This window comes from Pelecanus crispus, chromosome Z (assembly GCF_030463565.1).
Source record: "Pelecanus crispus isolate bPelCri1 chromosome Z, bPelCri1.pri, whole genome shotgun sequence".
Lineage (NCBI taxonomy): Eukaryota > Metazoa > Chordata > Aves > Pelecaniformes > Pelecanidae > Pelecanus > Pelecanus crispus.
Window position 1 is genome coordinate 72266314 of NC_134676.1, and position 144179 is coordinate 72410492.

Consider the following 144179-nt stretch of genomic DNA (forward strand, 5'->3'; position numbering starts at 1 on the left):
TATTAATCAGTTAATCTGCCTTCTAAATAAAATTATGAAAAAATGTAGTGTGGAACTCTTTTTTTTTTTTTTTCAGACATTAGGGTTAAATCTGTGAATGGAATAAAAATATAAAAACCCACTGTGCTTCTTCTGAAAGAGGTTAACATACAGTGCTCATAAAATTGTGAACACAAACCATAGCTCTTGTCACTCACAGTTACTTATTTGACAGCAAGGAGATGTAACAGATGAAAACAGTATTATTTCAGTAGGTTTCTGACTGCAAATCTATACAGATGATTCTATTTCCAATTAAGGTCCTAATCTCAAACCAGTGACAATCAGTGAGAATATTTCTGTCTGATACCTGGAGTTTAGGACCTGATGCAACTCAGAAAACTGAATCCTTGCACATAAAATACCTAAACTTTCTTTGATGAGCAAGGGACTGAGGAATAGCAGAACAAAAGAGTGCAGAAGGATTCCCCTAAGAGCAAGTCCCTGTCAGCAGTCAGTTTTTCAGAGACTAAGTGCCTTCCAGTGGTCCTCCTGGCAATTGCTTAGCAGGCAACGGGAAAACACCTGAACTGGCTTTGCTGTAAGTAATATAGGTGAGAAGGCTTAACCTGCATTTATCAATGCAGTTAATAAATTTAACCTGTTCTCATTCAGCATTGAGACAGCTGAAATGCTGCTGGCTTTGATTGAGATCACAGAACCATAGAAACATTTAGGTTGGAAAAGACCCTGAAGATCATCGAGTCCAACCTATCATTGCCAGGTCTACCAATAAACCATGTCATAGAATCATAGAATGCTTTGGGTTGGAAGGGACCTTGAGAGATCATCAAGCCCAACCCCCCTCTGAAGTGAGCAGGGACTGAACCTGTGACCTTGGCGTTATTAGCACCACACACTAACCAACTGAGCTAACCCAGCTGGTCCCTAAGCTCCACATCTACATGTCTCTTAAATACCTCCAGGCATGGTAACACAACCACTTCCCCGGGCAGCCTCTTCCAATGCTTGACTACCCTTTCTGTGAAGAAATTTTTCTTAATATCCAATCTAAACCTCCCCTGGTGCAGCCTGAGACCATTTCCTCTCATCCTATCATTAACTACTTGGGAAAAGAGACCAACACCCACCTCACTACAACCTGCTTTCAGGTAGTTGTAGAGAGCAATAAGGTCTCCCCTCAGCCTCCTTTTCTCCAGGCTAAACAACCTCAGTTCCCTCAGCTGCTCCTGAGAATACTTGTGCTCTAGACCCTTCACGAGCTTCGTTGTCCTTCTTTGGACATGCTCCAGCAACTCAATTCCTTTCTTGTAGGGACAGGCCCAAAACTGGACACAGTATTCATGGTGTAGCTTCACCAGTACTGAGTACAGGGGGAAAATCACTTCCCTGCTCCTGCTGGCCACATTGTTTCTGATACAAGGAAGGATGTTATTGGTCTTCTTGGCCACCTGGGCACACTGCCACCTCACATTCAGCCAGCTGTCAACCAGCATCCCCAGGTCCTTTTCAGCCACGCAGCATTCCAGCAACTCTTCCCCAAGCCTGTAGCGTTGCATGGGGTTGTTGTGACCCAAGTGCAGGACTCGGCACTTGGCCTTGTTGAACCTCACACAGGTGGTCTTGGCCCATCGATCCAGCCTGTCCAGATCCCTCTGTAGACCCTTCCTACCTTCAAGCAGAACAACACTCCCACTCATCTTGGTGTCATCTGCAAACCTACTGCTCTCGATGCCCTCATACACATCATTGATAAAGTCATTAAACAGAACTGGCCCCAATACTGAGCTCTGGGGGACACCACTTAATTTAAATCCCCAATTGGATTTAAGTGAAGAATACATTCACCCAAGCCATAAGCAGCCAGTTTCTCCAGAAGAGCGTTGTGGGAAACTCTCAAAGGCTTTACTAAAGTCCAGGTAGACAACATCTACAGCCTTTTCTTCATCCACAAAGTGGGTCACCTTGTCATAAAAGGGGATCAGGTTAGTCAAGCAGGACCTGCCTTTCATAAAGCTATGCTGACTGGGCCTGATCACCTGGTTGTCCTGCAGGTACCGTGTGATGGTACCCAAGATGATCTGCTCCATACCCTTCCCCAGCACCAAGGTCAGTCTGATAGGCCTGTCATTTCCCGGATCCTCCTTCTGACCCTTCTTGTAGATGGGCATCACATTTGCTAACCTCCAGCCAACTGGAACATCCCCGATTAGCCAGGACTGCTGATAAATTATAGACAGTGGCTTGGTGAGCACTCCTGCCAGCTCCCTTAGTACCCTTGGGTGGATTCCATCCAGCCCTATAGACCTGTGCATGTCTAAGTGGTGTAGCAGGTCACTAACAATTTCACCCTGGATTATCATAGAATCGTAGAATGGTTTGGGTTGGAAGGGACCTTAAAGATCATTTAGTTCTAACCCCCCTTCCACAGGCAGGGATAACTTCCACTAGACCAGGTTGCTCAAAGCCTCATCCAATCTGTCCTTGAACACTTCCAGGGAGGGGGGCGTCCACAAACTCTCTGGGCAACCTGTTCCAGTGACTCACCACTCTCACAGTAGAGAATTTCTTCCTTATATCTAATCTAAATCTACCCTTTTTTAGTTTAAAACCATTTCCCCTCATCCTATCACTACACTCCCTGGCAGAGTCCCTCCCCATCTTTTCTGTAGACCCACTTTAAGTACTGGAAGGCTCCTACAAGTTCTCCCTGGAACCCTCTCTTCTCTAGGCTAAACAACCCCAGCTGTCTCAGTCTGTCCTCATACAAGAGGTGCTCCAGCCTCTGATCATCTTTGTGGGCCTCCTCTGGACCCGCTCAAGCAGATCCATGCCTTTCTTACGCTGGGGGCCCCGGAGCTGAACATAGTACTCCAGGTGGGGTCTTACGAGAGCCGAGTAGAGGGGGAGAATCACCTCCCTCAACATGCTGGCCACACTTCTTTTGATGCAGCCCAGGATGCAATTGGCTTTCTGGGTTGTGAGTGCACATCGATGGCTCATACTCAGTTTTTCATCCACCAATACCCTCAAGTCCTTCTCTGGAAGGCTCCTCTCAATCCACTTATCACCCAGCCTGTATCCATGTTTGGGATGGATATGTACATGTCCCTGTACAGGACCTTACACTTGGCCTTGTTGAACTTCATGAGTTTTGCATGGGTCCACCTCTCAAGCTTGTTAAGGTCCCTCTGGATGGCATCCCTTCCCTCTAGAGTGTCAACCACACTACTCAGCTTGGTGTCATCCACAAACTTGCTGAGGGTGCACTCAATTCCACTGTCCACATCCATGACAAAGTTGTTAAATAATACTGGTCCCAACACAGACCCCTGAGGGACACCACTCATCGCTGGTCTCCACTTGGATATTGAGCCATTTACCACAAGTCATTGAGTGCAACCATCCAGCCAATTCCTTATGCGCTGAATGGCCCACCCTTCAGATCCATGTCTCTCCATTTTAGGGACAAAGATGTTGTGGGGGACAACAGCAAATGCATTGCACAAGTCCAGGTAGATGACATCAGTTGCTCTTCCTTTATCCACCAATGCTGTAACCCTGTCATAGAAGTCCATCAAATTTGTCAGGCATGATTTGCCTTTAGTGAAGCCACACTGGCTGTCACAAATCACCTCTCTGTTTTCCATGTGCCTTAGCACAGTTTCCAGGAGGATCTGCTCCATGATCTTGCTGGACACAGAGGTGATTCTGACTGGTCTGTAGTTCCCTGGGTCTTCCTTTTTTCACTTTTAAAAATGGGGGTTATGTCTCCCTTTTTCCAATCACAGGAAAGTTCACCAGTCTGCCAAGACTTTTCAAATATGATGGATAGTGGCTTAGCAACTTCATCTGCCAGTTCCCTCAGGACCCTCAGATGCATCTCATTGGGTCCCATGGACTTGTGCATATTCAGGTTCCCTAGATGGTTTGAACCTGATCTTCTCCTATGGTGGGCAGTACTTCATTCTCCCAATCCCTGCCTTTGGATTCTGTGAATGGGGTTGTGTGGCTAGAGCCCTTGCCAGTGAAGACCGAGGCAAAAATGTTGTTGAGTACCTCAGCCTTCTACATGTTGGTTGTAGCCAGGTCTTCTGTTTCACTGATCAAGGTGGGTAAAGTTTCTTTCATCTTCCTTTCTTGTCCTATGTACCTGAAGAAACCCTTCTTGTTATTTTCCATGTCCCTAGCCAAGTTCAGTTCTAGCTGTGCCTTGGCTTTCCTGATACCCTCCCTGCACTCTCACGCCATATCCCTACAATCTCCCCAGGGTCTATACCCCTGCCTCCACTGCCTATGCTTTTTGGTTTTGTGTTTTAGCCAAGCTGGCCTCCTGCCTCCCCTGCCTGACTTCCTGCACAAAGGGATTGAGAGCTCCTGTGCTCTTAGAAAAATGTCTTTAAATATCTCCCAGCTCTCATTTGCTCCTTTGCCTCTGAGGCAGTTTCCCAAGGAATCCCACACACTAGCACCCTAAACAGCTGAAAGGTTGCCCTTCTGAGTTTTGGGGTCCTGACTTTACTTTTTACCCATCCTGTATCCCTCAAGATTAAGAATTCCATGCATGATCACTGCAGCCCAGACTACCTCCCATCTTGACCCCTTCGATAAGTTCTTCTGCATTAGTAATCAACAGGTCCAGCAGTGCTTCTACTCTGGTCAGGCTCTCCATTACCTGTACTGGGTGTAGGAAGTTGTAGGAAGTTGTCCTCAATGCACTCCAGTAGTTTCCTGGACTGCTTGCAGTTTGCTGTTCTACTTTTCCAGCAGATGTCTGGGTGGCTGAAGTCCCCTCTCAGGATCAGGGCCTGTGAGCATGATGCTTCCTGCAGTTGAAAAAAGAACTCTTCGTCAACCTTCTCTTCATGATTGGGTGGCCTGTAGTAGACACCAACCACAAAGTTTCCTTTGTTGTCTTCATCTCTAATTTTCACCCATAAGCTCTCCACCTGTGCACTGCTGTTCTTCAAAGATAGTTCTGTGCAATCGGTCCCATTTTTGATATAGAGAGCAGCCCCCTCTCCTCTCCTTATTTGCCTGTCCCTTCTGAATAGTTTAAAGCTGTCAATCACAGCATAGGGGCTTCATTCTGCTCCTTGTCTCTGTCTTCCAGCTCAGTGGGGTGGGTACCCCAAGAACAACTGGTCTTACTCTTAAAGACTGAGGCAAAGAAGGCATTAAGTACCTCCGCCTTTTCCTCATCCCTTGTCACTCTGTTTCCCCCTGCATCCAATAAAGGATGGAGATTCTCCTCAGCCTTCCTTTTGTTGTTAATATATTTGTAGAAACATTTTTCATTGTCTTTTACCACAGTAGCCAGATTAAGTTCTAGCTGGGCTTTGGCCCTTCTAATTTTCTCCTTGCATTACCTCACAACATCCTTCTAGTCCTCCTGAGCTGTCTGCCCCTTCTTCCAAAGTTCATAAACTCTCCTTTTTTTCCTGAGTTCCAGCCACAGCTCTCTGTTCTGCCAGGCTGGTCTTCTTCCCTGCTGGCTCATCATTCAGCACATGGGAACGGCCTGCTCCTGCACTTTTAAGATTTCCTTCTTGAAGAAGGCCTAGCCTTCCTGGACTCCTTTGCTCTTCAGGACTGCCTCCCAAGGGACTCTGTCAACCAGGTCCTAAACAAGGAAAGTCTGCCCTCCAGAAGTCCATAGATCTTTAATGAAACCATCATAGGAGCAGAAAAGATTTTGTCAGCTGTCCTGTGAAGGACCATTCCTAATGGCAACAATGATTTAAATCTATAATTCTGTCTGTCTGACAGTCTTAACTTACTGCATATTTTTATAGTTTCTTTTTCATTGCCTATTTCATGTGCACTTCCCTCAGATTTTAATACAAACTTTTACAGGTAAAAGGGCTGACGAAGTGCTATTGCTGAGGGTTTTCTCTTCCCTTGGACAAGTCTCATGATTATGAACTACAGAATATATATTTTTTTTTTTTTTTGTCTGAAGCAGAACTATTTTTATCCACAGTAATAAGAATAATAATTAAAAAGGAATGGGACTCTTAAGGTTTGCAGCAGACTCAAGAGAGTGGCTCACTGACCTTTTGGAGAAATACCTAAGTTAAATTTGCAGGAAAAAAATAAAAATAAAAATCAGAACATCATTCAGCTGCTTCAAGTAAGAGCTTTCTTACAGTAAACCAGGTAAACAGCTGTGGCATAAAAGTAAAAATATTTAATTTCAAATATTATTCCTTTCTTAACTAGCTCAAGGTAGATATTTGATCCTTATGAAAGGAAATTATTTTTTGAAACAGGGAGTGAAGCAGAATTACATAATCTGTCAGTTCTTTGAATTTGTCTTTTTAAACAAAAGCTTTTGCTCTTCATAATGTAGGAAGCAGCTTTATAAAATTAAAAAGAACATATATAGGTTTAAATGTTTGAGATATATGAATTTTAATAATAACAAGTCTTGAATCTGAGTAGCTATCATGAATTTAAAATGGAAGGATGAATCTAGAACTGTTTAACACTGCTGTGCTAATCCATAATTGGGTGTACAGTATTGCTTCTCTACAAACATGCGTTTATGAACTGCAAACTGCAAACATTCCTGCAAGATGAAACCTACAAAATACCAAAAAGTGTGCATAGCTACGTACACATCGGGTAATGTAAAAGCTAAAAAAATTATCTTGGAAAAATGTCCTAAAAATGTTCTAAATCACCATTTAAATAAGCCTACACTAGCTTTTGAGTCTGTGTGTGTACAATGGCCTTGTAACAGATGTTTCATCTATTAAAGAGTTGTGTCAGGTGCAGTGCCATTGATAAGTGATTATATTTGAATTACAGTATTGCTCAGTGACGACTTCCTTTGCTACTTTTGTAGAAACTGAAAATATTTTCCACACAGTGTTTGCTCAGGGCTGACAACTATGTCCACTTTTAAGACCCCCCAGCATTGCGGCTGGCAGGTTTAGGTGTTGGCCTATATGTTTCTCTTACCTGGTAATCAGTGACAAATCTCTACTGGTCCTAGTAACTAGGGTGAGTCTCTGCAGGAGGAACAGGGCACAACTAATTCCTCTGCCTTAAGTCCCATATCAAGTCATACTCCTTGAGCCATTCTACTACAACAGCAACCTTCTTCATCGTTACATGGCATTCAGATTTATCACTTATAATGCCATCCTACATTAACTGGAGACTTGAAAGCATCTGCTTAAAACCTTGCTGTAGCTGCAAAATACTTGGTGGTGGTAAGAGTAGCATGTCCTCAGTGTTGTGCTTGTTTAGGGCTTTTGCCTTGAGAAAACTGCAAAAGTTCAATATCTTTGAAAGTTCTAATTTAATTACACTTTGCATAAAGAAATTCTGTCTGAAATGCTTATATGCTAATCTCTTCCTCAATGTCCATAGCACTATTTTTTTTTAATTAGCTACTGTATGTAAAATTGCTTATTTGCAAGTCTATTTCTTTGTTTTCAGTTTCCTCTGTATCTGATAAGCAGGTCATGTTTTCTTGCTTGTGGTTTTTATTTTGGTTTTTTTTTTTATAAAAAGTAAAATGTGCTCTTTCAAGCTTTAATTTTTCCTCCTATGATGTGAAATTAACTAAGCACAGAAAGTATATGTATTTGTGTATTGTATTTGCTGAAACTTTAAATTCTTGCTTGAATCTAAACTATTACTGAAACCTTAAAGGATACAAATCCAGTGTGAACATACAGTCTTATTAAAAATATGCCTCATTGCTTTATATTACCAGCTCAAACACAGACAATGCACTTCATCAGATAGCTGAACCCCTAGATGAGAAAACTGGCAAAACCAAATCTTGTATGGGTATCCCTGCCAACAGCTGTGTAGCTATCATCTGTTATCTAAGAATAGCAGTCTGATACAGCTGATAAGATCATGTGTGAATGTAATTATCATTTCACTGAGTGTTTCGGTTGAAGGAAAAATGTTAATGGAAAAGCAAAGTGACTAAACAGTTTTGGGATAACGTACGTAGTTGTCCTGGTTTCAGCTGGGATAGAGTTAATTTTCTTCCTAGTAGCTGGCATAGTGCTGTGTTTTGGATTTAGTAGGAGAATAACATTGATAACACACTGATGTTTTAGTTGTTGCTAAGTACTGCTTATGCTAGTCAAGGACTTTTCAGCTTCCCATGCTCTGCCAGGTGCACAAGAAACTGCGAGGGGGCACAGCCAGAAGAGTTGATCCAAACTGACCAAAGGGCTATTCCATACCATATGACATCATGCTCAGTATAGAAACTGGGGCGGGGGTTGGTCAGGGAGCAGCGATCGCTGCTCGGGAACTGTCTGGGTATCGTTTGGTGGGTGGTGAGCAATTGCATTGTGCATGGCTTGTTTTGTATATTATTATTATTGTTATTATTGTATTGTTATTATTACTACTGCTATTTTACTTTATTTTTTTTCAATTATTAAACTGTTCTTATCTCAACCAGGAGTTTTCTCACTCTTGCTTTTCCGATTCTCTCCCCCATCCCACCGGCTTAGGAGGAGTGAGCGAGCAGCTGCATGGTGCTTAGTTGCTGGCTGGGGTTAAACCATGATAGTAGTGGAAGGAAAGCTGTATCTACTGGAGTTGTCATACAGGAAAAGATTACATATTGGATAAGTTTAGATATTTACATAGCCTATTTCAGGTTTTTGACACCTCTTTTCTCTCAGGTTCCTTTGTTCTAGATAAATGATATTGTGCTTTAAGAGGATATTGCTTTTGTCTATTGCACCATTTGTTCCTGGAAAAAAAGAAGTGGAGGTAATGAAGGTAAGTCAGGGCACATGAGCTAACTGGTATCTCAGAGTATACCCTCAGGCAATCAGAATGGATCAAAAGTACAATTAGCCCAGAGACTCTGATATATGCACTACCATAATTTGCAGCTTGAGGAGAAAAGCAGAAATGAACATCTCCACTTTCTCATCTGCAAAAGAAAGATAGCACTTTTATATGCCTGCTTCTCTAGGGATATTGCTGATGGATTATGATCGAATAATTAATTTGTAGCAGGTACGTTATGTGGTATAATTTTTTTTCAGGGGTTCTATAAAATTTCAGTCTGCCTCTTACAAAAGTCTGTAGCTAATAAGACCACGTTATGTGACTCCTCACATGAACAGTCAGCTGAAGCTGGAGGCTTGCACAAAAACTTCCTTTGCAAGACTCAGGACTAGTTGTCATAGCCTTGAGAGTTGTGAGTCTCTTCTATGCTTTAAAGTGAAAGAGAGGGGAAAATACTTTTAACATAATAAGGTATATTCAATACCACATGGTCATCATAGAAAGTGGTGCACAAATATTCTTCCATTAGAGGATGCTTATTTAGAGACTCTCTTGTGTTACACTTTATCATTAATGATTAATTAATTAATCATTAATGATAAAGCAAAAGTGCTATTTACTGTATTTAAAAGCCTATTTGAGTAAACCTATTCCAGAGATGTTCTATGCCTATACTTCTTAAATCATGTTTTATTATATTAAAAGCTGTACTGAGGCATTAAAAATGGAATCATAAAATGAACCGCAGTTTGTTTTAAGAACTGTGATGGTATTAAGAAATTCTTGTCAGGAGGCAGAAGTAAGAATCAATTATCTGTGTTTGGCAGAGATCCAAAATGCCAAAATTGCCATAGCAAGGGAAGGGATTTTAGCATTCTTACATACAGACATTAGTCTTTGCAAAGCCATGCTTCAAAAAAGAAGACTAACGTCTTCATGCATTAAAGGGGATGCATACTGAACCAGTAAGAATGATGTAGATCCATGGCCTTGATGTCATCAGGGTTGTGGAGTTAATCATTACTGAATTTTTCTCCTAACACTTTTCTATAATTTTATGTAGGGTTTCTATCTTGCTTTGGCTAAGTCTATTTTTTCTGGGAATTTGAAAATTTTTATGGTGATCAGATCCTTTAAGACAATTTTAATGGGATATAAGCATGTGAGTGGCAAAACGTCTGGCTCAGACTACTGTCCTGAGGCTGTTATGAAACACTCAGAGTCTGAATTAATTTCTATCAGACTGTTATTGAGCTGGGCCATTTCTATTCCTACACCTGGCAGTAAAAGCTCAACATCTACAGAATGTTGATATATCTGCATCTATAGATGCTTCCAAATTAACAATACTTTGTAGCAATTCAGTCTTTAATTATTTTAGACAGGGAAGAAAACAAGGAATCTTAGGTAAAGACTGTTCACCTAAACATGATGAAAACTGAGTGAAGTAACATGAAATGCTAATTTTGAAAAATTCCTTTCATAAACAGTGAGCTGCCTATATTTTCAGGTAAAACCTTAGAAGTTAGTTGCCCTTTGTATAGGTTTTAAGTGAAGTCCGAAGTGCTAAACTGCATACATCTACTTTTTGCTTTCTCATCTTCAGTTCTGCTTCTTCTTGTACATAGGCTCTGGGCTCAAATATCTGCTGAAGTCAAGACTGTGGCCTTGTGCACATGCATACTTGTTACCTATGCTTCAGAAAATCTCTTGCATTGATTTAATATGTCTGGTTTTATTTGGATATTGATGTCTTGTGAAAACTTAATATTGTTATCAGTTTGTGGCTATTTGTCTGCAGAATATGCAAATGGAGCACTCAGCTGGAAAACTGGACAGTATCAGGGTTCCCAGCTCTGAATGTGAGAAAATTTATGTAACAGCACTGAAACTCAGTGCACCAGTATGCAGATCAGAGAAAAGTGATTTCCAAATTTGAAACTATTACATGGGACTTATGATATATTGCTGTGTGTTCTACAAATCAGTCTTTCATTCACAAGTATGTTTATATAGCCAGAGCACAGAAGAAGTCATGAACTTGCAAATTCAAGTCCCACTCTATGGTGCAGAAGAGTGGAGAATTTTTTTTTTTAAACTAATCCAGACTTCATGTGTTGCCTTGACTATCATGATTAATTCCTTGGTGTCAGAGTACCCATGTATAAAATAATCCTCCCCCTCTTCAGAGGGATGCTAGACTGAATTCATTACATGAGGCATTTAGCTAGAACACCTATGAGTGTGCCCTTTAATGAAATGAAAACTGGATAGTATCTACTTAAAGTTCTGCAGGGGATCAGGAAATGCCCTCTGTAATTTAGGCTCCTTGTATCAAGCTGAAAGTCGTGTGATGAAAAAATTCTTGTGATTCTATTCAAAACTCCATCCACAAGAACTGCAATTTAATTTTTTAGCCTCAACTATTAATTAGCTTTTTTTTCCCCTCAGTGTTATAGGTACTGGTTATATATATGAATATATATATATATGTACATGAAAGCTTAACATTTAGAATACTGTGCAAAAGTGAGCTTTTCACAGTCAGAGGTTTAAGATTTGAGGTACTGCCCTTTTGAAAACACTGCTATAGTACGTCACACTGGTATAAATAGAAATAAAAGACATAAAGAAATAAAATACTCCTTATGTATTACATAACAAGTAACTGCATTTTTGAAAATGATAAGCAAGAGCAAGGATGACTTTGGTTTTGGCGGACTGAAAGGCTGTAATGTCACATAACACTCAGCTATTGTAGCTGAAATCCAGGCTGAGCCAGCTAGACTTCCTCCTCTTTACATGTATATAAACATGTCTTTTTCACCTTACTCTGGAAGGGATGAATGATGTTCTCCATCTCCACAGTGGTCAGTTCTGCACATAGGGATGGAGCCATGACCTCGTTGTATCACTTGATGTCCTCAGACTCAGACTAGACCTCAGCACTGTACCAGAATAAAGGTGCTAATGTTCATTCACATGTTCAAACTCTCAGGTAGAACCACAAGAAACAGTGAAACTGTGATTTCTACATTTTGGCCAGCTTCTTATTGTATTTGGGTTTGTTCAATAGATAGGTAAGTGATCTTTTCAGATTGTTGAAATGTAGCCTCTAAAGTATGATTTACTGAAGATTGACACGTCGGTTCACATTCATTGTGTTTTGAAACTCAACTGGCAGGCACAGAAAGTTTTCAGACCAGCAGTAAAATTATGATTTCTTTAGCTACCAACAATGCAGAGTCAGGAGGATTAATTCTGGTTCAAACACCACTATCCCCAGCAATGATTTTTGTGGCTGTAACTAAGGTAACAACATTGATGATGTGTAGCCACAATGGAGTCCAATATGTCTCCCAAGCTTCTGCTCTTAAAATCTTGCACAGAAGTAGTTTGAATTTGCTTGCATCAGGGAAATAAGCACAAGTAAATGCAAAGTGTTGCTGTGCTGCCTTGCTTCTTAACCATCTAGAGCCTCCTGTGTGTAATGCTGCATGCAGCAGATTAAAAATGAAGGCCACACAGAAAACTTTAACAGCTTCAAGATTTGTCCCTTCTGTAGATAACTTGTTTTATAATATGCTTCTTTATCCTGCAATTCTGGCATAAAACTCAATATGGATTCTATTGCTTTGATTATTATTAATTCTTATTTCTCGTAGCTTTTACTCCCTCATATGAGGAAAATCCATCCTGAAAGGGTATATAAAAAACATCTAAATTATTTAAAAATGCAAGTAACTGTTGTCCTTTCTATCCTTAAACTGTCTTTTTAACTTAGCCCTTCTTCTAAAATTATTTTTTATAATGATACATCTTTTTTATACATTTCATTAACCTGGGGCCTCAGTGAAAAAAAGTAGCAAAGCAAAACTGCAAAATGTACAGAGTTCTTTCCTATCCTATGCTGTTGTAAGATAAAAGCTCCACAACTCTAGGGCTCTTAGAATCAATATAAATGATTGTTCTAGAGGAATTCCTATGAACATTTTCTCAAAGTCACAGAACAGAAGTAAAAGAAGAGTTTGAGTGATTTCTATGCTTTTGCTGTGATAGATCCCTTTTCAGATAGTGGTAAGGTAGTCCTGATTGATATTAGTTTCTCCAGTGTTCCTCAAAAGAACTTTTTGATAAGCTGGAGCTTGTGATTTTTGGGGTTTTGAGTGGTGGCTTGGGTTTGTTTGGGGTTTTTTTTTGAATGAATGACATCGCAGCTACTGTCTCATTTTTCAAAACATTTTCAGATGGAGGATTTGGCCCCACAACCTTTCCTTCTCATCTTGCGCAGTTTTCTTTCAGCCAGTGCAGACTGATATTACTTTATTCAGTCTGCCTCTCAGGCATAAAGAATGGAGATTTCTGTCAAAAGCTTGCTAGAGGTTGATTAGTCAAGTAGTATTCCTTGCTTCCTTGATTATGATTTCAGTGGTATTTACCACATAGTTTACCTCACGGAATTTCCTTTTTCTCATCTTTTAAAAGAAAGTCTGTACTCAGCTGAGCTCCTGTGAGGCAGGCAGGGGACCCATGAATTGCAGACTTCTTGGTCAAGTGTTCATCCACATACGCAGGATCTGGTTGTGCCCAGTGTTCCTGTTCATGCTATAACTGTGTGTGTGTGTTTGTGTGTGCCTGTGTGTAAGTGTTAAAAGTATGTTGCTGCCTGACTGCTTTGAAGAGAAAGCAAACAATAAGGTAGCATGCTAATTCAAACTCATGGTTATAAATTACTGGTCTCTTGGCAAATGAGCAAGAAGACAAAGCAACTCTGTGAAGACAAGTATGCATAAAAATGAGTGTACAGGAATTTAAATTGTTTGGTTATGCCTTGACCAAGCAGAATCATTTCAGTTAAAACAGAAAAAACACAACTGGAAGATGTTTTGTTTGATCAAATGTGGAAAAAGCAAATAAAATGGTTGAAATTAGATCTAGTGCCATTCAAAGCCAGTATCAGTGAACATAAATATCCTTTTTTAAACGTAACAAAAAAAAAAATTCTCATACTTGGGGGAAAAAAAAATTTTAATACTGAAATTTCAAAGTGTGGGTGTCACTTGATTAAAAAATAACACATTAATAAAAAAGATTTCAGAATTGGAATCCTTTGAGAACAGAGAATTTATTTCCAGAGGAAAAAAACAGCTATTAATATCTCCTAGAAGTGCTGTGTCCTTCCAAACAAGACATAATGAAATCTTTTAATACCCAGTTTTTGCAAGTTTAAACTTAGTGACTTGGGAATATTGTGCTGGCAACTTAGTTTGGTTTTACCTTTTCATGATCACTGCAGCAAGCCCCACATTTCCTTACATTTACTTTAAATCCCTAAGTCAACAGTATTGCTGTAATGTAGGTAAGGTACTTTTCTCTCAAAAACTCAATGTCTACTTTTGCACAAATGTCATAAATTTACGCATGTGTTCTCCAAATGTTAATGAAGAAGCAGTTTCTGCAATATCGAAACTCTCTCCTGGCCAGAGAGTAGATCATCTAGTCCCTAGATTTTTAGCTCTATTATTTCTTTATTTCTGTTATGAAAATGCTGAAAAGCAGTGTTTCATGTTGTATTTAAGAAACATGCAAGCTTACAGTCAAACCACTGTTCCCACAGCAAAATGCTCTGGTATCACTGTCAGTATATCTCTGTGCAGGTAGAGGATTGCAAGCATCAGGGGGTACATTCATCAGTGCAGACCTGTTCAGCTTTACTGTTTCCAGAACTTCCTGTAAATGTGGTGTTGAAGAACAGATGATATCCTGAACTAATACTTATTCTTCATTAAACTACATGCAGCTAGGAAGGAACAAACCTCTTCTCTCAGCTACTCAACAAAGCAGAAGTACTGGTGAAGTAATGAAGTATGGCACTTGACATGATCCCACCTTATTTTTCCAAGGCCTGGGTACCCATTATGCAATCTTATTAACATTGGATGAAAAAGAATGGGATTTTTAACATAAATATCATACCAAAAGACTTACAGAGAGCAGAATGGCCTTGTTCCAGAGCCTTGTTCTATTTGCACTTACTGAGAGAGGCTAGTACAAGTCCTGATGTGCAGACCTTCAATCCAAAAAGATGGGACATACACAATTGTTACTGAGTTCAATGACGGAAAAAACCAGGAGTTAAATAACAAGTGTCATTCAAGCAGAGGATTTTTCTCTAGTGGTCAAATGGATTTACAGGACAGCAATATACTTGTATGCCTGCAAACTCTGACAATGTCAGATAAAATATTAATTAAAAAATGCCCTTCTAAAGTACTTGAAATTGTTGTCACATCTCAGAAATGTTAAAAATAAACTTCTGTTCTCTTATCTTCCAAGTATTATTTTGAATTTTGTTTATAAGCTTTCAAACCCTACTTAAAGAAGTTTCAGAATACCTGGTGTGATAGCCAATTATTTCTCCAAAATCTAAGGGCTTGCCAACATGAAGAAGTTGGTGTGTGGTAGTTTGCACTCTGAATTTACATTCTTGCACCACACTAAAGCAATAGACAACCTTAATTTGCAGGAATAATGTGGCTAAGAAGAAAACATGGGGCAGTGTGAAGCTGGAGTCAACACCCTTTTGGACTGCAATAAGAAGGAGCTCTTGGAGCTCCATATAGAACACTAAATTCATGCATAACTAATCCCACTGGCAAGTAACACCATGTAGCAGACAGAGCTGCTGTGTCCCATGGTGGTTGCTGAAGCTGGGACTCTAAACAGTTAACATTCTGCTTTCTTCTCTTTCCAAATGTTGGTGTCTTGTTAAAATTATCCATTTTTTATCTCTACCCGAAGTTCAGCATTCTAAACACAGCAGTATAAACGCTCCTCTGCCTTTTTTTGAGAATATGTTTAGCTCAGCACCTATTCTCTATTTTGTCTTGGCCCCCTTTTCAACCAGCTCTAAAATTCAAGTCTGTATATGCTGTTTTGCAAACATACTCTAGGTGTTTATACACGGACAAAGAGCACAGCAGCACTGAGGTCATATTCCCTGCAAGTTAATCAGCTCTGTTAAAAAGCTGACAGCTTTAACTCTGCCTGGGCTAACATGACTGTACTGCTTCTGAGACCTATGGTACTGTTCTCTGCCACAGACATTTATTGGCTCATTAGGAACTTGCTCTGAAGCCTCAGCATGTGCTGTGTAACATAGCATAGGCATCTTTTGAGTGTCTGCTGCAGAACAGAATCTCTAAAATGCAGTAAGGAAATACAGGGAAATTCCATGTTTTTTTCCCATTAGCTTTCCCTTTGGCATGACAGTGGTGAAGTGATGTAAAGAAGTTTAACTGCAGCCTTTCTTTGTTTTCAAGTTCTTTAGAAAGTGCAGTCTTGCTACAAGGAACTGTCACCCTGGTTTTGCTATTCAATTCAGTACAGATACAATAAAATCTGCTTTTGTACCAGACTCTCTCTACTGCCTCCCATTTCAAGAGCTCTCCTGTTTCTCAGTGAATGGAAGGCAATGTTGAGCTCCTAATGTCTTCTAACATGGGCCTGCTTGCAAACCTGTCAAATACTTGAAAGTAGCCCATTGCTACATATTGTGGTAAAAGGTAATATGCAGTCATACTACTTGTCCAGGAAATTCTTCCAAAATTTGTGCTGAATGGCTCCACTACATCTTTGGTCCCTCATTGCATTGAGCAACTCTTCTACCATGCGTAATTAAGAAACATCATTCAGGTATTGTCTACAGAGAAGTCACGCAAGTCATGGCAAATAAGAATTAACACTGTTATCTGATAGAAAATACCTGATCACATTTTTCTTTTAGAATGTCCTTACTAGAAGAAAATAATTATATTCCCACCCCAGAAAATTAAAGTTAAGAAAGCAGAAAAATAAATGGAAAATTAGCAGACTATGCAGCAGGCACTGTTTTCATGGCTCTTCAGAGCCTAAGATAGCAACTGATTTTCTGAAGGCCTCATACCTTTTAACGTTAAACTTAAAAAAAAGGACTACTACAATTTTAAAGGCTAAAGTCTGCTAAGACACAGAAGCTTACACTGAGACCCAGAAACAGAGTCCCTAACTTCTGCCTGGCTTATAGCATTAGATAAAGTGTTCAGTGGTTAATAACGTGTACAGTTGCAAATATCCATATTAAGCTTCTTCCTAGATTTTAGATTTTGGTTCTAGCTTCTAAATCATTTGTATCTTTCTTTCCTTTCTCTATCTGTATTCTCAAACTCTTTTAGAAATGAGATCTTGGACCACAAAACTAGGAGGAAAGATTCTACCATTCACACTTTTCCACCTGTAACTCCTATCAGAAAAAAAACAAAACAAAACTGAATTCTTCCCAGCAATTCAGGTATTGCTTTTGACAAGAAGACTAAAGTCTAGAAGATGCTAACAAGAGTCTTGGTTTTAAATGCTTATTATTAGCCCTTTACTTGTATTAGTAAAATATAACTAGAAATTGAAATTAGTTGATCTTAAAATGCTGGGATTTTATCAGTTTTCTGTATGATGCTGCCCTGAAACGCCAATACCATATACAACAGCTTTTTCTGGTGCTATGATACTGATGCAGGAGTTACTGACATATGAACAATCTTTCTTCAGGAGAATATATATTGGCACATGTATCAATTTGAAAATACAGAAAAATAATGCTTGTAAATCATATTGAGATCAATAACCTAAATGATAAAACATGATGGACACTGTATTTTTAAAAGGATTATAGCACTAGTAAACCAAAGACCTTATTCAAAATCCTGTAAGGCTTCAATCATTCAACCACTGTAGTACAGATCAGACATTTAATCTGCCTGACTAAGGGAAAAACAGGTTTAACTTTTGCCGAGAATTTCAGACTTTTTGTAGAAGCTTGCCTATCTTTCTCAGAAATTGTGAGTCCAACTTCTGCTAGGATAGCATACAATTCACAGTGAAGAATTTTCATCATATTTTGCAAAACAAATGGTGATAAGTAATCTATTTTTTATATTAATTGGTCATAAAGGGACATACCAGGTTTATACTTTTTAAGATCTAACCCTTTAGCTGTTTTGGGCCACACACATGTGAAAACTTAGTTCAAGGACAAGTTACAAGTTCTGTAACTTTGAAGTTACAGAATGTTCTTGCTTATAACCACTTCAGTTTTCTGATCAATTTATGTACTAAAGTGTATCACTTGCCTTGCCATATGGAAGAAAATGGAAGTCAAGGAGGTGATTTGAAACAGCCAGCACGGCTTCACCACGGGCAACTCCTGCCTGACCAACCTAGTGGCTTTCTATGAAGGAGTAACTGCATCAGTGCACAAGGGAAAAGCAATGGATGTCATCTACTTGGATTTCTGTAAAGCGTTTGACACAGTCCCCCACAACACCCTTCTCTCTAAATTGGAGAGATGCAGATTTGATGGGTGGACTGTTCGGTGGATAAGGAATTGGGTGGATGGTCGCATCCAGAGGGTGGTGGTCAATGGCTCAATGTCCACATGGAGACTGGTGACAAGTGGAGTCCCTCAGGGGTCCGTACTGGGACCGGTGCTGTTTAACATCTTCATCAATGACATAGACAGTGGAACCGAGTGCACCCTCAGCAAGTTTGCAGATGACACCAAGCTGAGTGGTGCAGTTGACACACCAGGAGGACGAGATGTCATCCAGAGGGACCTGGACAAGCTGGAGAGGTGGGCCTGTGTGAACCTTATGAGGTTCAACAAGACCAAGTGCAAGGTCCTGCACCTGGGACAGGGCAACCCCCAATATCAATACAGGCTGCGGGATGAAGAGATTGAGAGCAGCGCTGTGGAGAAGGACTTGGGGGTACTGGTAGGTGAAAAGCTGGACATGAGCCGGCAATGTGCGCTCGCAGCCCAGAAGGCCAACTGTATCCTGGGCTGCATCCAAAGAAGCGTGGCCAGCAGGTTGAGGGAGGTGATTCTGCCTCTCTGCTCTGCTCTGGTGAGACCTCACCTGGAGCACTGCGTCCAGCTCTGGGGCCCTCAGCAGAAGAAGGACATGGACCTGTTGGAGTGGGTCCAGAGGAGGGCCACAAAAATGACACGAGGGCTGGAGCACCTCTCCTATGAGGCCAGGCTGAGAGAGTTGGGGTTGTTCAGCCTGGAGAAGAGAAGGCTCCAGGGAGACCTTCTTGTGGCCTTTTGGTACTTAAAGGGGGCCTACAGGAAGGATGGGGGCAATCTTTTTAGCAAGGCCTGTTATGACAGGACAAGGAAAAATGGATTTAAACTAAAGAATAATAGATTTAGATTAGACATAAGAAAGAATTTTTTTACAATGAGTGTGGTCAAGCACTGGAACAGGTTTCCCAGAGAGGCAGTGGAGGCCCCATCCCTGGCAACATTCAAGGTCAGGTTGGACAGGGCTCTGAGCAACCTGATCTAGTTAAAGCTGTCCCTGCTCAGCGCAGGGGGGTTGGGCTAGATGACCTCTAAAGGTCCCTTCCAACCCAAAGCATTCTATGGTTCTATGGTGCTATGATTCATATACCTCACCAGAACAAAACACAGGAGTGGAAACTTTGCATCCAGCAGATACAGACACACATTATGAAAAAAAAGATTTAGTATCACTAGGCCTGGAACTGAGATATGACTAAAACAATCCCTGCCCCAAACCAGTATATTTTCTCCTTATGTAGTTTACTTTGCTTTTTACTCTGGTCATATTCTAACAGGAAAGTACCAGAAATTGCCCTGACACCATAGTAACAAATACTACTAAAGTAAGGAAGGGAGATCTCCAGTGCATACCCTTCTGACAGCTAGACAATGAGTGCTTGATCTACCAGGTTATTTGTTTGGCTTAAATCCTTTTAGGAGGAAGAAACCAAGTATACCCTCTGGCCAGAGTGTGCTCTTTGCCATGGGTCCACCCAAGCAGAGAAGTTTGGTGGAGCACGACATACAGAGCCTGATGCAGCGTGGAAAAGAGCTTTTGTTTGAGAAAGACTGAGAAACCCTGGGGAGAAGCCAGCCAGGCTTTTGAAAAGGACTAGAAAATCTGCCTGATGAGCAGACATGACTGGACCAAGTTTGCTGCCACTTAGGAAAGTGGGTCATCTCGAATCAAGCCTGCAAGAATAGACCTGCGTGGGAGGGTTAAGGGCACAGGAGAAGAATTGTGAATAACACTTTTCCATCCGACCCAGTCAACATGTATGTTGTCTTTGCAAAGTTTATGTCAAACATGGCTTTTGGACTTTCAAAGCTTTTCAGTCTGCTTTGGAAAATTTTACTATAGAAAAAGCAAATGAGTTCACCTCTAGGTTTTGGATGATTTGAAATCATGTGAAAATATTTTTTTTCATAATCTATTCAAGACAACACTTCCAAATCTACATCAACTGCATGTCCACTGTGTACTCCTCTAGTGCTCAGTAGCAGGAAGGTCTTTGAGCCAAGGGACAGTGTTTTCTTTTTTCCTAACTTGTCCTTCACTGACAGAAAGTCTCTGAGAAAGCATGTGGCACTGCATAAGTAATAAGATTTTCATACCTTTCCATAAATTTGCCTGACCTCTTGTTCAAACATGTTCTTAGTGACTCTGTTGAATGAAAATGTAGGTCTGTAAGGAAGAACACAGCAACAGCCTCATATGTGTGGAATGTCTGTGTTTTCATTTGTTTGCAAGGCATCATGAATAACCGGCTATTATAAATTAATGTACTACAATTGACTCTAGTACAGCTACAGCAGTGTTTCTCAGTGGAAAGTCTTGTCCTTAATCTTAAGAGCAAGAAGACACAATACTTCAAGTATTCTTAGACGATTTTTTTGAACAGTTTTTCCCTTCATTTGCAATATCCAGCAAAATTCAATCTCTGAATAATAGAAGGACGTAAATTCACATTGCTGCTTCTCTGTTTATCCTTGTAACAAGAGATAACAGTCATTCTCCAGAACGTAACAACTATTTGGAATATTTCCATCCTTAGTGGCTAGTCAACATAAAAAGAAGTTGTATCTCATTTTCTTGTAATTTTCTAATCTGCAAGCTAATTCTGACATACACTTCTTTTTCTTACGTAGTACAAATACCTTTAACCTTTTCTTTCTTAGTGCAATAACACTTGTGAAATTTTAGTCAAGAAATTGTTACTCAGTTGACTTTGCCAAAAGAAGGGAATATAACAAACATAATCATATATCTATATTGTACTATTAGTTATGTAAAAATCTAATACAAATTATGAAGAATTATTATCATTATCATCATAATTTTCATTATTTTACCAATGCAATTGCTGTTTTAATCTAAAGCTCTACCTACTTATGTTCTTACCATTCTGAAGTACGAATGGCTATAAATCAAGATGAAAAGGTATAGTGTCCTGGTTTCAGCTGGGATAGAGTTAATTTTCTTCCTAGCAGCTGGCATAGTGCTCTGGTTTGGACTTAGTAGGAGAAGAATGTTGGTAACACACTGGTGTTTTAGTTGTTGCTAAGTACTGCTTATGCTAGTCAAGGACTTTTCAGCTTCCCATGCTCTGCCAGGTGCACAAGAAACTGGGAGGGGGCACAGCCAGAAGAGTTGATCCAAACTGGCCAAAGTGCTATTCCATACCATATGATGTCATGTTCAGTATATAAACTGGGGCGGGGTTGGCCGGGGAGCAGCGATCGCTGCTCGGGAACTGTCTGGGTATCGTTTGGTGGGTGGTGAGCAATTGCATTGTGCATCACTTGCTTTGTATATTATTATTATCATTATTATATTGTTATTATTATCATTACCATTTTACTTTATTTCAATTATTAAACTGTTCTTATCTCAAGTCAGGAGTGTTTCTCACTCTTACTGCTCCGATTCTCTCCCCCATCCCATCGGGGTAGGGGGAGTGAGCGAGCAGCTGCATGGTGCTTAGTTGCTGGCTGGGGCTAAACCACGACATATAGCCACCATGTGTGCCATTTTCAACATCAAAATATTTAGTGTCAGTGTTAGAATAATACAAATGTAACACAAGTCTTACTATTTATTTAGTTTACACACTCTTTCCCAGTGAGATGAAGGTGCCTGTGTTCATGCTCAACATGGTCTCATTAATGAGCAGTGAGCAGGGGGTGAAGGAGTGGAAATTCTTGCAGTTGTTGGTAGCAAACCACTGGATCAGTTTAAGGCATATTGTGTAAGCCATCATATGCCATTCACCTTTAGGTTGATATTATGAGTGAACTGAAATACTGCATGCTTTCAGTTCCTTGTTAAGGTTATTTGCATACACAAGCAATCACACAGGTATCCAGGTGAGTGCTTATACATACATGCATAATATATTCAGAACAGTATATTCAGGAGTTCGATAATTTGACATGTTGGTGCTCTATCAAAATAGCCTGATGCTATTCTACTTGGTTTCTGTGTCATAATTTCACATTTCTTCTAAAGAAAACAGTGAGTGAAATTCCACGTTAATTCTGAAGTGAGCAACAAAAATGGCATGAACTGGATAGGTTATTGTCCAGAAGCAGTGGGAGCTGTCTGCTCCCTCAGGGACGGAGAGCTGGGACCCAGGGTAATCCCAGTGCCAGCCATGTCTGCCCCAACATGCAGTCCCAAGGGGTGCTGAAAGGGGGTCCTAGGCCATGGGCAAGGCTGGTGGGAAGTCCCATGGGAAGCTGGTGAGATCTATTAAGGCTTGTGAGTCCTCTCAGGTCTCTGACAGTTGTGCATCTCAAGGATGAATTTGTTCTGATACCCCTGAACCATTCTAGCAATTAGGTAATGTTGCTGTTTCTCCTCCAAGGAAATTTTTGTGTTAACAATAGCAAGATTCTGCCATGCTCATTCTTCTTGTCATGTCGATGGTGAAATAGTTTGGACATGTGTACTCACAGCAAAGGGAAAACTGTAGAAAATAGTGGCACCTGGAAGTAAGGGTTTTTTTTTATTTTATCCCCCCAGCTGAATTTCTGTTCAGACGGAGAAGGCCTGGATTTAGGATGGTGGATTTAGGTTTTGGAGCTATTCCATGACATTGTTACCAAAAGAAAACTAAAGAATACCAAAACCAAACTAAGAACAGCATACACGTTTTCAGCTAGATGTTGAGCACTAGTGTGTATGACAAAAGAGGACAGAGGACTTTCAAGTCCCTGGGTCCACAAGTATGGTGACCATTAATCTGGCATATCACTGAAGACTTTAGAAAATGGGGCCAGAATACATGGTTCTGCTAATAATACTAATAATACTAATATTGCTCCTCTGCTTATGAAGCTCTATGGCTGAATTTGAACTAGCTCTAACTTTTGAATTTCCTGTGAAGCTGGCATTGCAAATAATATTACCCACTTTGCAGCAATAAAAGCAAAGATACGCCAGAGCTCCTATGGCACAGGAATAGAGCTGTTTAAGTATTTACGCAGTGTATCTGGTGATTAGCTACTGTACACTCTCTTGAAAAACATACAGTGCCTGGTTTCAAAAAAGAATAAAATCACAGCTACCTGTGACAGTACTTTTTTCCTCTTCTGGCATTATTGCCTCCACAACTAGGATACAACCCAGCTATTTTTATCTAGAACATTATTTGCCTCAAACTCTAGGTTCAGTTGTTTACATTTTTTTTAGCTTTTTTGACATTTCTGAGAGAGACCCATCTCCAAAGGGTGAATTCAGCAGACCAGAGAATCAAGCACTAATAATGGATATGCCAGAGAAATTATTTAAGATGAAAGGTGTGTTTGAATTTTAGGAAACTAGAATAACCTAAGAATGAGCATTTTGTTCATGCTCTACTGTTAGAAAAGCTCGTGGTTCCCACTGAAGACAAGATCTTCCAGAGATTGAAGACCTTTTTTTTACGTGCTCAGTTATTTTATTTCTACTTCTTCATTTTTTCCCTTAAAAAAAAAAGTTTAACTTCAATTTAGCATTTAGCTAAAACATTTTCAAAAGCTGCATTTAGCTGCATTTTCAAAAGACCTAGACTCTAGCATGTTGTACAATTTTATGAATGAGGGTGTCATTATTTTTATGTCTAAAACAGGAAACGAACTTCTTTGGAAGTCTGTCTGCCATTGTGGCTGCTGAGCTCTTCAGCAATTCTGACCCTCTGGGAATAACCTGAGTACTCCCAGCTCAAAAACCATAAAATATACCTATATAAAACATTCACAGAATGGCTCTTACACATTTTTTTTTCTTTTTTTTTTTGGTGTTTGTTCCAGTAGATCTGGGAGCTCTTCAAATTCTAGTGAGCTAAATGTTTCCAAGCAGTTTTGTGTATTAGCATAATTCTGGGGAAGAAAAGGATCTCTTAATATTTTCTATGACAAATACACAAATTAATCCAAGGCCAACAGAGGAAAAGCTGAGGTGCAAGGCATCCATTAAAGCCTGGACTGCTTCAGGCATGACAGTACACTCTTGTTGGATCAATTAACTGGACTAGCCATGTGAAAATAGTTGGTAGGATGTACACAGATGAGTAAGTTCTTTAATTTTCCATACAGCTACAAGGAGGAAAATAGTCGTAGGAGACAGAGTATACAGCCAAGCTTGGCCACATAGCAGACTTTAAGGAGAAGAACAAAGGTTTCTGCCAACCCAAGCAGAGACACTACAGGAATTAGCAGATCTGGCGAAACTACTCCAGGTTTTGTTCCACTTCACAAATGAACAATTCATTACCAAAATGGCTCATTCTTCAGTTTTTCTTCTTCCTTTGCATTAACTCCCGTACACCAGAAACACATGGACTCACCTATCTTGGGCAGGACAATGCTGATTTCCTTCCAAAGTGACTGGGGCCCTTTTCCTCAAAGTCAGCTTTGGCAGGTAAACTCACAGGAGGCATGCTTATTTCATCAGAAGTTTATTTAAACAGATAAGGCAGGGCAGTAGTTTTGTTAAATCTGTGCTTGTAGAGAATGCCTGGCATTGTTTGGGTTTGTTTGTTTCTGTTTGCTTGTTTTCCTTGCTGATATAAGAGACAATACACTGTTGTTACCATCTCACACATAAGACCTTTCAAAAGTGGCTACAGATCTCTGGTGCTTCAGATGATGGTTAAATGACCCACAAAGACCAAGAGCCTGTTTTTAAAGATTTGTTCCTGAATTTGTGTTTTGGGGGTTTTTTGGGTTTGTTTTTTTTTTTTTAACTTTACCTCAGCTTGTGAGTGCTCAGCATCTCCATTAAGTCAGGCCATGGCTAATTCAATGTAAAATCTGAAGTGTCAAGAGTTAATTGAAATTCTTAAATTTTATGTGTAAGAGTTATGCACATGACTGTATGGTAAATTAGGGTCAACAGATGGTTGAGAAATCAGAAGAGCCTCGGTTTTATTCTTGGTGTCTGACCAAGTACCACACAGCTTGAGACCTTTCTGTGGATGAGTTAAGTGAACTTACTGCTCCTCAGCTTAAGGAGGCACATATACACGGAAGGCATGTTTAATGTCACACTATAAATAACTGAGGCCAAAAGCAACAATAGCTTTTTCCCTGCCATTACAGAGTAGATATAAAAAAACTACATTACTGGCTTTCAGTGATTTGCAACACTCATTGTATTTGAAAGACCCTGTAACCCATACTTCCCACTCTCATGCACCTTCGGAACATGAGATGTTCATCAACACTAATCAGCCCAAAGTTCTGAGCAATGACTGGCTACGCAGTTAATATATATAAGAACATCATGACAGAGCTATTTTGAGGGGAATTTTTCAACAGTGCATTGGGGGACTACGCAATTGCATTATCAGCACATAATATTTAATTCCATGTTTCTGTATTGCACACTGAGAAATTCAGAATTTCAAGTGTGACATGGCACTGGCATTTGTTCAGTCTTATCTAGTACCACAGTTCTCAAAAAATATGGACAGGAAATAAGGTGTTGTATAAATAGAGAAATAGAGCCTCCTCTCCTTTCTGTGCCTTGAAAGCAGCAGAAAGCAATAAAAAAGACAGTTTCATGGGAGTCTGGGGAATTTTGCATTGTGTGGTTGGACTTCGAAAACTAGTGGCATAGCTGATGAATAGGCATAAGGTGACCATATATTCTACTGCAACAGTAGAAGTGTTAGATTGTGTCTAGGCATCCGAGCCATTCCTTGACAGACTCATATGTGGAACAGTTCTAAGCCTGTGTTACTTGGTTTTAAAGGTAACGCTGTCATTAGCCTGTCGCAGGCTGAGGAAAGACATTTGCACTTTAGCCACAACCCAGTATCTGGATCCACCTGTCTGAATTTTTATTAAAGCCAATATAAAGCTAATACAAGTTCATTGGCTGTCTGAAGAGGTGAACACAGTAGCCTTAAGATTTTTAGTTTTGAAACTGAATGTTCAATTTTAAACAATTTAATGTAAATCAGATTTGCTCCACTGCAGTTTGGTTGCATCAGCAGGGAAGCATGAGATTTATATAGCATTTGTGCTGCACATTTGAATACCCAAACTTTTATGTGTATGTTACATTGCTGTGGTTTAGCCTGTGGGCAACTAAGCACCACCCAGCCACTTGCTCACCCTCCCCCCCCAGTGGGATGGGGAAAGAATCAGAAGGGCAAAAGTAAGAAAACTCGTGGATTGAGATAAGAACAGTTTAATAATGGAAATTAGATGATGATGATGATAATAATAATAGTAGTAGTAGTAGTAATGAAAAGGACAACAACGAGAGAGAGAGAAAGAGAACCCAGGGGAAAAAAAAAAAAAAAGTGATGCAACTGCTCACCACCCGCTGACTGATACCCAGACAGTTCCTGAGCAGCGATCACTGCTCCCCGGCCAACTGCCCCCAGCTTCTATACTGAGCATGACGTCATATGGTATGGAATAGCCCTTTGGCCAGTTTGGATCAACTATTCTGGCTGTGCAGAACAGTTTCTTGTGCACCTGGCAGAGCATGGGAAGCTGAAAAGTCCTTGACTAGCATAAGCAGTACTTAGCAACAGCTAAAACATCAGTGTGCTATCAACATTATTTTGATACTAAATCCAAAACAGAGCACTATGCCAGCTACTAAGAAGAAAATTAACTCTATCCCAGACAAAACCAGGACATATATATGATTGGACTGGATGATCTTAAAGGTCTTTTCCAACCTAAACGATTCTATGATTCTATGATTCTATATATATAGACATAAATATTTAAAGAGTAAAAACATTTCAGCTATTAAAGAAAAAAACAATACATAAGCTGAATTTAGGTCAAAGAAAAATGAGGTTGAAGTTCAACGCAAGTGTATGAACTATCTGAAGGCTTACTGTTGCACAAAAAGAAATACATGTGTTTTGTCTATTAAATGTTTGGTGGCATATTTGCAGCTGTAATTTCTTGAGGGAATGTATCATGCACTCTGCTATTAATATCAGCCTGGAAGGTTGCACTTTCTAGTTTAATACAGCTTTCTGTTATGCCTACAAGAATTTCTGCAAATTACAGTCCTCAATAAGAGACATCCTGCTACAAACTAAAAAAGGCCATCTATTTCTATGTATGACCAACATGGACCAGGCCCCACTCACGGTGCAGTGAAATGAGATGGTTGTTCACCCTCCTCTGTTACCTACTCCAAACCATGAATCAAAAGGGCATTTGAGTGGGCAAAAGAGCATTATACAAGAAGGATGCAAAGCAGTGAGTCTGTAAGTCTTCCTAGGGAGGACAGCATTGGCTTTCCAACTGTATTGACTCCTGAAAATTAGGCATTTGCCTGGAGTCATGTGGCTTAGAGGAAAGCCTGACAAATGAGTCAAAAGCACCTTAAAATCTTAATTTTGACCTGAAGGAAGAGAAAGAAGGGAATGTCACCACAGGCACAGGATCAGAGATGGGACCTGCAGGGCGAAGTTGGTCATGCTGCTGGAAATTTCTTGCAGTGGTGCCACTTCCTGAAGCTATGAGGTCTCACAAGCAGTTGCAAACCTAGACAATAAGAAAGGAAAGGGACTAGGATTCTTTGAAAGGAGGACATGTTCCAGCATCAGCAGAAACACAGGGCTTGAGACAGCGCTCACCACTTGGACCAGTACGATGCTATCACCTGTCCTCAGTGACCACCAGAGTGCCTTCTGGTGTCATGATCTAGAAAGGCAAATAGCTTAAGCCTGCAGAAAGATGAGGATGCAAACCCCGCTATGTGACATCCTAAGAACGAGGGCAACATGGTCCTATTTGCTGTCCTGAGAAAAAGGATTATCTGTGGCCAATAACAGAGAGAGCAGGGCAGGAAGCTCTACTCTTACTCCACTGGCCCTGCAGAAGGAATAGGGAAATTGAGAAGTGCTAAACTCATGCCTGAAGTGGTGGAGATACCACCTTCACACAATGAGTGTTCAGTTGCCATTGCAAGTGCTTTCCAGCCGTGTCGTGCACGAACTACACTGTCCTGAACATTGTAATAAATCAGTAATATTGTACACAAGTTCTGTGGTGTTTTCTGTTAGAAATCCTGAAAGGTCTATCCATAAAAAGATACAAATATTGTGCTGAGGACTTTTCATGCAGCTGATAATACTATGGCATCAGTATTTGCAGACTTATGATCCTTTTGTGAAGACTGTATTATGACAGGTAACTGAAGGACAGTACTTTGGATTATTAGCCTTTTGAACAGCATGTGCCCAAACTGTATTCCTGGAAAACAACTGAACTCCTGAGACAAATATTAACTAAGATGTTATATTAATTTTTGACAATCTCCATCTGTTAACTTTATATTACTGTGTTATTCCACAAGTGGTATTTACACAAGATACTTGAGGATTTTAAGCCAAGTCAAGTCTAGATAAGCCTTATTGAATATGATACCCAAAATGAAACAGACTTCTCACATAGAGACAGTAAGTAGTTTAGATACATTTGGCCAGATGGGGTTTGTCTGAGTGCGGCATCTGCTGGTTTGGGTAATGGCGGGGCTCATTCATCCTCAGCTACTAATTGTTGATCACATGCATGTTCTCTAAGTAGTGATCGTATTCTGAATAGTGATCATATTGTGTTTCAGATCTTGAAACACAAGATTCTGTACACTAATTAACCAGTTTTATGTTTGATTTTTGTTCTTTTAAAGAAAATTTTCACAGTTTTATGAAGAATACAGAAAAATCTCTTTCAGTTCTATAGAAAGATGTTCTTTATGTTCTTGAATGGCTTGTGGTTTTTTTTATTTAAATGTTATTTTTGCAGCCTGTATTTAGTGAAAACTCTGAGTCTTATGGATGGTTAGTCATACAGGTCTACTATATATTTACTCACAATACTCTTTTATGTGCATTTAGGATGCAATTTACCCCTGCAGAGAGAGTCAGTAAGAGTTTTATACAGTCCTTCAATGATGAATGAACTTTATGCATTTCTCTGCAAAGTTTCCATTTCAAAGATGCAGAATAGAAAGCAAGATATGTTGAAACTTGGAATTATTTTCTGGAACACAATAAAACCATCTAGCATTGAAAAGTAAAGTAATTGTTTTGCAAATTGTGTTGCTTGTGTAAGTCTATAATTACTCTGTTAACATGACGTGTTTGTAAGTCAGTTGCAGCATAAGCACATCATTCCTTATGTGTGGAAATCTGCCAACTGAAATACAGACTACTGTTGGCAGTGAAACTACTGCATGCTAAAGATATAAATTTGTCAGCTTAAATAGGTGCTGTAACCTGTGACCTTGACATTTAATTTATAGTCTTTGTCAGGTGTATTAGATTTCATAGGCAAAGTATGTATGTAGATCAGCTGGCCTCATATAGCATTTTAAGTGAGCTCCATCTCTTAAAAAGCAAGCATTTTGCACTTAAATGCTAACAAATGAAATTGTACCTGTAGCCTGTAATGTCTTTTTGTGTGTATTGGGGAGTAAGGAATCCCCTTTTCTATTTTTGAGGAGACTGAAGGAAGGACATTTCTAAAAAGCATTGACTGTACAGGCACTTTCTAGCATCACATAGGGATACACTACTGTGCCGGAAGAAGCATGTAACAGAAACCTTCACATTCCTCTGCGCCTCACACTGAAATCACGTGTCATTATTGCTATTACTTTTGTCTTTCCTGGACTCCTGAGAAAAGACTAAATTAATGCAGCTGTGTCCTGGTTTTTTTGACTACAGGCTGCTGCTAGTCATACAGACAGAAAAGCTGCCAAACTGCCTGATTATTTTCAGGATGCTGGATTCCTAATTGACTTTGTCGAGCTTTGGAAATCTAGTCAGTCTTTCTCAGCTGACAGTGCTATCAGTAAACTTTAAATTAGAAGTAAAGCAGATTTGGATGCTGCCATGACTGGGAATGAGAGGTTGGACAGAACAGTCCTCCCATGCCGGCTACCTGAAAGTGCATTCTTTCTCCTCTGAAGAGTTCAGTAGCTAAACAAGTGAGATATTGAGACGACAAAAGCAGTAACCAATCCAGGCAATTTTAACCTAAACAGTTAGAATATAGAAAAGGTTCAAGCAAACGAAATAAGATCCTCAAGCTTCATCTGAGAATTTAAAACCTAGACCCAAAAGTGGGAATCTTGCAAAGACATGGAGAAGCAACGGAAAAGGGAAAATTTCCTCCTGGAGAAGATGACTGAGTACCTTGCCTGTGAAAACACACGGTCACTTCTCTCCTCACAGCTTCTTAATCCTCTAAGGAATCATCAAAAAATAAGTAACAAAATTTTTATTCCAAACCTATATAACAAGCTTATACCAAATACGTATAAGACAGTTTTCTGGAGGTTTCCTGTGTTCATACTACACACTGAATGCATGATTCCCAGGACTGCTGCCAAAGACCATACACCACGAGTTACACATGAGCAGCCTCCTTTTCCAGTGAAAATAATGTATGGAAAGTGCAGTAACAGGAAAACTGCAGTTTGTGATAAAAGAAGAAATTCAGCAGTGAGATGCCAATGGTTTGTCATTTGATCTAACCTTCACACTACAGTTACTTTGTTTTTCATGTCTCAGTTGCTGTTTAAGTCATAATGGCTGGCTAAAAGCTATTTAAAGGGGAGAGAAAAGCCAACCATTAAAATAGCATTTTGAGGAATAGAGGGGGAGAGTGGCTGATGACCTGTGTCAGAATCTGCTGTGTGGCAGGAATCTTTCATGACAAAAGAAGTGTGGATATTTACTGAATATTAATTTGCTTTGTGCCTAACCAGCTAAGCAAAGCTAACTGGGACTTTTTATTGTTCTTTTGATTGAAAAAAGTGTAGATTAATTATGCCTTTTCCTGAAATGTCCCTCATTCTATTCTCCATGTGGCCTATTCACCATACAAAATTGGGGTTGAATATTTCAACATTTGAATATTACATGAAGGATAAAGACTAGGGGTTTGAGATTGTTTATGCTGAGAGTTGGATTTACAGAGTAGTTTTTCAGTCCTTCCCTCATTTAGGATCTGTCACTCAGGCAAGGAATGGACAAAATGGTTTCTGTTCATGTCTTACAGTCCTGTTTGCCAAATTGCATGGTATCTGTGGGTTGGCAGGTACCTGTTGTCTAGGCACATGCTTATGCCATGCCTGCACCCATTTTCTGTAGAATTAATGATCCGCTTTTTTTAAAGACATAAGTAGCTGTTTCCAAGTGCTTTACACTACTGCAGAGATGTCCAGGAAAAATCCCTCCATATCTGCCTTGAGTTGATACAAAGCACACGGTTTGCACCAGTATAAGTGCGAACCTCAATTTTCTTCTCTCACCATAGCTGAGAAAACCTTTCATGAACTGGTACCTCAGGGACCTTCTGCTGTGCAGCAGCCTGGCAGAATGAGTCTTCAGTACAAAATTTCATGAAAGTCAGCCTTCAAGAACAGAAATATTTACTCTCAAATTTACCGCAAATTTTGCAGTGGCTTTAAATCCTTTAAATCATTTGCAGGCCTCACTAGTCAAGAAATACATGTCAGCATGACCTAACCGAGTCAGCACAAATTAATTAACAAAGCAGTGAATTAGTTGTAAAAAAGAGGTACTGCCTAGACCTTTCTTATCTGACTGTCCAGAGCCTCCCTTTATGAACTAACCCACATGCTACTGCTTTTTGTTGTAAGGTACTACAGTCCTGCTTATCTGACAGGGTTTGGTGAAGAACGGGTTGTACACCCTACAGGTATACAAACCCTGTAACCCTCCTATAGCTATAGGAATAAACTGCTCCTGCTCTACCTCAGCTAAATTGAATTCCCGTTATTTCTGTGACCATAGGATGACAGAAAATCTCTCTCTCAACTTAAAATCTGTCGGCATTTTACAAAAGCCAAGTTTTACAGCTTTCCTCAGGCAAAACTCCTGACAAAGTGTAATGAACATTTAGCCCAAAGACTATGGAACATAGGCCTCTGATCAGTTTCTTCTAATGATTCTAGTTTTGTAAGAATAAATTAATGGCTGAATGGAAGCTGTAAAATATCAATTTATCTGTCTTCAGTTCCCAAAGAGTTATGCCATAATTCAAAACAATTCCAGCTAAAGAAAATCCGAGTTTCTGCCACGAAATACAGATACAGTTTTACATGTCTCTGAAAGGAATTGTGTGGTGAAAAAATGTTTTACTTTTTGTGCATGGTTGTCTGCAAGTGGACACTTATTTAAAAGAAAAGGAAGACATTTTACACTGTCACAGCCTCATTAATTTTCCATTAACTGACAGTTTAGCTTTGGACAGTTAAGGAAAAGGCTTGCAGTTCTGCTGCTTTGCCTTTCCTCTACTTTTCTTTTTTAGTAAGAGAGAAGGAGGCTAAATCTAACCTAGTGTTCGTGAAACACGCATACAGCCCAATGGGAATTACATACCTCCAGAAAAGCATCTATGGCACAATAATAACTGGGATTGTCTTCTAAGATGCAGCACACTTCCTTCCCGAGTGATCCTTAAGCCAGAGTTGTCAGTCAGAATACTTCAGCTCCTGTGGGAAAACTTGACTTCCCACCACTAATGCAGTGCTATCCAGCAACCCTGAAAATTTCCATTCACTAAACAGCAGCAAAGCTCCATTATTTTTCTCTTTGTTCTTGTTATAAAAATGTAGCTCACATATGGCGTGGGAGGGAGTGCATTTAGAGGACATATATTGTTGAATTAGAATTGCCACTAAAAGTACATTTTAAAAGTCACTGAAAACAGAGTAAACCTCTGTCAACTACAGCATTAGATACTGATCTGGTCTGATTCAGACCAAAGCATTGTAATAGTCACAAGTGCAGATAAAATATTCTTTGTTTATCTTAATTTTTTGTCTTTGCAACCACAATTACCAAGGTGTTTTTTTCTGATATTCTGTATTAGCACCAGCATCTGGCACCTACCCTTGACTACCAAGATTTTACATGTGCTATAAGCAAGCTGTAGGTTTTTAAGGTTTGTTTTGTCAGTTCCGCCTTCCTATGTGGGCTGCCATTTGGCGCACAAAACCGAGCAGATATCAATTTTACTTTCAATGAGACATTGTTCTAGTTCCTGTCCTTGCTACCCAGTCATGAAGTTGCAACTGGACTGCTACTGTTGAAAAGACCAGCATCTGAACTCTTCTTTTCTTTTTCTTTTTTTTTTTTTAAAAAAAAGATGCAAACTGTTAGGAAAGATTTTCAAAAAATCATTTGTGTGTAAAGTGAACTGGTAATGTTTTGTAGGACACTCCATAGGGTTGCTACTTCTGTGGATGAGAAATTCATAGATTATCCCTCTGAACAGCAAAGTAGAAAAATAAAAATGCACTGCTAAAAATGCAAAGTTCTTTAAATACCCAAACATACCAGCTGTATGTCTAGACACTCTGTTCTGAAGATTTTAAATACAAAACAAAACTTTCCCTGGCTAAGGGGTTGTCCTTGAATATGAAACAGACATGGTTTTTCTTTTGACATTGACCTGCTGTACCTGAAAAATATGTTGTATTCAACACAAAGAATTGTTTCACTATGGTCAGAAAAGACAGATGGAAAATTTCTCCTTGCACATTTTTATTTCATGTACTGCTTTCTGATTTTTTTTTTTAAGGCGCTCTTACTAATGCTTGGAGTGATGGAAGTCTTCACTTTATATGAGCAAATGCCTAAACTATCTGCTTTTCTCTCTTCCCCTCACACAGTTTCTGAGGAATGACAGGCATCTTTCAAGTCTCTGTGTGAAGGCCAAACAATTCTCAGTCCCCTAAAGCTCATTCCTCCCCCGCATGTTGTATTGCTCCCGGTTATTCTGAAGATTGAATCCAGACAATAGGAAAGGTCACCCTGCCCTATTGAGTGCTGCTTGAAGTGATGGCTTAGCTGTAGCCATCCACCCTCAAAATCAACTGGAGAGTCAGAAACTATCTCCAGTGATGGGCCCTTTGCTTTTCTGAAAGGCAAGCTTCATACATTCAGAAAGGCACTACAGGAAAAATATGATGTGTTCCTTTTTCTGGGTATGCTCCCACACTTGACCAAATTGTAAGGCTGAGTCCCTCTCCAAAGCGCCTGTTGCAACTACTGAGTTCAGGGAATGGAAAGAAAAACCTGTGACCACACAGTGGTCCTGTAAAAGGCAGAGTCTAACACTGGTGAGATAAACTAAGTAAAACAAGCCACAGCAGGTGAAAACCAGCATATGGGCTGGGTCTGAGAACATTCTGGTGTTGCTGCCAAAGGTGTCTGTTATGCACTCATTAATTTTAAAAGACCCTTGAAAGCCTTAGAGCTGTTACATAGGCAGTCTTGAAATATTTTAACTCCCTTTGGAAAATGGAGAAAAAGCAGTGCCCAATCACCTGACAGGTGATCAGAGCAAAAACATCCTGAAGAAGAAAGAGTAGCTTATTTGTGCTTTCCAGACTACTTTGCTCCAATCAGTACAAAGGATTGGGAAATTGGAGGATGTCAGGCTTCAACAGAATAACTGTGGTTAAGATCAGGTTGTTAAACGCACTACAAGAAACGTTAGTTTAGAGGAGAAGGCTGCTGCCTCACAGCAGTTGTTGACACTGTCTCAGGTGCCTTTACCCATGTTCTCGCCTTGGTTGAGAAATATCCTCTGGAGAAAATGGAGAAATCAAGGCATCCAGGTGGATGACTGAGCTTTGAGAAAGGGCATGCTTCAGATATTAAATATGTGTTCCTCTCTTAATCTCAGCCTTCTTGCTGTAAAGATAGGAACTCAAGGGACAATGGTCTGCAAAACCTGGTATTCCCATACAATTCCCATAGGAATTCCTGGATTATGGTCACTCACAAAACATAAAATCCTTGTTGGAGCATCAGGTGGAAAATATTCCTGGATCCCAAAATGACACTTTGCTGTGTAAAAAATCTACCAGCAACGACTCTTTTGCTGGGTGAAGGATCTGATCTGGTTTATTTTGGTTTTGTTTTTTTTTTTTTTCTATTCTTCCACCATAGCCAGGGCTGGAGTCACCACTTCTAGAGAGGATACTGATCAGGGATGGGTACACACTAGAGGTGGTCGCAGCCTGCACGGGGTGTCTGGGTGAGAGCTGAAGGAGTTGTGCAGTGTGCCTGTTGGGCTTGGTCTTGGCAAACTAGGATTACCTGGGGGCAGGCTTTTTTAAAAAATCTGGAGTAGAGGAAGCCTGGAAAGGTAAGCTGCTGCTCAAAATCTGGCCTGCAAAGAAAGACCTTTTAAATGGATGGTAAGAACAGAATGCACATGCTATGCCATGGGTATAATGGATGGAGGAAATAGGTGTGAGGCTGCCCATGTTGGTTCTGCTCCATCTTTAAACAACTAGCTCAGGGTTTGTTCCGGTGCATGAGAATAACATGTCTCAGCAAATTTTCAGCTACCTGCACTGTGTTTGCTGGCTTTACATCATTTTATTACACTATTTCAGATGACTGAAATCTTTTCTTCATGGACAAATAACAAAATTTACTGCAAAAGCCCCTGTTCTGCTTAAGCAGTTGTGCAATAAATTAAAGACTTCATAAATCTTTTTTAGGTTCACATCTAAAGTGTACAGAAGGACAGATGCCTTAGCTTTTAATAGTTAAGATGTAATTATAAAAAATGTGTATGGCAAGGTAGAGAAGAAAATTTTATGATACATTTGGTTTTGCATGTTTCTCCAATTATTCATCTATGTATGCAGCCCTACCTCTTGCCTACCCGGCCATTTCCCCAAAAATTACTCTTTCCAGACCCCTCAGCAGTATCCAACAGCTACTCTTTTGAATACCACACTCTTAGAATAGATGTGGTTTTTAATACCCTAGGTCCAAGAGGAGCCAGATTAACCCCTGTGATAAGGTTGGTCCTCTAGCAAATATCTATTGATTTAAAGTCTGACACCAGGGAGGTCAGAAACTGATATTTCATGTCTTTGAGGAAAAGGAAAGCTTAACTTCTTGCTGGGAACTATGTCATTTACTGCAAGCTGTGGAAGAGCCCACACTATCCTTCCTCACATTATGACATATTAATGTCTAGAAAATAAATTTTAGATCATCTTTTTTAAATACTTTACACATATTAGTTTCAATTTTTCTTTTTCTCTGAGCCCTGGTCAGTGGGGTTTATGCCAAGAGCACTGTTTTAAGGCAGAATGCAAGATATATCTTAAACTTGGTGAGGGGCTTCAGAAGACTTGGGTTTTTTTCTACTGTATGTGGCCTGTGAAGAATATTTGTTGGTTGTAATGAGGATTAACTTTCTGTCAGCATTTGAGAGAGGCAACTTTAGTAAAAGTAGTTAACATTTGACTATCTTACAGTCATGAAACCGTGAGTTTTTTAAAAAAATATAGTTATTTGGGCAAGGAAAAATGTGAAGTTTCAGGGGCTGGGAGCAGATGGGTGTGTTTCTGCACTCACTAACTACCAGATAAACTCAGATCACAGAACAGAGCTGGGGCTTGCTTCTCGCAAGCTGCATTCCCCCCAAACCTCATGGGCCGCTGGCCCTTATAACCCAGTGTATGGGTTCACCTGCCTCACTTCTCCCTCTGGTCCCCTCAAAATGCACTGACCACTTGTGGTGCTTTGCTGTTCTGCTTTGTACATGCTTTGCTGACAAGAGGAAAGGTACCGTATAGACATGGAATGAAGGTGCTAGATTACATGATAAAAGCTTGTCTGCTCATCCCCAAAAGAGTGCATAGAGAAATTAGCAGGAGGGGGAGCCTAAATAGTACCCTGTCCTGGCTGCTCCTAAGCTCCTCACAGGAGTCACCAGCCCATCACAGGCCCATCTGTATAAGCACAGGCTCAGGGGGCCCATGTGCCAGCGATGCAAGTGATTGGAGCAGTGTGGGTGTGCAAGTGAGTGCGTGATCACTAGCAAGGATCAAGGCGGACAGGCCAGTGAGTAGGCCTGGGAGTGAGGGGGTGAGTGGGTCCCCACTGGCCAGCCATGAGGCTGAGAGCATCCGTGTGTCCCTAGGGGCAAGAGCGCAGTGGTGTTGGCTGTGGGACCAGGGGAGTCCTGGTTGGCTCTGGGTGTGCATGTGTGCATATGCACAACAGTCTGCAACAGCCCCTGGGAGTGAGGCTGTGGTCTTGGGGGTCCACGTGTCCAGGTGTGAGCAACTGGAGAAACTGGGACCCGGGGGCAGCTACTGGGCAGACTGAAAGGCTGAGCTCAGCTGCTTGGGGGGGATCCACTTTGTATGCATAATGTGTGCATATATGTGTGTTGCAGTAGGCACTACCTAGCTCAAACAGAATCTAATATATAGCACTAGTAGCAAGGCCTGTTAAAGCCTTGGGCTGCAAACTGTGAACTTTCACCTAGATATGTTGACCATATGCTGAACTCCTACTTAGCTACATGAAAGAAGGCCCTGAAAACAGTGCAAAGAAGAAAAATAAGGTAGTGACAATCATCAGCAGAAGCTGCATCCATTAAGATAACAGAAGGATTGTCTCGCCTGGAGACACAGAAAGGATCCAATGAGGAACAAGAAGACCCAAGACCCAAATATCGCTATTGGACCGAACCGCCATGTGAGCAGAGGGGACTTAAATTGTAAGGGTATAATTGCCCAGGGATTTCTTTGTTCAGGGTCCCTCTCTGGAGTTATCCAGCTCGAGCTGTCATCTACCACTGTACCACTCAATAAATCCCCCTGGCATATGTTGTGTCAGAGACTCTGCTTTGGGGAAACCTAGGGTCGAACCTGAGGGGAGAGAACACGCCTGAGAATGAGTGAGTGTGTAGGGAGTTTTAAAGGGGGACCCGATGGCTCATTGGAGCTGCCCACTGTGAATGGAGTCTGGTCCTAGCAGTTAAAGTCTCGGGTGGTGTGTGTGCAACTCCCTGAATGGTGTATGAATGTTCAGGCAGTGGTTGCTCCTTTAACATATGTATAAATATATACATACTCACATACATACTCTCCCTAGTGAACCTTCTCCCTACTCAGCCAGACAGACGAGCAGGAGAGGGAACGTCTGTCTGTGATCTGTGTGGCTGGTCATGTATATGTGTATATATGTGCCATATATGTGCGCTCTGTGTGCGTGTGCCTACTGTGAATACATCTTCGGCCATGCTCCTGGTTGGACCTGGGGACATGGAGCTGGAGCAGCCTTGTCTCCTTCGGGCTGTCAAATCTGGCATGATAAATTTTCATCTAACAGATGGCACTGTTGTGGGATCCATAGCCATATGTACCTCTACCTTGCTGTCAGTGTTATCAGTCATGACCAGTATGATGTTTTAACAAAGAAACCTGCATGCATTCTAGGCTATGGTATGCAATAGGATACACAGTGTGTGTGCAGCCATGCACAAGTGTCATCTAACCCTTCAGTAACAGCTAACAATGTTGAACATTTCAAGCTTTAATTATTCCACTTGATTTGATCTTTAAATAGTAAGTATATCTTGAAGGACTAGTCCTTAGTACTTAGTGAAAACACTGAAGGACAGCAAATCAGTAACTCTTCCTGAAAATACAAGACTTTTACAAACACTACATACAGTAAGACAGAGAGAAAGAATGAAAGAACATGTACAACCAAATTATGTGATTGACTCATATGCTTTCATTAATTTCACATGGCTACAACACCTCCGTGAACAAAGAAGTTACCTGAATATAGCTCCAATGTCTTTTTCTGATTACTCTGCTATTTTCCCAATAAATCCAGAGTGATGAATGAGCTTGTCAACATATGTGAAAGATAGTTATTTGCTAAAGAATTTTTAAAGTAATATTGGTTTAGAGAATGTTGTACATAGCTGCAAATTGCTTTGACAATTATTGTAAGAAACTCTTGTATGAAATGATATGTTGCTATGTCTCACCGTATCCATTATGCCCTTAAAATATGGCAATTTGAAGTGTTCTTTCAAGCTTCTTTGTGCATTTGCATGGCTGTAGAGATATTAAAGAACAGTTGAGTACACCAAATACAGTTTATCCTCACATGTTCATAAGTGACTTCTCTGATACAAAGTAGCTCTTATGTATAACTTAAGAAATTCTATGCAAGACAGAACCACTACTTAGGTGTGGGATTTCAATGGTAATCACCACTAAATGGGTCATCACCATTCCAGCTCCTCCCAGGCAGCAAAACTCAAAATCTAGAATACTTTTTCTCCCCTGCCTTTGAAGATTTTCAGGAAGAACATGATCTAGCTTGTATTTAGCCTTTTCAGGAAAAAAGGAGGTTCTGTCTTACTCAATTTTTTAGTAGAGACAGATATTTGAGAACACCTTCATGAACTTGTCACCACGTGTATTTCAACTGCGTAAGCTGCATCTGGGAGACATCAAGCTGATGAAGCTCAGTCTTTGTAGGTGCATATCTGCTGACAGTTTAGGCAACCTTGACTTTTGAGTCTGGGCTATTCACTTCAAAAATTACTAGGAGGTGAGCTGGGGAGGAGAGAAGAGGGATTCACACAGAGCAGATCTCTCTCTTTTCTGCAATTCCCAGCTGAACTAGAAGACTTCTGGTATCCCTTGGGAAGGGGTTGGAGGGGAACACTAAGCCCTTCCACTGAATTCATTTTTGGTCTGTGTGTGTGACTCCTCTTCAGTTGTCTGGGCCAACCACCACCTGCGTCTCCAAGTCAAGGATGTTTTGATACATTCCTAAATTTTGAGCAAGACATTCCTCTTCAGCTAAGGGCAATTCTACTCACCTCATTCATGAATTACACAATATTCTCTTTCAAATCTGGGCCATGAACACAAATATCCAAATATTTAAATATTGTACAAACTCTAGTTCAATTGAAAGTGGATGTAAATATACAGCAACAGCCTTCCTCTTCTTTATCAGCATCGAGCAGTTTATTTTTGAAATGTTCTAATTTTTCTTTTTGTTATAAAATCTTTGCAAGGTGGGCACTCCCACATAAACGAAATTACTGAAGGAGCTCATTCAAGGTTTGAATTTGCTTTGTGTCTTTGCTTAGAGCACTGCAAAACACACTTGAGTTCCCAGCTGATGTAATACAAGCAGCTTCTCTGCTGGTGGTGCCAAGGTTGAAACCACACACCAAGTCTCTACCTCGTACATCCACCTGCAAAGAAGATACAATGTGATCCAGCAGCTAGCTCTTGCCTCACACACAGTATGCACCTAGAACATTCAATTGTCACAGGCCCTGGAATGTACAGGATTGCAACAAGTCAGACACTGGTTCTTCCCTTTTTACAGCACCAAATAAAATGAAAAATGAAAATCACAGGGTGCAGTTTTTAGGGCATCTGTAGTAATTTTTTAATAGCCAGACTTGTAGATAAATATATGCAATGTTGATAACCTTTTTGTGAATAAGAACGACACTAATCAGTTCATGAAAGTAGTTAGTTAATTATTTATATGTCCTTGAGTTACAAATTTATTTATGGAAATGAACATCATCCTAAATATTAAGCAAACTATTTTCTGCTAAGACAACAACATGTTTTTCTTTCTTCTGTTTCACTGATTCCCTGCCAACTTTAACTTTTGTTTAATGTCTACAACCATTGCATTACTTTGGTGATGCAACCATTGATGACTGATGAAAACTTTCTCATGCAAAAGAAACCAAATCAGTAAACTCAGCTAAATTTTGTAATAAAGAATTGACAAATTTAAAAAAGCAGAATAGCCATTTTTTCAGACCTATGTATTGATATTTATAGATAAGAGTTCAGATTTCATTACATTAAATGTGAAACCGTATTTCTCCTAGGTGACTAGTCTCCTATTAGATTAGTTCCATTTTACTCAGCTAATGTTGAAGATTTGTCTCTCCGTATAAAATACAAGATTATCAGTTGCAGAGATTAAAACATTTTCACTTTCTGACAGAAATGGATTTACAATTGCACCTGAAGTATTATTCTAATGTACTTCGAAACTTACAAAAGTTTGCAAGTGCTTGCACCTGTTGCAGTTTCAGAAATTTGCATCAAAAAAAGCTGCATGACATGGTGTGAGTAATATCTGAACAGATGGATTTTCAGCTCCACAGCAATAGCTGGAAATCTGAGGCAGAGTAGGGCAGGGATATATTATTGTTTTCCCTTTATCAGCCTTAGTAACACCATCTGGCTTTCAATTACGGAACTGCAACAAAGCCTATTTTCTCTTTATCACCATCTGGTCCCTCACAGTCAAGTGACAGTGTCACACGACAAATTTAACTGAAGGTTTTAAGAATTTCATCCATGCAACTTGTAAGGTAAACAGAAGCTGAAGGGGTGTGCATATGAAGTACTAAAATAAGCAGCCTAACGATACAGGCACTGGAACTTGATCAGCTGCACCTTCAGGGAGGAGAGGCTGGGAACTGGCCTGGTTTTGGCTTGGCTCAACCAACAACCTCCCTGATGATTTCTGGGACCACACAGCCTTTGGATGTGGCCACCCTTGTTTGGAGGCTGTGGGAATTTGATAGTAGGAGTGTGGCCAGACCATTTTAGTTGCCATCTAAGCCACAGAATGGCCCCCAGGACTATTTAATTCACTAGCATAGGAGTCCTGCTGCTTGGGAAGAGTGATGCTATTGTTCCTACTCATCCAAAATGTGAGAAGTCAGATTGTGACTTTGTTTACCAAGTGGCACAAGCCTTTGGCTTTCTGCTGTCTGCATTTGTTGTACACAGGATTATTATGTAATGCACCAATGTTTTTGGAGTAATTCCATCTCTGTGAAGAATCTTGATGATGGCAGAAATGGTTCTGGCTTAGAGAAACTGTTCTGAATGCATAACACTTTTGTTAAAATAGCTCCAATACTAAGTGAAATACTGCCAAAAATGGATGCTCAGTTGAATATAAGTTAGTTTCAGGTATCACTGAAAATAAATAGTATTTATTCATTACAGAATTTGTAAATTCTTGCTATAAGCCCTTATTTCTACCATATGATAAACCTAGACTCAGGTATTTACTGGCTGTCATCATACTTGAGACTTTGACATAGTCACAAGGCACGTTCTGTTAGTTTATGTTCACAACATACTTTCTTCAAATTGCATACATGTACTCTAATTAAAAGTACTGATAGGTTAACTAACAACTATATCAAGGTTTAAAAAGAAGCCAACAGAAAACGTTGAATAAAGATTGGAAGTAATGGTACATAGTAATGGCCTTAAGCTGCCCACCTAAATTGCCCTCTCTCCAACAAATGACAAATTATGTCAATGATTTTTTCATTCCTTGTCTGTCAACAAAATTATTGCTCTTTCTGCTTTATGTGTATACCAAGTACTAGAACTCTGGTAAAATTAGCCCTAAATAATGTTTTATTATTTATAGCAGCTTTTGAACAGCAGCGACAGCTATATCCTGTTCCTTGGAAGAGTATGAATGTTCTGTAGCTGGTCTTTGAAATCACTGAGAGAAAATGCTGACTTTGAAAATGCGGGTTGGGTTTACCTTTGAGATATTCCTATTTCACACTGGTAAATTACACTCTCAATACTATGATATCATACTTTTCATAGAAATTGAAGTAAAGCAACAGTGAACAAGATCCAGAAAACATTACTTTAAGAAAATGAGAAGCTAGTTTTCTTTCAGCTATATTTCGTATGACTGTGATTTAAGAATACTTCAGTGCTTTTCTCAAAGTCTTTCTACTTCCAACATTCATGTAATCCTCAAATAAAATGGAAGTACATAATGCCCCTCTATGTCCATCATCTATAATTTAAGCAGGTGAACAGGGACACATTGTAACTTCACTTTTTTAATTTGACAGTTTACATTTGCTATGGCCCTGCTTCTGGACAAATAAAGAGAAGGTGAGTAATTAAGCACAGAAGACAATGTATCATTTCTGTGCAGACAAGAGATGCATTTAATCCCGCTGGCCTTTCTGACTTTGAAAAAAGAAAAAAAAACCAAAAAGCCTATGTTCCAGCTTTTGGGAACTGGATGTTTAGTAAATGAGCAGTATTTTTATTTCACTAGCCTTCCTACTGTTACTTAAGAGGAACCGCTTTTCCTCGAGAATTATTTGGTGTCCTCTAAAAAATTAAAACAAAATTTCTGATTTGTAGTTTCTAAAGACATGATTCATGCTTGCTGAATATTGTTTAATAAAACAGGAACACCTCAAAGATGATTAAAATTATAATATGGTGAAACATTCATGTCTGTGATGAAAAAAAAGTAGTACAGAGTATTTATTGGGTCTGAACTTACCAACAATAAGTAGTGATATACACACATGTATTTCATGAAACCTCCTTCCCCACTGAGTGTTGATTGGGGTGAGGGGGTTGCCTACCACACTGAAAACTTGGCATAGGTAGGAAGAACTCAGGGATTCCCATTGGGGAATTACTGCAGCATGCACAAAAGCTATGCAGAACTACAGAACAGTGTTATTTTGGTAAACATCATGATTTGAACTCACAGATACGTGCCTGTGTTGATTGTCACACAGCATGTCTCATGCCACTAAACTCTAAATTGTATCTATCTTGTCACAAAAATGCAGGTCCTGTTCATGCAGCAATTGTACCTCCTGCACAGATCCTTTTCTCATTCAGCAAACTAAGAATGTCACCTCTGGCATGGATGGCAACAGTCCCACCTCCACCAGCGCTGCTAGGCAATGCACCCTGTTCATGACTAGCAGAGCTACACAACACAAATGTGCCCGCCCTTGGATTTAGGGGGTTTAACCACTGTTCACAGGTTTCATTCCACATGCAGAGAAACTGCAAGTATGGGCGTTAAATTAATGAAGCAAGATCTCATTTAAACCCACTGGCCAACTTTTAACTCAATGGAACATTTGTTAAGTCCATTCAAACCGTTTCTCAAACAGGCAAATGGAGGGGGTACACATGTAAAAGCAGCTGCACTAAGAAGGTATTAGATGCTGATTAAAAGTGGTGACGATGTAAAAAGTATGACATGGAAAAACAATATTTGATTTGCGATTTATTTTTTGAGTTCTCTTTCATGGTTAGGAATAGTTCTAGATGACAAAAGTAATTTTAAATTTTCAAAACATTATTATTTTTCACAAGAAATTGTAAATTATTATATAAACAGTGTTTTTTAAAAATATATTTTCAAAATGTTTAAAATTTGAAGTTTTGAGACCTTTTAGCTTTAAAAGTACTTTTTGGAAACTTTAAACCCTATGCTGATATGTGTATGTGGATGCTAAACCATTTTTTTCTTATTTTCCTTTTTGTTTGTAGATAGAAGCACACTTAATGATAAGGTCCAAATTATGATTCAGCCTGTGATTTCATTCTACCTAGATGCCAAATAATATGCTAAAAACTGGGGCAAAGAAAACATGAGAACACCATGGTGAGCCCAATTCTTCAGAGATTCATACAGCTAAGCATTTTTATAAATCTGAAAATACTTATTGTAGATACTTTAAAAAGTTTGAATTCTTGCCACAGAAACCCCAGAGTGCTAGAATGGTGATTGGAGGAAATGCTTACAAGAAAATTAAATATAGCAGAAGTATTTTTGATACATTTAATAGTTCCTACTAAAAGATCAGTGATTCAAAGATTATTTAATTTCTTTTGTTTTGAAGAGGCACTGTAATCTTTACTTACGATACAGTTGAAGGTAAATGCATAATCATTCTTGTTTCTATAGGAACTACATTTTCAGAGTTAATTGCAAAGAAAGTATAGTTGTGATCTTCTTTTTCCTTCCTTTTCCAGAACTTACGGCAAAAAGGAAGTACAACATCGTTTCAAAGGCCCTTTCCAATTAAAGAGCTAATGGGCTCTCTTAAAAATGCTTTTAGCTTGTGTTATGCACATAATTCCCCAGAGCAAAAAAGGTCTCATCAGCTTCGATTTTTATATGGAGGCCTGACTGAATGGCCAGCAGTATGGAAACATTTGGCTTCTTGAGCATTGTTATTCCAGCTCTCTGAAAGCCAAATACCTGCCACTGAAAGGAAATGGCAAGCTTTTCAAGCTGCGGTAAGGTTTGGTGTGCTACTGCAGAAGCTTCCTTTGTGATTGACAAAATATGTACAATGTATTGAACTGGTCATCACAACTGAGATTTGACTGATGAGATGCAGGACAGTTCTTAAGGTTTTTTATTGCTTGATCATTTGATGAAGTTCCCTTTGGTGATCCGCTTTCCTTGAGTTTCAGTCTCTAAATTACTGCAAAGTTTAAGAGACATTTATTTATCAGATTTCACTTGTAGCATCTCCTTACTTCAAAACCAACCCTGACGGGTACAGTGATAGCCTTAGTACTTTCCTGTTTCTATTTTTAGTCTGTAGAGTCTTTATATAGCCATGCTGCTTTATCTTCCACTTAGAGAACACTCACGAGGTGGCAGTATCCAGGAGAGAGTCCCATTTATCTTCTTGTCAGTACACTTCTTGGAGTAGATGGAGTACTTTATCTTGCTGTTTATAAACCTTCAGAAAAATTACACTTAACTGGCAAATTTTAGATACTTCTATACGCAGTATAAAATTTCCACCAGGTATGAAAACATCAGTGTAATTTCCTCAGAACAGCGATCTCTTTGTACTACTAGCACTCGACAGAAACCACAGCAATGTTTTCTGATTTTTTTTTTTTTAACTAACTACAGCTCAACAGCTGGGTCCCAGTCGTAACTAACAGCTTTGGATACCCACTTTGAGACCACTTGCAGAAACCCTGCACCTTGTGGGCAGCACTTTCTAAAAATGGGTTAACTTGAAAAAGTCTATGAGTCCAATTGCCTTTGAATCCACACAATGGTTCACAATAGGGAATTTATTTTATGAAAATAGTTTTACCAGGTATCATTTATTGCTGGTTCTTCTCCAGACTTTGCAGGAACTCTCAGTCATTTTATGATGGGTTAATCCTTCCTAATGTTTCTCTTCAATTCTAAGATATTCCATATAACGTAGTATAAGCCATAGTTCTCCTGTGTGGATAAGCTGTATGGCATGTGATTCTGGATTAGGAGTGCTTCCTTTTATTGATGAGTACATTACATGTATTACAGCACCGCCAGACACAGAGCCAAGGTCAAGATACTGCTGTTTAGCTTCATATTTATTAGTGGCTAAAGGTAGCTAGCTGCTCTTCTTTGGTATTAGCATCCTTTTTTGGGTGGCTTATGCCAGAGGTGAAGACAAAAGAAAACAGGAAGTGTTGATAGTGCTGAAATGAATACAGAAGCTGACTACACAAGTCAAGGGAAAAGCTTCTGCTGTAAAGAGAAGTTTTCTTACCTCTGAAGTATGGCTATCAGGGCTACTGCTTGGGGTGCTTCTTGAAAAACAAACAAACAAAAACCTTGGGGTAAAACATTGGTAGTAAAAGAACAAAGACCTATGTTTCATTTGTGTTAGCTTCCTTTATTCTAAGTCTTCCGCTGTCAAAAAAATTTCTGCCTGGGTTTTAAATAATGTGGTTATGTGTATTTTCATTTACCTCCTACGCTGCTATGTTAGCAAAAAGCTATGCAAACTGTGTATATGCACGTTTGTACATGTGCGAAAGTGAAGGGAGAGCAAAAAAATCAAGCAACTCACAGTTATCATTCAATTGTTTGTAACTTTCATGTCAGTGCTTCTAGTGGTAAGAGAAATTCCTTAAATGTGCCAATTTTTCATCAGTTTTATAATACACAGGTTTCTGAGGCCTGCAGCCTCCCGCCAGGTTTCCACGGGCAGGGATGAGATTTGCTGATGGTAAAAAAATTGAGATAAAAGATCATTCTTAAAATCATCTTAAGGAACTGTCAGTGATGCTCCTAAATTACTCAACAATGACCTGACACTCCACGTCCCCCATTAAAAACTGTGTCAAATGCAACTATTTCGAAGCGCGCAAAGGAGAGAAAGTGGGGTACCAAGATCCAGAAACCACACGGAACTGCCTTCTGCAATGGAGGCGGTGAGCAGAGCAACAAGAACTCTTCCAGCAGCAAGCACAAGCCACACAGGCCGTGAAGAGGCCAGAGACGCCCTCGCACCGCGGAAGCGGCCGACATCCTCTCCGCAGCGCGGTCTCCGAGGCCTCGGTCGCGGCCACCTGCGGAACACAAGGCCGAGGGCGATGCTCACAGCTTCGCAGCCGCCCCACGCATCCTGCGGGCCCCTGCCGGCCGCCGGGCCGCGGCCCTCGTCCGCCGGGGTCCGTCCGGAGGAGGCAGCGCCCCGTCGCCCCGTCGGGCGGGGAGCGGGACGGTCCCAGTGCGGGCCCCGGGGTCCCGCCGGCCGCGAACCCGCGTCCTCTCCGCCGCGCCGCGCAGGAAATGGCGGCCCAGCCGCTCGGGTCCCCCCCTTCTCCGCGCGCCCCGCCGCTCCCGGGGGAGACGCACCCCCAAACCGCGGCTCCGCAGGGAGCTGGGGGCGCCGACCTCCGCGGCGTGGCCCGGCGCCGCGGAGCCGCCCTGGCCTCCCGGGGAAGCGGCGGGGCAGGAGCACGGGTGGAAGGGGGTGGGGGGGGTGGGGTCGACCGCGCCGCCGCCCGCGCGGAGGAGGCGGGGGCGCCGCCACTCGCGGGGGCCTCGGCGGCAGGCAGGCGCGCGCGCGCCCCGCCGCACAGCGGGGGGGGGGGGTGGAACTGGGGGCCGGCCGCGGGCCCACGGCGCGGCGGCGGGCGGGGAGCGGCCGGCGGGGCTGGGGGCGCCTCGCCGCGGCCCGACAGCGACCGGGGTGGGGGCTCGGGCGCCCGCCCCTCTGCGCACCCGCTCTGCGTCCCCGAGGTGCCGGTGCCGCCGCCGCCCCGCGGAAGGAGCCGCTCCGCCTCTGACAGAGACGCCCCCCCCCCCCCCCGCCGCCCGCCCTCACCTCGAGCTGGCGCTGCCTCCCCGCGCTGCCGGCGCTGCCGCCCCGCCGGCCGCCCGCCCGCCCGCCGCCGCCGTCCCCCCGCTGCCGGGCCCCGCCGAGGGGCAAGCGGCCGGCCCTCGCCCCCTCCGCCCGGCTGCGGCTGCCGCGCCCCTCGTCCCCCCCCCCGCCTCCCCCGCCGCAGGGAAGGGGCAGCGGCGACTGCCAGGCGGGAGCAGAGGAGAGTGGCGGAGCCGCCGGCGGCTCGGGCAGCGCGCTGCGGCTGGGTCTCCGGGGATGGACTGGGCTTCGCCCTCCGCCTCAGCCTGCCCGCGGAGAGGAGGGCGGTGACCGGCCGCCCGGCACGCCGGGGAGGAGAGGCATCCCCGCCTGCGCCGCGGGGCCGACACGACCCTGCTCACGCCCGGTTAAATGTCACGGCCCCGCCGCTGCCCCCCGCCGCTGCCCCGCGCGTCGCTCACCTCGGGAGGGGGCTGTGAAGGCGGCGGCAGAGGCAGCCCCGGCTGCGGCGCGCCCCGCCGCCGCTCGCCGTGAGGGAGCGCCCAGGCAGCCGCCAAGGTAAGCGACGGGGGAACCCCTCCGGTGCCGTCGGGGGTGGCGGCCGCAGGGAGCCCGGCCGTCAGGGCAGAGCAACTTTTGGGGGACGCGGGGAGGGGGCAGAGGAGACCGCAGCGTGGGGGCTGAGCCCCCTCATCCCGCCTTGTGCCCCCCCGGCGAGGGGGCTGCGGGGGGGGAGAGGCGGCGGGATGGGGCTCAGCCCCCCCCCGCCCCCCCCGCCGCCCTTCTGGGCCGGCCTTGTCCCCAGCCCCCCCCGAGGGCTTTCGGGTGGGCGGTGGAGGGCGCTGGCCCGCCCGGCGGCGGGGTGGGGGGGGTCGAGGTGCCCCAGGCGGGGGAGGGGGGGACGCCGTGCCCAGCATCACCCCCCCCCCCCCCCCCCGGGGAAGAGCTTTCACCGCCGGGCCGGGCGCCGTGCGATGGGGGGGCAGGAGCCCTCCGGGGGCTCCAAGCGAGGTGGCACAGACACAGCAGTCCTTTGTCGCCAGCGCAGAGATGCTTCCACACCTGTGTCCGCTGCCATGGTGGATGTGCTCGCTGGACTACGTGCATCTGTAAAGTGGGGCTTTTTTTTTCGGGGGGGTAGGGGGGGCGGTGAAGACGCTGTTTTACCTTCTGCAAAGCAAATTTTGAATACCCCTGGTTTAAAGGAGCGGCTCAAGGTACATGCAGGTGCTCCTGAACATACCTGGAAGAAAAACAAAAGCAAGAAAATCGGCTGCCGTTATGCTGTTTCTCCAGTATCTTTAGTCTGAATTACAGGGTTTTGCAAGTCCTGTCCCATAGTTGCTGGAGTAAACATCAAATGGTCTTAAGCATTTTTCCCCTATACCTTTCCTTGCCAAGCAGAGAACTGCAGTGCTTTCGCATTATATGCTGCTATTTCAAGATGCTGTTCTTTCAGAAGTAAGACTTTCTCATTTAAAAAGGAAAACGTCTGAACATTTAAAAAAATAAATCATATTTGAACTTGGATTGCTTGCCAAGTGCTGGATGGGGGGGGGGGGAGGAGGAAGGAGCACACACCTTTTTTATGGCTTTGTCATGAAAATGAGCCATACAGTCTTTATTTCAGTCAAAACTACAGCGCTAAGGGAATGGAAGTGAAAATTAGTTTGTGTAATATTCAGGGAGGTAAGCCACGACCTGTAAAGCATGCACTCAGTAGTTCTGAAGCCTTACGCCCCTTCCTACAGTGACGCATCTAGGATTGAGGGGTCTATAATGTAAAGTGTGTCTAAGAAGATTTCACCTAAAACTGCTGTATATACCCGAAAAGAATTATACATCATTTTATTCATCATTCAGGAACAAGAGCAGCTGTGTCCACACACACACACACACAAAAAAATCCACTAGGAGGTGGAAGAAAAGGATATACTTTCCTGAGCTTCTACCTTCCAGTGAAAATCACACAATTAAAAGAGATCATCAGTTTCCCTGCTGTATGCAATCAAAGCACCAGTAGTTCCATTAGGGGCTACACCCTTTCCGGGAAGTGCTTCCCTGTAAAGGTGAAGCTGTGGTGTGGTCTACTTTGCTACATGATGGACCACACAGGAGGGTGCACTAATGTCGTTGTGTTCCTACTCCTGCTGTGTATGTGTAAATATCCCAGTCAAAATGTAATTTGTGATTTTTCCTTTAGATCAGCACTTCAAATGATTGACTCCTCAGCTACTGTGCCACCTTCTTAGTTTTCTTACTTGAAATGTGGAAATTTTGACAGTAACTAATCTGTGTGCAGCAGAACAGTAATATTATTCCTTTTAGGTAAACAGAAGATCCCTGAAAACTGTTTTTACTGTTCTGAATTCCCTCTTGAGAAAGTAGGAATAACACGTATGTAGACAGAACAAAATAAGGTGTGATCGGCTACATATGAACAGTGTGGTTTGGTAGTATAACCAATATCAGGGATTTTTTTGTTATTGTTCTAGAATCCAGGCATTCTGTGAAAGGGCTCTAGGTGGAAATGTTACCCTGTGTAGTAGCAGCAAGAGGTGAAGGAATACAAAGTATTAGGGAAGCCTGTTAGTTTAGACAGCTGTCCACAAGTACCGTGATTAGTAGCATGTTGGCATGCCACTGTGAACTAATACCGTGGATTTGGGTATCCTGCCGTTAAGAAAAAAGACCAAAGTAACTTGCCGTTCATAGTTCTGAAGCTGTACTATTTTCCTCCAACACAGAAAGGTAAGGAGGTCTGGAGATTGGAATATTAGTGACTGTGCTGAGTTTTAAAATGTAAGCCTTTGTTAGTGGCTTTTTCTTATCTTGTCTTAAGACCATTCAAATCACATAAACACAGAGTGGGTGTGGCTGTCGGTGAGGGTATCAATGAAGATTCTAGGAGGATTCCTGTGGTGGTTTTTGTAATCCATGCCAGTATGATTGTTGCCTGGTTTTAGGGTTTTTTTTTGTTGTTTGTGTACCTTTTGACTGTCTAAACCTCAGGGAATAAAGCATGGAAAAAAGGTTAAGGAGTTCTGAAGGCTTGGTGTATGATCATCTGTAGGTTCATTGGCTTGTCCTTTGTGAGACAGTAGATTTCCTTCTAGCTGTTGCTGATAATTAAAAATCCAGATGAGGGGCAAGTGAATGGATAAGTGGATCAGTTTCAGTACATTTATACAATAGTAGGCATGTGTATTGGTGCATTCTCCTTTTCCAAGGAGTTTGTTTGGCTACTGGTTCTATAACATATTATGCTAAATACATTCTAATTTTCTGTATTTTCTCTTCACTTTTTGTACAGATGTTCAGGATATTTAAGAAAATCCTATTTCTAATCAGTCACTGATTGACATCCCTATGTCGTTATAAGGCTGATTTGGCTAAGCTCTGTCTAGTTACGAATCTTTACAAATTATTGCTCATTTCTCATTAGTACAGTGACTAGTTTAACTGTTTATTTCCAAAATCTTTTCAGCTCATGTATTTTCAGCCAGGAACTTTTTTTTTCTCTAATTTGAAAGCATAAACCCAAGCTTTTTCTTCTTTTCTGGAAAGAGTGGCTTCTCTGTTATCTTAGAAAAATATTAAAATAAATGAGATAACTCCCCAAAGAATGAAATTGAAGTATTTGAAATTTACAGGCATTGCTCCTCAAGACTTATGTTCATGCAGCATACCAATCGATGCTTTCTGTGCTGAGATATCAATATTATTCCCATGAGATATGCTGAGTAGAGCTCATGTTCGAGTTGCTTGCCATCTCATAAGCCTTTTGATTCCTGGGGACAATTCCATTTCTTAATGATGAAAATCTGTAGAGGGAGGAAGCATAGAAGATAAACTGTCATCAGTGTTGTATAATGACATTTTGGTGACCCATTTTCTGTTGATAAAATGCAAATCTTGTGATTTTTTTTTCCCCTTTTCCTTTCAGCAGCTATCCTGTGAAGCAGTAGTTCATGAGATTATTTATAATCATACTGATCAGAGCTGTTATTTGATTAAAGTCTAATCTCTCATTCCCTTTGAAACTTGAAGTAGATATCTGTATCAGCAGATTGTAGGCAAGTCTTGTTATATATTGATATACTGTTTGTGTTTTCAGCTTGATGATTATTATGAAAGTCATAGTAGGTCAGTGTGGATACTTAGTGAACAGTTTAAGCCACCTTCCAGAAATACTCCTAATTACATACAAATAGAAATAAGGGTACATTGAAATGAATATTTTATTTAAAGTGGAAATATTTTGAACTGCTTCTTCCTGTTGAGTAGCACTTTAGCTAATCTTTTTCTTAGTCCCTTCATGATAGACAAGAAAGTCCCTTTGGTTTTGGGTTACAAGAAAAAGCCAGATCATGCCATACTTGGTGGATTTTAAATGACATTGTCAAAGTAGGGTGATTTTTAAAAAGTTTTTATTTCAGAAGATTAATTGTGTCTGAAGAAAATGGGCATGTGAGTTTTCATCTGATGGGCCAATTACATTTCCCAAAAAGAAAGAAAATAGAGAAAACTGGGTTTTAGTTATATAGATAAAGCAACATAGCTTATTAGCTGTCAATCTCAAAGTTGCAATGCAAGAAAAATAAAGTAAAATAGTAGCATAATTTTGTCATCATTGGTAATAAAAGTATAATGTATTTTAATGGAGTGAACAGAATTAAATTCAGTGGAAAGATTTGTCTGTATAAAGTCTGACTTTATTGTGGAGTTTGTTTGATTAACTGCAAAATGTCTGTCCTTTAGTCAAAATGAAGAAGAATAATTGTTCTACAGTCCTATTGGGTTTTGTTTAGCTAGGATTTATACAACAGTAGCTTGTGATTAATATTTTATTACTTTTAATAAAGGTATGTTCAATTTTTACTTTTTAAAATAAAAATTTTATGTCATCTTCAGGCCATTCTTCAGGTGAAGACAGTTGCTTTTAGATGGTAAAAAAATCCCATCTATCCTGTAAAACTGTGGGTAACATATCTTAATTCCTACATGCAATGTTAATATACTTATTAACATTTGAAATTACACTTTTAAAAATTGCATTTGTTCTGATATCCACGTTTAATGCTTAAGAGCAACCAGTGGTCACCAGCTCAGATTACAGGAACCTAATAGTAACCCCCCAAAAAAATAATTTTAATTATACCTACCTTCAGTGTTGAAAACTTGCAAGAGCCATAGGGGTGACATCTACTGAGGCAGGGCAAAGGCCATCCTCGAGCTTTATGAACGCAGAGCCCCATCTCTAGGAAAGAGTGTGATTTCACTGGAGTTCTTTCTCTGATAGTTTTGTTGTAACTGAGAGCATGGTATGGGGAGTCACACCACTAAAGAAACCAGATAGGCTGGCCTTAGAACTGGACAGCTACTTAAGACTGTCATCCTCTATCCTCCTTCCAACTTCTGATTAGTCTTGCCTCCTATTATTTCCTTCACTTTATCTTGTTTCTGAGAAAACAGCATACATTTTTCAGCAAATGGTATTTATCTTTTGACTGCTGTGCCTCATAAACTGCAGGCTGTGATTTGGTGAAGTCCTCATGGAACAGCAGTAGATATCGGCCATGAAGAGCTTTGCAAGAGAGGATCTTTTAAGGAGAAGCTCAGTTTGGCTTTTTCAGGATTTTGTTTCTTGCAAAGCAGAAAGGTCTACGTTCCTCTGTGAGAAGCCGTCAAGTAGACTCCCATTCACCGCGCACATGGGCCTCAGCACTGAGATTTTCCCATGGTTGGCCTACACTCAGCAGTTTTTTAGCACCATACTGTTACTGCAACACAGTGTATTACTCTCAGCAGTAGTAGGCTGCTAAGGATGTTTCACACTGATTAAACAGTCCAGAATCTCAGAGTATTTTCCTACAGTTTGAGTTCTCCTGGGATGTCCAGCTAAAAGTACCTGGTTATAACACACAAATTCACTTGTGGTTAGGAAATAAATTACAATGGTTCATCTTACTGTGAATAGTGTTTGCATGGTAGTGTTCTTTGTTGAACTCCGTGAGCTCACCCTGTTTTGGGTCCTGTTGCAACCTCTGCTTTCAGCTTGAATTTAGACATGAGTCATGGGTTGTGTTAGTGGCTCTCCCTGAATACAGAAAAAAGTAGAAGTTCTTCAGCTGCATCAATTAGTGAAGCTCTGTTAAAGTACATGGGACTCCATTAATTTGTTACAGTAGTGGATAATAAAGCCCATTAGGTTTTGAGTGGTGGTAGTGGGCTATGCGTTTAAAATGCTTTCTTCAGGAGTGATGCTTAGTCTTTGTGGAGGTTTGCTGTTATGGCTGTCTGATGGGAAGTACCAGCGATCAGTTAATTCCAGTGACTCCAGTTTCGGTTTATTAGGACAGTAGTTCTCTCTGTTGGTAGACCTGGGGAAATACAAATGTCTGTGAACACATGACTATGTCAGGAACTAATTTATAGCCTGAGTTTTTTGCACTGATGTCATATGGTACAGCTATGAAGAGAAATTATATGCATACAGTTCAGATCTTTGAAAGAGATAAGAACATTCAGACTTCTAAAATTATTTTGGGAGAAAGGCTCTCAGGATTATCAAAGTCTTTAGTTAATTCCCAGCCAAAGGTAGGTTGAATGAATGAATACCTGTATCTTACAAATGTGTAAGTATTTAAATGTATTACTGAGTCCTGTAACCACTTTTCTGTCATTCCTTATGGTGTAGTAAAACCTTGGTGCCACTGGGCAGGAGGTTGTCAGAAGGATTTGTAGTCAGGCTGGGAGGTAGCAGTTGGGAATTCTGGTTGTCTGGGTGGACTGACTGGGTTATAAAGACTGCAGCAAACATCAGGAAAGAGACAAGGAGAGAAACAAGCTCCTTAGAAAGAAGAAATTCTGCTTCTCCTTAGGCCCTGGAGAAAAAAAGGAGGGAGAGATTTCAAAGTTGTGAGACTGCCACTTGGTCATCTGCAGACCTTAGCTGGGACATCCTACAGCTGACAGGCCCAGTAAAAAGGAGGTAGGCTTTGTGGCTGCTTGTTACAAAATTCCATGTTTCTGATGGGGAAAGGAATAGGAAAGGATGCAGCAGGAATGATAGTGGTGTGTGCCTGTCAGTGTGTCTGGGAGTGAGAGAGCCAGCCAATCTGTGGCCTCCTGGCATCAGCATGGGGGCCGTTCTCAAAAGTAACCAACTGCACTTAAACTTAAAAATTGTGATGCAGTTTTCTAGGTAGAGCCATAATTCTCCTGAAAAGAGAGAGTATGTTGCTATTCCTGTCAAGGGTGTTAGAAAGTGTCAGGAGATTCAGAAAACTGAACACTCATCTTTAAGGGCCATGTTCGAGTAAAAGACTTGCTTTAGAGGTTCCTCTGAATTCTTCCAGTGCTACATGTAGCTATCAAGACTAGGGAAATTATATAGAAGAAAAGATGACATTTATAATTTTATTGAATAGAAATTATTACATTCAACAGTAGTATCAGGAATAGCTTTTTGATTTGAAATCCATGCAAAATTTAGTGTTAATAATGTATGTGGGGAAGAACCAATGAGAAATGTGTTGTGTTTAGGTCAGTATACAAGGTAGTCTGGATGAATAAGCAGAATTCTACACTAGTGTATGGCTTTATAGTCCTTTTGATTATCATAACTTTTTTTTTTTTTTTTTTTGTGTGTGTGGAATACTGAGCATGGCCAGCAAAATGTGATGAGAAAATACCTGTCTCATGCCAGTTTTGACTGTTTCCCCACCTGAACTAGCACACCCTTCAATGCAAAAGAAGCACTTGGCTATAGACATACATGTGAATACAGAAGACATTTATTTGATGCAGTTTGGGTAGTGGAAGCCTTCAAAGAGTGAGTTGACCAGTTTAATTTGACATAAAAGTTTCTCTGTGTTCCCAGTGTAAACAGACCGTGGTACAAACAAGAATTCATTCCAACTGGGAACTGACTGAGTTTGCAAGACTAGGTTATAAAGTAGATAAGTAGATTCAGGAAAGCTTAAAAACCAAGAAATCCTTGTTTCTGTTGCCTCCATAGAGGATAAGGAGGAAGTAGTTACCTTAGCGTTACTACAAAGGTCTTGAATAGAGTTATCAAGATAAAAAACAGTGGAGCAGTGGAACAATTGCAGAAATTAAACTGCAATAAACTGTAAGGATGCAATGGCCTGCTTCCAAGATTTCTGAAGGAAATAGGTAGCTGAGCATCTGAGTGACTTCTGAATCTGTAATTCTGTAATTTATTTTTAAATACTGTGTCTGACCTGGAGGATAGCCAACTATTAGGAAGAAAAATGATGTTGGGAATTAATAATAAGTCGAACCCCAAACAAATAACGGGGAAAAATAAATTAAGTCAACATCCTAAAACATCTAGATGAACGAATTAGGAGGATATAAGACTGCTTTAAGGAGACAAGTATACAGAACTCCTGGTGGAAACAGTCCTGTCCTACCTCTTTCTCACTGTCAGCATGACTTAAAGTGAGTGTACAGTTGCAGTATTACTATCAAACACTTCTCTTACTGATAATGTATTCCTTCAAACTGTTCATATGTTTTTATGAACAGCTTGATTAAAGGGGCAAAGTTACATGCGTGTTCTTTTAAACAAAAAAGATTGTAAATAATTTGACATTGTAGTTAACAGCAAACAGTTGTGTGAGGTTTTTTATTTTGCTTATACTGTATTCTGCAAATGGAAGTTGTGTTGAGTCATTAGGTCTTTCCTCTTCTTTTTAGGAATAGAGTCTTCAAGACAGGAGTCATTTGGGATTTTGGAAAAAATAGTTCTTGTGAAGACAGATATAATTTCTATTTCGACATTGAAGTAATTAAGTACTGGGCAGTGTTATGCATTGGGGACTGCAAAATAAGTCATAAAATATCCCCTGTCAAACAATTACAATGAAAAGACAAGTTAAAATATTTTGTATGTTAAAAGGAAAAAAAAGTGATTAAGGAGGATACCAAAATTTTACACAGATCTATTTCAGTAATTATTTTGGACCTTCCCTATGTGAGCAGTTCTTACAGTTTTGAAAACAGACAAAGGTAAAAGAGAAAAAAATCCTTGTGATGAGTAGGTAATTAAAATTCTACATATGATATACATTGAGACTAATGTGCTAAAGCTTTGAAATGGAAAAGGTAAAGATACGATGAGGGTGTTTAATATTACATATCCTAGTCTCTATGATTTTAGTTTTTCCCATTAGACAAACAAAAAGTCGTATGGTGGGAAAAGAAATTTGAATTACAAAATATTTTAAAATTAATAATACATTAACCAAACAGTGTTGAAGTAAGAATTTCAGGAGAGTTTCTCTCTTCCAAAACTATAGAAGTATTATATCCAGTCAAACCTTTTTTAACTGCGATAGAAGAGCAAAACAAGAAAAAAAAGAAGATCACATGGTCTGAATACCATAAAAAAAATCTTTTGCATTACATCATGTTATACAATTGCTTGCCTGTGTTTTCAGGGATTTAGCCGTTTGTCTGGGGCTTGCTGAAGCAATTTACATTGCTCTAAAGGAAGAGTAGCAGACAGTAAGGACCATCAATTCTAATTGTTGCTCTTTTGGTTACTGCACCACTGACCAGCTTGACTTACATGGCTGTTTGACCAGCACATGCTACTCTTTGTCATCTTGCTTAAAAACAGTTGAGATGTTACTTTGCAGTGTGGGTAGACAGTAGCCTCCGAATACTTACATTAGCACCTAGTTATAATCATGCAGTATGCTATACCAATACAGAATCTTTATTAGACTAAAAAATAACCCAGTTTAAAATTTTTACTTCTGCTTAGTATTGCTTGATTTTATTTTAAAGCAGCTTGTTATAAGTATATGAGATTTTCTGTTTCATTTGAATATAGGTCAGGTGAGAGCTGCAGTTGAAGAAAACAGATTGTGGTTAGATTTGACAGCTACCAGCCACCAACAGTTCATTGCTCATTCAGTTTAGGGTAACAGTGCTGAATATTTGGTGCATCTAAAGATGATTACTTTTTTTCATTGTTACGTCTTATAAAGTAATGAAGCTATTGCTGTAGTTTGCAGTTGATAGATGCTGTTTTTTAGCTGGAGAATGGAGTTTTACTGGAAGTAAGGAGACGTTCCATAATTAATCTTCTTCTCCATTGTAGGTGTTCTCTAACAGTATGAGAAATCTGTATCAAGTCCATGGTTACTGGATTTTACACTTAAATGTGTAATAGAGATTACAGTTTTATTTTATTCACATGCTAGGTAGGTATTAATAATATGTGGAAAGACACTAAATAAGTGCCTGTAATATATCAAGAGCTTACATTCCTGCTTTAAATTTATCCACCTTAACTGTATGGTGTTCCTGTTGGCACTAGTCATATTTCATAGGTTTTCTGGACACATGGAAAAACGCTGTACCAGAACGGTAGAGAGGAGGATATGCAGATAACCTGTGTATTTTTAAAATTTTCTACTTTTGATCAAAGCAGTTTTCATTACTGTTGTCTTCAAGTACGGTCAGCCCAGGTATGTACTTGGATCAGGGTGGAGGTAGAAAAGGAGAACAGTGAGATTCTGAAGTAGGATATACCTAGAAATTCCTAAAGCCTCTTCAAAGATGGTGCCAGACTTTCAAAGTCAGTTTGGAGCAACTGTACCATGGATATGTCTTCAGCAGCTGTCAAAGTACAACATGTTCTGCTGTAATATTTTATTGAATGCAGTATGATCATACCTCTGATTTGAAATTGATTGTGAATGCCTGTGAAAATTAGGTAATGCCTTTGGGCCTGTGACAAGTTACCAGTACATTCTGTTACACATGGGCTATGCAACTGACAAAACTATAATTTACTGTTTGTTCAGTCTTCCTGAAGCAAATAGAAAACTGCAGAAAGTAATCCTACAATATATACATAATAGTGTGGTCCTTTCTGTTGATTTAAATTAGAATAATTAGTTATATTTTGAACACACCAGAAGGAATTAGAATACTAAGGCTAACTGAAATTTATAGTAAAGAGGTAGATGTACAACTTCAAGCTCTTTTGAAACTTCTGCTCTATGATTCTGTGTGATCTGCAGAAATGACCTGTTACTCATCTCATAAGTCAAGCTGATGTCCATTTTAAAGGAGTTGTGCATAATTTTGAGTGCATTTTTGCGCAGTTTTGAAATCCGAGATCCAAAATACTGTTTCAGTGATTTGTAGTTGTGACATAGATACCCTAGAAGAAAGTATAAAAAAAATATGTTTGCAACAGGTGCTGATCATGAAACAGTTGATATATTGAAAAATAAGCAACATTTCTGCTTTCTGCATTCTTTCCTGTGCTTGGATAAGAATTTTTATCCAAGCAATCCAGTATTTAAGAATATTTACAGTTGGGGTTCCTAACTAGACACTTGTGGTATTTCGCTTAGAGTACCAGCAGGGCCATTTTCTGCAGCTGTCAGGAAAATAATTTAGACCTGTGTATGAACTACATATCTTTCTCTTTCTCCTGTAGTTTAATTCCAGTTAATAATTATCAGTACATCCTTTGAAGGTGACAACAGAGATATTAACCACTGATACTTCTTCTGTGTAACTCTTAGAGTACTGAAAATATTAACTCCTTTCCCAAGACTTTGTAGGTAGGGATGATGGTAGGTTCTTCCTGTGAATCTGCTACCTGTGGCATTTTTACTTTGAAATACCAATTCGGAGCTCTCTTGAAGTGGTAAGTGTGTGAACTCTGATATAACTCATTATTCTTCTTCCAGCTTGTTACACAAACACTTTGCCTCAGAAAGTAAGACAGGAGTGAAGCCCAGTTATTGATATTATTCACTGTACTTGCAGCACGTATTAATGCAAGCAATTATATTTATGGAGGCAATCACTAGATGGCACTGCTCTATGGTCTTTGTAAGTTGTTATATTTTCCTTAAAATATTCATTCTCTTCTCTGATACATGACATAGTGAATTATTACTGGTTTTGTGGTGTGATTTCTCTGGAATTTGTGGCAAATGGCAAGAAAATTTGACTAAAATAATTTTTGAGGAAGGTTAAATCCCTAAACATGTTGGTGTTTTGGTTAAGTCTTTGGCAAGAGGAGAAACATGCTGTTTGACAGTGTCTGTTCCAGGACTGGTAAATAAAAAATGTCAGACAAAAAAGCTGCAATGAGAATATTCTTCAATTTCTGTGTTGCTGGTATCTTCTCCAGTTGTAAATTGGCATGTAAGTATATCTTTTACTTCTTGGCAGGAAGGTGATCATGTAATCCTAAATTTTCTAGCTTGCAGTTTTAGCTTTTCTAATCTTAAATTGCTCAGTTGTCAATACAGCCTTTAGTCAAGTGCATAATGAACAGGAAGATATAGGAAGAATTAATCCCTTCTGTCACTGGAGGACTAGCAAGGTGTATGGCTGATGCTGTTTATTCAACAGTCTTCTGTGAATAGACTGCTCTAATAACTCCACCCCCAATTCAAAAGTGTGTTTAGGACATCATCGCTGCAACAACACTGTTACTGAACAGAAACCACAAAGTTAAAGAGCCTAGCAGACCTATAAACCATTAGCAGCCAAACAAGGAAGCAGGAGCTGTTGTTTGCATGTGGCATCTTTTCAAAGTTTGAGGTACCATCACTGAGTCTATCACTAAGGTTAAATATGCAGTGGTAATGTAGTTAGGTAGGACTTGACCAGCTGGATTAGCTCAGTTGGTTAGAGCATGGTGCTAATAATGCCAAGTTCACAGGTTCAATCCCTGCTTACTGCAGGGGGGGTTGGGCTCAATGATCTCTCAAGGTCCCTTCCAACCCAAAGCATTCTATGATTCTATGACTTCTGTAAAGTGTGGTGCCCTAAAAGTCGTTGTGCATTGGTCTGTTTAATTGCTGAATTTTCTTGTTTTGTTATTATGGCACCCTGGCACAGTGGGGCTCCAAGCCTATCTGGTTCCTCGTTTATTTGAAGAACACTATTAAAGAGTACACTTGTCTAATGGCTGCATATAAATTGAACTCTTTTGATTGCCAGTAAAGCTGTCTCAGGAGTGTCTTCAGTTCTTCTGGCTGGAAGTACTGTAGGGCATTTTTTAAGCAGAAGTTGACTGAGATTCTCTTAACAGCAAACTCACTGAAATTCTCTCAAGAGTAGGTGGCAATACTGTCAGTAATGGCAGCCAGTAGGCATTAGCTGTTGTCAAATTTTGAATCATTAAAGAGTTAGACACTAATTTCTGGGCTTGTCATTTGCAAAGGATTCTACCCGCTGGAATTATAATGGTGGTTGTAGCTGTGCATGTGATTTTTGGGGTTTGTTCCAGAAAAAGGATTTACCAAACTAGCTTTTGGTGAAAATTAAATTTATGCTCCCATGTGTTCATACTGTGTGGTATAAAGATTGGGAAGTTTTAAATTAAAGCCTTTTTTCCAGCGTGGCAATTTTAAGTGCTTATTATAATACAGAATGTAGTGGCTATTCTTTCAGTTCTTTAAAACTTTTTGCTATCAGTTTATTTTTCTTTCTTGTTCATAAAATGTAATCACAAAAAGGCAACAGTATTTAGCCTGAGACTTTCAGAAAATATTTTTGGAAGACAATACTATAAATTCATTGAAAGAAATATTGAAAGAAATATTGAAGTTATTGCATGAATTACTTTTCAACATGGGCTTTTATTTTAATAATGAAAATTAAGTGAAATGGTTGTTCTTAAATCACTTTCAAAAATGAAGATCTATATTTCATTATACATTTACTTAATCTGGTTACTCTTGTGAAATTATCATTTTAAATGATCTGCAAATTTGGTTTTGGTGATGATAATTTGCCTTAGAGAGCTAGATGAAAATGAATTTTGCAGAAGTTATCCATGAATAATTTTGAAACTTCATGAAGGGTTGCCAAAGAAATCCATAAAGTCCAGTTTATTTCAAAACCCATCATTTCTGATGTGAAGATTCTGGAGGCCCGAGTGTGGTGTTGGCATGGTAATACCCTGTTCAAGAGGATGTCAGTTTACATATGCTTTTAATTAGCAGTTTCAGATTAAAGTAGAATGCAGGATAAGGCAGCAGTGATGCTAGCTTTAAATTGGAAGAATCTAGGTTGCAGAATTATTTGCCCTGGATGTTGAGACTGTTGCTCATGTCTTCAGGCAGCAGCCAAGTGTTTGGTAGAGGCCCATCAGTACAGAAATGCTTACTGACTTTTATCATCTGCTGGTTTTGATAACAATATGCTTGTGTGTGATTTCTAAGTATTGTTTGAGTTGTTTTGTTTAAAGAATTACATTTGTAGACTCCGCACATGTTATAGTGCAGAAACCATTTGTTCACTAGCTCCTAAGTTAGCAGCCCTGTTATGTGTATGTCTCACCAGTGGTTGAGATCTGAACCTCATTCTGTATTCATTTCTGGACATAGTTCACTGAATTGGTGAATATCTTAAGAGAGACTGAATGAACTGGGAATGAATTATACAAGAAACTGTCATATAGACTGCACTGTAACAACAAAAAAGTCTTAAAATGAGTCATTTTCTTTTAGCACTAGGAAAATGATTTTAGTAACACAGGAAAACATTGCCATGCCTAAGGCTGTTCTGTCTCTACTTGACTCAAGAGTCAAACTAAGACTCCTTCCCTGACTTCCCTTACTGCCTTGCTTTCAGTTATAGCTGTAAAAGAACAGGCACACGTTTTTATACTCTGCTGTGGCAGGAGAATGAAGTTGCTGCATTTTTGCCTGCAGTTCCTTGTAGAAAACTTCTTTAGGATCTTTTTTTTAGTAAAAAACTTTAAAAAACAAACAAACAAACAAACAAACAAAAAACCCCACCAAAACCCAAAACTGAAAGCATAGAATAATTTTTTGGCAAATGACAGCTTGGTTTGTTGTTTGATGAAGTAGTAATCTGATTACTTTGAAAACATTCAATAGTGGTTTATTTACAAGGTCTTAGAAGATTGTGGAAGTTTCAGGTATTTCCTAATTTCTATTTCAAAATGACTGAAAACTGGCCACTTTGTTTCATAATTTATTTGAACTTAAAAATTAAAAATAAAAAATGGCTAAGTATACTTCTGAATGAACATATACATAGTTATGAAACACTTACTTTGCAGTAGCGTTAAGGTCACAACAGTAACTTGGGGCTCTTCTTTGTATGAGGGTAGAATATATTTATGTATAAAATACTGATTTCCTTTATAAATATATTATATATAGAGAACAGCCCCTCTATATATACTTAAACTAAAAATATTTTACGGTTTTGTATGTGCAGTGGTTATGGCTAGATATCTTTACAAATACACTTTGCAAATCTTTAAGGTTACCATGGGCTGTTACTGCCTTATAGAACAGAACATATTCCCAAGCCGTAGAAAACTCTGCAGCTTTGTTACATAAGCTAAACAGAAATACTTTTAATGGTGAACCATATAAAATGGAAATGTCTTAGAGACATCTGATGAGCTCTTCAGTACTCTGTACTTAGTGCATTGCACAGTAACCTAGAATTTCAAACGTGATGAATTTATGCTTATTATATGACATAAATTAGTCTATCTAATGAAGCTGTATTTTATATAAGTCTCAAGGGTTTAACTTGTCTCAAATGAGTGGGCTAAATTGTATGGAATAAGCATATTGTTTCTGTATAGTACTACATGTTTCTTTTGTTGTAGTAATTTAGTGAACTCATCTCTACAGATGCTCTGTCAAGGATGAATCTTTGACGCTCAGTAAAAGTCTTGGCCGTGAACTTGAGAGGAGGAGTTATTTACAGTACCCATTTCTGACAAGGCCTGTGCTAGAGTATGCACGTCTGGCTTTTGTTGCTTTTTCTGAGTATTTTTTAAACAGTAAGAGGAAACTATAATTCCTTGCCAGGCACTACCATGCTGGTGTCAAGGACCTGTTAAACCAGGTGGAATTCAGACCCAAGAAGTCTCTTTACAGCTGTTTTGGGAAAAGGAGGCTCTTTTCCAACAGAACAGCCAGATTTCCGCAGATCACCAGTGTGTGGGTTTTTTTTCTCTGAATTAACGTGTGCAAACCAACTATGGAATAGTAGGTGTGTAAACTCAACACTTACAGATTGTATTACAAAGAAAACAATTAAAGAGGACTCTAGGTTTTTTTTTTTTCTTTTTGGAATTAAAATAAGACCACTTTATCTTAACTAAGAGTGAGTAATATATCCCTTCTTCAAGCACTACTGTTTTGAATATGGTACAGCAGAAGTCAGAGTTTTTAACAAGCATGTCTATGCATATTCATACAGAACATTCTCTTATTTTTGTTAAGAAATTCAGTATTTCTTGGAGATGTTTGATTTTTATTTTAGGAACATGAAGAAGAAATTTTTGGACTTACTGCTGTCATAACAAGTTCTTTACAGCTTCTGTCTCCAAGAAAGAAAAATGGATGTTCCTTATAATGGAAATAAAAAGTTTTATTGAAGAATATCTGTAACAATGGATTTCTTTTAGTTATTTGCTTTTTAGCAATTAACCTTACAAGGACATCAGTCTGGGAAACATTTTTGCAGATTTTCTAACTAGGCACAATCAAAACAATTCCACAAACCAGTCCTAGCTGAAAGGTGCATGTTGTCTGAAGATTGCTGAAGGAGGTCCCTGGAAGGAGGTAGACCAGTATGTCAGATTGGTAGATACATACTTAAATAGAGGTGTAAATAAACAGTACAGTTTCCAAGCAATCTTTGAATTAATCCCTCTTTTTTTTTTCTTTTTTTAAATTATTTAAAGAAAAAAAGATCTAAGAAGGACTTTGTAAGCAATGCCACCATGTTTTTATTTGGCTTCAGTTAAACAGGCTTAATTACTGTGTTGAAATACCACTGTAATTCAGTTGGACTGGAGCAGACACTCATGGGGTACAAACTTGCATTAAAAGGATCGTGTAAACCAGCTCAGGATTTACTCAATTATTTTAATAGCATTCTTGCTTTGATTTAACATGAGAGTTGATTCATATTGTTATTGGAAAAGACATGAAGCATTTAACTTCAGAAAATGTGTAATCATTCAATGCACATGCGTTTCAGCTCTTCCCCAAATTTTAAGTCTCTGATGAGCTTTTGGTTTTGTCTTTTGTTTCCGTTTAAGCCCCACTCTGCAGTATCTTTTTTGCTTCAGGGTACTTTTTTTGTTCTAATGTTACCCAAACCATGTAATGTTTACAAGCTTTTCTTGAGCGTGTTTTGATGTCACTGTTATTGTTTTCAAGAGGAATGTAGGTCTTCATACAAGAAGCAATGCTAACACAAAATAAAACTTAAAAAAAAAAATGGATCTTATTACCAGTAAGCATAGTAAAAGTAACTTTGTTCAGCATCTTGTTTTAAAGGATTTTTTTCCAAGGTGTTGTTTGAACCACTTCTCATTTTTATTTTCCAATACAGTTACTGAATGGGAGGATTAAATCTTGATGTTACCACAAAATGCTGATTTCAAAAGAGGTCCCCATTCTGTAGGTCTCTGCAAGAGGGACTGGTTTGAAAGCTGTCAACATGCCAGCAGAATTACATTCTTCAGTACAGTTCCTGATTCAGTATGAAGCATACCGTCTGGTGAAAGTGACTGATTCACTGCTATTTCTGTCCAGGGGAGCAAAATGTGTTACAGGTTTTGTTTTTTTTTTTTTTAAAAAAAAAAAAGGAAAAAAAAAGAGTAGGACTGGATCCTCATTTGATGGGAAATGGTTTATCTTTGTTTAGCTCCTTTGCTGTCAGTGATGCTGTTGTGATTTCTATGAGGCAAAAAATTGGTTTACAAGTGTAAAACTTTGTGTGGTATTGTGACCATTTAATCAATTTTCATTTGCTCTGCCAGGGTGGTGTAAGAACTAATAGACAAAACCAGATAGGATATGTGAAATCTGTATTTTATGGCTAACAGTAGATTTGAAATCACTTTTCAGTGTTGCATTCAAGGAGTCTTTGGAAGAATCATATAGAAATGTGTTTCCTTGACACATTATGTGCCACTGCCTTTTATTTTCTGTTTGAACAAAATTTCTCAGAAAAATAAGTTATTTGCCCCAAATGCAGTTTGAGCTGAGTTCAGCTGATAGTTTTGACTTTATGTCCAAAATAACCACAGCATGTTGCTTGAATACTTTTCAAATAAAAAATTGTCTTTTCGCTGCAAAAAAATAGTTTGAAATTATATTTGTCTCATTTGCCTTTTAAAGTAGGTTGTAAAAAAACCCACAGGAAACAAATGTAAATTTGCTCAGAGATTTTTAAAAAGGGAAGTCATCAACAGTTAGGGTTAGTCATGAAGTCATTCAAGGGTTAGGCTGTGCCAGAATTGGGATGGTCCATATGATCAGGAGTTTCTATTGGAAATGAAAGGAAAGGGAAAAAAAAAGGGCAGTTTCAGCATGACATTCAGCTGAAGGGATAAATGTTTATCTCTTATCTTTGCTATTAAGGCAGCATCTCTGTGATGCTGGTGGATTACTTAAGTGTCTTAAGTGATGCTGAGTAATGGTGTTATCATTAGATTCTGGGTACCGAGGATGAGGAGTGGCTGCCAGATAAGTGCAGTTGAAATCAGTACTAGATGTGGTCAAGTATGTGAAAAGCCAAGTAAACATGGACATATTTAGACAAATTAGGGTCTTCAGGTTGCAAATCAAAGATTATCAGTGACACTGTGTGTTGATCATTTGTTCCTAAGATCTTACTCTGCATGACTCTATGTATTAATTGCATGATCCAACAAGCTCATGTCACATTGACATATATTTGAAGGTAAATTTCTGGGGTTTTTTTCACGTGGTGTAGTCTGAACTGTGTTCCAAACAGAAAAGCTTACTCCCAGCAGTCTTTCTCTCCCAGTTATCTTCTTTACCTGTATTCATCTATAGCCTGTTCTCCCATTAGCCTTGCTGGTCCCTTTGCTTCCAATTTCTGCTGCATGGTTAGGTAAAGTACCAGCCACAAAGACTGTCAGTACTTGAGTGCAGAGTTTCCGAATCACAAGTCAGGAGTCTGAGTTACATGAGAGACAGATAAATACCTGGTTTATAGGTATTTAGATCTTAAAGACTGCCGTATATCCGAAGAATAAACTAAGTAATCCCATCCTCAGAGCAGAGATTGGTACCAGGACTTTCAGTGTTGGATGCTGAAGCTAAGAATAGCATGGTAGTTTGATGTAGTGTTACTGTAAAAAATAGCCTAGAGAGATGTTTGACCACTAATTCGCCTTTTGTTGAAAAACAGGGCCAAAAATATTTTTCTCCTTTTTAGATGAAGCTTTTAAAGTGCTGTTCTTTATCTAACTTTGATTCTTGAAACATCTGACCTGTCACTCAACACAGTACTTGCCTCCCTCTCCTTGTTCCTTCATTTGTGTAATGTGTAGTTGCAGAATTAGGATTACTTGTTCCAGACCTGAAGAGAAACTGATACTAACATTTTAATGCATCTGTTAGGAGAAGTTTTTCTTGAGAGATTTAGTACCAGTCCCACAACATTTCAAGGACTTTACCTAGATGTTAAATATGACACAGATTTTAAACGTTCAGATATGCTGTAAGCATCCATAGGGATACCATGCTACTTCCTGCAACTCAAAGAGAAGTTTATTCTTCAAAATAGGAAAAAATAGAGGAGAAAGTTGAAAACTGACAGATAAATGCACTCTGATCACATTCACCCTGGGTGAATTATCCCAGTGTGAAGTAAACATTCCATTCACTTCCCCTGTAAATAGTCCTGAGGGCATAGTTTTCTGATCAACCCAAGCTGACTGGGTTGATCCAAATGAAAAAGTTAAATGTTTTATGGTTTTTTTGGTCTTTTTGTTTTGTTTTGTTTTGTTTTTTAATTGATTTAGTTTGCAGGCAGGCCAGGTGCTTGATATTGTTGACTGTGTGGCTGAACGAGCATTATTGTAGGTGCAAAGGAGGTACCGTCTCATTTGGGTAGCATTACAAAGTTGGATTGACCTAAACCAAACTGGGACAAATGGTCTTGGAGCCATGGAAGCAGTACGTGAGGAATTAGGATCCAGAACTGAGATTTGCTAATGGTGTCCTGTATGCCTAGAGCTTTTCTTTTTTTTTTTTTTTTTTTTTTTTTTTGCGTTGTCTGTTTTTACTGTCCAGAATTCAAGCCCTTTGAGGTAGTAAGTGACATTGACCATTTTTTGTTCTGCAGCACCCAATATATAGAGCAAATCTTGAGTGGAGCTGGTAGATACGAAGGTAGTACTAGATTTTCAGCATGAAAACACATCTGAGCTGGCTCTGTCTTATGTTAACTGTTTGCCCTGTGGTAGTGACACTTTCCCACCTTGATATGATGGTACCAGCTCATTCTGCTACAGCAGCGTATGCCAGGTGTAGTACATATCTGTGCATTAAGTGTATTTAGTACTGTGATGTTGTAAGGTCACTTTCTGAGGAGCATTGTGTTAGTAAGTTGGTGTTCTTGGAATATAATGAAGAGTAGGTAAAATCAATTACTCTATTATGGATATATTTAGTAGGTTTTTAAAAGTGAGCATAGAACAGATTTTTTGCTTCCTGATTACTTTGCCAAGTGTTTTTGCTTCAACTGAGTTAAAATATATATATATATATATATACACACAGTAACTTTAAAATATTTAAGTATTCGTCACCATTTAGGGCTTCAGTAACTGCAGGTCAAAATTGCTAAATCTAGATAATTGGCAGTAGTTTAGAATATTCTTAATTCTTTTTTAGGGTATGTGGTGGAGCAGTCAGCCTTGGAAAGCCTAGTAGATTTAATGGACAATGTCAAGGCTGGAAAGGTGGAAAAGACCTCCTGAGGGGAGACCTTATCGCTCTCTGCAACTACCTGAAAGGAGGTTGTAGTGAGGTGGGTGTTGGTCTCTTCTCCCAAGTAGTTAGCAATAGGGTGAGAGGAAATGGGCTGAAGCTGCATCAGGGGAGGTTTAGATTGGATATTAGGAAAAATTTCTTCATGGAAAGGGTAGTCAAGCATTGGAAGAGGCTGCCCAGAGAGGTGGTGGCATCACCATCCCTGGAAATGTTCAGAAAATGGGTAGATGTGGCACTTTGGGACATGGTTTAGTGGGCATGGTGGTGTTGGGTTGCTGATTGGACTGATGATCTTAGAGGTCCTTTCCAACATTAATGATTCCTATTTTTTACTTTCATTAAAAAGTAATCCAGCCACCAAGCCAGGAAACATGGAATTAATTATTACTCTCCCCTTAATTAGTTTAGTGGTAGAGTCAGTAGTGTTAGGTTAATGTTTGGATTGGATGACCTTAAAGGTCTTTTCCAACCTAAATGATTCTATGATTCTATAATTTTTAAGTATTTAAAAACCAGATGTGTGAGACTTTGTCTTGAGATTTAAGAATAAATCACCATCTTTGCCAGTGCTACACTGTTGTCAATAAACATGTAAACTAAGGAAATAATAAATAGAGGAGATACACTGTGCTCTGTTGTGCCCTGAAATAAACTGATACATCTTTGTTTCAGAGTAACCATGAGCAGTACCACTGGAAAATACAGTCATTCATTTTTGCAATTAAAGTCACTTAGGTAATCTTGTAATTCATGTTGGGAATATGAAATTGAAGGCAGGATTCTGAAGTGTGGTCTCTAGGTGGAAGAGGAAGGTATTGGGTTTTGGTTTTAAGACTTCTAGAAAAAATGCTTTATAGCTTCTTTCCTTAAGAAAAGGACATCAAAACAAACTTGAAGCCTTAAATCCTAGTTTTCCTAGTGTTGTGGTTTAATGCCAGCCAGCAACTAAGCACCACGCAGCCGCTCGCTCACTCCCCCTACCCCGATGGGATGGGGGAGAGAATTGGAGGAGTAAGAGTGAGAAACACTCCTGGGTTCAGATACGAACAGTTTAATAATTCAAATAAAGTAAAACAGTAATGATAATAATAATAATATAATAATAATAATAGCAATAATAATATACAAAGCAAGTGATGCACAATGCAATTGCTCACCACCCACCAACCGATACCCAGACAGTTCCCGAGCAGCGATCGCTGCTCCCCGGCCAACCCCCCCCCAGTTTATATACTGAGCATGATGTCATATGGTATGGAATAGCCCTTTGGTCATTTTGGATCAACTCTTCTGGCTGTGCCCCCTCCCAGTTTCTTGTGCACCTGGCAGAGCATGGGAAGCTGAAAAGTCCTTGACTAGCACAAGCAGTACTTAGCAACAACTAAAACATCAGCGTGTTATCAACATGATTCTCATACTAAATCCAAACCAGACCACTATGCCTGCTAGTAGGAAGAAAATTAACTCTATCCCAGCTGAAACCAGAACACTGAGAGATTTGGAAATGGAAATCTGTTACTACTACTTGCTAGACAGGAGTTTCTTTGTACTGAGTGAACGAGTGTGCTCCAGGAGACATAATGCCCACTGCTATGCTTTTAGATTCAGCTGTACCATCTGATAATGCTGTAAAACTATATGTTCTGTTTTACATCTTTAAATTTAGAGATTTGGGTTCCTTCCCAATAAACCCAAATTTCCTCAACTTGTTCTTTTCCAGGGGAGAACTAAAAATGAACCAATAGCAGTTGATTTAAAATATTTTGAGTTGTGTTGGGTTTCTAGCTCATCTTCATGTTTTCATGTGTGCCATTTAAGATAATATAAACAGAACTTGAAAGGAGAAGTAATTTGGAAACAGAATAATTTTGACATTGTCAGAACATATTTTCCTTTTTGTCTCCAAAATGAACCTCCCAACTAAAACCAACTGGATTTTGAGAAGTTACATTCTAACAAATGTATCTTGTGATGGAATGTAGTTCTAGCACAGTTCTCTCTAGCTTGCTCTGTTTCATGCTTCAAGTCTATCACATTTGATGCCAGGGGTGTGTAAAAATTTCCAGAGCGTAGGGCAATTGAAAACAAGATCAATAAATAGAATGTTGGGGGGGTTTATGGAAAAATGATCTAATAGTAAATGGGGAGAAAGAATAAATTCTCTGTGATTCACTGTGCAACAAAATATATTATCATGTACATCATTGCCCAATGTATAAATGGGACTTCAGTGACCAGTTAATCTGAAAGCTCAGTGTTCATGTACTGTAATTTGTGCTGGGAGATTTTAGACTGCCTTAGAAATGTGCAGTGGAAATTATACCACTCAGGAAGGATGCTTCCTGAGCATGTTTTCTTTTTATAGTATTTATTTTAGTTGACCTTTTTTTTTTTTTTTTTTGTCAATGAATATCTATGTGTATGTTTGTCCTGGTTTCAGCTGGAATAGAGTTAATTTTCTTCCTAGTAGCAGGCATAGTGCTCTGGTTTGGATTTAGTATGAGAATCATGTTGATAACACACTGATGTTTTAGTTGTTGCTAAGTACTGCTTGTGCTAGTCAAGGACTTTTCAGCTTCCCATGCTCTGCCAGGTGCACAAGAAACTGGGACAGTTGATGCAAACTGACCAAAGGGCTATTCCATACTATATGACGTCATGCTCAGTATATAAACTGGGGGGGGAGGGGTTGGCTGCGGGGCAGCGATCGCTGCTCGGGAACTGTCTGGGTATTGGTTGGCGGGTGGTGAGCAATTGCATTGTGCATCACTTGCTTTGTATATTATTATTGCTATTATTATTATATTATTATTATTATCATTACTGTTTTACTTTATTTGAATTATTAAACTTATCTGAACCCAGGAGTGTTTCTCACTCTTACTCCTCCAATTCTCTCCCCCATCCCATCGGGGTAGGGGGAGTGAGCGAGCGGCTGCGTGGTGCTTAGTTGCTGGCTGGGGCTAAACCACGACAGTGTTCTTCCTTAAAGAATTCTGATATTCTCTCTTTGTGTTGAAGATTTTTAGATTGCCATAACATGGTGTTCCTTTGGTTAGGTGGATAATAAAATTACTACTTTCAAACAATTTCTTTAGCTTGTTGTGAATTGTTTATGTGAGCAGGTTTGGGCCTCAGGTGGTAAAAGTAAGAACAACTTCTATGAATTCTTTGGAGAGTTGAAGATTTCAACAACTTGAAAATTTGTTTTATATTTCTATCACTTTCAGTTCCTTCTCTTTTCCTCCTGTATCACGGAGAACTGAGAACCCAGCAACTGTCTGCTGATGCTGATGTTTGGTTTAATGTATGCCATTTGCCTTATTTGAGTGACAGGCTATACTAACCATGCTGACAAGCCTTAGCAATGGCATACACGGAGTTTACTTAGTACCTGGGCAACTGTCCAGAAGAAATTCACAGTGAAAATCAGTGTCCTATCCCTTTTGATAGAGATGAGACAGAACTTAGGAAGAAGAAACAGTTATTTTTTTAATGGCACTGAATTTATGCAGTCATGTAGCTCCTTTAATGTCTGTTTGAAGACAGGTAATGAGGTCAGTGGTGTACATTATGACCATAAAGTCTTATGGGTATATTTGTTCTTTGGTCACTGAATCTCTTGTGGATAGTCCAAGCCACTTAAAAGTAGAGAAATCATATGTGCTGCATGACTGATTTTGAACACAGACTGATTTTGAGGGATAAATCTACAAGTGGAGATGTGCAGATCTTCTTCATGGAAAGATAAGTTACTGTTCTTGATGTTTCCGCAGGTAAACACAGTTCATGATACATGGGGAAAATACACAACTTCGGCAGCAGATAAAGGACATCTTAAAATGGACATTCCTTTTTCTGTCTTATTAAATCTACACTTATGAACATGTTACTAATTATGGGTGGAGTATATTATCTCATCTGCTGTAATAAGTCCTGAAATGAGTTCAGAAGGCCAAGAAGTATTTATTCCTATTGGTGTGGGCATGCATTTGACAAGAAATAAGGACTTGGCTTACTATATCAGTTAAACCAATAGAGCGAAAAAGCAGGGCAAATTAAGGTACAAGGTCTGAAAGCATTTAGTTCTGCTTTCCATTCTGAATGAATTTCTTAAAAGTCTGATCCAAAATTTCATTGAGTGGGATAAACGTGAAGCTGTTACTGAAGAAAGTTTTGTGTTAGCTAGCGTACTATTTTATTATTGCCTTAAATTATAACTGAGATTAACCTTCAGATGTGTGTGCGTATGCAGCTCTGATTTCTGATTGGTGTGTGGTTTTCTGTGGCATATTCTCCCTTCAGTATTGTTTTGTTATTAAAATTAGTTTTAATAGAATCTTTAGCTATTTATTTGTTTAAGGTACCTCACTTTGTAGTAGTTTGTTTCAACTTGTACAACTTTCATTTCTTTAACAATGAAATAAAATGTTTTGGATTTTCAGTTAGAAATACTTGCCTTAGAGGTAGCAAGAACACAAAATTCTGAGTTGGTCATCCTCCTTCTTCCTGGCATTAGTAATCAGGACTCTGACAGTAGACCATCAGCTGCTTTCTCATCCTTACTCACTGTTAAAATTATCCACTTATTTCCACACAGAGCCTTTTCAGAAATATACTGAAGAAGTTATTCCTCTACCTGACTCCACTGCTTCTGTGAAAGCACTATGGAGGTGACATTTTGAAATGTTACATATTCATTGTTTGAAGTGGAGTTGTAGCTTATTGCTGCTGATGTTAGTGGATACATTTCCAGGAATTTTCCCATCGGATTCTAGCTACAATAGATGAATTATTTTATCAACCTTTTGTTTCATTGTCATTTCTGAATCACAGTGCCTTCATGCAAAGAAGGTCTGCTGCATCGCCTGTTCTTAAACAGTTATGGTTGTAAACCAATTTCATGTCTTTGTTTTGTATATTGCCATTGATTAATTTTGTACTTGATTTTTAAAAATCTACTCAGGTAGATTTTACTTAGGTTCCGAACGTGGATTACTATCCTTTATATACAGCCAGTCTAAACTGACTCCTATCCATTTATGTTTCAAACGTTAGTGCATCCATCAGTTTGTCCTTGGTATCATTCCTTTAATGTGTAAGTACTTGTTGCTGGAGGTATGAATGGTTGGTTCTATCACAAAATAACTTCAGTTGGAAGGAGCCTGTGCCTGTCTAATCCTGTGCTTGCCCTGTCTTCATTCCTAGGTTTGCTTAGAAAAAGAGTCAAAGTTACTTGAATCTGCTGATGAAGTTCTCCTGTATGCTTCAGTCTATCCAATGTCCTTACAATGCTCTCACAGTTCTCTAAGGGTAGTGGACTACAGAATACAGTAGGAGGTTGATTTTATATTGTCTCTGTCAGTAATATCACTCCAATTTATATATAGTCATGTTCCATCAGGATTACTTACCTGATTTTTTTTCTTTTTTTTAAAGTTTCTTTCCTTTTGGTCACTAGGTGAACAATTATCCCTCTCTGGTCTGTAATAGTTGCTTACTTATTAGAGAACAAAATCCCTTCTTCCTGACGATGAAATGTTTTTTCTTTTGAAAAAGAAAGCTTGTTCTCTGATTCAATTATGGTGGTTTTTTCTAGGTACATCTTTTTATCATGAGTTTCTGTAATTTGATCTGTTAAAAATATCTTCTTTCCTGTTGTTGTGGGTTCACCCCAGTAAGCAGCTAAGCCCCAGACAGCTACTTGCTCTCTCCCCACTGCAGGGGGATGGAAGAGAGAATCAGGAGGGTAAAAGTGAGAAAACTTGTGGGTTGAGATAAAGACAGTTTAATGCATGGAGCAAAGCTGTGTATGCAAGCAAAGCAAAATGAGGAATTGATTCACTACTTCCCATCGGCAGGCAGGTGTTCAGCCATCTCCAGGAAAGCAGGGCTCCATCATGTGTAATAGTTACTTGGGAAGTCAAACGCTGTAACTCCCAGTGTTCCCTCTTCCTTCTTCTTCCCCCAGCTTTTATTGCTGAGCATGATGTCAGATGGTATGGAAATTCTCTTTGGTCAGTTGGGGTCAGCTGTCCTGTCTGTGTCCCCTCCCAGCTTCTTGTGCACCCCCAGCCTACTCACTGGTGGGGTGGGGTGAGAAATAGAAAAGGCTTTGACATTGTGCAAACACTGTTCAGCAGTAGTAAGAACATGGGTGTGTTATCAATGCTGTTTTCCTCACAAATCCAAAACACAGCACCCTATGAGCTGCTATGGAGAAAATTAACTCTATCCCAGCCAAAACTAGTAAACCCATCTTGACACAGGATAACTGGTCATTCCCTGTTTTGTTTTTTTAATTTGTCTCTTTTTGCTTCTTCAGTCTATAATGTTCATTCAGACAAGTGGGTAGTCTCTAACATCTTTCATGAAGAGGTTTTCTTTGGGTTTTGGGACTCTGCTGTTTCTGGACTTTAGCTGTTTTCTGTGAACTGATTAACAGGCTTCTGTGTCACTCGGTCAGCATTAACTCTGGCTCGCTGAGCTCATCTACTTCAGACACTGCAGCTGAATCTTTCTAAAGGACACAGGAGCATTGCTAAAATAAATGAGGTGAACAGGCAGTTCACTACCTGCTCCCCCCTCCAAGGAAAAAGTAAATCACATGACTAAAATTAACTTCTTGGAGGAAAGATTTTATTTCAGAAGACCCACAACAAAACAAAACAAAATGTTAATTCCTCAAATTTGCCTCTATGATACTTATTCTGAGCATTGGAATATTTGTATTATTTAATAAAACAAAAAGGGGCCATCCAGCATGAGTAACAACTAGATTGTAAACATCTTGTATCTAATCTTAAAGAATGAATCAACATATGTAGAAGAATTTTCTGGATCGGGCACTAGAAAAAACAGCTATCTATACTTGGCCTGCTGAGAGGCACAGACTCAATTTCTGTAGCAGCTTGAAAAATTACAGGAAGTTTAGTAAAAGGGAAACCATATTTTTGTTCCAAGATCTGTGAATAACTATGTGCGTTAATGCTGTTAAAGCTCTCAACAGGAAAGTGGCAACTCTGTATCCCACAAAACTAAGTACAGCAGTTGTAGGTCTAGTGAAAGTTGCTTTGACATGACCAGAAAGAGGTCAAAAGGAAGATGAACACAGAAGGGAAGAGTTTAGCCAGAAGTTCTGTAGACACAAAAATGAAAGTTGATGATTTTTGGATTATCTTTTCATATCATTAAAACAGATGTTAGGTAGTAGAACACTTTCATATTGGAGGTTGAAGGTTTACAATGTTTAAGCATATTAAGCTCTTAGAATAGTTTCTACATATTCTGGCTAAATGCTTTACTGGTCATTCTAGATTTTTGTGCAAGTAATACCTTGCAGTACCAGTTCTCCTTTACACTCCTTCAGTCTCTTCTTTATACTCAGTGTCTTTGCAGAAAGGTGATTTACTAGGGAGAAAATTTATTCTGGATTCCAGTGAGGTGGTATTTTAGATAATCAATAAGAACTATGCAGTGCTTTCCTGTTAGTGGTTTAAGAAACCACTGGAAACTTTTGCATATCTTATCAGGTAAATGACCAGTGTCAACATCTTGTATTGCTTTTCCTGCTGTCACTGTTTCCTTTCTAGTCTTTCAGTCTCTTGGTGCCACAGTCTGGAAGGCACGGCAAGAAGTGAAGAAGGTAAAAAATGACAGAGGTGTCAAAAAGAAAAAAGAGCAGAGGTGTCAGCAGTCATTGTCTCTGTATTTGGATCATTGCTTGGCAGAGCTCAGAGGTGTTAGCTCACCACCTTTGCTGATTGAAACATCAAGCATCCTGCTTTCCTGAAAGCAATGCTACCAACTGAAAAGTTGAGAAGTCATTTGTCAACATTTATTAGCATGACTTAAATGATACCTAAAGACTAAACATAGTCTTAGAATTGCTGCACTGCACAGCAGAGCAGTTATCTGTGTGATAACGGTGTACTTAAAGTTGTCCTGTTCCATGAGTGCCCAGTAATGAGTAGCCTGCTGGTTAAGTACATGCCAAGACTTTCAGCAAGTACTCAGTCTGGCAAGTTTCTTCATTTCAAAGTGTTTTCTCTAATAATAAGAACAACAAGAATTGTTGATACATTCAAGCATATGCATTAGGTAGCTCTGGAAGAAAAAGACCAAGATAAAAGGCAATAATTAAAAATTAAATTATATCTCAAAGTGAAATGTTAAGAGCCATTCACTGGGACATGATCATGGGTAACACATGATTTCCAAAGCACATAACCTTAGATGTTTCAGGAGACATAGTAAAATCTATTTGTATTAATGAATGGTTTACTTGAGGGAAACAGAACTGAACAGCTTTCAAATCATCTCAGCATATATGGAAGTCAGTAGTTTACTAGTGCATCAAACTATGCACTGCTGTTTCATTTATGAGCATTTGCGTTCAATTGTCGTCTCCATTCTTTCTTCTGTAGATCCAAGAAAAAGAATGAAAACCTACTGTTTCTAACTGAAGGACTATCATAATTCAATGAAAAATGTTCTGAAATGTTCTCTGTACTCTAGGCTGACAGTGGATGAAATCAATTATGGACTCACTTTAAAAAAAGGCTTGTGTTAAACACAGGTAGTTTAGTGAAAAAAGGGGAAAATAACAAATATGGGTGTTGGAATTATGGCTTTTGGAAGTTTTGTACAAACTTAGAAAGATTAGAAAAAAAATTATGGTTCTATTATATTCTCTGCTGGAGCTTTTCATTTCCAAGAGTAATGCCCCAGATACGCAGACACAGATTTCAGGACCTGTGTTGTCTGTTACGCTGTTTGATATGATGGAGGAATTCCTGCTTAACAGGGATCAGCCTATGTGATTCTGTCTTTACCTTCTTTGAGCCCCTTTTTACCACATAAATGAGTAAAACGTTTATTTTGTTAGCAGAACAAGTAGTTTGGACAGTTAATGTGTTTAATAAGGACATACTGTTTTAGCAAAGGCATTTTTATTATGAAAACTCACAGATGACACTTCTAATTTATGAAGGTGTAGTTCTAATTTCAGAGCTGGTGTAGGCAATGGCTCTTGTTTTACTGGAATATACCAAATGGCATGCCCCCTCTCTTGCCAAATAGAATAGGCATGCCCCAGGTTTACTTGTATCACATATTACAGCTGCTTGCTATCTTCTTTGCAGTATTAGTTAACCTCCACAGGTGACTTTAATTCAACAGTGGCCTGATCAGGAGCTATGTTTTATGTTTGGAAACCTTGTCAAGTAAATTGCTGTTTCTCAGCATCATCAAGTCATTTCTACAGGAAAGCTTGTAAGTTCTTTGGGCAGAACTTTCAAAGCACCAGAAGAATAAAAGTAAAACCCTTAAAATACATGATTTGCTTGTACAGTTGTGACATCCTCGATATATCTTTATATATTTCTAATAGGAACACTGATGAAAGTGATGCTGCATTTTGGTTCTTTCTCATATTCTTTGTCACAAAGTGATTTCTACTTGCGTTTTGCTACTTTTTGGAGGAAAACAACCCAAACCCATCTGCCCCTCTCCCCACAAACCAAACCCCACAAAAAAACACAGACAATTTTGCAGGGTATGTGTCCAGTTATGATGAAAATCTCTACCAGTTCTCTGTTAAAAATCAATTATAATTTTTAACTTAATCTAAATTTATGTAGTATAACAATATGCCTCTAATACCAAACTAGATACGAACTTCTGATATTAACTGGAATTCAAGACAACTCATGAAAACCTTCTTTCAATGCTGAATTGTTTTTAGAAGCTGATTTTGCTAAAGAGGCTTTAGAAATATATAGGTTTAGGGTGTAATGTGAAACCCGAATTTATATACAGTGGGTTCCAGCTCTGAATTTGAATACTGAGCAATGGGCCAATATCATTGCTAAAAATATTAAATATTATTAGAAACCATGAAGACCATGATTTCCTTTCAGACTGATTCTGTATTCCTTACTAATTTATGTAGTCCTAATCATGCAAACTTTTAAGCCATTTTGCACTTCTGTAACTGGCAGAGAATTTTGATTTGAAAATTTAAATATTGTATGATGTTTAATAGAAAAAAAAATACTGCACACAAGATTACAGTTAAAATTACCTCACTAAAAATCTGTAAATTACTGCCCATGAATGTGCAGTAAATTTTCATGTCCTAAATTTGGTGAGGATAAGAATTGATACTGATTTCAGTAAGTCCAGCACAGCAAACCTAAAAGGGCAATTACGTTGTTGGTACCCCCTTACTTTAGTATGGGTAATTTAGCCTCCCTTATAACTTTAAGAGAGAATGACTGAAGTTCTGTGCAGTACCTTCTGTGTTGATATTTCACAGTGTTAAAAATGAAGAAAAAAAAAGTCAGCATTTCCTGGGACTCGTAAAATCTCATTTCCTTTTCTGCTAGGGATCTGTGGTATGAGTTCAGGTATACCACTTCATCTCCATGTAGATCTGTTTCCCAAGAAAATAAATCTCCCCTGTATATATGTGGAAGCTTGGAATTACATCTAACAGAAAGAGTAAGAGGACTCTGATTTTAATTAAGGTATACAAATAAATAGTGATCTAGGAGACATTGAGATATTATATAGACATTCTTCAACTGTCACCAGGGGCTTTCAAAATATGCAAAAATCTTGGAGACATTATTGCAAGCAGTTTTGTAATCTAGAGATTAAAATTATCTGTGTTGCATTCTTGAGTGGTATTCTGTCTCATTCAATTTTTTTTCCCCATAAGGAAGTTGAACTTTCAGAGAAGACATCAAAAATAGAATCCAGAATCAAGAAGTAAGGGTACCTAAGGATAACATGCTGTGTGTATATTTAGGGAATTCAATAAAGGGAGATGACTTTCAGATCACTCACTTCACACCTTCAATAACTGTAGCAAACAATGGTAAAAAAAAATCACCAAAAAACTTGTTGCAAAACTAAGGAGGACAATAAGTAGCTTTGGTTTCCTAAAATGAACAAATTCTTCCATCAGAAATTACCTCTTTTTTACCTTTCAAAAATGTGAACGACATTGGGGAATACAAAAAGCTAAAACTGCAGCACTTTGCTTTTGTAAATTAATTTCTGTGCCTCCTGTGCTGATATGTGTTCCCATAAAATGTACGTAGGCCCAGTCAGATTCTGAGTGGGTAGACTGGATATAAATGAATACAAAATACTCATTTGAAAATAGGAATGTACACCTAGGCAGAAATTTACGGGTCTAGAATGTGTACATGAGGATTGATGGTAAAAAAAATTCAAACCACTAATGTTTTCAGTATAATGAAAAATATCTTAGTGCGACATAATATATTGTTCAGCCTGCAATAGATGAATTGAAGCATAATTCTTAATTTTCTGTGTGGATATTTTTGTACAAGGATAAACCTTCTCTGCAAAAAAGACATCAATAAATAAAGTGTTTATGTGGTGGTGTGAATTCTGCTTTTCCCTTTCCCTACACACAACAGGGAGAAAAATCCACAATATTTACTGCTTAATTTGTAAGCTCTTTGGAAACAAGCTATGTGGGTGGACTAGTCCCTGTCCAAATGAGATGACTTGAGAATTGTAGGATTTTGACCCCATCATTGGAATTTATGATGTAGCACAACAGTCCGCAGTCTATAAACCTGCACAATTATCATTCAGATGCATGATAACTATCTGAAGTATTTTTGTGATGAGAGAATATCTGGATTCAGCATACATATTCTGGTTTTCCACTTTTTAAAGTTACACAAAAAATTGTCAGAAACCAATAAGTAGGCTACTCACCTATAAGGCTAGTTTAAAAGGAGTTTAGTTAACTGTGGCTGTATTTTTAAACACCTGAGTCATTAAAACTTGAATGGTGAAGAGAGGTGATGAACATCTGTGTGTGCTGGTTATGGCTCATGGTTTAACCTTTCTCTAGAATATGCTAGTTTGGTGCGGAAATTCCATAGTCTGCTTTGCATCATTATGAGGGTTCTTCTGCCTCACATACAACCTTTGAACATGGGACTGACAACAGATGCTCATTTTCTTTTTGATAAGCTGAAATTCAACACAATAAACCAACACAATGAAGCAAAGTAGGGTGTTCAACTCATAGTGAGTCCTTGTTTGGCTTGGTTGGTTTTTTTTTTTTTTTTTGGTTTGTTTCCTACATGTGGAGTTCCACTATTCAGGAAAAATGCATAAGCACCAGGCTAGCATATTTTTCTTCTCATTGGTTTGAGACTTGGTAAAACATGGCTAATATTCTGCACACAGCTATTATTTTTCCTTAGTATTGTTCTTTTCCACAGAACAGGTAATATGTTTCATGATTCCTCTAACGCTCTCTGTATAGAATCATAGAATCATTTAGGTTGGAAAAGACCTTTAAGATCATCCAGTCCAAACATTAACCTAACACTACCAACTCCACCACTAAACCAGTTAAGGGGAGACTAGTAAAAAATTTCATGTTTCCTGGCTTGGTGGCTGGATTATTTTTTAATGAAAGTAAAACTAGAAATCATTAAGATTGGAAAGGATTTCTAAGATCATCAGTCCAACCATCAATCCAATACCGCCATGTCTACTAAACCATGTCCCCAAGTGCCACGTCTACCCGTTTTTTGAACACTTCCACAGATGGGGACGCCACCACCTCTCTGGGCAGCCTGTTCCAATGCTTGACCACTCTTTCTGTGAAGAAATTTTTCCTAATTTCCAACCTAAACCTCCCCTGGCACACCTTGAGACCATTTCCTTTCATCTTATCACTAACTACATGGGAGAAGAGACCAACACCCACCTTACTACAACCTCCTTTCAGGTAGTTGTAGAGAGCGATAAGGTCTCCCCTCAGCTTCCTCTTCTCCAGACTAAAATGAATAGTATTTTTAAATGTTTTAAGGACATTTTGTATGTAATAGCAGAACTTCAGAGTATTATGGAAGCAATGCCAAAGACTGCTGAGCAATTTGTCCTTGATGCAGACAGACCTGCTCCATTTCTGACTGATAGTTTTAGACACAGCACATAAAAGTGCTAACTTTTCACTCTATTACTGGAATGACATTTCATTGAAAGAATATCTGTAACAAAACATTTACTTTTAGTGTAATTGTATTAATGTAAACTATGTTCAGATAAATCAAATTACCATCTTATATATGTCAAACAAAGGACATACTTAACCAACTGAGTACATTTTAGTGATTGACAGTGTGATTTTTATCTGACCTATCTTTTAATTTTATCCTAGGAAGAGATGATGATCATCATCTCTTGGGATGATAGAAGCATCACTAGGTGTTAAAGGATGATGTTAGTAGTTTTGACCTAAAACTAACTTAGAACTATTTCAATTCATGCAGTCACCTGCTGTGTTTCAGGTCATTAGTCAGCATCATTGTATTTTGAGCTGAATTGGAAATTAGAGCTAAATCAGAGAACAAAGTAAAATATATGGTTTCTGGCAGTCTTGCTATGATAATTTATACTTTTTTCCATTTCCTGCAATGAGAAAATAGTCATTCTACTGCACACATTGTACAAGATGAAAATTTTGCTTCTGACATGTAGAGGTAGACTGATCTAGTGATTTTACCGGAACCTTGAAATGCAGCAGGTGAGATTTGGTTCTAGCACTCTTTTAGCCTTAGTCAAGGCCCTTCTGTGCCAATTTTCAGAGTTAATAGTCATCTGCTGCTCCTAATTGCAAGTGCTTTGCAGCTTGGAGAACAAGAATATTATAGTATACTTTCCTTCCTTACTTTCTTCATCATTAAAATAGATTTCGTCATTTTACCTTGGTGGCACAATACTTGCTTAGTTTGATTTGGTATGATGTTATGTTGTATTTGGTTGTCACCAGTTTCTGTGATTTTCTCTGTTTGCATTAGATTAAAATTACAGATAATGGAAGCGATTTTTATAAAGTTAGTTTTAAAGTTAAGATAAGGCAAATGCCTTGAAAATATCAATGCAATATAACTTTGTTTTATCAGTAATCAGTGGGCCTCTCAGCAGGAATAAGATAAAATATGACAGGTGCTGCTCAGGTGTACATGTATATATTTCATCAAAATAAAGTTTAAAGTAAGAATACTCTTTTCTTGATGTCATGTTCATGTGCGTCCTTACACAATGCAGACTCCCCATCAACTTAAAAAAGATTAATATATTTTTATTATTATGAATTTCCATCATCATAAAAAATATGTTTTTATAAAATAGTATACAGAAATATAAGTAAAATTGAAAAATGCTGTTTCATAATTAAGTGCATATTGATCTAACTTGTCTCAGTTTAATCATTTTTAACATAGTTATTATAGAATTCTTGTTCAAAATGGTCTAGTTAAACAGGATGTCATTGTGTCTGTTATAAATAGGACTGTATCTATCTCATTTATGCTTTGACAGTAATGCATTTATGGGAAACTAATACATTCTGTCTCCATGCTGCATGACAGAAGCCATATAAACACACATTGGCTGTTTGTAGTTTATATGGAAACACAGTGCCTATCTTTTCTTAGAACAGTGAATAATGTTTCTTCTACAAATCATTCAAAAAGAACTAAAAAGGGAGTCTAAATTTCATGAGTGTTGTATTTTCACCTGCCACTGATTCTGCGCAAATGGAGCACCCTAACTAGGGCAGATGATGCACAGAGACTATATGAGGTTTTTGGCAGGCTTTTTCCTCTTCTTGATGAATTTGATCTGTAAATGAGTTCTCCATTTGGGAGAAGCTGTAATAGGTAGTGAACATCATGCTTCCATTTTTCATAAGCTCTAGATAAATTTGAGCTATGTAATAGCTTGTCTTAAAGAGCAGAGTACTGTGTTTTTCAGTAATGTGTTTCCTACCAGTCTTTTAAAAATAATTTGACAGTTCATAAATACATTATCTACAGAAACTTTCTAACATTAGAAACATCTAGTTTCGAACACATATATCTTCATTATTGCATAATGATTGATCCTGAAATAATTTAAATGTACTTCATTTTTATTGCAGTTTTTCTTTGGACTAGGATCACTAATTGCTTTTGCCTTCTGCCATCATGGTGTGTGTCTGCCCTAATGTCATTGTTTAGATTAGGAGTGTGATTTTTTGGAAGCGAATCTCATAGCTGTCTCCAGTTGCTGTTGTTTGCTTTAGTCTAGCTGTGCGCAGCAGTCTCAGGACAGATGGCCTGACTGAAACTGAAGTGAGTTACATCCATTTCTGGACAGTCAGACTATTGGGCCAGGTAAGACCAAGGCTGAAGTGTAGTTCCCTGCAATATAGGAGGTGGGGATTATTTTGCTGTACAGATTTGCTGCAGTGCTTGTTAAGGTAGTATAGGCAGTGTGTACAACACAAACCTGATGATGTTGAAGAAAAAGGAAGCTTATGAATGCCCATGACTTTGTTGATCTCAGGAGATTAATTTTTATAGCACCATTTCATTCAGAAGATAAACTTATCAAGATCAGATCTACCAAGTGTGTTTTGGTTAAATGTACATACCCAGCATAACTGCTTTGTTGCAGTTCAGTGCTTCTATCTCCAAAGAATTAACTAATTCATTTTTAACTAACTCACTCTTTTTAAGATTACTTGTGAGGTTTGTGGTTTTTTTTTTTAAACTCTTCGAGTGTCATGTTTAATTTTTTGTTTTGTTTTAAACTATAGCAAGTTGAATTTAGTAGCACTGATGTCAACAGAAGACTTTTATGACTGGGAATAATACATCAGCATTACTTTTTTGCCATCTTCTTTATTCTGAGGTGGCACCTAATCTTAGTGCTTAATAGTTAAGAGTTAAAAGCATTTGTAGTAAGGAAGCAAGAATGGTGTGTGGCTGAAATACCACTTCCTCTCATAGAGGCTGTTCTGCTTTCTCTGAGTTACTTAGCTGGGCTTTGCGCACCTTCAGCTGAGAGTCATGATTCATCTATGAACAGCAAACACCATCCTACACAGAAACTCATAACTATATAAGATAACTAAAGACTACGTGATTCAGCACTCTTTTAGATTGGAAACAGTTATAGACAACAATAAGCCTGTGGAAGTGAATGATACTGTGATCATTATAGAAGATATAACAAAATCTGTAAATTCAATAAAACTTTCCAAGAATTCTGCTGTGTGCTTGGCCCATGATACAAATCATACATTTTAAACTCTTTTTGTGTGGCTAAGCTGACTTGGCTAATCATGCAAGTAAAATAAAGGGTGTATGAAACTATTTTAAGGATTTATACTCACCCCAAGGCCTTGGACTGTGTAACTAGTGACTGGGGAAATGGGAAGTAGTGCTAGTAAAACAGCTGTTTAGTATATATACTCTTATAACCCAACAGCTGTAGTATTTTCTCTTTAAAAAAATGTTATTGATAACTTGACAACAAACTGAAGAATTAGGATAGTTCTTAATTAGCTGTCAAATTGCTGTAAATATATTACTTAACCAAGGATACAAATGAGTGTGGGAAGACCTTCATACATAAGTGTTGTCAAGGAAAGATTCAGTGGAATGCAATGATACATAAGTTTGCTAGTTTATTTAGGGGTTCCTAATGCAGCTGCAGAAATAAGATGTTATCACAGAACAAGCTACATTTTACCTCTTGCTTCAGATTGAGAAAGCTGCAAGTTTCAATGAAAGCCATTTGCTTTATCTCCTTTTTGCCTAAAGCTCCTTAAGACTGACTGCTATATAATGAAAGAAAAGAAATGTAAAAAAAAAGGTAAAATCAAATTTATAGTTTATGCTGTGGAATGACTGTTGTCACTCATTAAAATGAAATTGAAACACTGCATTTTAATCAGTGTATTCTGATTTATAGAAAACATATTTTCTCTTGCCAGTCCACCAAGGACAACTGGCTAATTCTTAAATCTCTTAGAATGCTTTCATAATTACCCTGTCATGGTGAGGACTTGCATGGTGGAACTGTATTTCAAGATAGGTCCATGGCATAATATGTCATTATATTGTGTGTTTACAAAAACAATCTACAGAGATATTAAACTGGTGAAATTGTCCTTAAATATGGGGCAGTTTAGAATTGTGGTTTCTAAACTGTGACATTCAATCCATTTTTTAAAACAAGGCACTGAGATAAGCACCAGATAAATTAGTCCTTAAGATTATGCTTTATACCTCACTGACCACTTACTATGTTTTTAATTAGGCATTGGCTGTGTATTTTGTAAGACAGTAACCAAAATAAACAATGCAAAAGTTATTTATGCTACTTCACATCCTTGAGATGGCAGTGCAGGCAATCTGAGTTTCCTTCCTAAGTGTAATAAGGTTCAATTATATGAGGAAATTGTGGCAGTGCTGAGAAACTGAGATGTTTGGGATTTAAGCATTGCATGAAACAATTAGTCTTTAATTATTTCTTATAATAGTGGTAGACCTGTGTGAATACAGCAATTAAAAGGGAAACCATTCTTCCCTTTGTCTTTTTTCTTGCATTAACTTTCCATGAAATTGAGAAATTATTATTACAATCAAACCTAAACCCATAAATTTCTGTTGGATTCTCCTTTTTATTTTATCGTTTATGCTTTCTGTTATCCTTTCTCCTCAGTTTGGGGCAGTGTTATTTTATAGTCCTGAAGCATTTTACTGCAAAGCTACAAGACTCATCTGTATCCTTTTTTTATCCCATTAAAGTAAACTACTGCCAAAAAAAATGTCAACTTACATTATTTTAGGGTTTTGTTTGTATTCTATTACACTAATTTATGTTGTAAAATTATAGAGCTTGGATTTGTTTTGAAATACTTCTGATGCAAATTTAGGTAAGAGTTGAAACAAGCATATCTGCTAATGAGATAAAGTGGCCAGATGGACCTTCTAGTTTTACTGCAGGGTCACAACGTAAGGATGGAGCAGTTGGAATACAAGACTGAAGATGGATAATGTTGGAAAAATCTCAGTTAAAATTACATGTAAGAGCTTCTTAGAATGATTTATTGCCTTGAGCATCAGCTGCAAGAACTTCAGAAATGCTTCTTGTAAGTTATATAAAAGCATAATTGAAATTATGAAACATTTACAAGTGAACAAGTTTGGCAAGGAGAAAATGAAGAAATGCCATCCCATATTGTTTTTTTCCCCTCTGATTCTCTTTTTTTCTCATAACTCGCTGCAAGTGATCCATGTGGTAAAAATCTAATATACTGAAACTGCATTAAACTATGACTTCTTTTTTTGGATTTATACTGAACTACATGAGCTTTTCCCCCAGATTCATCATGTGTTTGCTTAGAGATATTTTTATGGATTTACTGATGTTATGTATCTCCCTTATTCATTACCATCTTCTAACAGTTTCTGAGAATTGGTAGAATTGAAGAGGCACAAATCAGATCTAAATACATAATTTAATTAACGAGTGTGGTGAGGGTGTATGGCGGAGGGCATGGAGGACTGAAAGAGTGTGTTCTAAATCAGCACCAGATTCAGCATTTGCTGATTAAAATCTTGCATGGAAAAATATCTGTTTAAACTTATTAAGTGATGCTGGAAGAGTGGTATAAATTACTTGAAGAAACTTGAAGCAATAGGCTTGGATTCTCTTTACACCTTAACTGGTGGAATGAACAACTACACAGGAGCTGTGGTCACTTAATGTCAAAACTGAACCCAAATAGTTAGAAAAATCTTTCAAAGCTTAGCATTCAGTTCCAGACTGCCTCTTAAAAGCATTGTTTATAAATCAACAATTAAAGTGCATTTTACCAACAGTATGCTGTATTTTTTTTATTCTTTGTGTGTTGTAAATAATTGACTCTTCATTAGTACTTTTGGACTGTTCTAGGGATACCATCTGATTTAACAAATAAATCAAGTAACTACAAAACTAGGAAAAATCATACTTTGCTGTGTTGAAAAAAGAATCTAGAATAATTATAGAATCATATAATCATAGAATGCTTTGGGTTGGAAGGGACCTTTAGAGCCCAACCCCCCTGCTGTGAGCAGGGACAGCTTTGACCAGATCAGGTTGCTCAGAGCCCCGTCCAACTTGACCTTCAATGTTTCTAGGGATGGGGCCTCCACTACCTCTCTGGGAAACCTGTGCCAGTGCCTCACCACCCTCATTGTAAAAAATTTCTTTCTTATGTCTAGTCTAAATCTATTCTTCTTTAGTTTAAATCCATTTTTCCTTGTCCTGTCACAACAGGCCTTGCTAGAAAGATTGCCCCCATCCTTCCTATAGGCATCCATTAAGTACCGAAAGGCCACAAGAAGGTCTCCTCGCAGCCTTCTCTTCTCCAGGCTGAACAACCCCAACTCCCTCAGCCTGGCCTCACAGGAGGGGTGCTCCAGCCCTCGGATCATTTTGGTGGCCCTCCTCTGGATCCACTTCAACAGGTCCGTGTCCTTCTTCTGCTGAGGGCTCCAGAGCTGGATGCAGTGCTCCAGGTGAGGTCTGACCAGAGCAGAGCAAAGCGGCAGAATCCCCTCCCTCAACCTGCTGGCCGCACTTCTTTTGATGCAGCCCAGGATATGGTTGGCTTTCTGGGCTGCAAGTGCACATTGCCAGCTCATGTCCAGCTTTTCACCTACCAGTACCCCCAAGTCCTTCTCCACAGCGCTGCTCTCAATCTCTTCATCCCCCAGCCTGTATTGATATTGGGGGTTGCCCTGTCCCAGGTGCAGGACCTTGCACTTGGCCTTGTGGAACCTCATGAGGTTCACAGAGGCCCACCTCTCCAGCTTGTCCAGGTCCCTCTGGATGACATCTCGTCCTTCTGGTGTGTCAACCGCACTACTCAGCTTGGTGTCATCTGCAAACTTGCTGAGGGTGCACTCGGTTCCACTGTCTATGTCATTGATGAAGATGTTAAACAGCACCGGTCCCAGTACGGACCCCTGAGGGACTCCGCTTGTCACTGGTCTCCATTTGGACATCGAGCCGTTGACCACCACCCTCTGGATGCGACCATCCTGCCAATTCCTTATTACAGAAGGAATAATCTATACAGTAGAAAAGCCATGAGGCATAAGATTAAATTTGAAGGCCTTTACCATTTTGTGCTTTGTATTCCCAAATGAATAAGAAATAAGAATACTTCAAACACATTAAAAAGAATAATAGAAATGGATTGTAGAATCATAGAATGGTTTGGGTTGGAAGGGACCTTCAAAGATCATCAAGTCCAACACCCCTGCAATGGACAGGGACATCTTTCACTATATCAGGTTGCTCAAAGCCCTGTCCAATCTGGCCTTGAATGCTTCCAGGAATGGGGCATCCACAGATTCTCTGTGCAACCTATTTTTGTGCCTCACCATCATAAAGAATTTCTTCCTTATGTGCAATCTAAATCTACCCTCTTTCAATTTAAAGCCATTGCCCGTTGTCCTGTCATTACAGAGCCTGGTAAAAAGCGTGTCTTTGTCCTTCCTATAAGCCTTCTTTATATATTGAAAGGCCACAATAAAGTGTCCCTGGAGCTTTCTCTTCTCCAGGCTGAACAACCCCAACTCTCCTTGTACATAGGAGAAGTGTTCCATCCATGTGATCATTTTTGTAGCTCTCCTCTGGACCTGCTCCAACAGGTCTATGTCTTTCTTGTGCTGGGGACCCCAGATCTGGATGCAGTACTCCAGGTGGGGTCTCACCAGAGCAGAGCAGAAGGGGAGAATCACCACCCTGGACCTGCTGGCCATGTTTCTTTTGATGTTGCCCAGGATACAGTGGGCTTTCTGGCTGCAAGCACACATTGCATCCTTTAAGTCTGCTGGACAGTTGGCTCTGATTTGGTACATAACCTGAGACAATTCTGTATTTATCTGCTGTCTTATATAGTGTATATGTTGTCTAATCAACCTAAACACTTTCAGGTGGCGATGGCACTTGAAGAAAGGTTGAAGCAGAATGGGAAGAGTTAGTTAGCAGAATTAAAAAAAAACATGGTCATGTAGAACAATCATACAGATATGTACAGAATAAAGAATCTTGCTTCAGTATTTTAGATCAAGGAGCTGGTTAATAATACAGAAATCTTCCAAAATATTTTCTTTTTTTATCCTCTAAACATTAAAAAAAAAATCTCAAGCATGGCAGACCTACGATAGTAAAAAAAATTCTTCATTGTGGAAATGAAATTATGTTCCTGGTTTGTTGAGGCAACTTCATTAATTTCACGGTCACTGCAGATGACTATAAGAGGGCACTTTTGAGCTGTAGTTGTTTAGAGCTTCGAGCACAATTCCAGCCCTTACTAAAAACCTGTTTTTCCCAACACATTTTTTTTTAAAAAAGCTGCTCCAAACATAACTTATTTTCCCCTTAATGCACATGCAGATGTTCAAGCCTTCTTCAAAATATAATTCAACTTTCCTTATCCTAACCAGTCTATTTCATTTTATGGTGAATGATACCCAGGTACTTCATTTTGCAACATAGCTGGTGATGGTTTTTATAGCATCTCTTTAGTATTTCTGGCTTCAGATCCATCTTACTAAAGATTAGGAGCAATTTATTAAAGGCTCAAGAGTTCTTATGACCCACAATATAAAACTAACCACCTTTGATCTTACCCTGTATTTCTGTCGCATTCTTTCAGAATAATTTTTTTATTTTACCTTTTAAATTTTGGACACTTACATTGTATGCCATGGAATGCTAAAAGAAAAGTTTTAAAATCATCTTTCATTTTTATTTGCTGTGTCTCTTACTTGCTCCTGTGTAAAGAAGCAGAAGGCAGACAAAATTTTTATGTGTCTGAAAGCACAGCTTTGAAGTGTTGCAGAATATCCAAAGCCATTCATGAAATCTTGCAGACTTTTTAGCCTTTCATGATATTTCTTTTTTTTCCCCTTGAAGGTGTAACATTTGAATTATTGATCCAAATTCTGAGATGAGAAGAGTACCATAGTTTCATTCTTCCTTGCAATGCCAAGTAGATGCCAAGATTAATAGGTACTAGTTTGTCATCTCTGTGAACACCGAGAGTTCAAGAAAAGTTGTCTCATTCTTTTCTGCTTAAAGTCCCTATTGAACTGAGTGGAAATACCATGAGACTATGCTGTTGAAAATACCAGTGATGTATTAAAAATAGGTATGAATGTGAAGAAAAATATATTAAAGCTTATTGTAACAGCAATCAACTTCATCACAGAAAACATCAAAGAAGCCATTGTGACCCAGAGAAAAAAAGTTGAAGTTGTCTTTAAACTTTGCTTTTATGAATGAATATTGCAAGCATTACTATGTTTATCAATGCACTTTTTATATGGGATCTTCTTTTGGGATCTTCTGTTATATATTTTTGGTTTTCAATGATATTCACAGTATTGACATACCTGAGCAACCCATGAAGCTGTCACATTTGTGGTGTTGCATGATGCGAAAATACAGTTTTGAAGATGCGTACTATGCTTTGCAAGAATCTTTGAAATTCTGTTCTGTATTAATTTTATTGGAATATTGGTGCTTAATTTTTATCGGTTTATGCATGCTGTATGAATTTTTAAGAAATCATTTCAGGAACTTAGTGAAAGGAAATGTGGATATTCTGAGCTCAAAATGCAGTGCTGGCATTGTCTTTCTTTTGAGGTACTTGAGGATCCACTCCCTTGGATCTGAAAGGAATTCACTGAGTGAGGTTCTCCACAGGGCTATAAAGAAGTGACTCTTTGGATCCTTGATAGTTTACTCTCTGAATAGTATTAAAGAGGCAGAAACAAACTAGTGGCTGCAGTCAAGGGTCTTTGTAGGGCTGGGACTCAACATAAGGATTTTTCAAAGCAAAATTATGTGCTCTTTCCTCGTATTTTATGACCCTCTACAGTATGAGTAACTGTAGAGATTAAAACTATAATGTAGTAAATCATTAATTTCAATACCAATGAATTTCCTTTCTCCAGTTTCCTACACTACTTACTAGTAGAAAAGATGAGGACCTTTTTCCCCCAAACCTTGTTCACTTCAAAAGTGTGATATAAATTGAATATCACAATGAGTAAAATTATCCTGGGTATGAACCCTCGCGAAGTGTGGCTTTTATCATAATTTTGAGGAAGATGTTTGTATAGGGCAGTGTGAGTTCTTTAACTCAGTATTACAGCCTGTTCAGCAAAGAGATGAGGTAATCAAAATCTGTCACAGTTTTATCTGTGAAAATGCAGTTGATTATAGAGGCAGGAGAAAGAGAAAGGAACATGATTTGAGACAGCCAGCACGGCTTCACCACGGGCAACTCCTGCCTGACCAACCTAGTGGCTTTCTATAAAGGAGTAACTGCGTCAGTGCACAAGGGAAAAGCAATGGATGTCATCTACTTGGATTTCTGTAAATCGTTCGACACAGTCCCCCACAACATCCTTCTCTCTAAATTGGAGAGTTATGGGTTTGATGGGTGGACTGTTCGATGGATAAGGAATTGGCTGGATGGTTGTATCCAGCGGGTCATGGTCAATGGCTCGATGTCCACATGGAGACCGGTGACAAGTGGAGTCCCTCAGGGGTCCGTACTGGGACCGGTGCTGTTTAACATCTTCATCAATGACATAGACAGTGGAACCGAGTGCACCCTCAGCAAGTTTGCAGATGACACCAAGCTGAGTGGTGCAGTTGACACACCAGGAGGATGAGACGTCATCCAGAGGGACCTGGACAAGCTGGAGAGGTGGGCCTGTGTGAACCTCATGAGGTTCAACCAGGCCAAGTGCAAGGTCCTGCACCTGGGACAGGGCAACCCCCAATATCAATACAGGCTGCGGGATGAAGAGATTGAGAGCAGCGCTGCAGAGAAGGACTTGGGGGTACTGGTAGGTGAAAAGCTGGACATGAGCCGGCAATGTGCGCTTGCAGCCCAGAAAGCCAACCGTATCCTGGGCTGCATCCAAAGAAGCGTGGCCAGCAGGTCGAGGGAGGTGGTTCTGCCTCTCTACTCTGCTCTGGTAAGACCTCACCTGGAGTACTGCTTCCAGCTCTGGGGTCCTCAGCAGAAGAAGGACATGGAGCTGCTGGAGCGGGTCCAGAGGAGGGCCACCAAAATGATCTGAGGGCTGGAGCACCTCTCCTATGAGGACAGGCTGAGAGAGTTGGGGTTGTTCAGCCTGAAGAAGAGAAGGCTGCGAGGAGACCTTATTGTAACCTTCCAATACTTAAAGGGTGCCTACAGGAAGGATGGGGGCAATCTTTCTAGCAAGGCCTGTTGTGACAGGACAAGGAATAATGGATTTAAACTAAAGAAGAATAGATTTAGACTAGACATAAGAAAGAAATTTTTTACAATGAGGGTGGTGAGGCACTGGAACAGGTTGCCCAGAGAGGTGGTAGAGGCCCCATCCCTGGCAACATTGAAGGTCAGGTTGGACGGGGCTCTGAGCAACCTGATCTGGTTAAAGCTGTCCCTGCTCACTGCAGGGGGGTTGGGCTAGATGATCTCTAAAGGTCCCTTCCAACCAAAAGTATTCTATGATTCTATGATAACTGATTCATGTTCCATTTTCTCTTTGCTTTGTGCCCCCTGCCCCCAGTATCCAAATTAAAAAAAGAAAAAGTTTTGAGTGTGTCAGGTTTTATCTGTCTAGTCTTAATTCCTATAAGGTAAGAGTGAAACACATTTTTTTCTTTTTACTTTTCACTCTTATTCCTTCAAGGTGTTTTGCTATATTCTCAGGAGTTAGGTGGTTCAGTTTCCTGTACAAAGTACACTTTCTCGTTTCTGACACCAAGTAATATTCAATGTTAGTGGAGTTAGTACTGCATTTCACTAATTTTACCCAGCTCAGCAGTGATGGAATTGTGTATGGTGGAGAAGGAGGGACATCTGTAACCGAAGGAGCAAGAAGGACTTTTTTTTTTTTCTTTCACCCAGTAGATAATACCGCACACAAGAAATCTCTGAAAAATCATTAAGGGATCAACATGGCAGTCTGGGTCTTTGACCTTAAATGTAAAAGTGACCTTGGCAGTATTGTATGTTAAATATATATGGCTATTCCCATCTAAATTTAAGACAACGGTATCCCAGCCTTCCTCAAGTGCAGTTTGTTAACATTTTCACAATCTGAAATCGGTCAAAAAAGACATTAAAACCTGAAAATTTTAAGGGTTTCAGCCCACCTTCAAACTCAGCCCCTATTTCCCTTTCTTTTCCCTTTTTGACCAGCTTTTTTTAATTGCAAATTTGGTACTGGTCATATTGAGATACTGCTTGAATATTGTGAAGGCTGAATTTGCTGCTTCTTCCTATGGGTAGAGCAAAGCTCCGCTAGGCCAGTAACAGTTATTAATCTGGATAGTGGTGTAGGATGATTTTGAAAGTGATTTGAGGGACAACATTTAAGGAGAATCACCAAGATTTAACCAGTTCCTCTTTGCCTGCAGCTGTGCTTGCAAACTTATAACTTGAACTCTGTCTTTGGATATCTCATAGTAAATTAATGGGCTTTAGTCCATTTGCAGGAACTGTGACCAGAGGTCTCTAAGGAGAAGGAGGACATAACATGTGAGCAGGATATATTGGTAACATTCCTTTGGAAGCAGGTAGAAAGCAACAGGAGTGCGTAACCAGGTGTGTCAATTGTGAACATGTGAAAGAGACCTATAAGGAAGCTGCCCACCAGTAGTAAGGAGCAAGTGGTAACTCAAAGAACCTGAGTGCAAGCTTTCTCTGGAAACAGATTGTCTCATCTGCCCCACTCTGACATCAGTGTTAGATATGCTGCCCTACAGGTGAGTGAGGAAAGTGTATTGATTGTGCTCTGTTCTCATTCTGGTTCTGCTTTGGGCTTTGATTAATACTATGATTCATGGAACAAGAAGGTATACTTTCTAAATCTGTAGATCACAAGAAGCTGGGAAGCATTGCAGCTGTTCTGGGACTAGACTTCCAGCTGTTCTTAAAGAAAAGAAATTGCTTGAAAGAAATACGGGGCAATTCGACAGAGGCGATTGCAGGGTACTGCACTTAGTCACGAATAGCCAGCTGTAGAAACACAAATAACAGGCAGTTCTTTAGGAAAGGGCCATAGTGGATCATAAAGTTGAACAAGATTAATGAATAAAATACCTTTTTTTTATATATGAGCAGAAGAATAACCAGCTAGTTATGTAAATAATCCTGCTTTCCTCAGCGTACATAATGTTTTGGGTGGGGTATGATGTGCTGGTTTTGGGAAATACACATTAAGGAACAAAGCTTTAAGGAAGCACTGCAACAGTTTGCCAAAGGAGGTCGTAGTACTTTTGCCACTGAATGTGAACACAGCTGATGCTGCTTTAAGGGAGGAGAATAGGAAACATCACCTTGCAAGGTCCTTTCCAGTCTAACATTTTCAGTTGCCAATAGTGATTTTTTTCATCCTTAGAAACATGTTTTCTCTGAACTCAGAACCTGTTCTTATTAGATCCTTTCCCATAGTTCTCTTTTCTTTCCTTCATCTTTCAATAATATTATAAAAGAGGCTATGTTAAGTTTGTGCTGAAGTTGTTTTAAAGGCTTCATTCCCACTGTAGGTGGTAAGTGTTTGAGTGCATGACAGAGATGGTTTTGCAAGTTCCATACATAATGTTGTAAAAGTCCATAAAGGAAGGAGAAAGTAGCATTTCATAATATTAAAAGGTCTTTTGTTTAACTGTAGTATTGATGGCCTTACCCTACTTCTATAGGGGATATTCTAACATGTAGAACAATGTGACACGGTTAGGAAGAATGAGATTAGGAGCCTTCCAGATGGTGGAGGATCCGCTTTCTGCTATGGGGATATAATCATATTCTTTTCTATTGTGGAGAAAAAACCAAACCTGTTTCCTTAAGTGAAAATGGATTTTGAGATGAGCAAAGAATAAATTTGCAGAGTTTTAGATATTTTTTTTTTCTTAATGACTTCTTCAAACACTCTTTTAAAAAAGGCAAAATGATTTTTTTTTATTTTTTAAGAGGAAGATTCATCAGTAAAGAAGGCTATCGGCTGTCAGAGATGAGGAAGAAGAGCGCCTGGAATTCAGGTTGCTTTTCAGGGTAATCATGGAGTTCAAGGGCCTTGATCTAAAGATTAAAGACTAAGGTAAGGGACCTCACAGTCTAAAAAGGAGGTTTATAGTCTTCCTTAAGATCAGGGGAACACTATATATGCATAACAAGGGCAGCTGGTCCTTAAACATGTGACCTTAAAAGTATGCATGCATTTAGGTGAAGCATCCATGCTTTTATGTGAGCCATAATGGTAATTGGCATCTTTCTAAGGACAGAGATGGAAAAACTGCTTGAGCAAAAGTTAATTTTAGTTGCTGTAATCATGCCTTCCTTGGGACGCTTAATTTACACAACCGATAAGAGCATTTCAAAAACAGTTTTAGATGTGCAACAACATTTGCATTGCTGCCAGGTTCTGTGCCTGCCTGTTCTCTTTTGAGACAAATGCCTTCACACTTTCTGTCATGCTACCTTTTTTGTTTGGAAACAATTGTGCGCACACACTCAAAAACATACACTATGGTATTCTTTCAAATCCCCCCCTAAAACTCTCCTTTTCTGTGGCGCAAGATTGTGGGAAAAGGTAATCTGACAGGAGCCAAAGCTGAAGTTATCTCAGCTACCAGTAATTTCCATTGCAATTGTCAGAATCCGTCCTTGTGAATTATCTTAACCTTTGTGTATTCCTATAGGCAGGGACATTTTTCTCTCTTTTGGTAAGGACCTAGCACATGACTTCTTCATGACTAAGCAATGGTCCAAAGCTGTAAATATTATAATTCATTTTTCCTGGAGAAGTGTGTATCCAGAGAGTAAGGAAAAGAACAGACTTTTTCAAAACCTTTATGGATATCTTTAGACTCCTATTTCATTGTCAACTCCGATTGGTAATATTGATCCCTCCCCAGCCCCTTTTAGATTATCATAGAATCATAGAATCGTTTAGGTTGCAAAAGACCTTTAAGATCATCCAGTCGAACCATTAACGTACCCTTACCAAGTCCACCACTAAACCAATTAAGGGTAGAGTAGCAACCCCACGCCTCCTGGCTTGGTGGCTGGATCATTTATAATGAAAGTAAAAACCAGGAATCAATAAGATTGGAAAGGACAGGGGCCAGTCTTGTTTAATATCTTTATCAACGATCTGGATGAGGGGATTGAGTGTGCCCTCAGTAAGTTTGCAGATCACACCAAGCTGGGTGGGAGTGTCCATCTGCTGGAAGGTTGGATGGCCCTGCAGAGAGACCTGGACAGGCTGGACAGACGGGCTGAGGCCAACTGTATGAGGTTTAACAAGGCCAAGTGCCGGGTCCTGCACTTGGGTCACAACAACCCCATGCAACGCTACAGGCTTGGGGAAGAGTGGCTGGAAAGCTGCCTGGCTGAAAAGGACCTGGGGGTGCTGGTTGACAGCTGGCTGAACATGAGCCAGCAGTGTGCCCAGAAGGCCAAGAAGGCCAACAGCATCCTGGCCTGTGTCAGGAATAGTGTGGCCAGCAGGAGCAGGGAGGTGATTGTCCCCCTGTACTCGGCACTGGTGAGGCTGCACCTGGAATACTGTGTCCAGTTTTGGGCCCCTCAATACAAGAAAGACATTGAGGTGCTGGAGCGTGTCCAGAGAAGAGCAACAAAGGTGGTGAAGGGTCTGGAGCACAGGTCTTCTGAGGAGTGGCTGAGGGAACTGGGGTTGTTTAGCCTAGAGAAGAGGAGGCTGAGGGAAGACCTTATTGCTCTCTACAGCTACCTGAAAGGAGGTTGTAGTGAGGTGGGTGTTGGTCTCTTCTCCCAAGTATCAAGTGATAGGATGTGAGGAAATGGGCTCAAGGTGTGCCAGGGGAGGTTTAGATTGGATATTAGGAAAAATGTCTTCACAGAAGGAGTAGTCAAGCATTGGAAGAGGCTGCCCAGAGAGGTGGTGGAGTCACCATCCGTGGAAGCGTTCAAAAAACAGGTAGATGTGGCACTCTGGGGCACGGTTTAGTGGGCATGGTGGTGTTGGGTTGATGATTGGACTGATGTTTATAGTTTTATTCATGTTATAGTGAATTTATAGTTCAAGCCTCAGCATTGTACTATTCCTTTAATGATAATATTGCTTTAATCACATAGGGGCTCACTCTGTTTTACCTCATGGATTGTTATTTAGTTTATCCTAATATTTTTCTTTCTAACTTTTTCTCACCCCAGGCCACTGTATTTTGAGTTGCTGCCTCTTACCTTGCTGCCTCTTTCTCTCTTGCCTCTACTATAATAATGAAAATAATTGCCTAGAGGCTTTCTATACAATGCTGTTGTACTAGAGAACTCTTTGTTTTCATTTATTTTGAAAAGTTCTTTATTTTTAAATAAGTTGCTGATTCAGTTCAATTATTGGAGCCTGTTCAATTCAGGCTCAAAACAGTTACAAAAGGAAATCTATAAATAGGATGTAACTGTCATAAACCAGTTGGCCAGCAGAAAAGTATTATACTGTGTGTGGTTTGGCAAAATGAGTTTCTCTTGGGAATTAGATCTACTTTTATTTAGACGTCAAGAATGCCTCATTATTGTATTACATTTTTATAACAAAGCTGAAAGAGCTGCCTGTTGCCAGTTTAATTACCTATTTGCCTAAAACCAGAGTATGTTTGCTCTTCTAATTAAAAAAAAAGAACACCCTTTCTACTGTGAAATGAAAAAGGCTTTTTACAGAACTTTTATTCATTGACTGGGTAGCTTCATATCTAAAATCAGTTTTGACATCCTGTATGAACACTGGACTCAAATTTTGGACTGTCGCTTTGCAAGTCTGTTATGCATCATCCTGCGCATCTGTAAGTAGTTCATGCTTTATAAAAGAACGTCATAGTCAGAAGAGGTTTCCTACTCTGCAATCTGCTTTTTGACAGATCTAAATCCAGTTCCCATTCTTGCTGATTAATACAAATCAAACTTTGAATTTCCACTATGTAAATTTGTGCTGTTTCTTTGTTATGTGTGCTACAACTCAGCACAAATAGAGCTTGGTCATAAGAAAACTCATTAAAAAGATCTGCTCTCCAAAGCAGTGTATTTTTTGTTTCCAATTCTTCAGATTTGCATGGATTAACTTAATTTCCAGGTAAGGTTAAAAACCTGCCCCTTTACCCCTGAAGCTGATAGGAATCAACTGGCTACCCTTTGAGATACACTGAGAGCATGCTAACATGCAGCCAACAGAGTGCTGCTATTAACACACAAGGCTATGGAGCAAAAAGCCAAAAATGCTGTAGATACTTGAGCCTTCTCCTAGCTGATGAAGACATACTAGAAAAGCTGATTAATTTAAAACATAGAAATAGCCAGAAATATGATAATTAAAACCATAGACTAAGATCTTTGTAGAATGATTAAAAAATATGGCAAAGGGGACCTAGGCAGTCCATGTTCTCCTCTGCCACCTGTATCTCAGTCATTTTTGGGAAGTATTTAGTCTCCAGCAATGAGAACAGCAGAACTTCCTTAAGCAGTCTACTGCAGTACCTGTCTGTATGGTGAGAAATTTCTTATTATTACTGTGAACACATATCACTGTTGCTGTAAAGTAAGTGTTGCTAGTGGTACTTCCTTTGTTGCTTGTAGTAGGAAGACAAAACTGTTTTTTCCTCTACTTTTGTATCTACTGTTTACTTTTTTGAGGATTATTGTCATGTAGCAGTCCTGGATATTATTTCCTCTGCACTAAACCACCTCTTTATTCTGTTAAGTTCCCTTGACAGTGGTTCAGGTTCATAATTCTTTCCTTTTTGGTCTGCATCTTTCTGCAGTAGTCATTGTATCCTGAGGAAGGTTTTACAACAGTAGAGCCATACTAAAGTGTAGAAGTGCTGCATGGATTAGACTTAGTTAAGCACTTTTTTTTTTTTTTCTAAAAAAGAAGGATTCAATTTTTGAAGTCAAAGGCACAGAAAGCGAAAAGATGCAACTATGCTTGGATAACTTCCTCTCACTTAAAAACTGAAATTGCAGCCCAACATCTAAGATAACGTAAAGCAGCACCTGAACAGTTCAGATGCCTATCTAATCCTAAAAACGCCAGTTGTTCTAAGCAGCAGAGAAAGCTGGCAGAAATTATTTAAACTCATTTACAAGGACTTTGAAAGGTTTGTATTCAATAACCATTATTTGCCTGTGGAAGAGCAGATGAGAACTTCTCAAGATTGGCACATCAGATTTGCTGGAACTCTGAAATGAAATTGCTTGTTAAGACGGTTTCAGAGAATTTTGAAATTGCAAGCATAACGGGAAAAATAGTTTTATTTTGTTTTTCAGAGGTACACCAAAAACATACTGGTAGAAAGGTGTAGTGAATTGCAAGTTTAGAATTGTAAAACAGTGTTTGATAGGCACAATGTTGTCTCTTTTAAAGGCATTGGAGGTCACAGTGCAGTTCCCCTGTGGACTTCGATGAGTGCAGTTTTCACGGGAATAGCATTAAGTGTAAATCTTGAATTCCAGCTGTCCTTACTGTATTCAGGGGCAAATTTGCATCATCATCCTCATGAGAAACTGCATCAAGAAATAGTTTCCTTTTTGTTTCTTGTGATTACTTGCTCTCCTGCTGCAATGATAACATGAGATGTAACATGTAATCATCAGGAAAAGGTAGGTAGTTTCATGAGAAATAGCTACGGCTCCTCAGTCAATCAGTCTGTAATGGTATCTGGGAGAGGAAAAGTTGTTCCCTGTATGACTGAATTTCTGCTGCCTACTGGGAGCAGGAAATTTAGTTTTAGTGAAAAGTGCTATCCTGTTAGGCCTGGATATAGAAGTCCTTTACTTGTTCACAGAATAGGCAGCATACTGCTTTGAGTGTGCTTTCAGTGAGATCTTGGAGCAGTATCACAGCAAAACTAAAAAGTTTAATCATCAGCTGTGGCAATGCTGTCCACAGAATTTTTCCTTCTAGTTTATTTGGAATGCAGGCTGGTGATGCTGTTGATTTTCCTTCTGTATGGTTAAAAGTTTTTCTTTTGCCTTTTTTAACCCCTGATAAATATTTCATTCTCATGTTACTTTTTTACTTTATTTTTTAGAAATACATGAACTTTGAAGGCCCCTTTATAACCACGATACTACTTTGTCTCCTGACTTAATATGTGCAAGCCCATGTTTTAATTAAATGCAGTCTTTTAATGGTCATTGTTACTAGCATTTTACTTTTTTTCTTCCATTTTTTGTATACGTTGTAATCTGTTAAGATTTCTTCAACTTTTTTGACTGACTAGGGTTATATTCTTTAATATGGATACAGGTATTTTAGTCAGACACTGATGACTATGTAGTGTGTCCCCTGCACTTAAAAGGCAACTAATTACTTTTGTAAAGCAAAGTCTTTTTTTTTTTTTCCCCACTATAGCTGACCAAACTGTCTGCTCTAATAAACAGTTGCATATCAATAAATTGCTTCTGCAGTCTATATCAGTATGTATTAATAAAATAATAATAACTACATTGAATTACTGGAACTAGCTACAATCACACTATCAAAATAGCTAAATCCAGTCATGTCTTTTAAGAGTCTCTTAACCATGCTTCAGGTTTAGAGGCCTTTATACTGAGTATCCATCCCAGATACCTTGGGGACTATCTAAATTCAGTTGTGCACAACCCCTTATCGTTCAGATGACAGAGAGCCTTCCTCTTCTAGCCACTGCAAGGCAGTTTGTCCTGCTCTGACCCTCCTGGTACTGGTTCTCCAGGTCCCCATGGACCTGCCAATGTCTGGGTGTGTTCTGTTGTCCGTGGATAAAATCCTGGGAATGAGAGCACTTGTCAAAATGTCCCATGGATTTGAAGAATACCTTGTTATTATCTGAGTACCTTGCACTTCGTTTCAGCCAATGTGATTAAATTTTACAATTTATTGAGGCCTTTGAAATAGCACATCTAGAAATATTTCTGCAAACTTTAACTGAACAACCAAAAAAGAAGCCACATTCACTGTGTTTAACATTGAGTTTGAACTAGAAGTTCTTTTCTGTCTATTCAGCTGACGTGCTGTGGTTGCTGTTCAGGAGTTTTGCCTTTCTGCACTTGCACGCTCAAGGGTTTCTGAGATTACCCTTTCTCAGTGGGGCATTTTTAGCTTCAGTCTTCCTTTGAGGCCATCTAGATGTTCTGGATAGTATCTTTTTCTCTGAAGCAAATTTACCTTTCTTGTCTTGGAGACAGTCTGGCCATTCACCTTAATAAGCATTATTGCACTTGGAAGTGCAGAATTCCCTGCATTTGAATGAGTCTCATTTCCTGTGCCTTTGTGTTCACTCATTTATTACCTTTCCAGTAAGGTTCACAACCCTCCTCCTGCATCTCAGTGATTGTGGATATGGTTAGATGACATACCTCACCAATTTACAGGGTAGCTGCCCCCAGAAGCTTACCTTTGGCTGTCAGTGAGCTGATTCAGGACAGTAAATTAGAAAGAGATTGACCCTGCTCTGTCTGTAATCAAGATGAGCACTGTTCTGGCAGGTTAGCTTCGGCAAATTGCTTGCCATGGGTAGTATCGTTAGCATCGGTGGTAAAGCAGGATGCTGCCAGTGTGTAAAGGGCAGAAAGGGGAAAATCAGAAAGATCCCTAAGGTAGCAAGTATACCTGGTGTCATTTCTCTATTATCATTTAAGACTGCTCTTAACTTTCTGTTACAGAGGTATATTGGGTTTGAACGGCAAGGTTTTGTCGTGGTGGGGGCTACAGGAGGTGACTTCTGTGAGAAGCTGCTAGAAGCTTCCCCCATGTCTCATAGAGCCAATGCCAGCCGGCTCCAAGAAGGACCCACTGCTGGCCAAGGCCGAGCCCACCAGTGATGGTGGTAGCGCCTTTGTGTTAACATAATTTAAGAAGGAGGAAAAGTTGCTGTGCAAGAACAGTTGCAGCCAGAGAGAAGAGTGAGAATATGTGAGAGGAACAGCCCTGCAGACACCAAGGTCAGTGAAGAAGGAGGGGGAGGAGGTGCTCCAGGCGCCGGAGCAGAGATTCCCCTGCAGCCTGTGGTGAAGACCATGGTGAGGCAGCTGTGCCCCTGCAGCCCATGGAGGACGCCACGCTGGAGCAGTTGGATGTGCCTGAAGAAGGCTGTGACCCTATGGGAAACCCACGCTGGAGCAGGCTCCTGGCAGGACCTGTGGACCCATGAGGAGAGGAGCCCACACTGAAGCAGGTTTGCTGGCAGGAGTTGTGACCCCATGGGGGACCCACGCTGGAGCAGTCTGCTCCTGAAGGACTGCACCCCATGGAAGGGACCCACGCTGGAGCAGTTTGTGAAGAACTGCAGCCCGTGGGAAGGTCCCATGGTGGAGAAGTTCATGGAGGACTGTCTCCCATGGGAGGGACCCCATGCTGGAGCAAGGGAAGAGTGTGAGGAGTTCTCCCTCTGATGAAGAAGGAGCAGCAGAGACAACTATGTCATCACATGAGCTGACCGCAACCCCTATTCCCCATCCCCCTGTGCCAGTGGGTGGGAGGAGGTAGTGAATTTGAGCCTGGGAAGAAGGGAATTGTGGGGGGAAGGTGTTTTATGATTTAGTTTTTATTTCTCATTATCCTACTCTGATTTGATTGGTAATAAATTAAACTAATTTTCACCAATTCGAGTCTGTTTTGCCCATGATGGTAATTGCTGAGTGATCTCTCCCTGTCCTTATCTCGACCCACAAGAGTGTAACAATTCATTACATTTCTCTCCCCTGTCCAGCTGAAGAGGGGGAGCAATGGAGCAGCTTTGGTGGGCAGCTGGCATCTAGCCAGGGTCAACCCACCACTCGAGGGAATGCTCAAATGTGTGTAGGTGTTAGACATCTTCTGCAGTGAAGCACAATGTTACAGTAGTGACTTATATCCTCCCTAGAATTATAATCAGTGCCATTATGAGTGTAAGAAACCTGAAATTTATGTAGCTATATTGTACATCATGGATGTCAGGGTTGAAATGATGCCTATCCTGGGCTTTGTAAGCAATGATTTAAACTTGAGACAAATTAAGTTTAATGTACTCATTTCAAAACATCACTGCTTCATTGTATTGAGTAGGAGGAATATTATCCACAGGACTCGTATTTCTATTTAGAGTGGTTTATCATTTCCCTCACTAATCAATACATCACACAGGCAAATTATGTGTATAATGGACTGCTGATTCTCAGATTTAAAAAAAAAAAAAGTGAGGGGAGATGCTGAAGGAGTGTCAACATTAGATGAGCGCTATTGGTTGTATTGGTAAAAAGATGGCCTTCCCAATCTGCAACTTTTCTGCCACCTTTTATGGCTCAAAGGAGTATTTGAAGAAGGTGAGCATCCCTCTTCAGCAAACTCCTGAAGACAGTTAACCCTTGGGTCCTCCTTCATGTTCAGAGCCCACCAGGGAGGTGGACTTTCTTCCTGACAGGACACTTTCAAATGTCTCCAGCTCATCCAGAGTTGTAGTCCTCTCTCAGGGAGGAGAAGACTCTCCCTTCTTCCCTTTTTCCTCTCAGAGGTGTTTTCTGCCCCTGAAGAATGTACAAAATTAATTTCTAATGACTGCATTACAACACCTAAAATTTCCATTTTCATCAGACTCAGTCAGCTCAACATGACTTTCCTCAAAGACCACACTAAGGCCACATATAATTACTTGGTTTTTTTAAGCATAAAAAAGCATGTCACCATGGGGGTGGCAGGGCAGGGCCTGGCAACCAGGACCATCCCACTGCCCCACCAGGGAGCAGAGCAGCTGCTGGGCGGCTCCAGACACAGGCAATGGGCACTTCCCGGGAGATGGGGACCAGTTGCCCTTAGCCCCAGTAGCCAAATCCTGCAAGCTGGTAATAGTCTCAGAGCCCTTACCCTAGTTTCCTTGTCACTCCTGAAAGGAAATAAAGATGTATGTCTAAAATGCACAAGAGATTTTGAGTCTCACTAAAATATTTTAAGCCATGGATAACAAAGGTAGCACCTCCTCTGAACTCTCATATTCGTGTTTTGACAGATGACAAATCATTTGAATAAGAAGAGAGTCATGAAATCTTAATATCTTCAAATTTTGCTATTCTGTTTTACATGCTGACATGTCAGTGAGCCAGTGATTGCTGAATCACATTTCTAAACAGGAGACATGATGGTAGGGAATGTTACTAACAAGATCCCAAGGTACAAGAGAAAACTTGAATATACTATCATCTTTACGATACGTGTGTGTGTGTGTCTGTGTGCACGTGTGTGTGTGATAGGTGATACTCACACACACAGTGGTGCCTAACCTGGCATACTTTATTCCTTCAGAAGTTGTGATATTCAGGTGACTTTATACAATTAGACAAAACTGCCTCTGAACTTGTTAATTCTGCTTTTTAACCAGGTTAACCTGTTAGCCTGCAGCTAAGGTAGTTTTTTTCCAGTGTCTGTTTTCCCCTGTGAAATTTCTGGTGTTTTGAAAGGGGAAAGTTTGGTCTCCAACTCTCTCCTTAGTGAAGCCACATACCTAGTGGCTATTGATTTTCACAGAACCTTTAGGAACTTAATGTCTTTGAAATCTCTGCTCTTCTGTCCCCAGGGTGAGCAGTTACTGATAGCATGGGCTTAGTGTAGACACCTACGCTGGACATGATCACAAGTCCTTTCTTCGCTTTGGGAACCCAGCTAACAACTAGAATATAGAGTTGTAGTTTAATAGATTATTTTGTGATTATCAGAATCTAGGTAGTAACTTTTTTAAAAGACAATCCAGCATTAATTGCTGCCTAAACTATGTATACACACAGAGTAGGAACATAGGTAAATTGTAATAATGATGAGATTTTTTTTTCCTCGTAAGGATGCTACTGCTAAGGTAATATTTATAATGGTAATGTTTATATGGCTGTCACAAAGTAAACCATGCAGCAGTGTGAAAGAAAGACCCACATAAAGCTTTTACAATCTGTACAGTATATTCTCAGGGACCTGTGTTGAGGTCTGTTACTTGAATACACCAAGGAATACAGCTTTAAGGATAAAAAGTCTTATAAGATACTTTGACATATGTGAAACCATTATCTGACAAGGATAAAGTAGAGAAGGGTCTGCCAACATGTCAATGTCATTTGTTGCCTAATTCATCAGACTAATTAAAAGTCTGATTAAATATCAATCAATATTACAACTTCATAATGAGAGTAATAATTCAGAAACACTATAAAATGATTTTTTTGTTGTGTAAGAGAACCTTTTTTTGGAGTTCTTCTACAGCCTGCATATGAGAAGTGAAAGTATGATCTTTTAACGAAGTTTTCATTGATTGGCCAGTGCCTCATCTTACAGCTTCATTTCTCAGAGATTCTTGCAATCTGATTGCTGTCAGTACAAAACTTTTTGTAGGTATTTGGCTTGATTTCTAATTAGCATAATTAGTTTTAATTTAATTTATTTGCACCTCAGCATAATCACTTCTATAAATTAAATTGTATATTTAGTAGTTCTTATCTCCCTGAGTTAAGCTGACACCAATTTCTACTGACTCTACATGCAGATATACAATTGTTGTCTTTAATCCTGAGCTGAGAAGATGAAGGCACTGAATAATTTCTGTTTTCTGGTAGCATTATGAAAACTTGCATGTATGTACTACTTAATAAATATATATTTCATTTTTTCTGCTCTAATTGAGTCCCAGGTCAGGAAACCCTTACATTTATAGTTGCAATTTAAATTGCATTTAAAATTTGTGTGCTTTCTCTCTTTATCTATCTTTCTTACTTCCCTCACCCCCACAATATACTGGATGAAAATAAATCCTGAGGAACAACAGGAATCTAGGAGTTAAAGAGAGTTCAAGTAACCTGACATTTACTATCTTGACTTTCAGTTGTAATCTTTATAAACTTTCCAGTAATCATGTCCTCTTGTTCTGCCATAAATACAACCCAGTATCAAAAAGCGCATTAACAAACCAGTTGTACTGTATTACAGCTATAGTATTTGACCACTGAAGTGTATACTGTAAGATCTGTGGTACTGCAGTCATTTCTCTGAATGGTGGACTTCTGGCTATGCTAGTACGTGTTACTATTCATTCATACTGCTCATACTAACTTCATATTGTTTCCCATTGGACGAACTTCCATTAGCAATAATACCAAATAGTGATTTTTTTGCCATCTGTCCCTTTGTGATAGTTGGTAAAGAATATTATTCATTCCAGGCTTGCACAATACCATAGTAATTTGTATCTTCATACTAAGCAAGAAATTTCTAGAGGCTGTAAAAGCATGTGAAGGCTCTGCAAATGTAAAACTACGAGAGAACACAATGAATTGCCAATTTATGTTCCCATATCTCAATGCTTTTCTGATAACTTCCACTTTTGCATCAAGTTCAGATAGCTAATAAATCTTAGGAACAATTTAAATACATGGCTTCCCAGAATGCAGCTGTGTTATTTGCATTCAAAGGAAAAGAAGAGCTGTGTCCTGCAAAACTGAATTGATTTAATAAAGCACTGTTAAATGAGCAAATTTTTATTAGAGCTCACATAGGGTATTATTTCAGATTGGTGGAGCATCACCTGAGCTGGAGGAGATGAACAAGTGACCTTACCATTGACCTCAATATTAAACCAAAGTTTGAAAGGTTAAGCCTGAAACCATATGACATTCAAAACTGAGCCAGTAATGTCAATTAAGGAAACCCATATTTTAAAGTCTGTCATTACCTATTGACATTGAAATCAGTAGGACTGAAGTAAAAGATAGTTTGAGGGAGATAGATTGGTGGAGCCACACCATACCATCCCAGGGACCAAGGCAGCAGATGGAGGCCCCACAAGGAGCAGAGGATCCCCTGCCCTCTTGCCGGCAAGCAGAAGGAGGGGATCCAAGAGACTGGGGGGAATGGAAACAGGTCCCTGCCCGGGGAGGCAGGCGAATCCCCTCCCGGCCCCCCTCACCTTCCCAGCTGCCCTTACACAACAGATACGGGGCTCTGGGAGTTGAGGGCCAGGCAAGTGGGGAGGTAGGTGAAGGCGAAGGTCTAGCCAGGGGGTTGCCGAGGGCCAGTCAGTCACCCCCACGGATTATGACTGCCCCTGTTAAGAAAAAAAGGAGGGTAATTGTCATAGACAATTCCCTCCTGCGGGGAACTGAGGACCCAATCTGCCATCCGGATCCATCCCACAGGGAAGTCTGCTGCCTCCCGGGCGCTGGGGTTAGGGACATTACTGTGAAATACCCTGATCTCATAAGGCCCTCCGATTATTACCCATTGCTGGTTGTACAGGTTGGCAGTGATGAAGTTGCAGAGAGAAGTCCTAAAGCAATCAAAAGGGACTTCAGGGCACTGGGGCGATTGGTCTCAGGATCAGGAGTGCAGGTAGTGTTTTCCTCAATCCCATGAATGTCAGGGAAGAGAGCTGAAAGGAACAGGAAAACTCACCTGATTAACAGGTGGCTCAGAGGCTGGTGCCACCAGTGGAATTTTGGTTTTTTCAATCATGGGGGGGTTTACATGGCACCGGACCTGCTGGCAGCTGATGGAGATCAGCTGTCTCCAAAGGGGAAAAGGATTCTCACCCGTGAGTTGGTGGGACTCATTGAGAGGGCTTTAAACTAGGTTCAGAGGGGGAAGGGGATATAAATGGACCCGCTAGTGAGGAGCCCAGGGGTGGCATGGCAACGTTGGGGGCGAAATCGATAGCCCATCTCAAGTGCATCTACACCAATGCACGTAGCATGGGCAACAAACAGGAGGAGCTGGAAGCCCTTGTGCAGCAGGACAGCTATGACATAGTCGCCATCACAGAAACATGGTGGGATGACTCTCATGACTGGAGCACTGCACTGGAGGGTTATAAGCTCTTCAGAAGGGACAGGCAGGGAAGGAGAGGTGGTGGGGTGGCTCTGTGTGTTAGGGAGTGTTTTGACTGTATAGAGCTTGACAGTGGTGATGATAAGGTCGAGTGCTTATGGGTGAGGATGAGGGGAAAGGCCAGCAAGGCGGATGTCCTGTTGGGAGTCTGCTATAGACCACCCAGCCAGGACGTAGAGATAAATGAAGCGTTCTACAAGCAGCTGGCAGAAGTCTCGCAATACGTAGCCCTTGTTCTCATGGGGGACTTCAACTTGCCGGACATCTGCTGGAAATACAACACAGCAGAGAGGAAACAGTCTAAGAAGTTCCTAGAGTGTGTGGAGGATAACTTCCTGACACAGCTGGTAAGCGAGCCTACCAGGGGAGGTGCCTCGCTTGACCTGCTGTTTACAAACAGAGAAGGACTCATGGGAGATGTTGTGGTCAGAGGCCATCTTGGGCTTAGCGACCACGATATGATAGAGTTCTTGACTCTTGGCGATGTAAAGAGGAGGGGCAGCAAAACTTACCATGGACTTCTGGAGGGCAGACTTTGGCCTGTTCAGGGTACTGGTTGGGAAAGTCCCTTGGGAGGCAATGCTGAAGGGCAAAGGTGTCCAGGAAGGCAGGGCCTTCTTCAAGAAGGAAGTCTTAAGGGCACAGGAGTGGGCTGTCCCCATGTGCCTTAACACCAACTGCAGGGAGGATGACTGGCCTGGCTGAATAGGGAGGTTTTGCTGGGCCTCAGGGAAAAAAGGAGAAGGGGCAGGCAACTCAGGTAACTCAGGAAGAGTACAAGGATCTTGTTAGGTCATGCAGGGAGGAAATTAGAAAGGCAAAAGCCCAGCTAGAACTCAATCTGGCCACTGTTGTAAAAGATAATAAAAAATGTTCTTATAAGTGCATCAACAATAAAAAGAGAGCCAAAGAGAATCTACATCCTTTGCTGGATGGGGGGGGGAACAGTGTCACTAATGATGAGAAAAAGGCTGAGGTACTTAATGCCTTCTTTGCCTCTGTCTTTAATAGCCAGACCAGTTATCCCCAGGGTACTCAGCCCCCTGAGCTGGAAGACAGGGACGGGGAGCAGAATGGAGCCCCCTTAATCCAGGAGGAAGCAGTTAATGACCTGCTACACCACCTGGACTCTCACAGGTCTATGGGGCCAGATGGGATCCACCCGAGAGTACTGAGGGATCTGGCAGAGGAGCTCACCAAGCCACTTTCCATCATCTATCAGCAGTCCTGGTTAACAGGGGAGGTCCCTGATGACTGGACGCTTGCCAATGTGATGCCCATCTACAAGAAGGGCTGGAAAGAGGCTCCAGGGAACTACAGGCCTGTCAGCCTGACCTCGGTGCCAGGAAAGATTATGGAGTGGTTCATCTTGAGTGCGCTCAACAGGCATGTACAGGCCAGCCAGGAGATCAGGCCCAGCCAGCATGGGTTCATGAAAGGCAGGTGCTGCTTGACCAACCTGATCTCCTTCTATGTCCTCGTGACCCACCTGGTGGATGAAGGAAAGTCTGTGGATGTCATCTACCTGGACTTCAGCAAAGCCTTTGACACTGTCTCCCATAGCATTCTCCTAGGGAAGCTGGCAGCTCATGGCTTGGACGGGCGTACTCTTTGCTGGGTAAAAAACTGGTTGGGTGGCTGAGCCCAAAGAGTAGTGGTGAAGGCAGTTAAGCCAAGTTGGCAGCCGGTCACAAGTGGTGCTCCCCAGGGCTGTGTTTTGGGGCCAGCCTTGTTCAATATCTTTATCAACGATCTGGATGAAGGGATTGAGTGTGCCCTCAATAAGTTTGCAGATGACACCAAACTGGGTGGGAGTGTCCATCTGCTGGAAGGTTGGATGGCGCTGCAGAGGGACCTGGACAGGCTGGATCGATGGGCCAAGGCCAGCTGTATGAGGTTTAACAAGGCCAAGTGCCGGGTCCAGCACTTGGGTCACAACAACCCCATGCAATGCTACAGGCTTGGGGAAGAGTGGCTGGAAAGCTGCCTGGCTGAAAAGGGACCTGGAGGTGTTGGTTGACAGCCGGCTGAACATGAGCCAGCAGTGTGCCCAGGTGGCCAAGAAGGCCAACAGCATCCTGGCTTGTATCAGGAATAGTGTGGCCAGCAGGACTAGGGAGGTGATTGTCCCCCTGTACTCGGTGCTGGTGAGGCTGCACCTGGAATACTGTGTCCAGTTTTGGGCCCCTCACTACAAGAAAGACATTGAGGTGCTGGAGCGTGTCCAGAGAAGGGCAACAAAGGTGGTGAAGGGTCTGGAGCACAGGTCTTCTGAGGAGTGGCTGAGGGAACTGGGATTGTTTAGCCTGGAGGAGGCTGAGGGGAGACCTTATTGCTCTCTACAACTACCTGAAAGGAGGTTGTAGTGAGGTGGGTGCTGGTCTCATCTCCCAAGTATCAAGTGATAGGATGTGAGGAAATGGTCTCAAGCTGCATCAGGTAGATTTAGATTGGATATTAGCAAAAATTTCTTCACGGAAAGAGTGGTCAAGCATTGGAAGAGGCTGCCCAGAGAGGTGGTCGCGTCACCATCCCTGGAAGTGTTCAAAAAACAGGTAGATGTGGCACTTGGGGACATGGTTTAGTGGGCATGGTGATGTTGGGTTGATGACTGGAATGATCTTAGAGATCCTTTCCAATCTTAATGACTTCTAGTTTTTACTTTCATTACAAAGTAATCCAACCACCAAGCCAGGAAACATGAAGTTGCTGCTTTAGCCTTAGTTAGTTTAGCGGTGGACCTGGTAGTGTTAGGTGAATGTTTGGACTGGATGATCTTAAAGGTCTTTTCCAACCTAAATGATTCTATGATTCTATTAAAAAGAAAAAAAAATAAACGTGTAGCAGGTAGTAGTCTTGGATAGTAGTCTACATTTGAAAGCATCATGTTGTTGTGTTGTAAAGTCTAAGCTACAGTTGCTTATTAGCAGTATATGAAATTCATAAAGCTGTTAGCTCAGATCCTGTGAAGAGTTACTAGCCAAAGTAAGGTTTATTGAGGACACCCTCACCCTTGTTTAACAAAAAAACAGAAAGGGGAGGGGGCATTGATTTTGATCATGTAGCTAGTCTCACTTCAGATAGTGGTGGACATGGGCTGATTGCAGAACCCAAACAGTGGTTATTGTGTCCTCCCGTGAGAGTAGCTATGTGTAAGGGAGGCAGCGTATCTGTAGCCAAGAGAATTTTGGAACAATTTCCTGAACAGTGCCTCCAAAAAGTTGAATCCTGAACTGCACCATCTCTCTCAGTTCTAGCTGTCCTGCCTCTTGCATTACCCTGTACATGAACCTGTCATTACTGCTTGAAATATAGATGTTGTCTATCTGCATATGGAGGGATTAAAAATCAAATTTTTAGCTGATGGTCAGAATCTTCATAAGGGAACTATAGTTTTTCCTTTGACATACTGCCATTTCTTTCATTGTTTATTTAGGAAATATGAGATATGGCAGATGAAAGCATGGTGGCTTCCACCCATACTGCTTTAAACATGAAAAGATTATGACATTCACTTCTGCAAAATTTATAAGTACAATTCCGCTACTTAAAAAGGGAAAGTTGTTTTGACCTCACAGTAAATCGATGATGTGTGATCGCCTGGCTTGTTCAGTACTGAAGTGAAAATCCACAGTACAGGACAGTGTTAAAAACATCTGCCATTCCTATGAGTATGGGTTCCTATGTGTAATGGTGTGGTGGGCAGACCTGGGCTGGCCACTAGACCCCCACCCAGCCGCTCTCTTGCTCCCCCTCCTCTGCAGGCCAGGGGGAGAAAATAAGATTAAAATGTTCATGGGTCGAGATAAAGACAGGGAGATCACTTACCGATTACTGTCACGGACAAAACAGACTCAACTTGGGGAAAAAGAATTTAAATTCTTGCCAATGAATATAGGTTTGGATAGTGAAAAACAAAGATAAAACTAAAGCCCCACCTTCTTCCCACCACTCCACCCCTTTCTCCCAGGATCATCTTCACTCCCTCATTCCCAAATCTTCTGCCCACTCCCCACCCCATGCCCTCAGCAGCACAGGGGCATGGGGAATGGAGCTTGTGGTTAGTCGATAACAGCTCCTCTCTGCCTCCCCTTCCTTCTCACCCTGCTCCCCTGCTCCAGCATGGGGTCCCTCCCATGGGCTAAAGTCCTTCAGAAAATATTCACCTGCTCCACCATGGTCTCTTCTACAGGCTGCAGGTGGTCTTTGCTCTGGTTGCCTGGAGCACCTCCTCCCTTCCTTCTTCTCTGCCTGTGGTGCTCACAAGGCTGTTTATCACAATTTTTTCCTCACTCCACTATACCTGTGCTGTGCTTTGCCCTTTCCAAAATACATTCTCAAAGAGGCACCACTAGCATGGCTGATAGCTGTGGCCAGCAAGGGAACTGTTGTGGAATCCCCCCACTACCAACATCTTGCCATTTACACCCACTACAAATGAAAGACCAGTGCTTCACAGGTTAGCTTGAAGTTAAGTCAGAGACTGGAATTTGATAATGGTAAGTTTTATAGTGAAATGATTGGCAAGACTGTTCTCCATTTCCATTTAGCTGAATTTCTTTGAAGTAACTGAGAATTCAGCTTAATTGTTCTTGGCATTCGTATTACACTGTTGGCCTTTGTAATTACGGACAGACAGCTCTTTGCTAGGTATAGTAGTTGCATTTTCTTCTCATACAATCCATTTCTCAGACTCTTTTTTTTTTTGGTTGGTTGGGTTTTAGGGGGTGTTTTGTTACAAGATCAAGAAATGGTGGGGAAAAACATTAGAGGGGTGGCGGAGGAAGGATAATGGTGAGAGGGGCCATAAAAGGGAGAAAAAATAGTCTTTTTGTAAACTGTTAAGGATACCAGTAATATTTAGGCATTGAAACCAAATATATTTTAATGAACTTTTAGTCTTTCTTAAAATAACTAGAGAAATGGATGTTAACTAAAAATTCCTTTGCCAATCCAGAAGGCTCTTTCAAAACATTTTGCTGTTATTATGCAGTACTGCTCAGATAAGAAAGAGCTAGAATTATTTGCTGCTGAATAAAATTAATGATTAAATGTTGAGCTTGAAATGTGGAGTCACATTCTCAGATGTGGTAAATTCACATTTATCTGCTGAGAAGATAGCTTTTATAGTTAATTTCTGTTCTTGAACTGATTCTTTTACATCCAGAGTGACACTATGGAATTAACTGGAGTTGTATCAGTGAAAATTAAAAAAAAGATTTTCTAAAGATTTACAGAGTAAATCCCCTGCCTCCCTTCCACTATGAGATGACAAATTCATCATCTTCTGTGATTTCTCAGCACTCTAGTCCTTCTCCTCTGTGGCAATTTGGCAGTCTCCAGGTCCCTGTTTTGAGAACCCTGAACATTCCTGCTTGTCCCTCTCGAGGAACATGTTGAATCATGATCATATTGAACTTCATACTGTTATGAACTGCATAGTCATTCTTCACCTTAAAAGGCAATGATGTATGCTACTCCAGACATTTTTACTTGATTAGCCCTGACACTTGCACAGTTGAGAGAAACTATTTTAGAAGAAATAGATGGAAAAGATAGTGAAATTGCATTTTAATCTGCTTTCCCTGGTACTTCCTTGGATTTTTTTTTTCCTCCTGTACAAAAAGCAGATAACTTGCACAGATATGGGAGATGAATCAGTTGATCCTTGGTAAATATTACTGGCAGTATGCTACCCCAAGTTCCCCAAAAGCATGCAAAATTTTTTCTAATGATCATTTGTAATGATCATAACTTTAGTTCTAACAGCATGCTATCTGCCAGAATATCCTTGAGACAGATACTTCTATGTATCTTTTGTTTTGTTTTGTTTTAATGTTGGTGGGTGTCGTGGTTTAACCCCAGCCAGCAACTAAGCACCATGCAGCCGCTCGCTCACTCCCCCTACCCCGATGGGATGGGGGACAGAATTGGAGGAGTAAGAGTGAGAAACACTCCTGGGGTCAGATACGAACAGTTTAATAATTGAAATAAAGTAAAATGGTAATGATAATAATAACAATACAATAATGATAATAATAATAATATACAAAGCAAGTGATGCACAACGCAACCGCTCACCACCCGCCGACCGATACCCAGACAGTTCCCGAGCAGCGATCGCCGCTCCCCGGCCCCCCCCCCCCAGTTTCTATACTGAGCATGACATCATATGGTATGCAATAGCCCTTTGGTCAGTTTGGATCAACTGTCCTGGCTGTGCCCCCTCCCAGTTTCTTGTGCACCTGGCAGAGCATGGGAAGCTGAAAAGTCTTTGACTAGCATAAGCAGTACTTAGCAACAACTAAAAACATCAGTGTGTTATCAACATTGTTCTCCTACTAAATCCAAAACACAGCACTGTGCCTGCTAGTAGGAAGAAAATTAACTCTATCCTAGCTGAAACCAGGACAGTGGGAAATGTTATCTTCTGACTTACAGATGAGGATATAAGCTTTACTATTGATTTTGAATTTTATATCAGTTCTGCCTCCAACAGCTGCTAATGGCCAGGCTTTCTGGGGGAAGAATTGTGCAGGCTTTGTTAGAACATATGTTTTAACTTTTTAGAATCATAGACCTGTCTTCAGATGTATCAGATGCACTTTTTGTAAGAGTTCAAATAGAATGCCACATTAGTAGTACCTGGAATTGCTTGAAAAGTTCTCAAAGTCATCCTAAAGTGACTCTCAAAAGCATCATATCCATTGAAAAAGTCAGCCTGGGATGAAAATAGAACATCCGGAAATAGGGAAGTTTAAACATTAGAAGCATAGTGAGCAAACACATAAAGAAAAAGTGAAAATTAAAATTTGGAAATACCATTAGATACTTTCCTGTGTATTGCAGTTCAGGCATTCATTTCCCTAAATGAATGAAGTTCTGCACATCAATAAATTGGAAAGAGTCTGAGCAAGGGTAACAGAGATCTAGGATATATACACTGCTGACAGTAGTAATCAAAGAAAAGGAATTGTCTAGTATTCAGAAGGAAAGAGGTTGCATGATAACTTTTTCTTTTTTTTTTCTTTATTCAAGGAAAAACATAGTTTATAATTTGTAGTGTCCACTTGCATTGGAGTGCTTTTCTTCAGCTACTGGTGGGAGCTTTATTTTAAGCATTAGAAAATACATTCACCTGCTAAGGATGACTGAACATTGCTTACAGATATTGTAGTTGGTTCATTGTTGCAGTTCTTTCTGATGATGTATTACATACATAGCTGATTTGTGGCATATCTCTCTTCCAATGATGTTGATTATGTCAACACTTCTCTTTCCCCTCCAAGACAAATCAAACAGAACCTAGGCTTATGTTTTTGGGGATTTTTTTTTTTCCTTATAGTTGCATAATTAATGTGTATATATATATGTGTTCTGTATTTTCTAATTCAATCTAGCAATTAAAAAAAATAAGAACTTTTCAGTGATTTCAAACTATCGATTCCCAAGTTGAAAATTCTGGTAAAGCTGTTGCTAAAAATAAAAGCTCTAACTAAAGGAAAATGTGGAAATATTAATTTAAAAGAGTCTCTCAGAGGAGTCGAAAGAGCATCAGGTGCCACCTTCCAACAGCTAACAGCATTTGTGTGTGCAAAACAGGGCAACCTGGGAGCAGAGGGAGCACTGTAGTGTTGCATTGTCCTTTTCTCCACGCTTCACAGCTGATGTTGCAGATTACATAGCACAGAAACATTATCATCTTCAATTAGAGTGAAATTACTAACATTCAGGTGTAAATCATGGCAAATGTATTCAGAAGCAAATATAGTACTACCAGTTTAATTTTATATGTTGTCTTTTCATGTATATATCATATATCCAGCATATAATCCATAAAATCTTAGTTTCTTCCTGGCATTAGGAATTGCCTTTGTGGTTTGAACATTTCTTATGACTCAATGAGTAATTCAGATGAGCATGCAGAGAAAATTCATTGACAGTAAAAGATCAAGGATGGTTCTCTGCATAATGAATAATTTGTTCTTAGTAGTGCAAGGACACAATGTACTTTGCATTCAGTAAAAAAGTAGGTTAGAGTCCTGTCCTTACTAGCCAGAATTGCACAGGGTGGAATACAGCACAAAGGTCCAAGAAAAATGCAGTGATATATAGGATATGACTGGGATAGTCATACTAGTTGTCACATACAAGTGCTTTCTGCAAATGTGTTTATGAATGAAAGGGAAGTTAGAGACACATCAAATAGTTACACAAATTCTCTTCCTTTCTACCATGGCTGTTGATTGTGTTATGTCTTGAGTTCTTCAGCCCTAAATTAGTAAAGCATACTTTGAAGATTGAACTTAAGAGTAAGCTTTTATTTTCTCAATTGGTCTGCTTCTGGACCAGAAGCACAGAAATAAAACCAGTTTGCAGATCACCTTGTTGATACTCTCACAGTTGTGAGAATATTGTCATATGTGCTGCATAGAATTGGAAGCAGATGCATAAGAAAGGAAAGGACTAACAATTTCTCTGTGCTAAACCCTGATGAAATACTCTGTAACCCCTTATTGCATCTCTCTCTCTCTCTCTCTGTTGTGCACACCTGTGAAGCTGTCTTGTTGCACAGGGACACTTTTTTATTTTTTGTGTGGAGTGTTCATCACTGGATAACATTTTTCCTTATTTTTCATTCAGGGTTATCAGATTTCTGTCTGCTAAAAGAGGTGTCTCACTAACAAACTGCAAACAAGAAGTCTTTTCAACAACAAAGGCAAAGATAAAGGAGGGAAGTGCAAATGTATTAATTTCACAGTATTTAGTTTTACTTTGCTGTTAGAATTTAGATTTTCATAGTTCTATAATGATTTTGTTAATAATTGTGTAAGTATTGCACTTCAGAATTTTGATAAAGCTCTGAACAACTAAAATTCACAGTCTGCTTCTGGTTATGCACAAAAGGAACTGTTTATTGGGTAGTCTTCTCTTTTTTGATGACATTCAATTTCTATTTCTCAAATTATTGTATCCATGTTGAGTATATATCTTCCAAGTTGATTAACTGTAATAGCTAAAATAAAAGTTCAGAAGTATTTATTTCATGAAGATATGGGCAGAAGATAGTGTTTTCCTTCTTTGGACAATTTCTACAGAAGAATTTCCAGAACTGTACTGTTCTTTCAGCATTGTTTTCTGCAAATTGTACAGATTCAGTATCCAGCACATATATTTAAAAAAGGTAGTGGGAAATGTTTTTTGTAAACTATAATGCCAGCTTAATCTTCCTGTAGTGACTAATGCTTCCTGGTGTAGGATGACTATCTGTTAAAGGCAAAAGCAATCTTTTTCCCATCTCTAGAGTTTCCTCATTCTCCTGGGAAGCAGCATGAGCTTAATAACAAACAGAACAAAAATCTACTCTTCTGACATGTCTTCAGGTGTACTGTTTTCAAATTATGAGGTCTAAACAAACTTAATAACTTCTTTAATGCAGTCTGCTATTATCCAGCAGGTCAAGGATTGCTGTTTAGGATTAAGGTCTCCCTTTTATAGATATGAAAGACACTGCTTTCAAGTGCATGCTTTGTGTTCAGTTCATCCTGAATAGAATAGCAATTTCCTTGGCAAGTGAAGGCACTGGACCTGCTTGCTGGATGCCTTTCTTTCCATTGTGTTTAATGCCAGACATTGTGACCATTAGTATTTGTTAAAATACCTTTTGTCAATTAATAGAACTTTACTGGAGACTGTTGACATAGGTAGCAGTTAATCAACTAATTATATGAATGTCTTTAATGTTTTCCAAAACCACTTTACATTAAATTCTTGAAGTTCACAATACCTTTTAAAGAGACGGTACAGTGGTTTTGATGGTAGAGATGACTTTTTTTTTAACAGTTAATGTCATTTGATAGGACACCTGTGTGAAAAGTTGATTATAGAAACTTATAGAATCATAGAATCGTTTGGGTTGGAAAAGACCTTTAAGATCATCCAGTCCAAACATTAACCTAACACTACCAAGTCTACTCTAAACCAATCAAGGGTAGACTAGACTAAACCATGTTCAAAAGTGCTACATCTACCCATTTTTTGAACACTTCCACAGATGGTGACTCTACCACCTCTCTGGGCAGCCTGTTCCAATGCTTGACCACCCTTTCCGTAAAGAAATTTTTCCTAATTTCTAACCTAAACCTCCCCTGGCACAGCTTAAGCCCATTTCCTCTCATCCTATCGCTAACTACATGGGAGAAGAGACCAACACCCACCTCACTACAACCTCCTTTCAGGTAGTTGTAGAGAGCGACCTGTTCTTATTCATATAGATACCTATTTGATTTAAGACAGAAAGTGTGCATATGCATTTAATATGTCTGTACATATGTCATTCCCCTCTGTAATTTGTTAGAGCCAAATACAGGATCTTTGTCAACCCTCACACAATGGTATTAGGGAATCCCAGAATGGCTGAGGTTGGAGGCTCCTATGGAGGTCAGCTATTCAAAGTCCCTGGATCGGAGCAGGATAAGCTATAGCAGGTTGCCCAGGGCTGTGTCCAGTTGGATTTTGACTGTCTCCAAGGATGGAGAGTCCACAAACTCTCTGGGCACCCTGTTCAGTGTTCAATCACCCTCACATTAAAAAAAGTCTTTTTCTTTGATTTGCATGGAATTTTCTGCGTTTCAGTTTGTGCCTGTTGCATTCTGTCCTGTCACTGGATATGCTGGATATCTGGGAGTCTAGCTCTGTCTTCTTTACCCTCTCCCATCAAGTATTTTTCCATATGGCTATGATCCCTGCCTGAGACTTCTCTTCTCCAGGCTGAAAAGTCCCAGCTCTCTCAGCCTCTCTTCCTAGGTCTGTTTATCATCTTTGTGACCATTCACTGGATTCATTCCAGTATCTCCCTGTCTCTCCTGCACACAGACAGGACATGCTTGTTTTGGGGAGCCCAGGACTTGACCCAGCACTCCAGGTGGGTCTCACTAGGTCTGAGTAGAGGAGAAGGATCACCTCCTTCTACCTGCTGACACCACTTCTCCTAATGCAGCCCAGGAAGCTGTTGGCCTTCTTTACTCCAGGTGCACACTGCTGGCTAATGTTCAACCTGTGGTCCACCAGGATCCCCAGGTCCTTCTCTGCAGACCTGCTTTCCAGACAGCTACCTATCAGCTGTTGCCTAGTGTCATTCCTCCCCAGCTGCAGGTCTTTGCACTCCCCACTGTTAACTGCATGACCTATTTCACCCACCTGTTGAGGCTCGTCTGAAGGGTGCACAACCATTTGGCCTATCAATCACTCCTGCCTGTTTTCTATCATCAGCAACTTGCTGAGAGTGCACTTTGCCCATTATTCAGGTCATTAATGAAAAGGTTGAACAGTATTGGCCCCAGTATGCGCTCCTGGGGTTCAGCAGTAGTGACTGGCCTCCAGCTGGACTTCCTGCAAATGAGCACATGTGATCTTTTTTTATCACTCCCAGAAATGCTACATTATTTCCTTATTTACACTTTGGTTTCACCAAAGAAATACAACTGTACTTGGGATATCACTGTTACCAGGAGTTGGCGAAATTGCTCATAATTGAACTACATTTGACCCTGTAAAATGGTCTCATTCAGAAGGTTGAATATGATAGAAAATTGGTAATGGCAAAAATAAGTAGAATTTAAAGATTACCATATACAGGGAAATAATTCCTCTGTAGTGGAAGAAAGCACCTAAAAAGGAAAGATGCAATAGGAGTTAGGTTTTGACACTGAGAATTTCTTCTCTAGTTCTCTTTAAAATAGCAAGATTGATTTCATTCCCTGGGTTGAGTCAAATTGACTTTGACACATAGTTCAAAGAAGTTTAAAACACTTTTACATTTGATTAAAATTTGGTATAATAGTTGTTCAAGGTGAGCTTTTCATATTACTCTCTTGCATACTCTAGGGCAATTCAGCTGGACCAACAGAACTGAACAGTTCAAGAGAGTTGTACCTGTGTGATTATAATTACTAGATGTTTATGGAGTGCAAAAATTTTATCCATGTATTGCCCCAAACTAAAAGCCCTACTTGTTTTTAAAGGAGCAGCTTTGATGAAGAAATCTGCTTTGCTTAAGTCTGCTTTGCTTTCTAAAATGCAAGTATGCTGAAAATGAATACTATTAACAGTGTGTTAAAATGTCGTTTCATTCTGTTTTACAATTGAAATTGTTGTATAAGGCAACTGAAACAAACTACAGTCATTTCATTTCCATATACCAATCATGTAATCAACATTCAAGTTTATCCAGTATGTGTGGAAAATTCTCCCTTTTTTATAGAAAACAACTCTATTGAGTATTTTTGTAAGTACTTTGATCCTTTTCTGATGACCTCAGTGTATGTGTTGCATAGGAAAAGCAGGAGCTTTCCTGCAGCTCCATTTCTGACCATGGATTATGGAAATCCACACTGCAGAGATTATGTTGACTATTTCGTTCTACAGAAGGAGAGGGGTTTTTTTTTATCATTCCACATCTATAATTCAAAAAGATTGTGATATCTATGATAAATTGTATTTATTGTAATAAATTTAAGATTAGCAATGTGTATGGGACATGTATAAAATTAATTTATAACACGGTATTTTACTCAGCTGAACAGAATTGTATTCTCTTTTGTGATCTTGGAACAGAAGACCTTTATGTCTGGAGACAAAAAACAAGGTGATGTCTTACAGTATATATGGTCAGAAGCCATCTTTTTGGGAAACAATAGTAGAGTCAGAAGTGGTGCTGAAATATTTGTGTGTTGCTTACTATGTAAGGAACTTCTGGGGTCTTTCTTTTTTTTCTTTTAGTAACCTATTTTAGTATACATATTAATTTTCCTTTGCTGACAAATGCTTTCTCTTCTACCAACAAATGGTGGGAGACAAAGAAAATAAAACAGTAAATTTATTTTGCTCACCTAATCTTTTAGTCAATTTAATATGCTTTTATAAATAATTGTCAAAGCTCCCTAATACGATTTTAGAAATAATTGGCAAACTCACTAATATTACTAAGTTTTTCATTCAGATCAATTTTAAGGTAAGTTTACTCAGAAAAGAAACATTGCATTTTTATAGACACTAAAGTTGATGTCCTAACCTGTATGTCAAAAATATACACAAAATCATTGCCCAGTTCTTCAGAGTTTATGATGCCAAGCTGATTTGCTTGCTGGATTTTCTTTGTTTATTTTTACAAAGAAAGGCTGCACTTAATCATGAAGCAGAAATGATGGGAAGAAACAGGATTTAAGTGAAAGCTTAGGAACTTTTTTCCTTGACTTTTAAATTTCAATATCAGTAATTCATTATTTCATATTTCCTGTAGACTTGTTGCTCTAAATCTTAAAATATCTACAGGTCTTTTATGCTTACATATGACTCTCAGTATGGCTTTTGCTGTATTTTTCTCCAGGACTTAAATATTTCTGTGGTTTATTTATCACTGAGATAGCATCAGAGTAGTCTTCTCATCCATATGATGATACTATAAACTTGCAGTGACAACATCACACCATAGACTCTGGTTCATTCCAGGAACTAGCAGTCCTGATTCTGTAAGGTATTGAATGTGTGTCAAACTCGCCTTCAAGAATAGTTCCACTTACCTTTTTTCCCACTTGTTTCCACTTACTCCTTTCTGCACCCCCAAAATACACTGAAAATGAGACTGCTATGAAAGTAACCCAGTGAGCATTCTTGGTCTGGTCAATGCTGTGTATATCTTAGTCACCATCCCTGGAAGTGTTCAGAAAACGGGTAGATGTGGCACTTTGGGACATGGTTTAGTCTAGTCTACCCTTGACTGGTTTAGCATGGACTTGGTAGTGTAGGTTAATGTTTGGACTGGATGATCTTAAAGGTCTTTTCCAACCTAAATGATTCTGTGATTCTATTCTTATGGCATTGGAGCCTCAAGGGCCAGGACATGACTAGAAGTGACAGTGTGCTACTTCCTGACAGTCAGCTGTTCTGTGTAGTCAAGTCTGCTGGTAACAGCTCCAGAAAGAGCACTGAGAAGGGAGAAAGTAAATTATTGCTAACAAGAACTTCCAGCTTCTGGTTCAGTTTTGTGCTGTGAAGACTACCTTGACTGTTGAGAAAATACTCTTAGCATAAGATTAGATCAGGGTCTTGTATGTAATTCTGCTATTACAAAGAAAGATAGCTTTTAGAAAGGTAAAAATTGGTCACTGAAGATGGGTTTTGGAAGCAGATATGGGAATAGATTGTTTTAGCTGAAATGTTACTTGTGAAGATTCAAACAGTATTTTTTTTTTTTTTTGAGTATACATGTGTGCAATCATATCTGTAATCTTGCAGGACAGTTTCACAATCTGTAAGTAGCTCTAGTTATAATAATGGTAGTGTAAAAACATTGAAAGGAAGAAATAACTGGAAGTTTAGAGTGATTCATCATCTTAAATAGTGCAGCACTAAGCTTGGGACACGACCTACAACCGAGTGGGTTGTTGGCTCAATTCAGTTTAAAGGTTCTCAGTCCAACCAAGAAACAACTATGGGATTTGTGGTTTAGGGTGACCATGTAATTTAAGTTTCTGTTAGGGAATGTTGGAATGGAGGGTCCAGACCAGTATAGTTAGTCTTGCTGTCACCCTGTTGTGACTAGGTAATCAATGATGACTTACAGGTGTTCAAGACTGAGGTTGTTAGATCAAAGAGAAAAAGAGCTGAGATATGGCAAGAAGTAAATTTTTCCTGGTTTTGCATAATTGTATATTTGATGGTTCTCTCAAAAGTGATTCTCTGGCACTCACTGTGGGTGAGGTCCAGCCCACTACCTAGCCATATTCAAGTATCCATTTGCAGGTCTCCTTCCTTACCTGAGCTCTGACCTGGGCAGTCTGTTGTGGATCAAAGGGTGTTGTAGGCTCAGAGCACGTATTAGAGATCAATCAGGACATGAGTGTGTTGTGTGGAATATTACATTTGCTTTGTCTCTGAATGTTTTTAAAATTCAGACTTCCATGAAGATAAAAAAAAAATTAATTCCTACAAAACAGTAGAGAATAAAAAAAGTTAATAACATCTGGAGCATTGGTCACATGTCTGAGCTTTCATTTTGCAAGCTGATCCTTTTTTTGGAGGTGGAAAATTTATGCAAATGATCACTTTTAGACTATAGGGTTTCAGTAGGGCCTGTATTGACATATGACTATGCAGTACCTAACGTGAAACCTAAAAGCTTAAGCCTCCTGAAGGAAAGATGCATACAGGTTCAACCCACACAAAAAATAGGTTTTAAAATTTATTATAGTATAATTCTTAATTAATATACTTACTCACCTTGAGTTCTATGTAATATGATATATATATTCAAGTATTTGTAGATACAAACAGAAATGATGTGGGAATAACACTTTCACAAATTAAAGTCATACAGCATTGCACATACTTATCCTTAAACCCAAGGCTTTTTTTTCTTTTTCAGCTTGACCCAAGAAATTGCTGGAAATAAAGCAAGAAGTTCAAAGATCTAAGATTTAATATAAAAATTTTAAGCCACAGAGTGTGTGATTCAAGTTTTTTTTTCTGTCTTATTATGAAGGGTAAGAAGTGTGCAGTAAGCATCTCTTATCCTTACTAAACTAAACTATGATTCTGCAGTTTGTGCATACTTCTGCAGCTTGAGCAAATTTTGATTTTATGGCACATCTCTAAGGGCCCAGTCCTGAGTGGTCATCATATTGGATTTTTGTTATGTAAGGAGGAGTGCTTTGCTTTTGTTTTTCTGAAGAAATAATATTTGAAAATCTTAGGCTGTACATTCAAAGAGCTGTTAGGAAAAAGTACCCTGAGGCCAAATTGATTCCCGGTATAAATTTAATCGACTTTGGTGAAGCACTAGGAGAACTGAATTAGATATTTATGAATATCAGGAAATTCAGTTTATTTTCATGGTCTTGTTTTCAGAGTGAAGGCCAAAATATCTTTGTAGGATCCATTTGAGCACTGCGAGTACATAAGTGTAGTCAAACTCATTGAGCCTGCTGAGACACACAAAGAGTACTGTTCTTTGTGTAGGGCACAGGTGGGTTCTCGTATTTATCGAGTGATGAATCATACTCTTATTCATTTTCAGTTCTGACCAAAATAAGGACTGTAGACTGATTATGGGTTGTTCTGTACACCTGCTACTCCCTCTGAAATGAATTTTCATTAAAGTGGGTAAGAATTGCTGGTAGTTGACATGGTTTGTGATAAGGCTGAAAGGTACCAATAGAAAACAGTTTTCCATTGCTTGCTTTCCCCCTTGAAAAAGCAAAAGCTTTTAATATGCATTTTCTGTTCATATAGGTGGACTACTTATTGTATTAATATTTTTAAAGGGTAATGATTGTTTCTGTGATGTTACAAGGCATATTTTTTTAGTAAAAAGAATGGCATCTAGTGTATATTTCACTCAGAATTGAAATAATCAAAATTAAATTTGTGATCAGAACACTCAGGTCTTCATCAACACAGCCTAGGCCACCAGCAGTGGCAGTTATCTTTATTCCACCACCACCCCCCGCCCCATGCTTTGGTTTTAATTACAAAATAAACTGAAAAGGGCATGTAAACTCAATTTCAAACATTTTGCTACACAGTGGAGCACCTTCCCATTCTTCTATTCCAAAGTTCCAGTCCTTATGATCATGTTTTCTAGAAGAGACATACATACTAGAAGGTAGACGTTCCCTTGCAACCTCTACTGACTGATTTGTTTCAGTATTTTTACCTTCATTAACATTATTTGTCATATTTTAAAAAGTCTATTGATACATGATTTTTTTCTGTTTTCACTAGTTATTAAATTATACAGAACTGCCCAGATTAAGTAAAATTACACTTTAATAGTATAGGACAATGGAGTAATTGTCATTTCCTTATAAAGAGTGCATTGCCATCCATCTTTAAGTTATTTTAAAATATTATTTCTTTAAACTAATTTACTGGCAGAACATTAAATTCAGATGTTAAGAATGAAGAAATAAGAAAATGAGCTTTACTACATTGTCCTGTATCATTAAAGTCCAAGAAATATACGTGTTAATATACATATAGAATATGTCGTGGTTTAGCCCCAGCCAGCAACTAAGCACCACGCAGCCGCTCGCTCACTCCCCCTACCCTGATGGGACGGGGGAGAGAATCGGAGGAGTAAGAGTGAGAAACACTCCTGGGTTGAGATAAGAACAGTTTAATAATTGAAATAAAGTAAAATAGTAATGCTAATAGTAACAGTATAATAATGATAATAATAATAATGATACACGAAGCAAGTGATGCACAATGCAATTGCTCACCACCCGCCGACCGATACCCAGACAGTTCCCAAGCAGCGATTGCTGCTCCCTGGCCACCCCCGCCCCCCAGTTTATATACTGAGCATGACGTCATATGGTATGGAATAGCCCTTTGGTCAGTTTGGATCAACTATTCTGGCTGTGCCCCCTCCCAGTTTCTTGTGCGCCTGGCAGAGCATGGGAAGCTGAAAAGTCCTTGACTAGCATAAGCAGTACTTAGCAACAACTAAAAACATCAGCATGTTATCAACATTGTTCTCCTACTAAATCCAAAACACAGCACTATGCCTGCTGCTAGGAAGAAAATTAACTCTATCCCAGCCGAAACCAGGACAAGTGCATAGATGATCATGTGATTAGAAATATATACCACTGAAGGCAACACTGTAGTGCATTAGGACAAATTCCTCTCCTGCTTTGGAGAGGGTCTGGGGCTGTTTTGTTCCTCCAGTTATTTTGTTATGAATGTCTTCTTTTTTGATATTAAATCTGGCCTTTTGAATGTTCATTGTGCTTAATTTATGCTTTGTTCTTTTCAGTGTTGCATAAACTTATGTTTCAGTGGCTTACTCTCATTTTCAAAAAATGGCTTGGACACTTCTCAGCCTATGTTTTGTTAATAGAGGTGTCAAATGCTACAAAGTCTTTTATTTGTACTGAATGCCTATTCCCCTTTATAAACCTTTTAAATCTGAGTCAGTGCTTAGGGCCTGATCTGGTTACACATTTAGGGTATTTTGAGGTTTTGTTGAATATGGAGGTTTTCCTACAGTCAGTCAGGAGTATAGTAATCATATAGAAGTGACTCATTCTCATACTGAGCTGAGTAAGTGATGTAAGAATCATGTCTGTAGGTTTAATTTATGTCTCTTTTTAGGTTTCACCTACGTTCTGGTAATTTCCTTTATTTTGTGAAAGAGGCAAAAGAAATTATAATTTATTTGAGGATTTTGGCTGTTTTTCAAATTTGAGGATTTGATATAATTTTTTGATTATAAAATTCTATGAAATAATTTTTGTTCTGAATCCATGTTTCAGAATGTAAAATAAAAAAAGGTAATGCCATAAAAAGAAATGGCATTTTTTTTTTAATGAGGGGTTTGATTTCATACATTTTCCTGTGACAATCATTTAATCTTGCATATTTTCAATTACACATTTAAGTAGTTAATTATAATGAGGTATGTTTCTTTCTTTCAATCATAAAGTTAAGAGATTATATTTAGAAATAATTTTATACAGTTCATTTTGAGACATTATCTTTGAAGAAACCCCTCCAGTTTTTAAATTTATAATAAATACAAATTTTATACAATATAAACAACATATACAATAAACCAGCTTACTGATTTGTAGTGACATTAAATACTTACAAAAATTTTAGGAATAATGGCATAGATCACAATTTTATATTGCATTTTTTTCTCTTTTAAAGATAAGAATAGAGTTCAGTAACTGCTTGCTTTCTACAGTCAAAAGAGTAGTTCATGAGTTCTAGTGGGTGGATACTGTGAGCCTTTGAGTAATGTATGTGCTAGTGCTTCTCTTTCTGATAGTAAAGGTAATACAGATCTGAATAAAAAAGAGACGATGCTACAGAAGCTTAATTAAATTACTTTTTTTCTTCTCTTTAGATTTTTTTATGTATATTATTCCCATTATCAAGAACTTGCTAACCTTTGTGATTTCCTGAAGTAATGGCCAAAGAGAGTCTGAAAAGATAATAACATTTGGTCAATATATATCCTGCAAGATAAGAGATAGTAAGAGAGTTGTTGGTCAATAACTGTTTGCAACTAATTTACAGAGTAGATCCCTGTCCTGTAAACTACAATGGTATTTGCAGGAAATGCCTGCTGTTGAACTGCACACTGTTTCCTTTCACATTGCTATATGAAAAAATGCAATATTCTTATTATTTTTTCATTTTATTATTTCTCACAACAATTAGAATCATAGAATTCCTAGTGAATAGGTGGCATCAACTAAATGTTGTGGGTTATGACTGATGGGAATATCATTATGCATTTTACCCATTTAGGTTTCAGTTGCAGGCATGATACACTTCTAGGAAGCCTTCAAAATATTGTGGCATCTGAATACAAAACATCTTGGGGTGTTGGTTGACAGCCAGCTGAACATGAGCCAGCAGTGTGCCCAGGTGGCCAAGAAGGCCAACAGCATCCTGGCCTGTGTCAGGAATAGTGTGGCCAGCAGGAGCAGGGAGGTGATTGTCCCCCTGTACTCAGCACTGGTGAGGCTGCACCTGGAATACTGTGTCCAGTTTTGGGCCCCTCCATACAAGAAAGACATTGAGGTGCTGGAGCGTGTCCAGAGAAGGGCAACAAAGCTGGTGAAGGGTCTGGAGCACAGGCCTTATGAGGAGCGGCTGAGGGAACTGGGGTTGTTTAGCCTAGAGAAGAGGAGGCTGAGGGGAGACCTTATCGCTCTCTACAACTACATGAAAGGAGGTTGTAGTGAGGTGGGTGTTGGTCTCTTCTCCCATGTAGTTAGCGATAGGACGAGAGGAAATGGGCTCAAGGTGTGCCAGGGGAGGTTTAGGTTGGATATTAGGAAAAATTTCTTCACGGAAAGGGTAGTCAAGCATTGGAAGAGGCTGCCCAGAGAGGTGGTGGAGTCACCATCTGTGGAAGTGTTCAAAAAACGGGTAGATGTGGCACTTGGGGACATGGTTTAGTCTAGTCTACCCTTGATTGGTTTAGTGTGGACTTGGTAGTGTAGGTTAATGTTTGGACTGGATGATCTTAAAGGTCTTTTCCAACCTAAACGATTCTATGATTCTATGATCTTAGTACTTTTCTGTTGAATGAAATCCCTGCTTCTGTCTTGTTTTGGTCCTAAGAAATCCTTGTTTCGATAGGCAGTTAAAGAAAATAATAGTGTTTGAAAGTTAAGGTTTACACTTTCTTTATCATGTTAAATGTGATGTATGTATTGTCAGGCACACCATCAAGTACATAATACATTAGCTTTTTACATCCCCAATCACTTAATTGTCTAATGGCACTTGTTAATTAGTGTCATCAACAGCTTTTGTTTGTACAATTACAAATATGATAATTTTCCCTGAATGACAGTCATCATAACTGTTGCAGCAGCTTGCTTCTGTTCTAAGAACATTCAGTAGCAGAAGGAATAAGTAAATGTAAAATCCTATGCAAGAGGTTGGTGTATTAGGTTTGAATGGCAGGGTTTTGGTAGTGGTGGGGGCAGCTTCTGTGAGAAGTTGCTAGAAGCTTCCCCCATGTGTCATAGAGCCCATGCCAGCTGGCTCCAGCACAGACCAGCCACTGGCCAAGGCTGAGCCTATCAGTGATGGTGGTAGCACCTCTGCGATAACATATTTAAGAAGGGAAAAAAAACCCAACAGGACAACAACTGCAGCCAGAGAGAAGAGTGAGAATATGTGAGAGGAACAGCCCTGCAGACACCAAGGTCCGTGAAGAAGGAGGGGAGGAGGTGCTTCAGGCACCGGAGCAGAGATTCCCCTGCAGCCCATGGTGAAGACCATGGTGAGGCAGCTGTGCCCCTGCACCCATGGAGGTCCACGGTGGAGCAGATACCCACCTGCAGCCCATGGAGGACCCCATGCTGGACCAGGTGGATGCACCCAAAGGAGGCTGTGACCCTGTGGGAAGCCCATGCTGGAGCAGGCTCCTGGCAGGAGCTGTGGACCTGTGGAGAGAGAGGAGCCCACACTGGAGCAGGTTTGCTGGCAGGAGTTGTGACCCCATGGGGGACCCACGCTGGAGCAGTCTGCTCCTAATGGACTGCACCCAGTGGAAGGGACCCACGCTGGAGCAGTACATGAAGAACCATAGCCTGTGGGAAGGACCCACAATGGAGAAGTTCATGGAGGACTGTCTCCCATGGGAGGGACCCAATGCTGGAGCAGGGGAAGAGTATGAGGAATTCTCCCCCTGAGGAGGAAGGAGCGGCAGAGACGACGTGTGATGAACTGACTGCAATCCCCATTCCTCATCCTCATGTGCCACTAGAGGGGAGGAGGTAGAGAAAACTGGGACTGAATTTGAGCCCAGGAAGAAGGGAATTGTGGGAGGAAGGTGTTTTAAGATTTAGTTTTTATTTTCTCATTACCTTACTCTGATTTGACTGGTAATAAATTAAACTGATTTTCCCCAAGTTGAGTCTGTTTTGCCCATGATGCTAATTGCTGAGTGATCTCTCCCTGTCCTTATCTTGATCCACAAGCTTTTCATTACATTTTCTCTCCCCTGTCCAGCTGAAGAGGGGGAGCAATGGAGCAGCTTTGGTGGGCAGGTGGCATCCAGACAGGGTCAGCCCACCGCCGTTTGTCTGGGCCACAGAACTCAGATTTAGAATCCAGTTCAGTATGTTGGTAGCAGATCTGTTTGCCTGTGGAGCTGCATAAGCACATATGTTCATCTAGAAAAAGTCTTCTTTATGCTGTGTAAGTAAGGAGGTCTTAGGGAAAATTGGACCCTCTGTGTGTATGCAAAAGTTCACATTCTTAAATTTGAGGGTCTAACCACAGATAGTTTGGTTAGCCTTCATGTCAACTTCTTTAACTCTTTAAACAAACAAATTGAAGACATCAAATTAAATCAGACTCAAGGCCTTCCTTGCACAGTTTTTTGTGTGCGACTAACACAGCAAAATACACTGAGCTTTGGGTGATCTTTTTTAATTTTTACCTTATTCCATTAATTTGCTTCCCTATATGTCCAGGAATACTTGTTTTGTTTCAGTGAGTTTTTTATGTTTCTTACAGTTAATAATTTGGGGATATGCTTATGGTCTGTGGACTAGAATTCAAGGACTGTTGGTTTAGGACTAAAAGCATGAGTCTCCCTCTTCTGGAGAGTAAATGGATGTCATAAACTTGATTAGCTTTCTGCTTAAAACATGTTGGGGACAGTTTGGAGAAACTTTAGCCTTTTCTGCTGATAGAAATATTTTAACATTCTGTTTTCACTTTGGATAACTTTATCATAAAAAAAAAAAAAAAACCAGGTATTTTTCTGGCATGGGGGAGTGTATAAAAATTGTGTGAAACAGAGAACCCATATGTTTCTTTGTCTTTTTGTTGGTGTGACATTTTTTCTGAAGTAGTTAACTAGGAAGAAAGTTGGCTAATTACTCTTAATTATCACTAGTTAGTCAACAGAAAACACGCGATCATTTTAAGCCAAAAAAGTAATCCCACTAGGAATTGTTAATTTTTAAAGTGCCTTATACAGAGTGTTCTGTAATCAGTAGGAGAATTTGATTAAACATGTTTTGAGTGGAATCATAAACATTTGAGATATGCAAGAAACATTTATTTTGTTTTCTCTCTACACTCACATGTGTCTATACAGAATAGTTCATATATCTTATGTGCACCATATGTAATATGGTGACATAGTACAGTCTTGGCCTAAATATGTTTGAAGCTTACCTGCCCTTAACATCTTTTCAGAGAACAAGTGAGGCAGAGGAAGAAAAAGATGGTCCACATGGTAATGCACTTTTAAAACTGTCCTGATGAATACAGTAGATACACTTCTCTGAAGATCTTAGAACTAACAAACTTTCTCCCCATATTTCTTTTTCATCTGATTTCAAGCAGAAGGAATAGCATAGACTTTGTGGTGGAGTAAAAAAATGGAAGATGTTATTAAAAGCTGCAGCGCTCAAAATGTAGCTATGGTGTTCTGAAAGAAACTTCAAATCCTTTATTGAATCATATGCAGCAAAAATATCTAAAATTTAAACGAGAATCTGAAGTGAGAGAGAAGACCAATTTTCTTCACTGCAGTAGTTAGAAGTTGAATGTTCAGCTCAAGGTTTGACTGCATAACCATAAGACATATGTTATGTAACTGTAGGAGCAAAAGATAGGACTCTCAGGTAAAAGCCTTTTGCTGTAGTTGCTGCCACAAGCTGGTGATTTCAGCTTTCTGCTTTACTTTTCTGAAGTTGAAGTGTGTTATTACTATGTGCTAATCAGCATGCAGGTGATCTCTTAACCTAATCTTGCAATAATCGAGCTGGGAAAGTATTTGTCCCTCAACCCACTTAGCTTTCCAGGTGCAAACTTTGAAGCTTAATTGGGGCAGTTTAAATGCAAGTACCTTTAAAGGCATCATTAAGGTCAGACTTCCCCTTCCCCTTCCCCTTCCCCTTCCCCTTCCCCTTCCCCTTCCCCTTCCCCTTCCCCTTCCCCTTCCCCTTCCCCTTCCCCTTCCCCTTCCCCTTCCCCTTCCCCTTCCCCTTCCCCTTCCCCTTCCCCTTCCCCTTCCCCTTCCCCTTCCCCTTCCCCTTCCCCTTCCCCTTCCCCTTCCCCTTCCAAATGGAAGTGTTTATTCTGAGGAAGCAGGTTAATGTAGGGTTAGGTATCAAAATGAACACATGTAGATGAACCTAAATTAACAACTAAATGAACAAAACTCTCAAAGTGAAAAACTGCACATTAAGAGAAAAAATATTACAAAAAATTATCGTGTGAACACAACACCAACAAGAAGTGCCATATAGTGTTAAAATCATATGGTTTTGCAGATCTGAATTCAATTAGGAATGGGAACATTTACACCAAAAAGAAGAAAATGTATTATAAGGTTAAGAAAAAATGTTGCAGAAAACTTATGCTTATTAGTAGAGGAATTGTTGGTGAATTTATGACAGGTAAAAACTTTTTAATATGCTTGGTGTCTGGAAAATGACCAGTTTTCTGTACAGCTTGTATGGGGCATATATCCCTTACCTGTAGGTTTTTATGTGTGTATTTGTGAATATCTGTGCTCAGGATATGTTTTGCTGGCTGTAATGAAGGTAATGCTTCTTGAATCGCCACAGAGTTTTAGAACTTAATCTGTAGGTGTGAACTCCTGTTCTTCTGAAGAAATTCTGACTTTACTGGAGCTGTACATCAAACTGCAGGTCAGCCCACACAGATCAAAACAGTCTTGGAGCATTACCTAATGGCTTCATTTTAGATCAGCTGCTAATCCTCCACCCTTCGATTGAAGAGCATTCACTTAACAAAGTTCAACTCCATTACAGAGCCTGCTGGAATGTCCTGGTTGAAGTAGGTGTACTATTCCCAGCCATTTTATTTAGTTGTTTAAAGAATATAACTTTGCTACTAACTGCACTGAAAACCCTGAATATCTCTGGTAGTTGTTGACACTGTGCAACTCTAAGCCAGAGCTATGTTGTAGTGTATTAATGACTTAAATATTGCATTGCCCTTATCTTTGATAAAAAATGCCCCCTCATGTTACACGACAGGACCCCTGTAGTAGAACTGATGTGTATATGCATGTAACACGCACATACTTTGCTATTACAACTCAACGTGGCCACTGCTGTATAAGATAATAAAAAATGTTCTTATAAGTACATCAACAATAAAAAGAGAGCCAAGGAGAATCTACATCCTTTGCCGGATGTGGGGGGGAACATTGTCACTAACGATGAGAAAAAGGCTGAGGTACTTAATGCCTCCTTTGCCTCTGTCTTTAATAGCCAGACCAGTTATCCCCAGGGTACTCAAGCCCCTGAGCTGGAAGACAGGGATGGGGAGCAGAATGGAACCCCCTTAATCCAGGAGGAAGCAGTTAATGACCTGCTATGCCACCTGGACACTCACAAGTCTATGGAGCAGGATGGGATTCACCTGAGAGTACTGAGGGAGCTGGCAGAGGAGCTCACCAAGCCACTTTCCATCATCTATCAGCAGTCCTGGTTAACAGGGGAGGTCCCTGATGACTGGAGGCTTGCCAACGTGACACCCATCTACAAGAAGGGCTGGAAGGAGGACAGGGGAACAACAGGCCTGTCAGCCTGACCTTGGTGCCGGGGAAGATTATGGAGTGGTTCATCTTGAGTGCGCTCAACAGGCATGTGCAGGCCAGCCAGGAGATCGGGCCCAGCCAGCATGGGTTCATGAAAGGCAGGTGCTGCTTGACCAACCTGATCTCCTTCTATGTCCTCGTGACCCACCTGGTGGATGAAGGAAAGGCTGTGGATGTCATCTACCTGGACTACAGCAAAGCCTTTGACACTGTCTCCCATAGCATTCTCCTTGGGAAGCTGGCAGCTCATGGCTTGGACGGGCGTACTCTTTGCTGGGTAAAGAACTGGTTAGGTAGCCGAGCCCAGAGAGCAGTGGTGAATGGAGTTAAGTCCAGTTGGATGCCAGTCACAAATGGTGTTCCCCAGGGCTGTGTTTTGGGGCCAGCCTTGTTTAATATCTTTATCAATGATCTCGATGAGGGGATTGAGTGCACCCTCAATAAGTTTGCAGATGACACCAAACTGGGTGGGAGTGTCGATCTGCTGGACGGCCTAGAAAGGCCCTGCAGAGGGACCTGGACAGGCTGGACCGATGGGCTGAGGTCAGCTGTACGAGGTTTAACAAGGCCAAGTGCCGGGTCCTGCACTTGGGTCACAACAACCCCATGCAACGCTACAGGCTTGGGGAAGAGTGGCTGGAAAGCTGCCTGGCCAAAAAGGACCTGGGGGTGCTGGTTGACAGCCAGCTGAACATTAGCCAGCAGTGTGCCCAGGTGGCCAAGAAGGCCAACAGCATCCTGGCTTGGATCAGGAATAGTGTGGCCAGCAGGAGCAGGGAGGTGATTGTCCCCCTGTACTCGGTGCTGGTGAGGCTGCACCTGGAATACCGTGTTCAGTTTTGGGCCCCTCAGTACAAGAAAGACATTGAGGTGCTGGAGTGTGTTCAGAGAAGGGCAACAAAGCTGGTGAAGGGTCTGGATCACAGGCCTTATGAGGAGCGGCTGAGGGAACTGGGCTTGTTTAGCCTGGAGAAGAGGAGGCTGAGGGGAGACCTTATCGCTCTCTGCAACTACCTGAAAGGAGGTTGTAGTGAGGTGGGTGTTGGTCTCTTCTCCCATGTAGTTAGCAATAGGATGAGAGGAAATGGGCTCAAGCTGCGCCAGGGGAGGTTTAGATTGGATATTAGGAAAAATTTCTTTATGGAAGGAGTAGTCAAGCATTGGAAGAGGCTGCCCAGAGAGGTGGTGGCATCACCATCTGTGGAAGTGTTCAAAAAATGGGTAGATGTGGCACTTTGGGACATGGTTTAGTGGGCATGGTGGTGTTGGGTTGCTGATAGGAGTGATGATCTTAGAGGTCCTTTCCAATATTAATGATTCCTAGTTTTTACTTTCATTATAAATAATCCAGCCACCAAGCCAGGAAACATGAAGTTGCTGCTTTAGCCTTAGTTAGTTTAGCGGTGGAGTCGGTAGCGTTAGGTGAATGTTTGGACTGGATGATCCTAAAGGTCTTTTCCAACCTAAATGATTCTATGATTCTATGATTCTTTAGTTCATACTTACATAGCTATCTCAGTTTGACATTGAAGAAGACAGTTTAAAAGGGTGAAGTTTATATTTAAATATACTGAATGGAGGGCAGAAAAAAAATGTACCTGGTAGCAGCATGTATGGGAATTTTATTTGGAGGAATATATGGCATAAGAGAAAGGAATTAAGGGGAAAATGTATTAATTGTCCAACTGTCATCAAAGTGTCTGTAGCATTGGCTGAATAGAATACTTGATAATACGCCATAAAAGTAGGCAGTCTGTATTGAGTTTTCCTGATACTTGTAATGGATTTAGAGCAAATAAAACTTTTAGTGATTTTAATACGAGGAGGTGCCATATTGACAGGGAGTGCTAATTTTAGTGTGGAAAGAGGTAAAATATTTCTGACATCAGTATTCATTTGGGCAGTTCATACCTTTGAAGGTTTTTTTGACACTGCAACCCTAGTGTTGAAAATTTAACGTGGGCGTTTATTTGTGTATTATGAAATGTAAATTTGTAGACATAATCAGAGTGTATGGAAGCCAGTGGGATTTCAAAGAATGTTCCATCGGTGCTACTCTGTTTGCAGTATACATTGCAGGACAGTAAAAGCAAAATGACCCAGTTCAGGTGTTGTCTGAAAAATATACTGGGAGTTAAGCACTGACTTTTAAAAATTCTAATGAATGCAGAGGTATTTATGGTTTATAGATGTTCTAGTCTGATACTAATGTATCCAGACAGAGAATCACACAAATCTAATTTGTGTAATGTAAATCAATGTTGTCTCTTTTCTTCAGTTTAACTTGTAGTCCTCTGCCATGTTTTATTAATGTTTATCAGAGAACTAAACTTTATCAGCCTGTTATGAATGATCTTGGATTTCAAGCCAGTTCCTGTGACAGCTAAAGTGATTAATTGTCAACTCTGTTGTCCATAGACAAAGCTTGGAAATAGCGGGGGGATTTATTGTTTGTGGTTCTTTTTCCCCAGCAGTAACATCTGGGTTCTCATCTGGCTTTCTGGCAGATCTCTTGCTTCTGCTGGTCTAACTACACTGCTGGCTGATATGCTCACTGCAAAGCTGCCCTGAAGGCTGGGGTATATTCGCCTGGTTCCTAGCCATCCTTGCATCCTTGGATGCCATTTTTCTTTGGCTCCCTTCGGTGGAGAGAAAGTCTGCCAAACTGCAATGCATAGTGTAATGCTAGGAGAGCATTTCAGCTACAGCATTCCAAGCAGAGGGGAAGAATATGGGCGCCTCAACAGAGTTTGTTTTGGTGGCTCTATTGTAGAAAACAATGTCAGATGCTGCTAGCAGCATGGCAGCACCAAGGTTGCAAAGCAGAGAAGCTTCCAGTATAGTAAGAAAAGAAAAATTCCACAGTAGAACAAGCAAAGTCAAAGCAACTAAAAATTATTAGGCAAACACTGACAGTGATACTGGGGTATAATTGACACTTGGGATGGGTTGAATCTGGAGCTATTAGCCCACACTTGTCAATATTCCCTTGCAATGTCTTTGAAGTAAACAGTGGTTTATCTCAGTGTAAAGGAAGAGAAAATGTCCTGATAGGCATCAAACAAAATAGATTTGGGGTTTGACCTGGCATTTTTTTGTTTGTTTTTTGTGGATTTGCATTTTTGGATTTTTTGCAAGGCCTTTGTAAAAAACTAATCTATTATATTAGTATATTAGCTAATGAGGTTGCTCAAATCAGCTGTCAGCCTTCCATTTATCTTGTAATACCATGTATACCTGCTCTGTTACAGCCTTCTCGTAATAAAATGAGCTGTCAGTAGCACATATTCTGTCAAGAAACAATTCATTTTTATGGGAGTATGTAAGTATTATACCTTTGTACTTTTCTCAGGTAAAAAGCAATTTAGTTATAAATAAATCTTTGCAAAAATGTTTTTCATTTTCTTCTGCTGGTAGCATCCCACACATCCTGTGAAATATCTCCTCCTCTCACCATAAGAGAATTTCACAGAATTTACAAATATACCTTATTACACTCATTTTTTTCAGTTACTAGAAACAAAGTGTTGGAATAAATAATTCACCCATTTACAATGTAAGTGCCAGTAAAATCCCCAAAGTAACTCATAATACAATAAATTATGTGCTAACAAGATCCTGCTAGCTGCTGATGATAATGCAGGAAAATCAAATTTAGTTCTGGTAATTTTTGGTTTCGGGTGATACTTTGTCCTCCCTGCAAGTAGTGAAAGTGGGTCTTTAGAAATAAATATTAGGTATGTGAGGAGCAGTACTCTGGGAGGAATACTGGAAGAATTTTCTTCCCCTTTCTTGAAAAGTTCCTTTTTTGAATCACTCTAAGTCTTGCAAAGCAGATCAGTTCTGAACTAGTCTTCTTGTGTTACCTCAATATTTGCTGACACAAATCAAATATGATGCCACACTTGCCTAGATGCCAGGTGTCAGTGGGCATTGAGGACAGGAAAAAAATAAAATGTGCTCTTGCTTTCCATTTCAGAACAATTAAGAATGTTTATTATTTTCTGACAGTACAAACAAGTATTGACAGTTAAATTAAGTACTAATTTTAAAATATTTAGCATGTTAGAATTCCTGTTCATTTTTTTCTCGAATAATAAAGCTGACACTAGCTAATTCTATGTTTGCACCATTGAGTCTGGATCTTTAAATGGCTGACTGTGAAAGAAGTGAGTTCACACAAACTTTTTCTTGCTTGGCTGTTGTCAGCCTTCACAGAGGAGGGCTTATGTTGCTGATACCAGCTGAAAACATGAGGTATTAGTCAGGTAGTGAAAACAGCCTTTTCTGTTCCTTATGACCAGATATCTGCAAGAACTAATATTACATTTTCTAGATAGGATCTGCTCAAGAAGAAGGTTTTGGCAAAAAAGTAAAAGCACAAGAAAAGAAAGAAGCAATCAGAAACATGAATTAAATGTCTCAGACAGATGAGGGAGTTTTAATTCACCGCAAAATTTAATGTGAGCAGAGGGTGCCCCAAGTGGACAAAATGCACATTCCTTAAGACCCAGTAAGCTTACCAGACAAGATGCTGCTCAGGAAATTTGAAAATTAGTGAGAAAACAGGTTGCATACAGTTGAATGAAAAATGTAGTTCTATATATATCACTGTATAGCATGGCTGGAACATACACATGGGTCAACTTATTCAGAAACACTGGAAGAAGGTCCAGTGCAAAGAGAAATGGACTATTGTCCATATGCCTGAGGCATATGTTATATAAATTCGCATCACCAAAGGACTTTGGTAAAAGAGAGTAAGGGATACTGTTCCTCTTATTCTAACTCAGGTGCCTGAATTTGTCAATGCCTTTCTGAGTGCCAGGCCACCCATAATCAGGTGATGCACTGTAGGTTTGTTTAGAAATGTTAAACGTGTGGTATTTCAGATCACTTTTAAAGGTACAAGTAGTGTTCAGGGTATCCAAGGTTGACTAGTCTTATAAATGTGGTTAAAGTAACAACCATCTTTTGTGAACACCACTTCTCCATCAGGCTTCATCTTATGTCAATATTTGTACTAGTAGTAATAAAAATTATAATGCATATTTCCATGATGTAAATAATTTAGTAGCATTAAATGCTGTATTTTGTTATAGTTTTTTCCATTACATGCTCTTGGTCTTGTACAGGCTTATTAATTTGCTAAGGCTAGCTTTGCAGAGGGGTAACTGATGTGTTAAACCAATAACTGAAAATGGAGTGCTTGGTTTTTAAAGAAGGAATTGAGCTGGGTTTAGCACTGCCAGGTCATACAGTGCATGACTGAATTCTGTTTATAATTAAATGGATTCCTTTGAAAGATAAGCAATGAGTGCTACATTTGACACTGTCTGTGGAATCTGTCTTGCCTTACTCCCAGGACTATGTTTGTGGGTAAGGTGTTTAACCTTACCCAATAGACTTAATCTTTGGAGGGACAAACTAAAGTGAATAGCAGTACCTTCATACAGAATGATTTAATGGCAAGTGTCCATCCCTGGCAAATTGGGCTAAATTCTTGTCTTCAGTGTGATAAAATAACAAAATCATTCTTGTCAAAATAATGCTGCTAGGTTTGTGCCTTAACAGTGACAGAGACTGGATATCATTCTTCTCTACTTACATAGATTTTTTTGCCTATTATGACACCAGGAGAATACATAGTGTTTACTGTAAGTCCCACTGCTGTGGAATCAACAGTCAGGGAAGTAATGCCGTTGAGGAGAAAGAAAAGTCATGACTGAATATCCATGTTCAGTTTGGAGAGATTGCTCTTTGCATATTGGCAAGACCAGTGTGAAAGATTTTTAGGGTTTCCTTGAAGACATACAGATAATCATCCAGAAAAAAATAATACCACCTGTTGTTTGCATGTTCTTTAATTAAAACAGTTATGTTGGCAGAGTGACAAAGAAAAAAGAAGTAATCTCTTGAGAACAGTGTTCAGATTCCTGTGGTGTTAGAACTGCTTTGTTGAACATAAAGAGCCAGAGACTGATGGGGGGCTGGTGACTTTTTTATGTTTTGGGTTTTTTTCATTGCTTTATTGGCACAAACTCTTGCTTATTGGTATACTAATAGAATTTCTGGCATCAGGGCAATAAAAATGTGCAAAGTGGTAGTGTAAAATTTACACAAAAATCAACAAAAAATACTGCTAAGCTATCAAACTTTTTGAAAGAAGTTATGGAGATGTAAACACCCCACTGCGTTAAAATACTTGTCAAAAGTGTGGCACTCTGGTGCTTGGCTCCTAAGTAAAATGCTGTAATGTGACAACATTACTTTTTGTCAGGTTTTTTGATATGACAAAGCAAAATAAGTTTTGAGACTGAGGGTAATGAACAGATCCAAATATTTCAGAGGGAAGTGTATACTTCTTTTACATTTTTGGAACTTAAAATGCCAGATTTTTATTTCCTTTTCTACGACAACAACTGATAAATTCAGCCTCTGATTCATTGCCTGCTATATATTCTGGGCATTCATTATACAGCAATAAATTCCCACCAGATTGCTGCTATCACACCTAGCATGAGCTGTTGCGTTATTTAGCTCTTTTTATCTTTGGAGCACCTCTTCCTCAGTTTTTATGGTGGACAGCTGGTGCAGTCACGCAGCTTGCACACTAGCGTTCTGTTCAGAGGGATGACTGTTTTTTCTTCAGTTGGTAGTTACGGCTTGGATAAACAAGCTTCAGAAGTTTGTGTTAAACAAACCAGTGTCTTGAAGTTTTGGTCATAAAAGCGGTGGCATTCCAGTGGTGGCACTGAGGATCCTAGAAAACTCCTATGTCAGATGAACAGGAATTTTGGCTACTCTGCATGAAAATTCGTATGAGGCTCAGCTCTCACATTTTGAAGTTGAATGGAACTTTATTGAGCACGTTACACTTCATAAAAATGTATTAGGAATAGCTGTGCCTTTGTAAAGCTGGCAGTGCCCTTCTTGGCATAATTGTTTTCCTCCTTTCTGTCATTATCCCTCATTATTTGCCCCTTCTTTGCTTACAAGTTTTCAAATTTTGTATTATCTTGTAGCATCAAATTCAGCAAAGTTTTCTGTAGCCACACTGTTTCTGTAGGAAACATCCTATGGTAGTATGTAATAGATGATGACATTTTTCTAAAAATTCAGGAAAATGGCCTTTCGATACTGTTTCTTCTCTGTGGACTTGTTATTTCCCATGTCACAATAGCCAACGGAGCATTGCTGCCATCCCAGCATAGAAAACTCTGCTGGTTTCAGCTGGGATAGAGTTAATTTTCTTCCTAGCAGCAGGCATAGTGCTGTGTTTTGGATTTAGAATGAGAAGAATGATGGTAACACACTGGTGTTTTAGTTGTTGCTAAGTACTGCTTATGCTAGTCAAGGACTTTTCAGCTTCCCATGCTCTGCCAGGTGCACAAGAAACTGGGAGGGGGCACAGCCAGAATAGCTGATGCAAACTGACCAAAGGGCTATTGCATACCATATGATGTCATGTTCAGTATAGAAACTGGGGGGAGTTGGCCGGGGAGCAGCGATCGCTGCTCGGGAACTGTCTGGGTATCGGTTGGTGGGTGGTGAGCAATTGCATTGTGCATCACTTGCTTTGTATATTAGCATTATTATATTGTTACTATTATCATTACTATTTTACTTTATTTCAATTATTAAACTGTTCTTATCTCAAGTCAGGAGTTTTTCTCACTCTTCCTCCTCTGATTTTCAACCCAACCCACCAGGACAGGAGGAGTGAGCGAGCGGCTGCATGGTGCTTAGTTGCTGGCTGGGGCTAAACCACGACAAAAACACAGCATATATTATGTATGTTCCATGAAAGATAATTCATAATTATTGATGTTAATTTTCCAGTGGGAATGTGTTGGAAGATACGGTTTTCATTTTACTGTTACTCCACTGGGAGCTTTAAAGCAGTATTGATCATCTGTTGTGGCAGAAACTGATAATTGGTCAGAGTATGACAAACTTCCCATACCATCCTTTGCAGGAGGAGATGGGATTGCAGTGGGTTTTTTGTTTATTTGTCTTGTTTTGTTTTTACATAGTATAGATTGTGATTTCATTTGAAATTTTTTCAGTGACTTTTTGTTTGGTCAGTTTTAAGAGTGGAGCACTTGTAGCAGTAGGGTGGCAGCAAGAGGGGCATAAAGGGGCCCAGAATCTGCTGGAGACTACACCACAGTGTGGCAAAGTGCCATGTAGTGCAGCAGAAGCCTCGACCCAGGAGAAGCTCCAGGGCCAGGGTGCTGCTGCCCAGCCTCAGGCTGAAGTGCAGTGTCAGGACAAGATGCAATGAGCTTAATTTGGAACACAGGAAATTCTTTCTTCATAAATATGAACTTTTTCACAAAGGGTAGGGCCAAAAAGTGAAAGAGGGATCCAGAGAGACTGAAGGACCTCCATCCCTGGATGCGATCAAGACCTCACCAGGTAACTCCCTGAGCGATGGGCTCAAACTGGACCTGCTTTGATGAGGGTTGGGCCAAATGAACATTACAGGTTCCTTTCAGCCTATGTCATTATGTAACCCTGTGATGAAAATCTCTGCTGCTTGGTTGTCTACCTTAACAGAAGACTTCATAGAACTACAAGAAAGAGGATCCATTACTTCAGTAAATGATCAAGGGACAAAACAATTTGCAAAGGAAAATTAACAGATAAGGATTTCTCGGTCCAAAAATGTAATGTCTGAAGGCAAGGATGAGAGGTATAGATATAACAATTAAATTTGAAATTAATTTTGAAAAGGTGAAAAGGACTATTGTGGTGTAATAGAGTGAATCATAAAATCATAGAATCGTTTAGGTTGGAAAAGACCTTTAAGGTCATCCAGTCCGAACATTAACCTAACACTACCAACTCCACCACTAAACTAATTAAGGGGAGATTAATAATTAATTTCATGTTTCCTGGCTTGGTGGCTGGATTATTTTTTAATCAAAGTGAAACTAGAAATCATTAAGGTTGTAAAGGACTTCTAAGATCATCAGTCCAATCAGCAACCCAACACCACCATGCCCACTAAACCATGTCCCCAAGTGCCACATCTACCCGTTTTTTGAACACTTCCACAGATGGTGATGCCACCACCTCTCTGGGCAGCCTCTTCCAATGCTTGACTACCCGTTCCATGTAGAAATTTTTCCTAATATCCAACCTAAACCTCCCCTGGTGCAACTTGAGCCCATTTCCTCTTGTCCTATTGCTAACTACTTGGGAGAAGAGACCAACACCCACCTCACTACAACCTCCTTTCAGGTAGTTGTAGAGAGCGATAAGGTCTCCCTTCAGCCTCCTCTTCTCCACACTAAACAACCCCAGTTCCCTCAGCCACTCCTCCTAAGGCCTGTGCTCCAGACCCTTCACCAGCTTTGTTGCCCTTCTCTGAACACGCTCCAGCACCTCAATGTCTTTCTTGTAGTGAGGGGCCCAAAACTGGACACAGTATTCCAGGTGCAGCCTCACCAGTGCCGAGTACAGGGGGACAATCACCTCCCTGCTCCTGCTGGCCACACTATTCCTGATCCAAGCCAGGATGCTGTTGGCCTTCTTGGCCACCTGGGCACACTGCTGGCTCATGTTCAGCTGGCTGTCAAACAACACCCCCAGGTCCTTTTCCACCAGGCAGCTTTCCAGCCACTCTTCCCCAAGCCTGTAGCATTGCATGGGGTTGTTGTGACCCAAGTGCAGGACCCAGCACTTGGCCTTGTTAAACCTCATACAGCTGGCCTTGGCCCATCGATCCATCCTGTCCAGGTCCCTCTGCAGGGCCATCCTACCCTCGAGCAGATCAACACTCCCACCCAACTTGGTGTCATCTGCAAACTTACTGAGGGTGCACTCAATCCCCTCATCCGGATCGTTGATAAAGATATTAAACAAGGCTGGCCCCAAAACACAGACCTGGACAACGCCCCTCATAACCGGCCACCAACTTGGCTTAACTCCATTCACCACTACTCTCTGAGCTCAGCCACCCAACCAGTTTTTTACCCAGCAAAGAGTACGCCCGTCCAAGCCATGAGCTGCCAGCTTCCCTAGGAGAATGCTATGGGAGACGGTGTCAGAGGCTTTGCTGATGTCCAGGTAGATGACGTCCACAGCCTTTCCTTCATCCACCAGGCAGGTCACCAAGTCATAGAAGGAGCATGTAGAGGCTTTAGTTTAAATGATTACTATTAAGTTTAAAGCAGAAGTAAAGAACTGCTTGTTTTAAATTACAGCATAAAATGAAAGTGTCAAATTGATGCTGAGGGATGTTTTAGAGACCAAAACTGTAAATGTGTTCCAACAGAGATTAGATAAGTGAGTGAGCTTACAAAGCAGTGCCTCTCTGCAGCAGCCATTCTCTTGGAAAGGTATGCTTGAAGAAGGGGAATTCTCTATTTGTTCTGTTACTGATACACTTTCTCAGAAATCTTCTGACCACTCTGCACTTCTGAGCAAATGGACATGTGTTTTGACTGAATGATGATAGCTTTTATATTCTCTGGTATCATTGGTAAAACTTTTGTCAATACATGAGCATGGAAGAC